The sequence below is a fragment of the Chelmon rostratus genome, chromosome 16 (assembly GCF_017976325.1).
Source record: "Chelmon rostratus isolate fCheRos1 chromosome 16, fCheRos1.pri, whole genome shotgun sequence".
NCBI classification, from domain to species: domain Eukaryota; kingdom Metazoa; phylum Chordata; class Actinopteri; order Chaetodontiformes; family Chaetodontidae; genus Chelmon; species Chelmon rostratus.
The window spans coordinates 16122766-16266944 of record NC_055673.1 but is presented as its reverse complement, the minus strand read 5'-3'; the positions used below and the strand labels follow the sequence as shown (position 1 = coordinate 16266944).

The following is a 144179-nucleotide window of genomic DNA, read 5'->3' as shown; positions in this document are numbered from 1 at the left end:
GGTAAGAGGCCAGAGCTGCATCCATCCAAGTCTGTCTAAGAGCCATTTTTGTCTGTCTTTCTCACACCAAAATATCACTTGTTGAAATTCCTCAAATGAAATGACTTTGTCTAAACACCCTTGTATTCATAGGCCTGCTCATGGCATCACACACAGGATGACACTATGCTTGCTTTGATCTGTGACATCATCAAGGCAATGTTTACCTGTCGTCCTTGGTTACTGTTGCCATGACTACAAAGTGACATTTCAGCACAGAGCATGTGCAGTAGAACAACAATGGTGGATTTTTCAATCATGATTCTTAGATGTTTTTCAAACAATGTTTTGTCAATTTCACACAGAAGTAGACAACAGCAAAAACTTTTTTTTTTTCCAAAAAACAATGTCTTGGTTTGAAAACACCATTCGAGAGAAATTAAAAACTAAATACATTTATTTCTTTTTAATTGTTTTTTTTTAAATCAAGTAGGTTACAAATAAAAATACTGAAGTCATGCAAATTATTTTTGAGAAAAATAAAAACATGTTCTGTAAAATTCTCAGCTCAGCTGTTCATAATACTTCACAAAGTATCTTAAGAGGGAAGTTTTGCCCAAAAGACTTGGCCAATACCTTTGACATCGCCCACAATGCCTGGTGTACAGCCACACGCACCCTCAGCACGTTCTGCTCTCCTGATTTGGAATACCTGGCGGTGAAATGCCGACCGTTCAAGCTGGTTAGAGAACTCTCGTCCGTTGTTATTGTGGCAGCTTACATCCCACTGCGGGCTAATGCTAAGTTAGCATTAGAGGAGCTGTACTGCCTAATCAGCGGGCAGATGAACGACAACCTGGAGGCGACTGTGATCGAAGCGGGGGACTTTAATCACGTTGAACTGAAGGCGGTGTTTCCCAAATTTCACAAATACATAAAGTTTCCTACCAGAGACAGCAACATTTTGGATCAGGTTTACTGCAACATCCCTTCTGCCTACAAGGCTGCAGCAGCTCCACACCTGGGCATGTCAGACCACATCTCCGTGAAACTTATTCCTGCCTACAAGCCTCTGGTCTGCAGAACAAAGTCCTGGTGGACAGTACAGATATGGACTGAGGAGGCCTCCTCTGCACTTCAGGACTGCTTCCAGCTTACAGACTGGACTGTGTTCAGACCTAGAGGAGTATGCATCATCTGTATTGTCCTATGTTCAGTTCTGCACTGATGCTGTCCTCTTTACAACGTCAATGATATCCCTTTCTTCAATCCCACAAAGAAACATAGAATTTAGATTTAACCATTAAAGAGTTCTTTATTTTGATTGTCCATAATAGTTTTGTTTGCCAAAGTAGGTCCAACACGAACAAAATAATCATTAAAGTTGTTTGCAATTGTCTTTAAGTGCTCAACTTTTGATCCACTGACGCTCCAAAAGTAATTTGGAAATTCAGTTTGTATGGATTTTTTTCTAATAATATGATTTATTACCTTCCAGGTTTTTTGTATATTGTTTTTACTAGCTTCTATCTTTTCAGAGTAGAATTTTTTCTTTTGTAGTCTTATGATTGTGGTCAGATTATTTTTATATAATTTGTATTCATGTTCACTTTCATTAGTTGTTAGTTGCCAAAATTGTTTATAAAGTATTTTTTTCTTTTGGCATGACTTTTGGAGGCCTTTAGTCATCCAGGATAGTTCTTTATTTGAGTCTTCTCCTTTTTCTGGATACTTTTTGATAGGGCAGTGCTTATCGTAAACATTTAGAAAATGTATTAGATTTATTTTAAATTTATTTGGATCTTCCACATAAACAGTCCCCCAATTATAACTTTTAAGTTCTTCCTTTAGTCTTCCTGGTGTTCTTAACCTTCTTAACCTAAACAAAGGTTCACCATTCTGGGGTGCATTTGAGCACTTTGTACTATGCATGAAGGTGCTTTTCACATTCTGACCAACAGATTCAATGAAAACACCATCCTGTTCAAGTGTGTGAATATCACCAACCAGTGCAGCAAGTACAGTTGTATATCCACATTTCTGGAGGTCTGTCACTTTAGCTAGCACAGCCAAATGTATAGTGTGCATTACTGATCTATACTTGGGCGCACATTTGCTAGTGCCCAGTATACAGCACAGAGTTTGTGAACTTTACGTGATGTGCCGAGTGGGTTAGCAATTTCTAGCTCTATATGTCTGTGCAATACATCATTATTTGCGTCCTTTATCAATGGCTGAGATAAAGAGAAAATCTGATTCAAGTCATCAACTATTTCTTGTGTAGCTGAGTTTGACACATGAGGACAGTCTGCATCTTTAGAAATAGAGACGCTGCATTAAGTTTGAGCTGATTTTTTAGTTTTGCAGAATCACACTGCTCATCATCCTCCATTTCTGCACTCTGAACTGGACACTCTTCATCCAAATTAATAGTGACGTTGGAGCTGGACGCTTGGGGATTCTGAGCATGGCCATAGACAAGATAAGATAAGATAAGATATACTTTTATTGTCCCCGTGGGGAAATTTTTCCTCGACTCCTGGACAATGTCGCTACAAAAGTCTGACGAAAGACTCACTTGGTGCATTCTTCTCTAAATGAAGAGTATACATTTGTATTATAGTTACAACCTTTGCATAGGCACACCACTGTCTCATGCTTTTTTATGCGTGTTCTTATGTGACTGGGGAGCATTGACTCAGAAAAAGGTTGCGGAAATGCGCATAAAAAACACTTGAAAGTCACAAGTTCCTGAATCTCAGTTGCACTGCTTTTATGTTCTTCAGAATACAAAACAATTTCATCAGACAAAAGCTTTTTTTTACCTTGATATGAAGGCTAATGGTGACCATATTGTTTCAATAAAAATTATATACAACCAGGACCCTTATTTCACTCCCCTCAGGCTTTTGCCAGATTGTTGTTCTCACTAGCCATGGTTTCTGGTTATTTCATAAAGCTGTAACTCACATTAGAATTGTCTCTATTACCATGTTTTTAAATGTTGACTCAACATGTGTGCATTTAGGGATTTTGAGTTCAAGCAACTACAATTTTTGGAAACACTTTCAAAAAAGAATTTAAGTACCTTGACATTCATGTTTTTATTGATTTTGGAGTTTGTGTGTATTCATGGAGCTTCAAAAAGTTACAAAACCATAAAATTAAGATTTTTTTTCATTTTATTTGAATGGTAATGAAATGTCTGAATGAAGTAGTCCACTTAGGTGCCATAATGGATGTGAACTGCTGTTCCGTCTCCTTCTTGTCCTATCTCAAAAGAAAGAATTTAAAACTGAAATGTAATTTACAATTGATGTATTGTTTTTTATTTTGATTTCATTTTTTGTACTCTTCTCAGCAGATTCTTCTTCAAGGCAGACTTAATCCAGATTTGTGGGAAATTCTGTCATGTCCTTTGGGGGCAGCCGTGGCCTAGAGGTTGGAGAAGGGGCTTGTGATCGGAAGGTTCGAATCCCCCACCGGACTGGCAGAAAAATTTGGGTGTGGTATCCCCTCCCCCTCCATTAGCCGGCTGATGTGCCCTTGAGCAAGGCACTTAAGCCCCTTATATGCTCCCCGGGCGCCTGATGCAGCAGCCCACTGCTGTGTGTTTCACTGCATGTTGCGTGTTTGTTTCAAACAGTGATGCAGAGAAGTAATTTCCCAGTTTGGGATCAATTGTCTGTCCTTGTCCTAGTATTCAATTTGAACTGCTGTTCAAATCGATTTTCCTATTCCCAACCAAGGAAATTGAAAACTGTGTCCCAGAAAGAAGGCTCCTCCTCTGCTTCGACATCCATCTCCTTACTGACTTCAGCCTCTTCCACGACTTCCGGGTCCTGAAACACATCAGGGGACTCGTCCTCCTGCTGGCACACCTGGTCCTTGAGCTCTTCTGTCTCTTGGACCCTTCCTTCGTTGAGGACCTGGTGGGCCTCTTCCTCAGCCTTGAGCTTAGCGGCGAGCTCGATGTTTTTGGAGGTCTGTTCGTGGAGTTGGGCTTTTAGGTCTTCCAACTCGCTGCGGAGAGATTTCTCCCTCTCAGAGGCCTCTTGTGACAAGAGTTTGTTCTCCTCCTCCATTTTCTGACGGAGGGCTTCCTGCTCACTCATCATATTGTCAACAAGCACCTTGTGCTCTGACATCTTGTCAATATGAAGCCATACCTGTGTATCAAGTTCCTGTTGAAGGTTGGTATTCATCTGTTGTTCTGCCCTCATGTCACTGGAATACTTGGACAGGCTCTCTTTGTACGCATCCTCCATATCATTGTATTCAGAGAGGAGCTTATTGTAGGAGATAGCGAGCACTTGGAACTTGAGCTGTTGTGCCCTCTCCTTATGCGCCTGCAGTCCTTCCTGGTGCTTCATTGCAGCCCACATTTTGTGTATTTTGTCTTCTTGTTCAACCATCCTGAGGTTCATTAAGCACACATCACGTTCCCTGGCTTTTGCGTATTCTGTCAATTGATTTACGCGACCCCTCTCTTTGTTGAGCTGATAGGTCAAACACTGAACCTGGACCCAGAGAATCTCGTTTTCGTCGGCCTCTAATTCCAAGTTGTTGGTCTGCTCAGTCATCCTCTGCTTCTGGGAGGAAATGTGTTCCTTTGCTACTTGGAGCTCAGTTGTCAGCTCCCCAACCTGCTTGACAAGAGCATCCATTTTTGTCTTGCCCACAAGGTTGTAAATCAGGCCCCTGGCCCAGTGGTAAGAGGCCAGAGCTGCATCCATCCAAGTCTGTCTAAGAGCCATTTTTGTCTGTCTTTCTCACACCAAAATATCACTTGTTGAAATTCCTCAAATGAAATGACTTTGTCTAAACACCCTTGTATTCATAGGCCTGCTCATGGCATCACACACAGGATGACACTATGCTTGCTTTGATCTGTGACATCATCAAGGCAATGTTTACCTGTCGTCCTTGGTTACTGTTGCCATGACTACAAAGTGACATTTCAGCACAGAGCATGTGCAGTAGAACAACAATGGTGGATTTTTCAATCATGATTCTTAGATGTTTTTCAAACAATGTTTTGTCAATTTCACACAGAAGTAGACAACAGCAAAAACTTTTTTTTTTTCCAAAAAACAATGTCTTGGTTTGAAAACACCATTCGAGAGAAATTAAAAACTAAATACATTTATTTCTTTTTAATTGTTTTTTTTTAAATCAAGTAGGTTACAAATAAAAATACTGAAGTCATGCAAATTATTTTTGAGAAAAATAAAAACATGTTCTGTAAAATTCTCAGCTCAGCTGTTCATAATACTTCACAAAGTATCTTAAGAGGGAAGTTTTGCCCAAAAGACTTGGCCAATACCTTTGACATCGCCCACAATGCCTGGTGTACAGCCACACGCACCCTCAGCACGTTCTGCTCTCCTGATTTGGAATACCTGGCGGTGAAATGCCGACCGTTCAAGCTGGTTAGAGAACTCTCGTCCGTTGTTATTGTGGCAGCTTACATCCCACTGCGGGCTAATGCTAAGTTAGCATTAGAGGAGCTGTACTGCCTAATCAGCGGGCAGATGAACGACAACCTGGAGGCGACTGTGATCGAAGCGGGGGACTTTAATCACGTTGAACTGAAGGCGGTGTTTCCCAAATTTCACAAATACATAAAGTTTCCTACCAGAGACAGCAACATTTTGGATCAGGTTTACTGCAACATCCCTTCTGCCTACAAGGCTGCAGCAGCTCCACACCTGGGCATGTCAGACCACATCTCCGTGAAACTTATTCCTGCCTACAAGCCTCTGGTCTGCAGAACAAAGTCCTGGTGGACAGTACAGATATGGACTGAGGAGGCCTCCTCTGCACTTCAGGACTGCTTCCAGCTTACAGACTGGACTGTGTTCAGACCTAGAGGAGTATGCATCATCTGTATTGTCCTATGTTCAGTTCTGCACTGATGCTGTCCTCTTTACAACGTCAATGATATCCCTTTCTTCAATCCCACAAAGAAACATAGAATTTAGATTTAACCATTAAAGAGTTCTTTATTTTGATTGTCCATAATAGTTTTGTTTGCCAAAGTAGGTCCAACACGAACAAAATAATCATTAAAGTTGTTTGCAATTGTCTTTAAGTGCTCAACTTTTGATCCACTGACGCTCCAAAAGTAATTTGGAAATTCAGTTTGTATGGATTTTTTTCTAATAATATGATTTATTACCTTCCAGGTTTTTTGTATATTGTTTTTACTAGCTTCTATCTTTTCAGAGTAGAATTTTTTCTTTTGTAGTCTTATGATTGTGGTCAGATTATTTTTATATAATTTGTATTCATGTTCACTTTCATTAGTTGTTAGTTGCCAAAATTGTTTATAAAGTATTTTTTTCTTTTGGCATGACTTTTGGAGGCCTTTAGTCATCCAGGATAGTTCTTTATTTGAGTCTTCTCCTTTTTCTGGATACTTTTTGATAGGGCAGTGCTTATCGTAAACATTTAGAAAATGTATTAGATTTATTTTAAATTTATTTGGATCTTCCACATAAACAGTCCCCCAATTATAACTTTTAAGTTCTTCCTTTAGTCTTCCTGGTGTTCTTAACCTTCTTAACCTAAACAAAGGTTCACCATTCTGGGGTGCATTTGAGCACTTTGTACTATGCATGAAGGTGCTTTTCACATTCTGACCAACAGATTCAATGAAAACACCATCCTGTTCAAGTGTGTGAATATCACCAACCAGTGCAGCAAGTACAGTTGTATATCCACATTTCTGGAGGTCTGTCACTTTAGCTAGCACAGCCAAATGTATAGTGTGCATTACTGATCTATACTTGGGCGCACATTTGCTAGTGCCCAGTATACAGCACAGAGTTTGTGAACTTTACGTGATGTGCCGAGTGGGTTAGCAATTTCTAGCTCTATATGTCTGTGCAATACATCATTATTTGCGTCCTTTATCAATGGCTGAGATAAAGAGAAAATCTGATTCAAGTCATCAACTTGTGTAGCTGAGTTTGACACATGAGGACAGTCTGCATCTTTAGAAATAGAGACGCTGCATTAAGTTTGAGCTGATTTTTTAGTTTTGCAGAATCACACTGCTCATCATCCTCCATTTCTGCACTCTGAACTGGACACTCTTCATCCAAATTAATAGTGACGTTGGAGCTGGACGCTTGGGGATTCTGAGCATGGCCATAGACAAGATAAGATAAGATAAGATATACTTTTATTGTCCCCGTGGGGAAATTTTTCCTCGACTCCTGGACAATGTCGCTACAAAAGTCTGACGAAAGACTCACTTGGTGCATTCTTCTCTAAATGAAGAGTATACATTTGTATTATAGTTACAACCTTTGCATAGGCATACCACTGTCTCATGCTTTTTTATGCGTGTTCTTATGTGACTGGGGAGTATTGACTCAGAAAAAGGTTGCGGAAATGCGCATAAAAAACACTTGAAAGTCACAAGTTCCTGAATCTCAGTTGCACTGCTTTTATGTTCTTCAGAATACAAAACAATTTCATCAGACAAAAGCTTTTTTTTACCTTGATATGAAGGCTAATGGTGACCATATTGTTTCAATAAAAATTATATACAACCAGGACCCTTATTTCACTCCCCTCAGGCTTTTGCCAGATTGTTGTTCTCACTAGCCATGGTTTCTGGTTATTTTTATAAAGCTGTGACTCACATTAGAATTGTCTCTATTACCATGTTTTTAAATGTTGACTCAACATGTGTGCATTTAGGGATTTTGAGTTCAAGCAACTACAATTTTTGGAAACACTTTCAAAAAAGAATTTAAGTACCTTGACATTCATGTTTTTATTGATTTTGGAGTTTGTGTGTATTCATGGAGCTTCAAAAAGTTACAAAACCATAAAATTAAGATTTTTTTTCATTTTATTTGAATGGTAATGAAATGTCTGAATGAAGTAGTCCACTTAGGTGCCATAATGGATGTGAACTGCTGTTCCGTCTCCTTCTTGTCCTATCTCAAAAGAAAGAATTTAAAACTGAAATGTAATTTACAATTGATGTATTGTTTTTTATTTTGATTTCATTTTTTGTACTCTTCTCAGCAGATTCTTCTTCAAGGCAGACTTAATCCAGATTTGTGGGAAATTCTGTCATGTCCTTTGGGGGCAGCCGTGGCCTAGAGGTTGGAGAAGGGGCTTGTGATCGGAAGGTTCGAATCCCCCACCGGACTGGCAGAAAAATTTGGGTGTGGTATCCCCTCCCCCTCCATTAGCCGGCTGATGTGCCCTTGAGCAAGGCACTTAAGCCCCTTATATGCTCCCCGGGCGCCTGATGCAGCAGCCCACTGCTGTGTGTTTCACTGCATGTTGCGTGTTTGTTTCAAACAGTGATGCAGAGAAGTAATTTCCCAGTTTGGGATCAATTGTCTGTCCTTGTCCTAGTATTCAATTTGAACTGCTGTTCAAATCGATTTTCCTATTCCCAACCAAGGAAATTGAAAACTGTGTCCCAGAAAGAAGGCTCCTCCTCTGCTTCGACATCCATCTCCTTACTGACTTCAGCCTCTTCCACGACTTCCGGGTCCTGAAACACATCAGGGGACTCGTCCTCCTGCTGGCACACCTGGTCCTTGAGCTCTTCTGTCTCTTGGACCCTTCCTTCGTTGAGGACCTGGTGGGCCTCTTCCTCAGCCTTGAGCTTAGCGGCGAGCTCGATGTTTTTGGAGGTCTGTTCGTGGAGTTGGGCTTTTAGGTCTTCCAACTCGCTGCGGAGAGATTTCTCCCTCTCAGAGGCCTCTTGTGACAAGAGTTTGTTCTCCTCCTCCATTTTCTGACGGAGGGCTTCCTGCTCACTCATCATATTGTCAACAAGCACCTTGTGCTCTGACATCTTGTCAATATGAAGCCATACCTGTGTATCAAGTTCCTGTTGAAGGTTGGTATTCATCTGTTGTTCTGCCCTCATGTCACTGGAATACTTGGACAGGCTCTCTTTGTACGCATCCTCCATATCATTGTATTCAGAGAGGAGCTTATTGTAGGAGATAGCGAGCACTTGGAACTTGAGCTGTTGTGCCCTCTCCTTATGCGCCTGCAGTCCTTCCTGGTGCTTCATTGCAGCCCACATTTTGTGTATTTTGTCTTCTTGTTCAACCATCCTGAGGTTCATTAAGCACACATCACGTTCCCTGGCTTTTGCGTATTCTGTCAATTGATTTACGCGACCCCTCTCTTTGTTGAGCTGATAGGTCAAACACTGAACCTGGACCCAGAGAATCTCGTTTTCGTCGGCCTCTAATTCCAAGTTGTTGGTCTGCTCAGTCATCCTCTGCTTCTGGGAGGAAATGTGTTCCTTTGCTACTTGGAGCTCAGTTGTCAGCTCCCCAACCTGCTTGACAAGAGCATCCATTTTTGTCTTGCCCACAAGGTTGTAAATCAGGCCCCTGGCCCAGTGGTAAGAGGCCAGAGCTGCATCCATCCAAGTCTGTCTAAGAGCCATTTTTGTCTGTCTTTCTCACACCAAAATATCACTTGTTGAAATTCCTCAAATGAAATGACTTTGTCTAAACACCCTTGTATTCATAGGCCTGCTCATGGCATCACACACAGAATGACACTATGCTTGCTTTGATCTGTGACATCATCAAGGCAATGTTTACCTGTCGTCCTTGGTTACTGTTGCCATGACTACAAAGTGACATTTCAGCACAGAGCATGTGCAGTAGAACAACAATGGTGGATTTTTCAATCATGATTCTTAGATGTTTTTCAAACAATGTTTTGTCAATTTCACACAGAAGTAGACAACAGCAAAAACTTTTTTTTTTTTCCAAAAAACAATGTCTTGGTTTGAAAACACCATTCGAGAGAAATTAAAAACTAAATACATTTATTTCTTTTTAATTGTTTTTTTTTAAATCAAGTAGGTTACAAATAAAAATACTGAAGTCATGCAAATTATTTTTGAGAAAAATAAAAACATGTTCTGTAAAATTCTCAGCTCAGCTGTTCATAATACTTCACAAAGTATCTTAAGAGGGAAGTTTTGCCCAAAAGACTTGGCCAATACCTTTGACATCGCCCACAATGCCTGGTGTACAGCCACACGCACCCTCAGCACGTTCTGCTCTCCTGATTTGGAATACCTGGCGGTGAAATGCCGACCGTTCAAGCTGGTTAGAGAACTCTCGTCCGTTGTTATTGTGGCAGCTTACATCCCACTGCGGGCTAATGCTAAGTTAGCATTAGAGGAGCTGTACTGCCTAATCAGCGGGCAGATGAACGACAACCTGGAGGCGACTGTGATCGAAGCGGGGGACTTTAATCACGTTGAACTGAAGGCGGTGTTTCCCAAATTTCACAAATACATAAAGTTTCCTACCAGAGACAGCAACATTTTGGATCAGGTTTACTGCAACATCCCTTCTGCCTACAAGGCTGCAGCAGCTCCACACCTGGGCATGTCAGACCACATCTCCGTGAAACTTATTCCTGCCTACAAGCCTCTGGTCTGCAGAACAAAGTCCTGGTGGACAGTACAGATATGGACTGAGGAGGCCTCCTCTGCACTTCAGGACTGCTTCCAGCTTACAGACTGGACTGTGTTCAGACCTAGAGGAGTATGCATCATCTGTATTGTCCTATGTTCAGTTCTGCACTGATGCTGTCCTCTTTACAACGTCAATGATATCCCTTTCTTCAATCCCACAAAGAAACATAGAATTTAGATTTAACCATTAAAGAGTTCTTTATTTTGATTGTCCATAATAGTTTTGTTTGCCAAAGTAGGTCCAACACGAACAAAATAATCATTAAAGTTGTTTGCAATTGTCTTTAAGTGCTCAACTTTTGATCCACTGACGCTCCAAAAGTAATTTGGAAATTCAGTTTGTATGGATTTTTTTCTAATAATATGATTTATTACCTTCCAGGTTTTTTGTATATTGTTTTTACTAGCTTCTATCTTTTCAGAGTAGAATTTTTTCTTTTGTAGTCTTATGATTGTGGTCAGATTATTTTTATATAATTTGTATTCATGTTCACTTTCATTAGTTGTTAGTTGCCAAAATTGTTTATAAAGTATTTTTTTCTTTTGGCATGACTTTTGGAGGCCTTTAGTCATCCAGGATAGTTCTTTATTTGAGTCTTCTCCTTTTTCTGGATACTTTTTGATAGGGCAGTGCTTATCGTAAACATTTAGAAAATGTATTAGATTTATTTTAAATTTATTTGGATCTTCCACATAAACAGTCCCCCAATTATAACTTTTAAGTTCTTCCTTTAGTCTTCCTGGTGTTCTTAACCTTCTTAACCTAAACAAAGGTTCACCATTCTGGGGTGCATTTGAGCACTTTGTACTATGCATGAAGGTGCTTTTCACATTCTGACCAACAGATTCAATGAAAACACCATCCTGTTCAAGTGTGTGAATATCACCAACCAGTGCAGCAAGTACAGTTGTATATCCACATTTCTGGAGGTCTGTCACTTTAGCTAGCACAGCCAAATGTATAGTGTGCATTACTGATCTATACTTGGGCGCACATTTGCTAGTGCCCAGTATACAGCACAGAGTTTGTGAACTTTACGTGATGTGCCGAGTGGGTTAGCAATTTCTAGCTCTATATGTCTGTGCAATACATCATTATTTGCGTCCTTTATCAATGGCTGAGATAAAGAGAAAATCTGATTCAAGTCATCAACTTGTGTAGCTGAGTTTGACACATGAGGACAGTCTGCATCTTTAGAAATAGAGACGCTGCATTAAGTTTGAGCTGATTTTTTAGTTTTGCAGAATCACACTGCTCATCATCCTCCATTTCTGCACTCTGAACTGGACACTCTTCATCCAAATTAATAGTGACGTTGGAGCTGGACGCTTGGGGATTCTGAGCATGGCCATAGACAAGATAAGATAAGATAAGATATACTTTTATTGTCCCCGTGGGGAAATTTTTCCTCGACTCCTGGACAATGTCGCTACAAAAGTCTGACGAAAGACTCACTTGGTGCATTCTTCTCTAAATGAAGAGTATACATTTGTATTATAGTTACAACCTTTGCATAGGCATACCACTGTCTCATGCTTTTTTATGCGTGTTCTTATGTGACTGGGGAGTATTGACTCAGAAAAAGGTTGCGGAAATGCGCATAAAAAACACTTGAAAGTCACAAGTTCCTGAATCTCAGTTGCACTGCTTTTATGTTCTTCAGAATACAAAACAATTTCATCAGACAAAAGCTTTTTTTTACCTTGATATGAAGGCTAATGGTGACCATATTGTTTCAATAAAAATTATATACAACCAGGACCCTTATTTCACTCCCCTCAGGCTTTTGCCAGATTGTTGTTCTCACTAGCCATGGTTTCTGGTTATTTTTATAAAGCTGTGACTCACATTAGAATTGTCTCTATTACCATGTTTTTAAATGTTGACTCAACATGTGTGCATTTAGGGATTTTGAGTTCAAGCAACTACAATTTTTGGAAACACTTTCAAAAAAGAATTTAAGTACCTTGACATTCATGTTTTTATTGATTTTGGAGTTTGTGTGTATTCATGGAGCTTCAAAAAGTTACAAAACCATAAAATTAAGATTTTTTTTCATTTTATTTGAATGGTAATGAAATGTCTGAATGAAGTAGTCCACTTAGGTGCCATAATGGATGTGAACTGCTGTTCCGTCTCCTTCTTGTCCTATCTCAAAAGAAAGAATTTAAAACTGAAATGTAATTTACAATTGATGTATTGTTTTTTATTTTGATTTCATTTTTTGTACTCTTCTCAGCAGATTCTTCTTCAAGGCAGACTTAATCCAGATTTGTGGGAAATTCTGTCATGTCCTTTGGGGGCAGCCGTGGCCTAGAGGTTGGAGAAGGGGCTTGTGATCGGAAGGTTCGAATCCCCCACCGGACTGGCAGAAAAATTTGGGTGTGGTATCCCCTCCCCCTCCATTAGCCGGCTGATGTGCCCTTGAGCAAGGCACTTAAGCCCCTTATATGCTCCCCGGGCGCCTGATGCAGCAGCCCACTGCTGTGTGTTTCACTGCATGTTGCGTGTTTGTTTCAAACAGTGATGCAGAGAAGTAATTTCCCAGTTTGGGATCAATTGTCTGTCCTTGTCCTAGTATTCAATTTGAACTGCTGTTCAAATCGATTTTCCTATTCCCAACCAAGGAAATTGAAAACTGTGTCCCAGAAAGAAGGCTCCTCCTCTGCTTCGACATCCATCTCCTTACTGACTTCAGCCTCTTCCACGACTTCCGGGTCCTGAAACACATCAGGGGACTCGTCCTCCTGCTGGCACACCTGGTCCTTGAGCTCTTCTGTCTCTTGGACCCTTCCTTCGTTGAGGACCTGGTGGGCCTCTTCCTCAGCCTTGAGCTTAGCGGCGAGCTCGATGTTTTTGGAGGTCTGTTCGTGGAGTTGGGCTTTTAGGTCTTCCAACTCGCTGCGGAGAGATTTCTCCCTCTCAGAGGCCTCTTGTGACAAGAGTTTGTTCTCCTCCTCCATTTTCTGACGGAGGGCTTCCTGCTCACTCATCATATTGTCAACAAGCACCTTGTGCTCTGACATCTTGTCAATATGAAGCCATACCTGTGTATCAAGTTCCTGTTGAAGGTTGGTATTCATCTGTTGTTCTGCCCTCATGTCACTGGAATACTTGGACAGGCTCTCTTTGTACGCATCCTCCATATCATTGTATTCAGAGAGGAGCTTATTGTAGGAGATAGCGAGCACTTGGAACTTGAGCTGTTGTGCCCTCTCCTTATGCGCCTGCAGTCCTTCCTGGTGCTTCATTGCAGCCCACATTTTGTGTATTTTGTCTTCTTGTTCAACCATCCTGAGGTTCATTAAGCACACATCACGTTCCCTGGCTTTTGCGTATTCTGTCAATTGATTTACGCGACCCCTCTCTTTGTTGAGCTGATAGGTCAAACACTGAACCTGGACCCAGAGAATCTCGTTTTCATCGGCCTCTAATTCCAAGTTGTTGGTCTGCTCAGTCATCCTCTGCTTCTGGGAGGAAATGTGTTCCTTTGCTACTTGGAGCTCAGTTGTCAGCTCCCCAACCTGCTTGACAAGAGCATCCATTTTTGTCTTGCCCACAAGGTTGTAAATCAGGCCCCTGGCCCAGTGGTAAGAGGCCAGAGCTGCATCCATCCAAGTCTGTCTAAGAGCCATTTTTGTCTGTCTTTCTCACACCAAAATATCACTTGTTGAAATTCCTCAAATGAAATGACTTTGTCTAAACACCCTTGTATTCATAGGCCTGCTCATGGCATCACACACAGAATGACACTATGCTTGCTTTGATCTGTGACATCATCAAGGCAATGTTTACCTGTCGTCCTTGGTTACTGTTGCCATGACTACAAAGTGACATTTCAGCACAGAGCATGTGCAGTAGAACAACAATGGTGGATTTTTCAATCATGATTCTTAGTTGTTTTTCAAACAATGTTTTCTCAATTTCACACAGAAGTAGACAACAGCAAAAACTTTTTTTCTTAAAAAAACAATGTCTTGGTTTGAAAACACCATTCGAGAGCATTTAATTTGAAATTAAAAACAAAACACATTTATTTCTTTTTAAATGTTTTTTTAAATCAAGTAGGTTACAGATAAAAATACTGAAGTCATGCAAATTATTTTTGAGAAAAATAAAAACATGTTCTGTAAAATTCTCAGCTCAGCTGTTCATAATACTTCACAAAGTATCTTAAGAGTGAAGTTTTGCCCAAAAGACTTGGCCAATACCTTTGACATCACCCACAAAGTCTCAATGGAGCGTGAGGGGGCGCAGCGTGAGCCTCCAGTTAAACCCTGAAAAAAAGAATTCCTTGCTAACATACAGCATGCCGACATTTATGCGCTCATGTTTCTTTCTCCCTTGAACCTTCTGCCCTCCAACAACGTCATGTTAGGACCCGCCTGTTTTACGCTGGGCAACCAACCAATAGGACATGTGTGTACATCATGTAATTCCTAAGAAGATTAACAGAGTGTAAATACTGTGACCAGTTCACTCATCAAACTCAATGCCGAACAGCCCCGACCAATTTGCCTCGACAGTGATATCTGCACATAAATCCAATAATAACCTGCTGAATTCAAAAGCTAATTTAAAGCATAAACTCCCGACATTACACAAAGACTTCAACTGTGAACTGCATATTCACCAGTGCATCATAGGCTTTAACAATGTCAGCCAAGATATCTGCAGTCTTTCCAGTTTTGGAAGCTTTCTGTCTAAATAAGGCCTATTGGTTGTGTTACCGTTGTCACAGAGACCTTGCTGGACGACAACATCCCGGACGCAGCGGTGGAGATAGCGGGGCGCTCTCTGTTCCGGGACAGGAACAGGACTGCAGCTTCAGGTAAGAGCAGAGGCGGAGGCTTGGCGCTGTATGTACACAATGCCTGGTGTACAGCCACACGCACCGTCAGCACGTTCTGCTCTCCTGATTGGGAATACCTGGCCGTGAAATGCCGACCGTTCACGCTGGTTAGAGAACTCTCGTCTGTTGTTATTGTGGCCGCTTACATCCCACCGCCGGCTAATGCTAAGTTAGCATTAGAGGAGCTGTACTGCCTAATCAGCGGGCAGATGAACGACAACCTGGAGGCGGCTGTGATTGTAGCGGGGGACTTTAATCACGTTGAACTGAAGGCGGTGTTTCCCAAATTTCACAAATACATAAAGTTTCCTACCAGAGACAGCAACATTTTGGATCAGGTTCACTGCAACATCCCTGCTGCCTACAAGGCTGCAGCAGCTCCACACCTGGGCATGTCAGACCACATCTCCGTGAAACTTATTCCTGCCTACAAGCCTCTGGTCTGCAGAACAAAGTCCTGGTGGACAGTACAGATATGGACTGAGGAGGCCTCCTCTGCACTTCAGGACTGCTTCGAGCTTACAGACTGGACTGTGTTCAGACCTAGAGGAGTATGCATCATCTGTATTGTCCTATGTTCAGTTCTGCACTGATGCTGTCCTCCCCATTAAGACCATCACAGTGTTTCCCAATTCACTACAAAAACTGAAATCTAAGTAATATGACATATCTTAGATCAAGGGGATATGTGCTTATTTTTTGTCTGATAAGATAGTTCTTCTTATCAAGCAATTTTTATGTTAGACTGTTTCACTTGTTTCAAGTGTTTTGGTCCCTAATGATCTAAATAAGATATTACAGCTTGTTAATGAGATTTTATGACCTGTTCTGAGTAAGTGATGCTCGAAACTAGAATATCAACCGTTACAAAGCTGAGTCATCGACACTTACAAGTATAAAACTTCTTTTTCAAAGAAATCATTTCTTATTTCAAGCACAACTAAGAAATCATAACTTTGGCAGAATTTTATCCCTTCACATACTTAAAATCAGAAATAAGAAGCCAGATGGAATCAATTGTTTTTGGTGAATGAAGCAGTAGAATGTATGTAGCCATATAGTACATTGGCACAGAAATGTAAATTGACACTTCATATTTAAAAATTTAATATGCAACATTTAAAACAATTTCACACATATAAAAACACGTATAATAACAGTTTGTCATTATACATTCAGAAACTTCACTGTATTGTATGTGTTCATCTGCTACAGACCATAATTTGATCACAAGGTCAAATTACAAGGCTACTTTAAAAGCTGGTCATACTGTATCTGGAGGACACATCATGAGTTATTTTTCACTGTTGTACAGTTCTATTATATCCCCAAGATAGTATTTTATCTGCACAAAAGTTTGGCCTTTGCTGCTAGTTGTGTAATAAGGGGTAAAATCCACCAGCTTTTCATCATCGACTAACTCAGGAGCCTACGCAAGGTGTGGGATCTCAACTTGGTAGGCCATGACGCTTCTATCAAAGTGTATCGTTTGAAATGGTTGGTATTCCAAACAATAAAGCTTAGAATCAACAAGATATATGTTTTTGACTAGTCCAAATTCTGCCATATTACAATTTGCTACTTTGGCAAGGATCATTGACTTCTGTGTTATTGCCATTTATCATAAGCCACTTGACTGACACAGCATGGTTTACTTCATCATAACCTAGTGTTATGCCCAGCTCGTTCAGGAGCATAACAAAAGAGGGAGAACTACACAGCAACCAGTTGAATTAACCAAATATTTATTACACAAGTAACACAAAGAAGAAACTAAATCACAAAGAAGCAAAAGAGCCACAAGAACACAACCAAAAACCAAACAACATTACGCTGGGGTGCCTGAAAAGCACACGTCATCCTGATGAGAGTGAGCCATGCATCTTTGGCAGAGCCAAGCCTATATAGAGGAGGCTGCAGGTGAGGTGAATCTCCCAATGAGGTGGGTGGAGCCAGACAAGAAGAACCTGGGGAGGGAGGAGCACAGGCAGGCCAACAAGAACACACAAGATGGCTGAGGGCCATCACACCCTCCCCCATAAACACAAGACCCCACTAACAGGATCTTGTGTAAAATCAGCCCGGTGCCGGAGAAAGCGCATCAGCCAGTACATTATCACTGCCTTTAATGTGACACACATTCAGTGTATAAGGCTGTAGAAATAACAGCCACCTCATGAGCCTACTATTTGCATTGTGCATACTGTTCAAAAAGGTCAACGGGTTATGGTCAGTGTAAACTGTCACAGGCAGCAATGGCCCAACATACACCTCAAAGAATTTCAGGGCCCAAATCAAAGCCAAAGTCTCCTTTTCAATGACTGAGTAATTCAGTTGATGACAATTGAACTTAAGTGAAAAGAAGCAGATAGGATGATCAACTCCCCCATCTCCTTCCTGCAGGAGCACTGCCCCAGCACCAACCTCACTTGCATCCACCTGGATTTTAAAAGGTTTATGGAAGACTGGAGCTGAGAGCACAGGAGCGGAGCACATCAGATTTTTCACACGTTCAAATGCAGCATGACAGTGGGATGACCAATAAAAATGTGTATTTTTCTTTAGCAGGTTTGTCAGTGAAGCCACCACTGTGGAGAAATTGGGGCAAAAACTGTGCTCATACCCCACCAATCCAAGGAACCGCATCAGTTCTCTCTTAGATGCTGGTATTGGATATTTAAGAATGGCCTCCACCTTAGTCTGTACTGGACGAACTTCACCCTGGCCAACCACCTTACCAAGATAGGTTACTGTTGCCTTAGCAAACTCACACTTTGCTAAATTGACAGTTAAATATGCCTGTGCCAACTGGTCAAGCACTGCACACAAACGCTGGACATGAGTGTCCCACGTATTGCTGACCACCACAACCTCATCCAAATAGGCTGAACACCCTGCTAAACCAGCTAACACATTGTTCATGAGGAGCTGAAAGGTTGCTGGAGCATTTCGGAGACCAAACGGCATCACAGAATAAGAAAACAAACCCCAAGGTGTAATAAAAGAGGAGATTTCCTTGGCCCTGTTTGTCAGTGGCACCTGCCAATAACCTTTCAGAAGATCCAATTTGGTCACAAATTTAGCACCACCCACTTGATCAATGCAGTCCTCAATGCGAGGAAGTGGATAACAGTCAGGCTTGGTGACTGCATTAACTTTTCTGAAATCTGTGCAAAATCTGTCTGACCTATCCACCTTATCTGCCAACAGGCATGGAGAGGCCCAGCCTGAGCCTGATGGTTCTGCCAGCCCATGTTGCAGCAAATACTCCACCTCCCTCTCCATACGTTCGCGTTTTTCCACCGGCATCCTGTAAGCACGCTGCCTCACTGGTAGAGCGTCCCCCACGTCTATGTCATGCTCAATCATATTAGTGCGTGATGGCGTATCTGAAAAGAGGGACAAATGAGACAGAAGCACTTTCACCAAATCTTCCTGCTGAGTATTTGACAGATAACTAAACTGACTGGGAAGACAGTTCAAATATTCTGAATTCTTAAGCTTTCCAGTCAGAATGGGCTCAGAAGGGACATCAAAATCATCTGAAGGCCCTGCACCAACTGTGGCCACAGATTTAACACCGCCGCCTATAGGAAATGTGTCACCCTCTTTTATAGCAGAGGGAGCCAGAAAGGGGCTCAACAAGTTTACATGGCACCACTGCACTTTCTTTCTCCTGTCAGGTGTGGCAATCAAGTAATCCCTGTCAGACATCCTGCTTTTCACTTTGTAAGGCCCGCTAAATTTTGCCTGAAATGGCGAGCCAATCACAGGCAACAAAGCCAGAACCTGATCCCCCAGCTCATACAACCGGGTCTCTGCTTTTTGGTCAAAGATTTTCTTCATTTTTCTTTGAGCTCCACCAAGATTCTTATGAGCAGTAGCACAAGCAAAATGCAGTCGACAACGAAAACCATTTACATAATCCAAAATATTCTCAGGGGCTCCCTAGGCTTCAAATCACCCCCCAGAACTGCTAGTGGACCCCGAACAGCGTGCCCGAACACCAGCTTATTTGGACTGAAACCAGTACTAGTCTGTGACACCTCTCGAATTGCCAACAACAACCATGGCAGGCCTTCTTCCCAATCCTGAGAAAGCTCAGTACAGTAGGAACGCAACATAGATTTTAACGTTTGATGAAAATGTTCCAAAACACCCTGGGACTCAGGATGGTAGGCACTGGAGACATGATGTTGAACCCTCAACTGTTTTAACACCTGAGCAAAAGTGCGGGACATAAAATTACTGCCCTGGTCAGTTTGCACTACTTTTGGAACACCAAAAGTTGAAATGAAGGAAGTCAGCGCCTTCAGCACTGGTTTGGCTTTTATGGAGCGCAACGGAAATGCGGCAGGATAGCGTGTACTCTGACACATCACTGTCAACAGGTACTGGTTACCTGCCTTACTCTGTGGAAGCGGGCCCATGCAATCAAGCAACAAATATTCAAAAGGCTTCTCAACAACAGGGATTGGGTGCAGGGGAGCTGGCCTGAGCTTTTGATTGGGCTTTCCGGTCAGTTGACAGGTTTTGCAGGTTTTACAGTATTTAGCAACATCCTTCTTCAGACGAGGCCAGAAGAAGTGGCGAAGCACTTTATCATAAGTTTTCTTCACACCAAGATGGCCTGCCACCCCATCATGTGACGTGCTTAACACTACATCTCTGAACTTTAGAGGTACCACAACCTGAACCACACTGTCAACCTGTACCCCACTCACCACACGAACCCACTTCCTCAACAGTAACCCATCACTGAGAAAATAAACACTCGAGACACCCTTGGCCTCACCCACTGAACCGACCATCTCAAAAAAAGGCTTCAGTGTAGCATCTGCAGCCTGTTCTTTAATGCACTCATCCCTAGAAAATGCAGGCAAAGGGATGGAAAAAAGCTTACATAATTCCTGTCCCTCAGAGAGACCTGTTTGAGACTGACCCTGTTCTGAAAGCTCAGACTGCTCTGACAGGGCTTTACTCCTAGCCCAGGTCACAGCACAGGAAGAGGACACCTTAGGGTGCTCTTTAACACCCCCCTCAGGTTCTTTGGGCACCTGCAAAACTGAATCCACATACACAAGTGGTGGACCATCTTTCCAGATTTTTGACCCCGCCAAATCATTGCTTGGAATGATGTCAACCCCCTCAACTGGCAACTGAGGACGAACGGCCATGTCAATTTCGCCACACACCAGATCGGATTCAAGATGGAAACGATGCACAGGAACCCAGAGTGTAACGATTCCAACACCCAGTACAGGAGCTTTCTCAACTGTAGCTGTATGGGCTGAAAAAGGCAGAACAGTCCTCAAAATAAGGCTCTGATTAGCCCCCCGAGTCCCTCAGAACTTTAACCGGTACCCTCCCCTGTCCATCTAAAGACACAAAACCATCTGAGACAAAAGGTGTATACAACTCATCTACATATTTAGATGACACAGTCCCCGATGGATAAACAGACTCAGACTTGCCACTTTGAAGCGCAGAGGACATGGCCAGCTGACTTCACATACACACTGGAATCTGCTGGTGTCTGAACAGGTTTACTAATTGGACAGTCCCCTTTCCAGTGTCCCTTGTTCCTACAGGCATGACAAATCCTGGCTGGATCAAACTTCCCATCTGTCCCTGGAACATGCCTGACAGCAGCATGATGAACTTCATGAGCTACTGGAGGCTTGTTAGGCCTAAGCCTAAAACTCTCCCTCCGGTGTCCCTCTATTGGCCTGGCCCCCACCAAGCCACTGCCATGTGTAAAAACATACTCATCTGCCAACACTGCTGCTGCGGCTGCGGCTGCTGTTTTAACCTTTTTTTCATTAATATAAGTGGCCAAGTGGGCAGGCAATGTATTCTTAAACTGTTCTAACACAATCAAATCACTCAACGCATCATGTGAATCTACCCCGGATGGTGAACACCAACGGCTGATATGGGTTGAAATATCTTGAACAAATTCAAAATGGCTTTGCTGGTCCCTTCTCTTCCAGGTCCTGAACCTCTGTCTGTATGCCTCTGGCACCAGTTCGTATGCTTTAAGAACTGCAGCTTTAACCTTGCCATAATTGGCACTATCAACAGCACTGAGGGCAGAAAAAGCTCTCTGGGCCTTGCCTGTAAATATACAGTGCAGCATTAAGGTCCGATGGGCATCCATCCACCCCCTAACATCTGCTACCCGTTCAAACAAAGCAAAAAAAGTGCCAGGATCTTTTTCATCAAATTTTGGCAACAAATGTAAATTTTCAGCAACATCAAAGCCATGATGCACCCCTGGAATGTCACTTCTACCCTCCTTCATTAGCTCCAACCTCAGCCGTTCTATTTTAACTCTTTCCTTCTCTTATGCTGCTGCAGCCCTCAGCCTCTCTTGCTCAAACTCAAATTGGAATCTGTCCTTCTCCAGCTTTGCCTTTTCCTTCTCTAACCGCAGACATTGCTCAAACGACTAAGCCCCATTCCCAACACCTGGACCCACAGAAGCTGCTGGAGCCTGAGCCTCCTCCAGAAGTTTGGCAGATACAGCTAGCCCCTCAACAATGCCCCGTAGCTCAGCCTTTTTTGGCACCCCCTCAGCTTTAGACCAACCTAAATGTACTGCCAAGTCAACCAGATCTGATTTGGCAAATTGAGATAAAGTGCTATAAGATGGCCGCTGAAGGAACTCTGAAACCAGTGTATTACTGTGCTCAGTATCTATGTTAACCATTAACCTAAGTTTTAACCAGTATTAACTCTATGGACTTCATCCAAAAGAGAAAAGACTACAAGTCACACAGTATACAGCCACAGGGAGATTGAGTAATAAAGGAGCACCCCCTCCTCACTGCCTAACCCAAACTGACTAACTACACCCTAGTCTTCATGTGCGTACTGGTGGCGGGTATTTATGCACCTAAAAACAGACAACTTGTCCCAGCCAATACTTAGGGGGTGCTCCCGAGACAACTGCTACTAACCATGCGGACAACACACAAAAATAACAAACAGCCCTGTAAAGAAAAAAAAGAAAAGAGCAACCCCTCCTTGTGAGAGGACTGCCACTACAGCCTATCTGGGGGATGCAAATGCTCCAGCCAAACAGCACTATGTGGCCCAGCCATTCAGCCACAACCTCCCCACAGCCATACACAGCACAACTTAAAGCCACTGTTCTCCTTGAATGCACCTTACACGCAGGTCACAAAAGAAAGAGAGAATGATTCCATTTACCCCAACCTAGTTAACATGACACTCATAAAAACAAGCCACTGTGAGCATCCCAACTTTACTGCTGCCCAACACCAAAACACTAACACTCCCAGGTTCAAAATTGGACGAGCCCCCCATATGTTATGCCCAGCTCATTCAGGAGCATAACAAAAGAGGGAGTACTACACAGCAACCAGCTGAATTAACCAAATATTTATTACACAAGCAACACAAAGAAGAAACTAAATCACAAAGAAGCAAAAGAGCCACAAGAACACAAAGCACACGTCATCCTGATGAGAGAGAGCCATGCATCTTTGGCAGAGCCAAGCCTATATAGAGGAGGCTGCAGGTGAGGTGAATCTCCCAACGAGGTGGGTGGAGCCAGACAAGAAGAACCTGGGGAGGGAGGAGCACAGGCAGGCCAACAAGAACACGCAAGATGGCTGAGGGCCATCACACTTGGAAGTCTCTCAGTTTTCCTTGTAAATACTGTAGGTCTTGAATCTCAGATACAGGTCCCATCTCTCTTTCATTTGAAAAGATTGGGTGTAATGCAGGGTCAACATTTTGACAGCTTTCATATAGTTGGTTCTGACTGATCAAAGACTTGCAAATATTTTTAAAATTGAGTTTCGAAGCCCATTGTTTAAAGAGGCAATGTTTAGATTCAAATCGCAAACACATAGATCTAACCATTGGACCCAGTGATTTTATTTGTGATGGCAAATGTATCAGATAATGCTGTTTAGGTGTAATATTGCGCTCTGGGAAAAGCTCTTTGAAGTGCTTCATATGAGTTTCAATCTAGAAACAGTTGCAATGGTAAGAACAGGTGCAAACACGATCTGCACAATCTCTCTTAGCTCATTTATTAGCTGCACATGTGCATTGTCATTCAAGCTCCTCAAAACAAATGGTAATGTCCTTATTAGGACAAGCATTTGCCCAGACAACAGTTTTAATTGACCATTAATTGGCATTAATGTACTCAGTGAAATTGGGGATGGCCTAATAAGGGAAACCTTAAACATTATCTACAACAATAGGGGACCTCTATAAATTAAGATTTTTTTTAAATTAGTATTTATAATGCCCTCTATAGGAGTGACCGGTTGCAGTGATAAATCTTTAACTTTTCTGTATGAATTTCAAATTATGACTCTGTCAGTTATTCATATTCTCCTTTTATATAAATATTTACGACATGTATAACCCCCCCGGATTTTATGACATAGTACCTTCCAAATGCAAACGCGCCACAAGGGGTCAGTTAACGTGTCAGTTCAGTTGCAGCAGCTGTCTAAACTAGCTTTAGCTGTTTAGACGCTGCATTAAGTTTGAGCTGATTTTTTAGTTTTGCAGAATCACACTGCTCATCATCCTCCATTTCTGCACTCTGAACTGGACGCTCTTCATCCAAATCAATAGTGACGATGGAGCTGGACGCTTGGGGATTCTGAGCATGACCATAGACATGATAAGATAAGATAAGATATACTTTTATTGTCCCCATGGGGAAATTTTTCCTGGACTCCTGGACAATGTCACTTCAAAAGTCTCACGAAAGACTCACTGGGTGCATTCTTCTCTAAATGAAGAGTATACATTTGTGTTATAGTTACAACCTTTGCATAGGCATACCACTGTCTCATGCTTTTTTATGCATGTTCTTATGTGAATGGGGAGCATTGACTCAGAAAAAGGTTGCGGAAATGCGCATAAAAAACACTTGAAAGTCACAAGTTCGTGAATCTCGGTTGCACTGCTTTTATGTTCTTCAGAATACATAACAATTTCATCAGACAAAAGCTTTTTTTTTTTACATTGATATAAAGGCAACCATATTGTTTCAATAAAAATTATATACAACCAGGACCCTTATTTCACTCCCCTCCGGCTTTTGCCAGATTGTTGTTCTCACTAGCCATGGTTTCTGGTTATTTAATAAAGCTGTGACTCACATTAGAATTGTTTCTATTACCATGTTTTTAAATGTTGACTCAATCAAAAAAGAATTTAAGTACCTTGACATTCATGTTTTTATTGATTTTGGAGTTTGTGTGTATTCATGGAGCTTCAAAAAGTTACAAAACCATAAAATTAAGATTTTTTTTTCATTTTATTTGAATGGTAATGAAATGTCTGAATGAAGTAGTCCACTTAGGTGCCATAATGGATGTGAACTGCTGTTCCGTCTCCTTCTTGTCCTATCTCAAAAGAAAGAATTTAAAACAGAAATGTAATTTACAATTGATTTATTGTTTTTTATTTTGATTTCATTTTTTGTACTCTTCACAGCAGATTCTTCTTCAAGGCAGACTTAATCCAGATTTGTGGGAAATCTGTCATGTCCTTTCGGGGCAGCCGTGGCCTAGAGGTTGGAGAAGGGGCTTGTGATCGGAAGGTTCGAATCCCCCACTGGACTGGCAGAAAAATTTGGGTGTAGTATCCCCTCCCCCTCCATTAGCCGGCTGATGTGCCCTTGAGCAAGGCACTTAAGCCCCTTATATGCTCCCCGGGCACCTGATGCGGCAGCCCACTGCTGTGTGTTTCACTGCATGTTGCGTGTTTGTTTCAAACAGTGATGCAGAGAAGTAATTTCCCAGTTTGGGATCAATTGTCTGTCCTTGTCCTAGTATTCGATTTGAACTGCTGTTGGGTCTCCTTCTTTTCCTAATTCCAACCAAGGAAATTGAAAACTGTGTCCCAGAAAGAAGGCTCCTCCTCTGCTTCGACATCCATCTCCTTACTGACTTCAGCCTCTTCCACGACTTCCGGGTCCTGAAACACATCAGGGGACTCGTCCTCCTGCTGGCACACCTGGTCCTTGAGCTCTTCTGTCTCTTGGACCCTTCCTTCGTTGAGGACCTGGTGGGCCTCTTCCTCAGCCTTGAGCTTAGCGGCGAGCTCGATGTTTTTGGAGGTCTGTTCGTGGAGTTGGGCTTTTAGGTCTTCCAACTCGCTGCGGAGAGATTTCTCCCTCTCAGAGGCCTCTTGTGACAAGAGTTTGTTCTCCTCCTCCATTTTCTGACAGAGGGCTTCCTGCTCACTCATCATATTGTCAACAAGCACCTTGTGCTCTGACATCTTGTCAATATGAAGCCATACCTGTGTATCGAGTTCCTGTTGAAGGTTGGTATTCATCTGTTGTTCTGCCCTCATGTCACTGGAATACTTGGACAGGCTCTCTTTGTACGTATCCTCCATATCATTGTATTCAGAGAGGAGCTTATTGTAGGAGATAGCGAGCACTTGGAACTTGAGCTGTTGTGCCCTCTCCTTATGCGCCTGCAGTCCTTCCTGGTGCTTCATTGCAGCCCACATTTTGTGTATTTTGTCTTCTTGTTCAACCATCCTGAGGTTCATTAAGCACACATCACGTTCCCTGGCTTTTGCGTATTCTGTCAATTGATTTACGCGACCCCTCTCTTTGTTGAGCTGATAGGTCAAACACTGAACCTGGACCCAGAGAATCTCGTTTTCGTCGGCCTCTAATTCTAAGTTGTTGGTCTGCTCAGTCATCCTCTGCTTCTGGGAGGAAATGTGTTCCTTTGCTACTTGGAGCTCAGTTGTCAGCTCCCCGACCTGCTTGACAAGAGCATCCATTTTTGTCTTGCCCACAAGGTTGTAAATCAGGCCCCTGGCCCAGTGGTAAGAGGCCAGAGCTGCATCCATCCAAGTCTGTCTAAGAGCCATTTTTGTCTGTCTTTCTCACACCAAAATATCACTTGTTGAAATTCCTCAAATGAAATGACTTTGTCTAAACACCCTTGTATTCATAGGCCTGCTCATGGCATCACACACAGAATGACACTATGCTTGCTTTGATCTGTGACATCATCAAGGCAATGTTTACCTGTCGTCCTTGGTTACTGTTGCCATGACTACAAAGTGACATTTCAGCACAGAGCATGTGCAGTAGAACAACAATGGTGGATTTTTCAATCATGATTCTTAGTTGTTTTTCAAACAATGTTTTCTCAATTTCACACAGAAGTAGACAACAGCAAAAACTTTTTTTCTTAAAAAAAACAATGTCTTGGTTTGAAAACACCATTCGAGAGCATTTAATTTGAAATTAAAAACAAAACACATTTCTTTTTAAATGTTTTTTTAAATCAAGTAGGTTACAGATAAAAATACTGAAGTCATGCAAATTATTTTTGAGAAAAATAAAAACATGTTCTGTAAAATTCTCAGCTCAGCTGTTCATAATACTTCACAAAGTATCTTAAGAGTGAAGTTTTGCCCAAAAGACTTGGCCAATACCTTTGACATCACCCACAAAGTCTCAATGGAGCGTGAGGGGGCGCAGCGTGAGCCTCCAGTTAAACCCTGAAAAAAAGAATTCCTTGCTAATATACAGCATGCCGACATTTATGCGCTCATGTTTCTTTCTCCCTTGAACCTTCTGCCCTCCAACAATGTCATGTTAAGACCCGCCTGTTTTACGCTGGGCAACCAACCAATAGGACATGTGTGTACATCATGTAATTCCTAAGAAGATTAACAGAGTGTAAATACTGTGACCAGTTCACTCATCAAACTCAATGCCGAACAGCCCCGACCAATTTGCCTCGACAGTGATATCTGCACATAAATCCAATAATAACCTGCTGAATTCAAAAGCTAATTTAAAGCATAAACTGTTTCTTTCTCCCTTGAACCTTCTGCCCTCCACCAGGTTCATGTTAGGACCCGCCTTCTTTACGCTGGGCAACCAACCAATAGGACAAATGTCAACCGGCGACTGTGACAGCTGTAGTACCAATGAACAACTGAACTCTAACAAGATGCAAGTTTGAGGCAGCAATTTTGCTTTGAAATGTTTTAAGTGTAAAGTAAAGGTGACAGCATTCACCCATTCACACAGATTCATACGTTGGTGGCCGGTTGCCACCTGCTCACCCCGAGCTTGCTGTTCAAAACCTCATTTGAAAAACATGTGAGTTCTTAAAATGGGAGAAACACTATTCTTAAATCTTTTTTTGTCACAGAGTGGTGAACCCCTCCACATCTTCACTCCAGAAAGACTCAGCCTCTCTGGGAGCCTCTTTTTATACCCCATCATGTTACTCACCTGTTGCCAGTTAACCTCATTCATTGTGAGATGTTCCACCAGCTGTTTTCTTTAAGCATTTCACAACTTTTCCAGTCTTTTGTTGCCACTGACCCAGCTTTTTTTGAAATGCATTGTTGGCATCAAATTGTACATGAGGATGTAATTTTCTAATTTTCAACATTTGATATGATGTCTTTGTGCTATTTTCAATTAAATACGGGGTTTCAGTGTTTTGCAAATCATGACACTCTGTTTCTATTTATGTTTTACAGTGTCACTTTTTTAAATGTGTGTGTGTGTGTGTGTGTGTGTAAATAACATCCCAACACAAAGAGTGACAATCTAACTTTCCCTCCATTGTGCAGTTTATTATCTTCTTTGAACATGGAATATTATTGCAGTTTTCCTCATTGACAAACATTATCCATGGTCATATGACAGTCATACCTAATTATAACAAGGCAGCAAAAAAGGCTGAAGTCTTTCTTTTCTAATGACAACCTCTGATCAGCCAGTGATTTCAGGAACCAGTCAAGTCCTCTGACTTCAGTCACAATGCTCACTGGATGGAGCAATACCAGGTTTGACCTTCTGAACTTCCTGATCCTTTCCAGTCCAGTTAAGTCCAAATCATACTGAAATCAAGATTTTCCAAAGTCTCTGAAAAAAGTGTTTTTGCATAACTGCTACAACAGTTGACTGAGTGAGGCACTGCAATGAAAGGCACTGTCGTAAATGCTGAGAATGATGCAACGGGACATAATGATATGAATCTTCAGTCTATACTGACGATGTGTAAATTACAGTTATGATAATGAGAGGAGACAATACACCCTTTAGGAGAAACGTAATAAACTACAGAAACAAAATCATCAGAAGTTCTACAGGCTCTGCTCAGTCCTGAAAGAGGAAGCAGGAAGTCCATTTGGGTGTGGGTTACCGTGACACGGAGCAATTCATGTTAACCAGGTCAGGACAGCTGGAGGCTGGTCTCAGTTCAGTTTCATACTTCCCTTTCTGTGATAAGTAGTAGTGGAGAGTGGTTTGGTTAAAGAGGTCACCACAACACAGGGAAGTCGATTTTACTGAAGCCAGGGTCTCTGCGCAGCTCCCAGTATGTGTTGTTGCTCACCCATGTCTCGTTGCTTGACTTCCTGCAGACACAACACATCACACACATGAAATCTGTTTTTATGATCAGTGCATCTTGAATGATTCATCATTCGTATATAAATTGTGTTACCTATCAAATGTGCATACTGAATTACCACATCAGTTTAAAGAATAATAAATATCAATACTAGCTTGAATCGTACAAAAACTAAATTAGAGCTGCAACTATTTTGATAATTGGTTAATCGTTTCGGTCATTTTCAAGCAAAAATGTCCAACAGTTGCTGGTTCTAGCTTGTTAAATGTAGGTGCTTTTCTTTGTAATTTATGATAGTAAATGAAGATTTTTGGGGTTTTGGATAAAAGAAGCAATTTGTTGCAATTGGAAGTTGCTGCTTTGGGCTCTGGGAAATTGCGATGAGCATTTTTCAAATGTTTTTGGCACTTTATAGACAACACCGTAAATCAATTAACAGTGAAAAAACAAACAAACAGCAGATTATTTGATAATAAAATAATATATAATAAAAATATAATAAAAAGAAATAATCATGAGTTGCATCTCTGCAAACTATATCAGCAAATGAAGTTGTTGTGTTTCTATAATGTGGATAATCTTAGTGGCTAACCTAGATGAGACACCGTATGTCAGAAACTTTTGTATGATTTGTGTAATTTGCTTTGGAATGTAAAGGAGGATTGTATTTTGATATTTATGGGTGTAACTGAAAGATAATGATGACTCAAGCATCCGAGGAGTGATGAGTCTCATAACATTACTCATGAAATGGACAATGACATAACAAACAAAAATGACTTATTTTGCAATGATGAGCCCAACAGTACATTCATCAGAAGTCTGCAGACTGACAGACACTTACACCACATGGAAACACAGAGGCTGCTGTGGAGGTGATCTCTGCTCACATGCAACAGACCAAGTACATGGAAAAACACATGCAAACACTGTGTCTGGCTGCACACAAAGACATAAACATTCGATAAATAAAACAGCAGCATACTTGAAAAAGCGTGGCTGGTGTGTCATGTTGTTGTCCTGCAGCACTTTCCTCCTCTCCCTCTGGAGCTGCTCTATCCTCTGTTTTTGCTCCTCAGCTCCTTCTGTGTTCCCCTCCTCCAACAGCCTAGACAAAAAACAAACAAACAAACAAACACAACAAGAGTGAGTCGGGATAGGAAACAGTAGAAATCTGGTGATGATGATTAAATACTCCACTTCAATTGTATTCGGCTTGAGTCTGTGTTACGTGCCATTACTTGAAATGACGGATTGAATCTGTCCCTGGCGGCACCACGGCTGTTTTAAAATCATCAGCCGAAGGAAGAAAAGAGCTCAGGAGCCACGCCAGTTTTGCTGTTACTTTTATTGTTGACCGGTAAGGTGTTTGTTTGCTCGCTACGTCGACTTTTATGTGCTACGTACTAACATATCCAGATCTTAGTTTGTATCTGCATGACCGAAGGAGGATTGCATTTTGTGTGTTCTCTACACACCGCATTGCAAGCTTCTACCAAACATGTAGGTAAAGTTAGCAGTTTGCTATCATCACATTAGCACTAGCAAAGCAAGTTTGCTGCTTGCTTGTGCTACATGTTAGCACCAGCTGCGACATCAGACTCATTTCTGTGGAAAACTCACACGTGTTTCAATCCTGGCACATCCTAGATGACTTTTTAAACAAAATAAGCCAATAAGGCTGTTGTGTTAGTCGGCAGCATGTGGCCTAGGCACTGTGTTATAAGTCAAACACTAGTAAAACAGTATCCAGGCGTGATACGCACGTTTATTGCTAACAGTAATGCTACATAACGTCCATAAAGCGAAGCCCACTGGCGTCGATCAAGCGGTATTCATTGGTAATGTACAATGCAAATACTTGGTAACAGCACAGCACCTAAGCTGCTCTATTGTCGTATTCATTAGTCCCTGACGTTTGTGCTTTTTGCCTTGTTTTTACTATGGACACAGTCGTGTTATCTCCCAATTAATACAACAGTAGACACAAGACATTTGCCGACAATATATGCATACAATAATGCATGGCTGTACTGTCAAATATGGCAATAAAAAAGTAACTTTCAGGGCACAAGGCAGTAACAGTAATGAGCAGTAACCTTGTTAGCGTGAGCCCATCTTCGTCCTCTAGTTCTGAACAGCAAATACTGCAAGTTACTAATGTCTGTTTTATATTCTCGCGATGATAATGTTATGTTTCATCAGAATGGCCCACCGACCTCGACACCCAGCAGGTGTGAAGAAGCACCACCTGACTGCCATGTTCAGCATCACTGCTTCACTTTCACTAGACCAGTGAGTGTTTTAAAGAACGTTCTAGCTATCTAACTGCATTGATTTACAGAACTCATTATTCTCAAGCAGATACTAAGGCCTTGTCCACTAGATAACAGCAAGGTAATGTAAGTCTGAGGTAACTGAACCACTGTAGGTTGAATCTTTAAATAATACATTTCTTGTAATGTATAATTTGATTAATAGAAGGGAGCTGTGGTCTTTTCAAAAAGAATTCAAAGTTCTGAAGTATCTAAGCCGTCAAAGTCAACAAAGCTTATGACTACATCCCCTCTCTCCAGGCCCACATCCCCTCCAAGAGGCTGGCTGCAGATTCAGAGCTGCCTCTCCAAAGCCTCTGTGACCAGATGACACGAGCAGACCTGTCCTTCTCCCATTGTGTCAGCACCAATGGAGGAGCTTCTACAAATGAAGTCAGGAGTGGTCTAGGTAGGTACAACTAGTACACAGATAGTCAGGTGTGAGTGAAAGACAGGCACATCACACAGTGTTGTAATTCAACTTATTATGTTTCATTCACAAAATTAATTCAAGGAGACGCTGAATCATTTCAACATAATGTATTTTTTCTGTTTGGTATTGATTTATTGGTCAAGAAATGAGATAGTCAAACCACTTGCTGTAGAATAGGACATCCTTGTGCATAAAAAACTGGTCCTGATCCCCCTCTTTGTCTCCCTATTGCTCTACCAGATCCATCCCCAGGTGACTTCAGCCATGCCCAGTTCAGCTGGACGTCATCATACTTCTGCCACCTCCCATACTGTCCTCTCCAGGTCTTCCCTCATCTTTGTCCTGGCTGAAGCTACAGCTTCGTGGCTCATGGTCGTCTCTGTGCTGCTGTGGCCCCAAGGGGTCATATTTTACCCTTCACTACAACACATCCTCCCCCAAGTTGTACTTTATGGAACATGTATTATTGAGTCCAGAATTTTACATCATTGAAAAATTTATAGTTTCAGATAATTTGATCTAAAAATAAACGTCAAGCAAATCGTTGGCTTATGTTGATCTTTGTGGTTAAAAATGAGGTTCACTGAAGTTTTCAATATTGAGCAAAATATTGTCTGCACTGAATAGTTTATGATGATGATTTGTCAAATAAGTTCTGGTTTGACTAGGAATATACCCATATAGCTTGTGAAATCCATACAGAGTAAAAAACTGCCTAGTGAACACAGAAAACTCAGGGTGATCTCCTCACAACTCCTTTTTCTTATCGAGCAATGTGGATGTCCGAAAACAGGAAGATATGTTTTATTGCCCAGAAACAACATTTGAAGCTGTTAGTTTAGTGAGTTATGAAAGAGGTTCATTACTTGAAATGTTGTGTGAGGCTGTTGTATTACTATAGTTACACCTGTGCTTTTCCTTTGCGACATGCCTTGTAAAAATGTCTTCAATTTCAACAAAAATGTTGTTTTTCATTATTTGTTTTCTAAATTGAGTGTTGTACTTCTGTGACTCAATGTGGGCCATGCTGTCATTTAATAACATTTTATATGACTATCCATTCATCCTAATAGATGCAAGAACTTTTTACTAAAATAAAATTCTTGTGACTTCATTCTAAGGTTGTCAAAAGTCAATACCACTTGTTTAAAACAATATGATCTCCATTAATCATACATTTGATAGTACTGAAGCCAGAAAAAAAAGACATCCACAATCAGATTTTCAACCCTAGCTGGCCCTTCAACTGGCCAACCATTACTGGTTCTGCACTGTGTGAAGGTTGTTAACCCAAAAAAAAAAAAAAAAAAAAATTATCCTACTTTGTAGGAGTTTTCTTCACATAGGAAGTTCTTTTTATACTATGCATTGTATCAAAGTTTAAAATTCTGGTATTGTGACAACATTAGTTCATTCACCTGGATCTAAACTACCATAGTCGGTTGCCATGGTTGTGCTCATATTTCTTGCTTCACACACATACACAAACCAATATCGTGTTTTGGGCCAAATGGTTTGATTTGGTTTTGGATCCATTTAAGCTGTATCTCTACAGAATATGTGGTTAAGAAGTGACCAAATTTATTAACTATCAAGTTTCTAAAATGAGTAGCAATGATGTCTGTGGAGAGACTCATAGAAATCAACATCACAGACAGAGAGTGCCCACCTCTGGTCCGGCCTGAAGCGTGTGTCTGTGGGGGGCAGCAGAGGTCTCAGGGTGGAGTCCAGCTCATTTAACTCCACCGCAAACTGGGTGAAGCCATAGTACTGCTCTTGGTCCACTGGCATGGGGTCTACACACACACACGGTAACAGTAACAGCTGTCACGACATGCTCAATTTGGTTGTTTGATTGAAGCAGCCTCTTTATTAGGGATGCGTAATATATATCAGGCCAATACATTATCGGCTGATGATGGGAATGTTGTATTATTGTGTCATACTCTGATAATGAATTTACAGCTGATAAACAGCGCTGATAATACAAAGCCAAATTGTTTTCATTGACTTAAGAAGTGAAGCATCTACACACTCTGAGCTGGTGGCAGTATGCACTCTTAAAGTGGGTTTGCAATCCACCAATAAGCACCTAACCTTTAAAACTAGCATTTTCACGGACCAATCACTCACTTGCTCTCCAGATACATGTGGCAGAAGGTGGGTCTCCTTGGAAAACCGACTCATGCCATTTTCCAAAAATGGAGTGCACAACTTTTCCATTTGAATCTGTAACCACGCCCTCTATCTCGTTCACTGTAGAGCTCCATGATTTTGCCTTTAAAAAAAAAGACAAAGAGGTGAACTGATTGCATGTGTTGGACGAAAGAGACATATTGCACAAAATGAGAGCAGACATCCTAAGTATCACACAAAACACACACACATATGAGAAATGACTGTGATTTTTGTCAAGAGGATTGGATTCATGCTGCCTAATTTTCCTTATTCACGTTTCCAAAGTTCATTTCCCACCTTGGGCCAGAAGATGGTGCTGTTTGCCTTGATAGTAATGATCATGCTGCACGCTGAAGCTAAGCATGTCTGTTTGAGTGGGCGGTGCAGAATTAAAGAAAACTGCACTTATCTTTTTACAAAGGAACAAATTTCAAGTGTCTGTTCAGAGGTTGACGCTTAAATCAGGTGCTAAAAGTCAGGTAACTGAAGATTACAAGAGTCTTGACAGAGGTTCATGTTGCTATCATTGCTTGCAACTCTGCCAAATGTGACAAAACAACACATGCCAACAGGAAAGAAACAACAGTAAAAGTCTTTAGTTAGACTTTATCTCTAAGATCCATTTCTGTCATTCACAGCCAGAGCACAGACATTCACAACAAAGACAGTGATTTAGATATCGATGGTTCCTAACCTTGACAAATGTGATTTTACACTGGCAGGTGTCACTGTTGATGTTTTTGATGACCATCTCTCCATAGTGTTCGATCCAGCGCTGGCCGCTCAGGATGTTGTGGATGCAGGATGTCACTTTGTTCCATTCATAGTGATCCCCAAACCTGGAGACATCACACACACAGATTAACTTAATACGTCAAAAAATGCTCTTAGAATCATTCCAGGCGCTTCTGCTACAGTCTATACTGTGCACAATGACACTGACACCCATATTCAACATACAGGAGTGTAAACACTCATGCACATGCAAACACACACCCGCACACAATACATCAAGGACTTACGCAGGTAGTGTGACATGGGTGGTTCCCATGGGAACGATTTCCATGGATTTGCCCCAGAATTTATTTTTCCATCGGACATCTAAAAGGAAACAGATCGCAAAATAACAGGTGAGTGCTTGTGACAATACAAAATGCCATATTACCTTTATTTAAATCTTCAAAGCTTCACCTGGCCTCTTCAGTAAAGAGTGGTGGATTTTTATAAATCAGCTTTGTCATTAATGTGTTGAGGGACAAGGCAACAATCTGCAGTTACTCTGACTACTAATGGCCAGATTTTAAAGTGTCTGAATTTACAAATTAGGTCAGTACAGTATATAGATATTGAGCATGTAACAATCAGTTAGGTGCAGTGGAAAGATACAGAGCGGCCACATCGGGTTACAATGCCAGTTTTCACCTTAAATACAGCCTACAGCATGTGACGAACACTCTGAAATAAAGGTGTGGTGGCAGTGATGCAATGTACAAATAAGCCCAAACAAACAGAGGGGAAATGGGACTTTTCCTCCAAACATGCTCCCTCCTGCTCACCTTGCCAAAATGTAAAGTTCCTTGAATCAGAGTGACATGCTGACACAGGTGGATGATGACTCACCTGGGAAGTGGAGAGAGGAGACAGAAGATGAGATAAAAGCATTTTATCAAAAGCTTTAACACAGTAGACACTGTAGCCCCCATCTTTATTCAAGCGTGTGGTGTTTTAATTTGAGAGCATGACTGGTTGATTTCACATTCAGATTCATGCTTTCCCTCAAAACCCTGCCCCCGCGCTCAAACAGCCGCTGCTTGTGCTTCGATCTGCTCTGCTTGGATGGCAGGATGGACCCAGTTAAAGAGTAACCGCCGTAAGGGACACTCGAATGATGCATCTGGACTCACCAAACCACTAAACGCTTTAGCTGCTGGGTGATATGCTACAAGTCGGGTGGAGCTTGGATCATCCTATGTGTCTGTACCTTCAGTAATCCAGTGCATTCCGATGCATCCTCGCTGGATTCTGTGTGTCTCTACTGGTCCGTCAAAACACCATGCAGCATGCATGACGCACCTAACAGCGGGATCTCTCCATTGCATTACAAAATCTGGACGTGAAATCAGTGAGTCGTGCGCTCAAATTTGAAGACCACAATCTCGAATACAGAAAAAAATCCAAAAGAAGTTGTATCATAAATACCTTTTTGCCAGCTATAAACCATTGCTACACTTATTTTGAGGGATCAGTGTGATTACTGTAAACAAAGACCACCACAGTGAAGAATGGAAGGTCAGTGCATAGATTCACAGCTCCACATCGCTTGCTGCAAGGATGGATTTTGTCTTGTGAATTGCTTAGAACAGAGGGCGCTGTTCTTCCCGTGCACTAGGCTTTCACTGATACGTCTGACATGAGGCAACCAAACTAACAATTAATTTGACAATTAGATATCGATGCTTAACAACCATGAATGTGGCACATTTAAATCAGTGACACCCAGATGTGGTCTGCAGCACCTTTCCATTGCAAGGAAATCGGTTGGTCTCAACCATGACTTTTTTTGTGTTCAAAGTTTTGGGGCGGTAAATGGAATGAAACTCGTGTGTGTTGCAAACCGTGTACCTGTTCAGCTATAAACCTGAGGCTTTTATCCGGTCTGTCACACTCGTACGTCTCTCCCAGGACAGGGTTAAAGGGTTTACTTCCTGCTCGATGGTAGGTGGATGCATATGCAGATATTGCAAACGTAGCGACATACACCTGTACAAAAAGGAGTCAGAGAGAATGAATTAGACTTGTTACATGTGTGTTCTCGATGTACTGCCATGTTTGTCTACATTAAGTTGTCAACATGACTGTGTGTACGTGTAATGCATGTGGGACGCTATCTGTGTTTCAGATTTTAACTGTGTTTAAATGGGACTACTATAAGAATGTAGAAACTCTGTGTGTGTGTGTGTGTGTGTGGTGTCGGTAAATGTGTGTTTGTGTAAAAGTATAATTATAAATACATATTAGAGTTGTGTTGTATATTCTACAGTATGCAGAGGAGTGAGAGTTACCACATGACACTTTTGTGTCTTTGTAGCTACTGTGTGTGTGTGCTTGACTATAACTGTGCATCAAATATTCTGGGAAAAAAGGCCTTCAAACAGGCCAAGAAAGAAAAAAAAAAAACACAATTGAAAGCTTCTTCCTTCCAAAAATAAAATATTTATTCAAGCCTCTAACAGAAGCGCACACAGAGCAAAAGATGAACATCAGAGTAGCATTTACAAAGCTGCCTGAGGAAGTGCTGGAAACACATTTCCTGTTTTGCTACAGCTACTTTGATGTGCATTGGTTCATCAGTGCACATTTGAAGCATCAATAAATAGTTTCACTTTTTATAAGCACGCAACTTCCAATTGTCTTCTTTTACTATCTAGTCAGTGCACGTGCCAATGTTAATGTGACAGGATTTTGTGCATGTGCGTTGGCTCTTCTCACCATGCGCTGGTAAGGGTCATGGGTCTGGTTGGCAGTGTCCAGCAGCTCACTGTACTCCAGCTCCTCACACAGCCTCTGCAGGGTGTTGAGTGGCTCATTGAGGTGTACCGGCATGGCCACCTTGGACAGGTCCTTGCCGATGTTGTTCCTCAGGATGTTCCACAGGCTCACGCTGCTGTTGGGACTGGTGGAGGGCAGCGTGGAGCGCCGGCGAGCCAGGGTCACCACGCTGCTAACTAGAGGGGAGTAATGTGGAGAGAAGAGCGGTAAGACAAGAGGATATTTTAAAGAATAATGACAAGTGTGAACTGAAATGGGAGTGAGGTGGTTGCTTGTCTAAAATCAGACGTCATAAAGTCATGAGGTGGCGCTTACAGCCAGCACTGAAACTTGTTCCACCTAACGTGAGCAAGCTGTAGCCAGTCTGTTGAAGTGGAGCATTGTGGTGTCCCAATATGGTCTCAACCTGTAAGTTTGTAAAACATGTCTGGAAGTTGGCTGTGGTTCTCTGAGCAAATAATTTCTAGGATTTCAGACATTTATCATTTATTTGATGCTGACACTTTATGACAAATACACAAAAGTACACAGAGGCTTAGTCACAGCCACACTCACACAAGTTGGACAAGCCCTGCCTCTTTTTGACAGAATAAGGTCTCTGCACTGTCCGTCTTTCTCTCTGTCGAGGGAGTTGATATGTCCTCACACACACACACACAGACGCACAACTTGCTACTGTATCATGTACCAGAGTTGTGTCTCTCACTGCCTCCCTCGTTGCTGTAGGTATCCATGGAGACGCTGTCACTGACATCACTGATGTACGAGTCATCGTCAGACACCTGAACAGAACAGAACAGAAAATCAATGGGAAAAGGTCAGCGAGCGACCAGAACATTGAATTGAAGGACAAAAACACAACCCAAAAAGTCGTCAGTGATCAGAATAGAGAAATAAGAAATGCAACCAATATGGAATTAGTTCAGTTAAAACCAGCTGTGTCGGGGCTACACCCGCTTCTAGTAATAAGAAGACATAGATTACTTTTCCTGCACAACTAACCATTGGTTAAACTTGACTTTCATTTGTCTGACTGTTGTAGTGCTAAAACAATAGTCAGTTAATTGATTATCATCAACAATGTTGATCATTGATTTTAAATGTTAAACTCATTTCTACATATACTGGTTCCAGCTTCTCATGTTTTAAGATCTGCTGCTTTGCTCTGTTTGCCATTAGATTAAATGTCTTCTTGAATATCTTAAACATCGGACAAAACGGCTCATTTGCAGATGTGACTTTGGGAAATGAACTGTGATGAAAAGGAAGTGGATAAGGAAGTAGATAGTGTCTCACTTCATTCTCAGAGGAGGAAGAGGAGAGGAGGTACTCCTGAGCATCAAAAAACTCTGATATCGACTCTGGGATAGATGCCCTGCTCTCATTAGACGCCTGGTGGACCAAAGAGTGGGAACTGCCCGTACATTCCTGGTGAGAATAAGAAATGAGCTTAGCAAACCTGACCAGTAGTGATAGGTAAAGAACATTTGTGGTGTAGTCATGCAGAACCACGATTTCTGAGTCGCAGAGACACTCACTGAGGCATAAGCCGTCTTCAACCCCATGACCTGCACTGGCTGCGGGGCCTGCAGGTCGATGGTGTGCCTCAGTCTGTCTCTTTCTGCTACTAGGGAACTAAAAGCAGATTTCAGCGTGGCGTGGACTGAAGAGAGGCAAATGCCAGGGACAAAAGAAAAAAAAGAGAGAGAGACAACAGATACAGAGTTGTCATAGAAACTATTTTACCGTATAGATGCAAAGACTTACAAAAAATAGCATCCTTTTCTATCTAACTAGAAGACACCGAAGCAGGGACTCACTGTTGTTTGCCAGCCTGCAGAAGTCCTCCTGTAGACGGGACACGTCTGTAGGTGAGTCTGGGGATTCAGGACAGACCTCCTGGGTGTTTGACTCAGTGGTGGAGAGGTTGGGGTTGGAGGCGTGGAGACGGGGGGTTTGAGAGGAGATGCAGCTTGGGACCTGGTGGACAAAATCAGAGAAAGGTGAAGACAGGTACGCCGTAACTTCATTCCCACTCCTGAATGACTGTGAACACACTTTTTAACAATTACCGGCAGAAAAAGAAAAGCTGCAAGTGTACCTGTAGTGTGGCTTTGCTTTCTTTGCCATTATTTTTAGATCGCCATCTCCTTGGCCTCTTCTCTTTTTTGGGGATGTCATAAGTAGACGCCTGTGGTAAGACAAGAAACAGAAAAGTGATGAGAGTAGCAAAGAAATTACTTCCAGGTGACCTGAACACCCGAAAAGTAACGTCTTCATCAGTCTTCAATTAATTCCAAGAGTAAGATCATTATTTTACTTCTAACTCTCTGGGAACATCAGACACTTTTCTGTTACACCCACAAAGTCAGCGAATGCATTTTCTTTGGATATTAGAACACCTCTACTGCATCATAGCCAACCTAATCTCTGTGCCCGTGCTCACCTGTAGTGCACTAATGGCCGGGGCTGAGTATGTGCGGTGGAGGACCTCCATGCTCTTCAGCAGCAGGTTGAGTTCAAGCAGGTACGATTCACATTCCTCCAAGTCTGAGTGAAAGAGAGATTATTGTTAGGTGAAGCATGAGAAGTTTAGGCGCATGCAGGCACAGTGATGAAAGGTAAAAACATGAAAGATTCGCTGCAGTCAGACACACTTTAAGACACTGTTGACAAGGCAGCGTGACAAAGAAGGCAGGAGACGATTGGTAAGCAGAGAGAAAACAACAACCGACCTTTGCAGCACTTGTCCATGTCCCCGGTGGAATGGAGCCAAGAGCTGACCTTAGCCTGGTGGGCTGACGCCTGCTTGGTAAGAGTAGCCCTCTGTTTTTAAGGGAGAGACAGATGAGAGAGGAAAACATATATCCCTAATGCATCAAATTGAAGGGAGCAACAAAGTCACATTTGTTTCCTGCTATCGAGCACTGGAACAGCTTACTTTTCTCAGAGAGTCATTGAGAGAGGGGGAGGATGAGGCGTGGGGGTGGAAGAGGTGCCTCTCGTGGGGATACATGGCAATCTCATTCTGCCGAAACACGCGGTGATGACGCAGCTTTGACACCCACTCCTCAAACAGCTCTGGAGACTTCACCTGGGTGACATGAAGTCAAATTAGGATCAGAGATGACGCTGATGTGAGCTTTGCATATGTATCTCCTAGAGATGGCACTGACTCATGCTGCATTCGACAAAACTTTGTTAATGAGTGGTCACCTTTAGGTGATAGATGTTATCCTCTGTGTCCAGGTCAATGCACATGGCTTTCTTCTTGATGGACATGACAGAGAGGCCAACATCGATGCAACCGTGAAGCTTTCCCTTCTTCAGCTGTGAGGTGAAACACTTTGTTAGTGTGTGTCTGTATGCACGTGAGTTCAAGAATGACAGACAGATGGCGCTCTTGGGGCAATACCTACATCAGTTCCACGCTTGGCATACTTCATGATGCCTTTCTCCAACACAAAGTATCTCTAAGTGGGAAGAAATCAAACTCAGTCAATATTTATTCTCACAAGAGTTACACTATTTTTCACCTCTTGCCACCCTTGAATCAGGTCTGTTGCACTCTTGGGTTATACAATAGTTAAACACGCCAGTTAAAAAAAAGATAAGCAGGTATGTACCAATAACACCATTTTCTCTGAACTCTGCCATTTAAATTTTACAACAACGGCACTAAACGATCAGCAGTATGGATAATAACCACGTATACACACAGAAACAGCTTACAAGTGCACCATGCTCACTTAACACTTCCAATAAACAAGAAATACGCTGATAAAGCACTTGGACAGTACTGGAGGCTTTCCAGTTAAAACGTTGTGTTAAAAGTGGCAATTCCATCGTGTTGCAAAGCGGAACTTTCCAGGTATGCATGAGCACACTCCCAGAGAGAAGAGGGGGAGGAAGATGAGTCAGGGTTACAGTATAATCAGACGGGAATAAAACGAATGGAAAGAAGGAAATACAGAGGACTATAATAGTGAAGAGGAGGAAACGTGGAAATAGCTTGAGGTATTAAAAGAAAGCAGGTCAGGACTCGAGTTAGACATTTAGGGAGGACTAAAAGTGTTGCTTGTTCAATCCTGGTATCATCAGGAAAGAAATGACAACCAACAGCCATGTATATTGCTCTTCAAATGCATAACTGTCGTATTCCTTTACAAAAGGATATGAGGCCTTTCATAGCATCATCTGTACTTCTAAGAAACACTGCTATGTGTGATGAGTACAGTGCAGAGTATCAAAAGGTCTGCTTTGCTCAAGAGTTTAAAAACATTACAATCCCAAAAATGGCTTGCTGTCTGACACCCCCTGTATCAAAACCAACTGAACTCAGAGTGAAAACAGGTCTTCGCTTCAATAAAAGGCAGAAGAAAGGCAGCAGCAGTGTTCTAAAATAAGAAGTGTTACAATGCTGTTGCTGTCTGGGGCTTTGAGAGGGCTGTCGAGGTGCTCACCTTATGCCACCCCTTCATGGGCCACTTCCTCCTCTTGAGAAGGAAGCCTTCCTGTCTGTCAGGCTCCTGCATGCTGGCAGGAACCCCCCTGAGCCCCTCCACAATCTCCCAGCTGTCCTGGGGGGAGACACAGGAGCAATGCTGTAAGAGTTAGACAAGTGAATGTCTTTCCCTCGAACATAATAACAATAGGTAACACAGGTATAATGTAATCTAAACATGTAAGCAGTACGCATATCATCATCACCATCTGCATCAACTGCAATACAGGTTATTGTAAAAACACTGTGCTTTTAAGATTTTTCAGTGCTTAAAAGGAGTACAGTTTGCATTCTAAGATCGTCTAAATGTTTGGTCACAGACAACAACCCTTAGAAATTAAACCAATGTCATCTGTTTGATATAGGTAGCACACACACATGCACAGTAATAATATGCTTCAAAGCCTTAGGCATACCAGGGTGCATGGTGCATTTAAATTCAGCAAATATGAGGTCAGCTCATGTTAACTGAGAAGAAAAACAAATGCTGCAATTCTAACAGTGGCTGCAAGCACAACAAAAACTCACATACTGTACATGAAAAGTATCACACGCATACACACATACCTGGTTACTGTCATGCTTCGAGGAGCTGCTGCTGTCACTGTGAGTGGGCGACGGCGATGTCATCTTTTAGCGACCCGACTCCTTTCTGCCTACTGCAGTCCCGTTTCTGTGGAAACCTCAGCAACCGAGATCACAGCAGAGCCGCCAGAAGCATCACTCTGACCTTTGAAGGCCACACCACAACAGTCCGCACTGCGGAGAAAGGTTAACACGAACTGATGTCAGAGCAGCACAAAGGTTGCGCTTATTTTAAAGAGAAGAGTAGCGGCACCCAGAAGCAGACAGAGAGGAATCACTTGGTCACTGTGTGTGTGTGTGTGTGACTAACTGAACAGACGGGATATGAGATCCCAAAAGTAGCTTTGTTTTGAGGAAGCTACACACAAATATCTGAAATGAAAACACATGAGAGGTTAATCATCCTTTATCATGAGCTCACACACACACAGTTCAGAGTTCAACTTGCACCGTGTGAGTTCAGACATGTTGTGACTGATGTCTGGCTTTGTGTGGACTGTTGTGATAAATTTGAGAAAGGTACACACATGAACTCAGATAAACCTTTCAAAGTCTGTATGGTCACGGTGGTATCATACATATGCTCAAAGGCTCACTGCATCATCCATCTGGAACGTACAGAGCATCTTACAAACAATGGCTGAAAAACAATAAATCAAAGTTAGGACTCCAGAAGCTACATCTTCGTATATCCACGTACCTGATGTAACTACCACACAGTTAAAGTGACAATGGTGAAAATATCACACCCTCCACAAAGATTTTGTTTTTAAAACAAGCCTGTGATAAATAACAAGTTCTGGCAGCTACATGTGTTTCATCGTCACATGTTCATCACATGTTCAAAACATGTTTGCTCATAATATATGTCTTACACTGAGCAGCTCATTTACATAAACATTAAGCGCTCACTCCATCTCCACACTGCAAAACTGAGAGCCAGATCCTTGCAGCTTCACCGCTGTGTACTTTCAGCAAATGTAGCTTCCTCCACTCACCCCAGCCTCCTGTATTAGCATTTCAGATTTGAGTGTGAATTTTGAATGTTTAGTATCTGAAGTCAGGAGAAGTCTTGTGAGGTCAGGAACAGTGTGTGTCAATCTTGCTCAGATTGGTTCGACAACACTTGAGCAGAAATATGTTAGCTTTGCAATTATTGACTAAAAGCTCAATGTAAGAGTCCTCAGTGAAGTCGACATTATCATTTGTTGACACTGGTACATAATTGCAGAGATATTCTGTGCATGCTCATGGCTGTATGGGCTGAGCAGGAGCACCACATTCTCGCTGCGATCCACCATTCATTCCTCTCCTGACCACAAATGACATGCCCCAACCTGGCTGTGTGTGTTGTACCTCTATGTGAGTTTTTTAATGCCACTCCCTGATCCCGTCAAAGACCAAACTCGGGTGTGTTTGCGTGGACTTGTACTGTTCATGTGAGCAGAGCACATCCCTGTCTGGTAGATAAACGAAGCGAAGGGCAGCCTGTGTGCTTGGTGTGTGCTTTCATGCAAATTTGTGTTAACTCCTGGATTTGGAAGTACGCTGCTAACTATATCCTTTGCAAACGGTCTGGTGGTTTGAGTGTGTGTTTGTGTATTCGGTAGTTCCCCAGGGCCTCGCTTACAGTCAGTACCATGCCCAGGACATGAGTCATCGACAGGAAAGAATGTGCTCTGCGCTTCGATACCCCTGACACACCATAACACACAGCTAGCTGCAGTCAACACTCGGCTAAAGGCAGACTGAAACACACAGACATCCCACTAACTTCACAGGCCCTGGAGCACAGACTAAAAGCACAGACAACATATTTGAGTAGGCTTCAAATGATAAACTTGTGGAGCTTGAAATTAGCTCATCAAGCTATTGTGTTTGCACTTTTCAGGCTGGGACATGCCTGGCGTCTTCAGCTGCAAATGCAGCTTTAGATATACATTAAGTTCAGGGATTCATGACAGAGAGGTTCTGTTTGTTTACACCTGTATAAACGTTTAACAACAAAAGCTGCATCCAACCATGGAAACATTACGTGCTGGCATGCAGTGCAGAAGCTAAGGGTCCCAATGGTAAATTTCCAGCTCTGGCTGAATTCTTGGAAGATTGCAATCATAGTCACCACAGTAAGTGGTGAGTAAGGATGGCAGCAGCAAACACCACTTTACATAAGACAGTCAGCCCTGCCTTCCATTCCTCAGCCTTTTCCCTTTCGCTCAGCTCAGCAGCAAAGTTTGCAACAAAACATTTGCTTTGAGCAAAACCTCAAAAACTGCCACGGCATCTGTGCTCATTTCAAGTGTCACTACCTCGTGACATTTCCTCAGTTTTGTAGCTTAAAAGTTTGTGCAAACGCTGTGGATTATTGTGCAGTACTATCTGCCACAGCTGAACTGTAAAATCTGTAAAGGAAGCTGGGAGATGTCAGTCCCTGAACATCCCACTGAGTGCCCTACTTACCTCGACTGAGTGATTACTGTAGTATTGTACACCACTGAGCCTCCTGCACTGTAAGACTAGAAGTGCTGGGGTTTTGCCTTCAGCCTTACGTAATGGAAGTCAATCATTAATGGCACAACACCTTGTAAATGATCTGTTAAGATGGAAAGGGCTCATTCTTGCGGCGAGGGCCAATGCCACAGAGTCACAAAGCCCAAATGAGGGAATAAAAGGTTTAAAGGTGAAGGATGTGACTACTTCATGTGTATTTCTTTCTTTAACATGTGTCAGCACTAATGGGAGGCAGGAAGAGAAAATGTAGATGCAAATAAGAAAAGTTTTGGGTTTCTCTCTGGGTGTATGGCAGTGGGTCTGCATGAGAGACCAAAATGTAACGTTTTGCATTAAGTGCTGTGTAGTCTAACTACCAACCTATGCATAGTTAATTAATCTAACTTGGGTAGCTTGTCTATCTTTCCCTCTAGCATGTTTTCTCTTTCACTACCTCACAAGAAAAAGTACCTACAACTACCCTAGTATCTCCCCTAAACTTCCCTCCAGGGTTTCCAGCAATTACTGTTGTTCAAGTCCAATACACTTGAATCCCTCAGGTCATTATGTCTGGTGAAAATAGTTCCCTCGTTGTGAAATTTATTCTGTTTCTACACTCTTTTCACCACTGTTTCTCTGATGTCTGCCCCCCCTCTCGATATTTTCACATCTAACTCAGTGAATTAAGAGTTTATTTCGACAAAGCCTTGGTGATTGTTGTTGGAACAATGGAAAGTTGAACCAACAAGGTTTTGGTGAGTTTAACTGTGTTTAAGTATGTTTTTTGATGATAAAATTATTTTCTGTGAATGGAGTGTGGTGGTTTTGGTGAGAGTGACATAACGGCTATTTCTGGTTAAACAAAAAGGAGCTTGCTCTTTAACAAAATTGTATCTCTTTAGGGACCCTTTCCACGATGTTGTCAGATGCTTCTATAATGGTGTTAGAGGCAAAACCATGCACTGTCACTGGATGTTCTTTGATGGTTCGAAATACACTGCAGTCTATTTCGAAGCTGCTGATTGTAGCACTCTCGCTCAATACTGAACCAGTTTGCAAAATTGGTGTCCCCATTAGTCACCTAGACACAAAAACATGGGAAAATGGGTCCAAAAACCCACATGATATTATTGTCTGTACAGGACAGACTTGTACTTATGAGATGGGGACATCAAGCCAGTTTCTAGGGTGAGCACAGCAAATACACAGCGGGAATTAGACTTTTTATTCCTACTCATCCCATTCTAGATTAGCCTCCTAAAATGGCCACCACACTAACCACTGGTGTTCTAACAAAACTTTCAATTGACAAGCTTTGTGCACAGGCAGAAATGTACTTTGAATTGTTCAGGAATGCCGCTTTTAAAGGCATCATTCAGCAAAAACTCAAACAACAATAATTCAATAAATCATTAAATCCTTTTTGAGCGGAGCATGGCTACAGGCAACACATACTGTGTATTTACAGGAAGCCCTGTGGCTTTCATGAAGCAAAGCGTCATCTGTTGATAACCAGTTTCCATGGCAGGATCTCAAGACAACGAGGCTGAAGCCTGAGGAACTGTCAGGCTGGAGTTTCCAGTCCTGGCAGGACAAACACACAGACACTGACTTAGTTAGCAGCCAGTCCATCTGCTTTCTGCCTATACACATTCTTGCAGCAGCAGGGCTGCCATCAACTCGACAGTCCACATTGCTGTATATCCTCCCATTACTGGCTGACTATGACTGCAAAAGGGTCCTCACAGATGGCCCATCTGCGACTCTACATCCAATAAAGCCTCAGAATCTTCCGGTAAAGCTTCTTCACAGAATTATCAAGTTAAAGCTGCGCATGATCCTCTGATTATCAAACTGAGAGCCAGCATAAGATGCTTTAAAGAGACTCACATCCGGTAAGATTACCTACTTCTTAGCTACTTCATACATCAAGACCCAAATTTCATAACATAAATAGAGAAATGGATGTTTGGCAGCACATGCTTTTGGATTGGTTGGTGGCAGCTGCACTTAGCTTACCTGACCTCTGACCTTGTATCTGAGTGTTTTAATGCAGATACAAGGAGTTTTTAACCGGTTATGAAACAGTCTTAATTTAATACTGATGTCTCTATATGACCTACATAATAAAACGAGACCATCCGTGAGAATATTGGCTATTTCTATACTACACTGTACTGCCACTTTTGTCCACAGGGGACGCCAAAATCAACACAAAATGAAAATTCTTGCTGCTGCTTTCATCTAAAAATAATACAGAACCTGTGTCTCCTGTTTGCAGGCAGAGAAAAACTAATGTGGGCATCAGCGAGTGATCAAAGAAGTAAAAAGCAGCCCCAATATACCATACAGCAGTCAATTTATTTTGATGTGCACTCAAAGAGAGACAGAAAGAGAACAGGCTTGAGAACCAGCATGCCCACAGACTCTTGACCGATGTTTTTTTGAAAAGCTGCATCACAAAAGATGTCTTTCTATCCCTTTCCTGCTGAGACAAGAAACACTTTGTGTTACTGCTCAATCACAGGTTGCTATGGATACCCCCCCCCCCAAAAAAAAAAAAAAAAAAACAAGGCAAGAATATATTCATTTTGTTTGTTCTTTGTGGGAAATCAGAGGGCATAAAAAACATGGGGCTATTTATAGGACCCTGCGCCGTCACCAGCAGAAACATGATTTCACATGAGTCTCGGTGCCGAGCAGCCAGCTTGGCTGGAAGTAGGGCACAACATCCTATAACCTTATAAAACCATAAGAGATCACCGGCAGCCTATTCTCAGAGTGGCCACTTGGTGTATTAGTCAAGGCAGGAGTGCTCTGTATTTACCAGCTTTTAAGTGGGTGTTGTGTAAAGGAGAGAGTGACACAGAGTTAACTCAGTGAGCCACGTCAGTGACGCCGGATGTTTATGCCCCGAAATGTTGCAGCAGGATTACAAATTCTCGCTGAAGTGATCGACTTGATTGATTCCTGTGGCGCAATCCTGTGTTGGCTTGAGATCACGAGAGTGCAGAGGGATCAGTCTGGAACAGTGCCTCCTGAACTCAGTGGGGATTCAGTCTCAGTCTTGCTCAAGGGCGCAACAACAAGGCAGATATAAGCCAACATGCGGGTTTTAACTCAGGTTGTTGGCTTGCAGTGCAGCCTCTTACTACTACTGTGCCTAGGGCTACAGCTAATCATTTATTATAGTCCAGCTATATTATAGGGATTAGCAATTACTCTTGCACTGATTTGTCTGCCAAATTAGACAGAGGACAACTGTAATTCATATAAAGGGTTTTCGATGAGTATTGGAAATCCAGTTGCACTTATTTTGTATCCTCTTCCATTATTCTCTGTAATGTGGAAATCTACTCATGTTCTATGACATCATTCCAGCTTTGTGAAGCAGTTTCATCCTCAGTTTAGATACGTTGACAAAAAACCCCTTCAGGCCTAGAGTTTTGTTTACACCAGCTTGTGCACTGGACTGGCAATGTGTGCCCACAGGCGATATGTGAATGGCACAGTGATAGTGATTCCATCCCCACTCATCCATAAAATGATCCTGTTTGGATTAAGAGGTGCTAAGGCCAAGCATTGATTCACAGTTTAACAAAAGCCTGAAGTGAAAGCGCCGAACAGCTTATAATCAGTTCATGAATTAATGATGTGGAGTGAATGTAAAATAGTATGTGTTGCAAAAAAAATGCCCGTCGCAAGTTCCCAGAATCCAAAGTCACATCTTCAAATGTTTCGTTCAACCAATAATAGACCATTACCCATTCATTTACTATTATTGAAACCTGAGAAAATTATCAAATATTTACATTTAAGAAGCTGGAACCAGTGAATTTCTGCTGAAGAAATGACAAACTACTAATTTCTGTTTCTGTTGATAAACTCATTGATTTATCGCTGGAGCTCTGATGGTGTGTGTCCCTGTACAACACAGGCTAGTGGAGAAGCATACTGTCCTATCTGACATACAAACCACCTACAGACAGCAACTCTGAATGAATGTTTCCCTTCAGATCAGACCAGACCAAGATTCCATCCTTACTATAGTCTCACTATTTGTCAGAATAATAGTTTGATTATGTTGGGGATCGTGTCAGCACAGCAACCAGCACAGATCGATTAAATTAAAGAGTCATGACCGGGGACAAACTCCACGGGGAGAACCACAGGTGTCCCGTTTGACTCCACAGCCCTCACAGCTCAGTTCCTGTTGCCGACACAGCAATCCAAACTTGTCAGCGCCGATAAAATGTCCCATATATCCCATGTGGTCGCAAACCCCACGCTCACACAACCTCGACAAAAACCCAAGCATCACCACCGTGGTGGTTCACGGAAGCTTTCGCACACCAGTTCAGCTCCAAATATCACGCGGAAGTCGATTAATAATTCTATCGAAAGAGATATTTCACTTCGACGGTAAGCCGAAAGAAGCGACAGGAGCGCTGTCAACTCTGCCGCCAAACTCAACCGGAAGCTGCTAAACAACGGCAAGGACACAGACATAGTTTTACATCAGTTACGAGTAGTAATGAAAGGAAATGCTTACGGTTATGTGGCGAAAGCTACAGCATCCTAACGGTAGAAAGACATTCCGCCCGGGCTTCGGGGCCACTGCTCCTCGTTTCAATGCGCGAGCTTCGTGGAGGAGGAGGGGCTCACCCGGTGGGCAGGATTGGCTGGCGCTTTACTGAGCCAATCGCAATCGAGGAGCAAGGAGAGGGGCGGGATAAGGAGGGTTGGGCGGACACGTTTCTGAACCGGCCACAGGGTGACGTAGACAAAAATGTCAAAGAGAGGAGAAAAAATGCAGTCAAGGTGAAAGTTTAGTGGCAGACAATGGAGTGACAGGTTAGCTCCAGCTGTTAAAGTGAGGTAAAGTCTCGTTTATACATGGTTTAATGTTCAGCTATGTGTTAATTATCATCGTCATCTCATATCATCTCATATTTCATCTCAGTAAAGATGTAGACACCAATGACATGCTTGAATTACATTCTCTCATGTTCTCTCTGTGTTTTTTCAAAGCTTTCTATATGCTGCTTGATTTCTACTCTGAAATTACAACCACCAAAGAGAACAGATTTTTCTAAATATCTGACCACCCCACTTAATAGCTTATAAACAACATTTGAAGAACAAATGAGCTGGTATAGCCTATCAGAGGTGAGACAAAGCCATACTGCATTATGTAACAAGCTCCAGGAATAGGCTGATAAAAAAATTAAAGATGCAACTCAGGATTTATTATTGAGTCATGTGCCAACTCAACAGATTAATTGTATAAAAAAAAATAAATGGAAAAATGCACTTTACAATTTCCTACAGCCCAAGCGATTGCTCATTTTGTTTGTACAATACTTCAGGATCTAAATATATACAGTGTATCATCACTAAAGACAGAAAAGCAGCTAACTGTTAGCTTGAACTAGGGAATCTGCAGCATATTTACTTAAACATTTACTGAAATGGCTGATAAGCTATCACAATAGTTGCAGATTGCGACTAATTCGTTGGTAAACTAATTGTTTCACCTCTACAATGAGTTCCTTTAATGTCATTACCTGTCATGGACTGTAGGAAACAATTTATTCATAAATCGAAGCCAGGAGGTGTGGAGATGCAGTATGTCTTAATAATCTGCCTGGTCCGAGGACAGATTGTTTGGTGCTTTTCCTTAGACATTCTGGTTGCAAAAGATGGCTTTATCCACAAGTGCTGAGTGTTTGCTGTAACGATGAGTAAGTGAGAGAGGTTGTGTGATCGCAGCCAGACAGAATGAGCGAGTGGGTGAGCCAGTGAGCATGTGTTTATGTGCTTCTACTTAATGTCTGTCTTGCTCTGATTAACTTATGCTCCTCATGCCTTCTTTGGAGAAAGCTCTGTTCAGTCTCTTCACCTCTATTGTCCTTGTAGCTCTCTGAGCCACCTTCATGCCTTCGATTTGTTTACCCAACAAAACAAATGTCCTTCTTTGCATGGGCTTGAGGCTGTCACTTCCTGCCTGGGCTTATTTCTATGGCAACAGAGAGAAGGGAAAACATAAAATAGGGGAAAAATGTCTTTGAAAGGGAGGGTTGGAGGTGGGTGTGACCAGAAACTTAGCAGCAACAAAACTAATTTCCGTGTTAGGTGTTTAAAGGTTTCAAGGAATGTCGGCTGACTGAGGGAAAATGTATGTCGATGGCTGACATGCAGTGCTGTGATGCTGCAAACAGAACACGCAGGAAGAAAAGACTGTGTCAAACCCAGATGAATTCCCTTGTGCTTACTTGAGCAGTGCACAATTGAAGCCCCAAGGGAACACACCCTAGCATACCTGACATGAGACAGACTCTGAACCACACCTGTTTACACAAACACGCACACACGCATACGCAAACACGCACACACACATACGCAAACACGCACACACACACACACACACACGCACACACACACAGATACAGTGAGGTAGCCAACCTGAAAATGCACCAGATATACATTAATAATGACTTTCAGATGTTTTCTACAGACAGCACAATTTAAACCTAATTAAAAAAAAGGAATGATGAAGACGAGAGAGTGAGAAAGCCATAAATAAGATAATGCAGTGGAATATGATACATGGCAGTCTGTGTATGCCAGTATAGCTATTTATATCCCCTGTCACCTTACTGTCCCTTACAGTACACACACAGACATACACACACAGACATACACACGTATTGCACAAGCGGCTTATGTATGACAGTGTCATCTATAGGTCAGATATGGTTACTGCATACAGAGCAGCTCTGAGACTGAAACGCTGCCTGTTGAGTGCTGCTGCTTGTCAGAGAGCTCACAAGGACTTGTGTTTAACAAGGAGGCAAAGAGCGTGAACTGCAGGGACGGCTGTAATGCTGTTTTAACTTCATTCAAAGGTCTGTCATTGACTTGGCTCTGCACTGTGCAATTAACCTTAAGTGTAAGGTGGAGGGAGGGGAACTACACCCTTTGACTAGAGGATAAATAGCAGTCTTAGAGGTTCAAGCACCCTTGAGCAAGACACTGGCATGGTCCCTGTTTTATATCTGAACATGACCTCTGGTCCTGGGTGGTATTAAACCTCTTGGGGGCCCGGGTTTGGGGCCCTACCAACTCCCCCGTATCTCCCACTCTGTTGTGTATGTGTTAGTGATCGGTAACCCATTTAACTTAATTTAGTACAATTTTATTGAGTGAAATGCATCAGGTGAGCACAATATCGATACCATTCCCACATCTGCATTAAAACATGAAGCTCCAGCCAGCAGTGGGTTAGCTTAGTTGAGCACAAAGACAGGAAATAGCTGTTTCTGATGCAAGGTGCAAACTAGCAGCAGATATGATGTGTTCACTGGTTACCTTTTAGAAGTGCAGGTACGCCAGGCTGGCCGTTTCCCCCATCGTTCACCCCCTGCTCATTTTATGTATTGGTTTTAACAACAAAATGACTACTTTAGCATAGCAATTTCTATGTGCTAAGCTTACCTGCTGCTGACGGTAGCTTTACTATGCAGACATGAGAGTGGGATCAATCTCCTCATGTAACTATTTGTAAGCAAGAGGGCATTTAAACTCGGGCAGCAATAAGGGGTCATAATGTAGCTGTTGTCTCAAGGCCTCATTTCAGTTTATATTGTACACTTTTCGCAGTTGCTAATCCAGCCTTACTCTGACCTCTCTGAGAAGGACGAGGCAAGCAAAACTAAAGTTTCTCAGAAGAGATCAGCACTCTATTGCTATATTCCAGCCCGGTTGGCCCCTCGTGCTATCATGTTCCATGTCTGCAGAGGGCGATGTTGCACAGAAGCAATGCAGTGTGGGAACTCGGTCGACAGCTGCAGATCAGATGTCTCAGCTCTCTAAATTACTGACTGGCGACTTTGTTTTAACGACTCATAAAGCCCACATTTTCTGTACTCTTGTTTGTGACTTGTTTTGCATTGTGCTTGTTTGAGTGATGCAAATCCACAGAGTGCATGTGCATATGTGCATTTTTGTGCTTGCTTTCATGTTTTGGTGTGATGTGCAGCCCGTCACAGGGTGTTTGAGCTGTTGAGTTTGAGGGTTATCTTCTGTGCAGCATCTGAAGGCATTACGTTCCTTCTGTGTCATTATGTGATTGAGGCTGATTATGTGCATGCAGACAGTTTCTATCAAACTCGTTAGATCAAAGCCCCGGCCAATACACACTCACACACACACACTTGCTTTCTTTTACACTGCCCTCCTTATTCCTCCCTCTTATCTCCCCCTCCACTCTCTCCACCCTTTCAACAGGGCAATAGCATGCTCTCTAATTTTTTCCAGATGTCAAGTACCTCCCTTCCTCTGTTTCCCTGCTCTGTTCCCTTCGTTTTTAACTCTCACAGGGTCAACTGAAAAGTGCTGCCACCCCTCCTTTCCTCCCTCGCTCTTTTCTCCTCGCTCGACATATTGGTCTAAACGACAGACCATGACCCCACGAGGTCAAGCAGGAGAGGCTGGAGCTCTCCCAAAGCAGAAAGGAATGCTGAAGTGAATGCATTTCCCACATTGCATGACGTGCCAGTGTTGTTGCAATCAGCCACAGAGTCCACAGTGGATCTTCAGAGTGCCAGCTGTTTGTGACATGCTCTTTTGCTCTGATTTTGATGAGATTGTTTTTGTTTTCTGAGCAGAGCAACGATTTGTACCTCAGTGTTTCAGTCGCTGCATCTGGACTCTTTGTCTCCACCACTCTTTCCCTCCATTTTGCCCTCCTTTTCTACTTCCTGTGATGGGAACTAACTGTTGGAGTTGAGCAGCAGGAATGTGGAGTTTTACATGTTTGGGGCTCAGGTGTTCCTTACACTCTTCTTCTACCATTTGTTGAAGTGCATCGTCTATATAACAAACAGTATACAAAGTGTCTTCGATCTCTGCACGCAGCAACATTTCAGTGGAGCTGCACACACAAGATGGGATAGAGTCTCTGTCACCATGTCCCTCTAAGTGCATTAACACACATACAGGCACACACACACATACAGGCACACACACACAAACACATACTGTTAATGCATGTGAGCATGCTAGATCTATGGTTCCCTGCTCAAGTTAAAGCACTTAATGATCCCAGCAGCTGTTCCTCATGTCAACTCTCTTCACACACACACACACACACACACACACACACACACACACACACACACACACAGCGTCATGTTTCCATCACTTTGGGAAACATTACATAGACATTTCATTAATTTCCATAACCCTAAGCATTACTAATTGCCTAAACCCAACCTTGCCTTCACTTTAACCCAAGTCTTCATCCTAAAATCTAAAGATGTTAGTTATGGGGACTTGCGTTTTGTTTAGATTTATATCCCCACAACATGAGGAATACACATCCACACACACACACACAATCCCACCGCCACATCACCTCTCGTTCCTCACTTTGTTTTGCTCTCCTTTCTTTATCCTTGCATATTCATTATTTAAAGCAACTAAGGATCACTTCAAAAAGTAGACTTCACACAGAGCAATTTACATACACCTAACAAGCAAAAGTGCACACACATACACACATGCTTCCCAGCTCTGCCACACACAGGGGACAATCTGTTATTAGTTTGAACTATTTCCTATTGATTAGAGCCCTGTTGGAGGACTTATCTGAGGAACAAAGCTGCTGTTAATCTTCATTGTGGCCCATCCTTTACTCTGATTACTATGATAAGCCCCAGATATTTGCTAGTTTCATGCCGTGTTGTGTTACCAGGATGTGTCCCATATGGATAGTCTTTCTGATGCATGTTGGGCCCACAGGGAAAAGTGAACCGTGGGGATCCCCGCATTCTGAGATACAATAGCATGCACATGTTTCCACTAACATAACTTCCTGCAAGTTTGTGACTCTGTTTGAGGCTGATTAATGCCTTACACTGTCAGTTCTGCTGTGCATTTTTGTATGTTCGTTTGCATGTGTTATATGAAAAATGTTCACCTCAGGAGTTTCACCTGCTGGTTGTAATGTGATTTTGTAGACCTATATGTGTATGTTTGCTAGTATTTGTTAGTCCTAAATCCCTGCTTGTGTGCATTTTCTCTGATGACATGTAAGATGCAGCATTTGACCTCCTTTTCACATTTTAGCCATGCTGCAGTGTGCAGTACAATTAAATGTATTATTCCATAGAAGAAGAAACAATATTTGACAGACCACTCCCATACCTTGAGGGTAAATATGAAACTATAGCCAGGGGATGGTTAGCTTAGCTTAACATAAATACTGGAAACAAGGGGAAACAGCTGTTCTGGCCTGGATAATGTGTCAACCAGTGAGCTTTAGTGGTGCTGGTAGGCAGATTTTGTTACCTCTGGACGGTGCCAGACTCGCTGTTTCCCATGATTCCTGTCTTTGTGCTAAGCTAAGCTAGTCTGCTGACTTCATATTTCCCATATAGACACAGGAGTTGTTCCATACAGAAGCAATGGATTGCTAAACTCAAAGTCTTTCAAAAACTATCAGCAATAAAATGTACCACAGCAATGCATTTGTATGCAGGCTGATAAGTCTGACAGTTTATTTTTGACACTGGAAGTCAAAGTCAGAGTCAAAGTCAGCTTTATTGTCAATCCTGCAGTATGTACAGGACAAACAGAGAATCGAAATTGCTTTACTCTTCAACCCTTTGTGACAGGACATATATTAAAAAAAGAGATAAATAAAAAAACTGTACAATCTAAATAAAAACTGTACAAACTAAGTAAGTTTGTAAGTAAGTAAGGAAGCAGCAGTTGAGGAAACAGCCTCCACTCAGTGTCCACTTACTCTTAAAGTTAGGACACCTACAGCTCCGTGACAACTGGCAAACCTTATCTGCAAGTAAAAGGACACTTAGCCTATGAAATATAAACCATTTATATTGATTCTTACTGTTGCTTTTGCAACTGCACCTCATAAAAGAAGGACTTTATTCCTCACTTCTTCCCTCCACACACACACACACACACACACACACACACACAGACTCGCTCTCCTTCTCTGTCTCTCTCCCTCATTCGCCCAAAAAGCTGTTTCAACACCTGAAGTTTGGGCAGGAGAAATGTAACCCTCCTAGATGACCTACATATGCTACAGCATCAGCTCATGCACATGCACACACAAACTCACCTGCACCGACCTGGATATTCTTCATTTCATGTAGACATGCTTTTGCGCACACACATACACACACGCAATTTGTCAGTCTCATGAAACAGGCATACTCAGGTGCAGACAGATATACAAGCACTTCTCTCTCTCTCTCTCTCTCTCTCTCTCTCCCTGATGGAATTAAGTTTCTTCCTCTCTCTCTCTGCTGAGAGACTGAAATGTCATATGGCTGGTTGATTGAACAGTGAGAGGCCCACTTAGAGGAGGGAGAGCTGGTGAAAGGATGGGCTGGTGCAGCGTTTATTGTGTGCAGGCGCAGTGGCAGACAGCTCTGTACGGGGTCCTCAGTGCTGCCTATTGTGCCAGCTTCTTTGGGAATCTGGGTCAACTCCAGAACACTTTTCCCCTCACAACAATCTTTGTCTAGCACTGCACTCACTTCCCTCCACCTCTGATCCCCTGCTCTCACTTTCCTCAGATTGTTTTATCTTTTCTTCGCCTGTTATTTCATTCTGTCTGTCCATCTCATTTACACACTGAGCTCTCATGGGAACGAATGCTTCACCCTTGTCCTCCTCCAAACGTTACTCCATTAGAGTTAAGCTGAAGTTATTTCTGATCCTACAGTGAAAGCCAGTCTTCGCTGATGGAGTCTTTCGTGTATTCCTACCAACTCTGACACAGACCAGACGGCTGCCATAAAACAGCTGGACTGGTCCCACTGTGTCTTAGGCCAAATCTCTGAGTGTTTTCTCAATGTGTGTGTTCCTCAGAGGGAGAGAAAGCGACACTAGAACGACAGCGGGGGGAGCAGAGATGCAGAAATACTATGGAGAAAGGGCCAGACAGGAAATAACCTCCCAGAGAGTGGGGGCTTCCCCAAGGCTTGTATTTCTCTCTGTCTCTCATACACAGACACTCAGTCATACACAACTATAATGTCTGACTATGATGTCTTCCAGGAGATATGCATGAGAATGAGGTCAATCAGGGAGTGTGTTTGATGCTTTTACTCTGCGCTGGAAATGAAAGGAGCTACAACAGCTTGGCTCTGGAAACGATTGCATCACGTGCCTCTCAAGGGAAGTCGCATGTGTGCGTGTGACTTTGTGTGCATGATTGAGTTGTGACTGCTCAATCTTCCCATGGTTGCCAAATCTCTATACACAGACATTCTCACCATGTCTTGCACTTGAAAGTGCGTGAAAACTAGTAAGCAGAGAGCAGAGCAGAGAAGTTGAAACAGTTTGCTAAGCAGCTAAATAGCTAAAATCCGATGAATAAACCATTAGCCTATAATGTGTTACCACAGTTCACATAGTTTACAGTCTTAAAGCAATGAATATACTGTACATCTTAGTTAAAATTAATGAATAAATGATTTAAATCATTTGCTAAAAGCAATGGATAAACACAGTGGTGTAAGGTTGCTATGAAGTACCCCACTACACACTATTATGATGGGCCCTAGCTCACACTACTTACAACTAGTTACTGTAAGCTCATATTGTCTCATCACATGATCAAATGAAGACTGGACGTTTGACATTAAGATCAATATCATGCCTAGAGGTTGGAGAAGCGGCTTGTGATCGGAAGGTCGCCGGTTTGATTGCCCCACCGGACTGGCAGAAAAAAATTTGGGTGTGGTGGAGCATCTCCTCCCCCTCCATTATCTGATGTGCCCTTGAGCAAGGCACTTAACCCCCAATATGCTCCCCGGGCGCTTGAATGCAGCCCACTGCTCCTGTGTGTTTCACTGCATGTTGCATGTGTGTGTTTCAATCAGTGATGGGTTAAATGCAGAGAAGTAATTTCCCAGTTTGGAATCAATAAAGTAATTTCTTTTTAATTACCCAGCAATCCTCACTGCATATCTGTATATGATAAAAAAAATACCAAAGAAATAAGCAATTGTTTTATTTTTTAATATTTTTTTTATAGTTTTCTATAGTTTGTGTGGAATAAACATATACATTTGCTTTAGATTGTTACTGACTATTTCACAAAAGAAGAAGAAACCCATAATGGAGATGGGTTTGGGGGGGATTATAACAATATCCAGTACACTAACTACTACATCAAGAGCACTAAATATCATCCAGTTCAAAATTAGAATAAACATGATGGGTGGTGTTGATAAAGGTGTAGGCTACTGACCTCATCGAATAGAGCTGTAGAGGCACACATTTTACAAAGGTTGGGAACCACTGATCTAGACTGTGTGCGTCAGTATAAGCGCTCTACCTCATGTGCCACACATGTGCAGAGGTCTTGGCAGTAACGTTGCATGCTTTTCAAACCGGGCTGAAACACAAACCTTCGTGTACACTGCAGATAATCACACCTCACGCTGCACAATTCTGCGCAAAACCTGCCCGCTTCACTCGCGGTGCATTTATTTCCCCACTTTCAAGTTGGAGATTTTTAACTCAGATTTGGCACCTCTCCTCGTCAGTCTTAACACACTTCGCGACCCGAATTCCTCCTCTGCAAATGTGAACCATCTGTGCTCCTTATGGCCCCGGCAGCGTTAATGAGAGAATGGTAAACTGCAGTTAAGCTGCATGATGATGGTGTTCCTACTGTACAGAGTGCAGACGGAGCTGTTGATTTGTTGACTGTAGCTCATACTTCGGCCTGCTCACTTTTGTGTATGCAGTGTTCAGGTTAAACGGCCTCTGGCTAGCAGAGTGCATCACTGTTCACTGCGTTGCAGCTGTTTTATCAATTGCCATTTTTCATAGCTTATCAAAAACAATGACGATATGAATTTAAGCTTTCTGTTAAACTTGTTTCATGGGCGACTCTGCTCTGCTCTGTCTGCACCCCGCTGCGAGGGAATCGGGGTTCTCTTGGGGTTCCGTGGGAAGGAGATCTTCCTGTCTGCTTTGTCCATACCAGGGATCTCATCCAGATCTCAGACCCCCGGTGGCTGCGGGGGCGCGCAGAAAACTCGGTCAAAGGGTTTCTCAAACTCTCTTTCCCTCCCTCTCACTGTACAGACTCGCGCGCGCGCGTGTGTGTCTGAGAGAGAGAGAGTGTGTTTGATTACCTGCATGCACGCGCAAAGCTCTGGCTCTCGTGCGTCAAGAGTCGTGCACATCTGTTTTTGGCAGGGTCGCAGAGTTGCGTGGGAGGGACTATTTCTGCGCGCGCGCGCGTGTGTGTGTGTGTGTGTGAGAGAGAGAGAGAGAGAGAGAGAGAGAGAGCGCACGCCTGAACTTTTTTTTTTGGCGAAACTCTGTAATTCGCAGCAGATGACCACTTGGGGGATGGAGGCTTTACTGTGGATGTGAGCGTTTCCTCAGACAGCATCAGAGCGCACTGCACAAATTAATTTGCTCTACAGACGATGCTGCCAAGTGATGGAGCCGTGTGCTTGATGTGTGCACCGCTTTTCTCTCCACTTTTCAGAACAACAAGTGGATAATGGACAAGTCGATCTGCAGCGGGAGAGAGGAGAGGGGCGACTGCACCTGAACTACACAAAGCGAATGCCGCATCAGTCTCTGGCTGCGCCAGCCTCGCTGTGGGGATGGATACCGGCAACTTCCCGGCGGGGATATGCGTCTTCCTGCTGGCGCTCAGTGGGTTCATCTCCTCCTCACCGGCGACAAGCTTTTGTCCCGACCCCTGTGACTGTCAGCACCCGCAGCACCTCATGTGCACCAACCGCGGTTTGCGCACTGTGCCCAAACCCGCCGCGCGGGAGTCCGAGGAGGTGCTGATCTTCAGCCTCGGGGGTAACTACATTGGCAACATCTCTGCCTTCGACTTCACACGGTACAGTAACCTCGTGAGATTAAATTTACAGTACAATCAAATACAAACCATTCAGCCTAAAGCATTTGAGAAACTTTCCAAGTTGGAAGAGCTGTACTTGGGACATAATCTTTTATCAAATATTCCCGCTGGAACTTTACAACCCCTGAAGAAATTAACGATTCTCTATGGAAATAATAATGACATTAAGAAAATCACTCCGGAACTGTTTGCCAACTTGGATAATCTTGTTAAACTGCGCCTGGACGGCAACTCAATAGAAGCCCTGCAGGACTCTGTTTTTAAAAGTTTGACCAGTCTACATTATCTCCATCTGGAATCCAACAAACTGCAGCACATTCACAGAAACGCCTTCTCTAAACTCACCAACCTGCGCTTTCTAAACCTGGCCCACAACAAGCAGTCAGCCGTGCGCAATGCGCTCACTTTTTCCCATCTTAGAGCTCTGACAACTTTGCTGCTGTCTGAAAATGAAATTCAGTACGTCGGAAACCACGTCTTCCAAAATCTGAAAAAACTGTCAACACTGTCCCTCAGCAACAACAGGATCTCTCGCCTGGACAGCGGGGCTCTAAAGGGGCTGTCGAGCCTCAGAGAGCTTCTGATTGACGGCAACGAGCTGGAGGAAATCCCCGCAGGTCTCCTCGACTCCCTGGAGCGCGTCGAGGAGCTTGACTTCAGTCGCAACCGGATTTCCAACGTTGACTCTTTGGCTTTCTCGCAACTGAAACATTTGAAGGTGCTGAAGCTGAAGAACAACATGCTCACCAGCCTGTCCGGGAACGTTTTTGGCCTCAACAACGTGCTTTACGACCTGGATCTCCATGGCAACAACTGGACGTGCGACTGCCGGCTGGAGGAGCTAAAAAGATGGATGACTGCTGCGCATTCTGAGGGCAAATTATTGACTGTTTTTGTGCAATGCCATCACCCAGCAACTCTGAGGGGGAAATATCTGGACTATGTGAACAACTCCCAGCTGCAGACTCTGGGGAACTGGACCCACTTGTGCAGCAGCCAAGCTGGACCTGAGGAGAGCCGTGGAGGGGAGGTCTTGGTAAAGGTTGAGAAAAAAGAGACAGGACAGGCAGTTGCAATAATGAAGGAGGAGAGAGGTGAAAATGGTCAGGTGGAGGGCACAAATGGTACAGATTTGAGACAGGGGGACAAGGATGGGGTGAAAATGAGGAAAGAGGGAGAGAAAAGGAAGAGAGAGGGACAGGACGAGCTGGGAATCCAGGGAGACCAAGGGGGTCTAGAGGTGGCATCTCCCTCTTCTTCACCGGAAAGAAAGAAACCAAAGAAAGAGTCGCTCAGCCCAAGGTCACGACCTGCTGCAGAGGCAGATGGGAAACGTGCCAAAGGGAGACGGAAGTCAAATGTCATTTCCAGAACTGATCCACCAGCTGTTTCCACAGAAAGTCAAGCTGGAAACCAGGACAGAAACACCAGCAATCCGAACACAGGGCTCACCACCACCTCTCCGGTCCAGTCAGGGGGAAAGTTTGATCTTCTGAGGTCAGATCAGGAGGAGGCTCTACCTGTCATCACAGATCCTTGTGTCTTCAATCGCCATTTCATCACTAATGTTTCAGTGGATCAAGTGACATCTAGTACTGTCACTGTCTACTGGACCACCAGGGATCATCACCGCTACACACCAAGACCTGGGCCAGGCCTCGATGAGGTCCACTACCGGATTCTGTTTGACCGGTTTGGAACTCCGGATCGTTTCCCCCGCTACGTTTACACCCATGGCACAGCTCGCTCTGTGACCCTCAGAGAACTCAGCTCAGATGTGACCTACGTGGTCTGCGTGGAAGGAGTAGTCGGGGGATCTGTGTGTCAAGTAGCACCCCGTGACCACTGTGCAGGGCTGGTCACTCTCCCTGAGGGGTTCAGCCGCGGCGGCATGCTGACCTCTGACCTCCAGCTGGTGACGGTTGCCACACTGGCAGGGAACGCCGTGCTGCTGCTCGTCATTGGCGGCGTCTGGCTGGGGCGGAGCCTGAAGAGGAGGCTGCAGAGGAGGAAGTCGGCAGTGCACGTGCGGCACATGTACTCCACCAGGCGACCGTTTCGTCCCACAATGGCGACGGCTTCAGTGTCCACCGACTTCACCACCTACCAAAGCAGTCGTCCAGCACGACTTGCACCCCTGGAGGAAGGGGACCTCATTGAGTTCCCTTGTGACCGCTTTCTGGACAACAACAGTGTTCGCAGAGACAGTGACATGCAGAGATTCTCTGACTAGAGCCATAAAAACCTGACCCAGTAGAACAGGACGTTATGTGAATCTTTGGTGTAGCCTTCAGAACACAGAAAATACTAAACCCCCTCTGCTGTCACATTAAACAACATGGTTGTGTTTGAGGCTGTGACCAAACCAAGCCGACAATCCCACCATGTTGTGTTTCGATTTTCATTTGACCACAAAAAACTTGTAAAGGGACAAAAGAACAGCTGAGCTCATCAGTGCCTTTTCAGACACCAGAGGAAGTCCAATCCCTCTGACTTCCTCTTCCTGCTTTGTGCCTTTCCTCTTTCATTTCCTTGCACCTGTGTTGTGTCTAAATGTGGGATTTGTTGTGATAGTAAGTGTGTACGTATGAATGACTGATCACTGATTTCAACTATGGTGCTAATGTTGAGTTCACAGACATCATATTGTCTCATATTTGTACAGTGTGTAATGATGGCTGCTGGTTGGCAGGAAAAAAAACACTTGTTTTGTATAACATCTATCATGTTTTACACTTTTATATATCATTTTGCATTACATTAAGTAAAATCCCCAACAATGTGATTGATTTGTCATTTGAGTGTTTATGAGTGATTTACCTTTATGATTGATGTTGCTGTATTTGTGGCTTTCAAATATCTCTTATGTAAGCCATTGATTATGTAAAGCAAAACCAGACTATATTTCTACAGATCAAGGGAATATTTGCAGAGTACTCTCTATATGTATTGATAAACATATGATATTCATGCTCAAAGGTTTCATTCATCATTAACCTCTTAAACTCCAGGTTATGTTTCAATCTTTGTTTTTACTCTCATGAAATAGTCATTATATACCTCAACTGAGCGGGCTAGACAGATCAGACTGCTCAGAAATGCCACCATTTAGCATGTGAGTGGTACTATACATGTTTAAGGATACTTTTTTAAAATCAAAATAGGTCACTTGCCATTCACTGGTTATATTATTTTAAAATGTAGAGCAGTTAATGACATTCTTTCCTGTGCAACTGGCATTTAGAGCTTTGGAGGGAGACCTAACAGTGTGTGAGGGTGTGGAAGATAAAAGCAACAATATGCTCAAGGCGTAAGTGTGTGTGTGCATCCATGCTTTTGCATGCGTGTCAAGATGAGGTCTGGCAATAGTTAAGCAGTCCCTTTGTTTGAGTAGACAGGGTGGAGTGCCTCCCACACTTTGTCCAAATCATAGGCACACGTGCAAACACACACGTACATACACATAGATGCACGCAAAGTCTTTTCATATCACCAGTCAAGATGGCGTTTTTTTTACATGAAAACATTTTGCACTCAAGAGTCACTTATTTACAGTTGGTACCAAAATTAAGTCCTGAAGTTCGGGACACTTTACCTCACATAAATAGAGTGAGTAAGTGAACATTTAGTTTAAAGACAGAGGTCATTTTAAGGCTATTTCTTTGTGTGTTTTATTTTAAGAAATGTCTTTATATTAGGGAAACCTCTACATACTTTGCTGGCAACTCCAGTTACTATGCTCAGTTACCACTAACAAAACCAGTCACTAGATGGCAGACTAGACCATACTGTATGTACAGAAACAAGCTCATAATTATGATCACACTGGTTATGACCAGTGACTTTGTGTGTCAAACAAATTTGGATTTTATATCATAAAATATTTAAATATTGTAAAAAAAAAAAAAAACCCACAAGGAAGTACCAGAATAAGTGTTTTTTATTTACTGACAGGGAGACATGAGGTGCAGCTTATAGTTCTTTAGTGTCTTGAGGCAGTTAGAAAACAGTGCCTGAATACTGTACAATCATTGAATCCTTTTAAATGGCTTTCCAAGAGAGACGTGGGTTTGATTTGAACTCTTAAAATAAACATTCTTCTTAATCTTACCATTAATTGTAGAAATAATTAATTAATAATTAATTGTAGAAAAATACAGTTGAGAAGCTGCTTCTGCTTTAAAGAGAAGGCATACGGTGTGCACTCACAGATGCTCAGTTAGAAATATAAAACTAATACATAGGGTTTGCTTTTTCAAAATTAGTGCAAGATATAAGAGCAAAAGATACTGACAGGATGTGTTGTAACTGTGTATGTGCATAGCCAGCGGGCAGCAGGCAATTCAAGATTCAAGATTCAAGATGGTTAGAATGCTGTGGACAGAAACAGACATTTTCTGAATAAACACAGGATCCAGTTGCCATGTTACCATCACAGTTTTTAACAAGGCTCTCAGATAAGGTTGTTGTTGCACCTGTTATGGAAATGTATCAGTATGTGGTTCTGGTCTCCTCTCCAACCAGAAAATATGATAATAATGTTGTGTTCACATGAATTTATAATTCACCTATCCAGTTCAGTATTTCGTCTACAATGTAAAGAGACACGGATCCACAGCTGAGTGAGACTTTAGTGTAGTTATGACAGAAAAATAATTCAGTCTGGTCATATTGAGCCATCCTGTCCCCACCCCCTCCTCTGTACGGCGAGGGCTAGCGTCCAGGGTGGGGGTCATGCCCTGTGTCGCCTCCGACTGTCGAGGAGGTGGAGATGCTGTTGTGTTGGATGGCCTGAAGTTGAGACCCAGGACCTACAGGGGTGGGACTTCCTCCTGGGCTCACCCCTGCAGCTGGACACAGAGACAGCTGTCAATCAAAGTCACTGATCCTGTGTGGACTGTCCGTTCTGTGAGTGGAGTTTGTGAGCATACGCATGCAAATGAATGAAAAACCAACTACAGCTCAGATTAAAGGAAAATATCTCTTTTATTTTAACAAATACAGGTAAAAAGACAACAATAGAAGTAAACGAATATAACACATGCCAATATTGCATCCATCATTTGTTCTCTGAAGCTCAACACTTAAAACATAATGGCTGCTTTCATTTAAGCCACAAGGTGCAGTATTTTTTCAGTATCATTCATGTTAGGTCACATACAGGTTTAGCTCTTGTTGAATGTTAACTTTAGCCTGCGTGGAGTGCAAGATGGGCATGGTCTGCATTGTGATGCAAGCTAGGTTCATGCAAGGCAAAATAGGCAATGCCAGAATATCACATTGCACTCCAAGAGTATTTCAAATACCACCAAGGTCTGGTTCATTAAATGAGTATGAAAATGACGATGAAAAACATTCCATTATGTGGAGACTTAAGAGTGCAGTGCTTTCCCCTGATTGGATCTCCGTAGGGATAAAAGTGCATGTACCAATATTTGGAGACAGTGGGGTTAAAAGCAGTTTTTACTCTTCAAGTGCTGTTTGTTTGCACTCAGTTTAAGGTCCCTGTGTGTGCAGAACCGTAGTTTATAACCATCATAATGAGCCAAGATGTAACCACAAGGTGCACATATAATGTGTAAGGTATCTGAATTATACCCTCAGTTGTGGATGGTGATGATTGGTGTCAGGCGTCTGGCAAAGCTGGTGAGATTTCTAGAGAGGGGTGCAGGGTAGGGGGGTTTACTCACTGGGGTACCCCTGTGCCTCTCTCTGCCGGGCTGTGACAGGACAGTCCTTGTGGGTGAGCAAAATCTGCTTCAGCTGCCCCACTTCTGACCGCAACGACGTCACCTCGTTCTAGAAACACCCAGAGAAATATTAAGTATCGTCAAGGCGCAGATTGTGTTTGTGTGTGTGCTTGTCAGAGCGTGTCCCACCTGTAGCTGCAGGTTTGTGTGCGTCAGCTCTTCAGCTTTCTTCTCCAGCGATGACACCCACAGTTTCCTCTTCTGCCGGCAGCGGGTGGCTGCAGCCCGGTTTCGTTCCAGAAACTTCTGCCTGCGTTCATCAGGGTCATGCTCCGCTGTCCTCCTGCGACGGCTACCTCCTCCTCCTCCTCCTCCTCCACCGCTGCAGCTACCACCTGCCTGCACTGCATGCTGGGAGTGGGATGGCTGGGAGGGCTGCATCTGCTGTGCAACTGGAGATAACTGCAAACAAAAAAAGACAAACATTAAAAAAGTACCCACGCTGTGCCTAAATGCTGAAATGTGAGGTCAGGTGTTACTTATAACATCACGGATATAAATATGTATATAAAACGTACAAATGAAAATTTAATGCATTGTACCTGTGCTGGAACAGACAGGGGAGGTGCAGGAGGCGAGCCCTGGTGCAGGTGGGGAGGCGGTGATTGGTGAGCCTGAGCGTGTGGTACATTCGCTGACTGGTGAAGCTGGTGGCTGTGGGCGCTTCCCAGATGCTGCGGAGGTGGAGCATGGCACCGCTGTTGGTAGGTGAGGGGTGGAGCCGAATGATGATGATGCTGAGGATGATGGTGGTGCTGTAGCGGAGGTGCTTGATGGCGCTGCGACATCATCTCCATCATGTGGCCCATGGACGTCACAGGGTTGTTGATGGCAACCATTCCTGGGTGGTGCTGTTGGAAATGATGCCCCAGCGTCTGTTTGGATCTCTGAGTGGAGATTTCAAAAATACACATAGGTATACAAATGGCGCACTGTAAAAACATTTGAAACTTTAGCAAACATAAGATACCAGCTATAGAATGTTATGTAGAATGTCCAGCTGATGTACAGTATGTTAAACTATTTAACAACCACACAAGGGTTTAACCTTTTACAGCTTAAAGCAGCTTTGAATTAATTTCACTTCATGTGTTGCCTCAGGACACACACACACACACACACACACACACACACACAGACATATTTATACATTTTCTTGTTTTTAGCATTATTTAGGCGAGTCAGTTCTAAACTGGCAGAGACAAAGAGTTATACATGTAATTACTTTAAGAAAGATAAACACAGTGGAGCCTCAGTAATTGCCCTTCACATAATAACTTGTATATTTTCACATCCTCTCCTCTGAACTGCACATTCCTCCTGAGTTTATTATGGCCTCTAGGAATGTTACAGACAACCAAATTCAATTCTCAGATATCTGAAGGATCTGCTGTAAGAGGACATAGAAATATGAGTGATTGCATCTGTTTTTCAAATCACCCAAGTACATGCTGGGATATGTAGGGCCAAGAAAGGAATAGAAGCGGGTTATAGCAAATCATTTCTTGAGTATTATTTATGGAAGTGAAATTTAGTTGCTAAACATTAATTAACAACAAATACAGACATATTTGATACTTAATATGTATGGTTTTCTAAGTTACCCCTCCTTATTTATATTGAACAAATTTAAAGAAATAGTAATTGAGAAAATACAAAACCCTGTTTCCATAAGTATAATGATATGAAACTCAAATTACAAAACATTCATATTTCATGTACAGAATGTTTAATTTTAATCCGACCTATTACTGACACTATGTTCCCCACAGGCTTATTAAACCACATGTGAGTTTATATGTGTTAAACTAAACACTACATATGAAGAGCTCATGATTATACATGAACATTTTCCATCTCTCCCTCATAGTGGGTGGGGTGAGTTTGAACACCAGCTAAATTACTAACAGCAGATAAGTTCCATACTCCAGGTCGAACAAGCCTTAATAGCAGGCTCCCACATATTTTGCCTCTATGAAGCAAAATGTCTCAAAATTAAAATGATAACTGCTCTCAGACCCCACTTAGTCCATCATCATTGTTTGTCCTAATCACCTAAAACCGTGGAGACAACTGTAGATAAGTGGGATAATGTGTTCCAATAAATGCTGCTATCTGCAGCTTGATACCTTCACACTTTATCATTGTCGCGTATCATCTGACTAAACAGACTGTAAGAGCTAAATTAAACCTCATCTCACCTTTCTCCTACGCTCAGCAGAGGAGAGGGAGAGGTCATGTTTAGAGCATGACATCACCCCTCCCCCTCCCTGGCAATATTGCTATCTGCTCCCTGTTACACAATATTTCTTTAAGAGAAGAAGCAGATTTTTTTTCCCCCCTTCAACCATTCAGCGCCGAAAAAAGGGAGCACATTTAGTGGGTGCCAAGGATGAAGTCATCGAGCTGTCTGTGCCAGCTTTACCAGCCAGCCAGGCTGCCAGTCAAACATGCACGCACAGCCACACACACTGAACAGGACGGGACACGAGTGTTTCAGCTACATAGAAACACCCTGACACTGGGGCCTGTGATTACATCATGGATCTCCTCGGACTGGATGACACACCACGTTGATATTTCTGTCTGGAGGGATCAGTGAATGAAGACACGAAACTGTACACGAAACACTGATCCACTTGTCAAACGTTTACTTTTCCACTTCAGCTGAGTGTGGTGTTACTGTACAAAGGAGGCATGTTAATATACCTCCTGTGGTTTAGTCCTGTTTCACACCTTGGAAATGCAAAGCACAACACCTGGGGAGACTAAATTACAATAGAATAGAAGAAGATTGGTGTGTGTGTATGTTTTCAAACAAGAGAAGAAGAGAGGTCCAGATTTGAACCTGCGACTCTGAAACCTGAAACCACTTTTCATGTACCACTCTATACACAAACTGTGCACATGAAGTCATAACCTCTAAGTGTGTGCGTGTGGACGCAGGGCGATTTCACAGTTTTTCCGTTCAAGTTGCTTTTGATAGCACACATACTTTTAACAATTCATACTACATGCACCTAGAAAGAGGAAATGCAAAATTTACAAGAGGAGAGAGACTGAGAGCATTTTGACAGAAGGAAAATAAAACAACCAAGGAAGCCTAGGAGAGCATGTAGATCGTGACTTCCTGTGGCACAGACATGTGTGTGTGTGTGTGTAAGTGTAGAGTTACACTCCGTTTCCTGTCCATCCTGATTAGAAAGGAATAGGCCAAAGGCAGCATTTGAGCCAGAGTGTGTTTTGTGGCTTTCATTTCAGAGCAGAGATGAGAATACAGTATTCTCATACAAAGGCAAAGGGATAGTTTGACATACACTTACTTGAAACACACTTATTTTTCATGCTGATGCAGAGTTAGATGAGAAGAATGGTACCACTCTCATAGTTATCTGTTGCATACAACAGAAATGTGAAGCTACAGCCAGCAGCCAGTTAGCTTAGCTTAGCCTAAACACTGGAATCAGATGGGAACAGTTAGCCTGGCTCTGTCCCAAAGCAAAATCAACCTACCAACACCTTTGACGATCACCAGATAACATGTTATATCTCATCAGTGTTATCTGTTCAAAAACAAAAGTTTAAGGACAACAATTCAATATTTTAATGTTTTATGTACCAAAAAGATTCTTGGATGGTCCAAACTTTATGCAAAGCTAAGATAAGCAGCTGCTGGAGGTAGCTTCATACAGTGGCTTACCATACAATATGAGATTGGTATAAATCTTCTCATCTACGTCTCCATCAGAAAGCAAAAAAGTATATTTCTCAAGGTGTCAAGCTATTCCAACTAAAACACAACTAGTGTAAAACATAAATAGTCTTTTTTTCAGGTGATACACTAATGAAAACATACTTATGAATATTATGTTCAATTTCTTGCAATATATCTGCTTAAATCTTTCAGACTAGACCTTTAAAGTTGTCATAAATTGTAATACTGTATGTGTTATGCTTATACAGACCGTTGTTGGCAAAGTATAATGTTGTTACCAGAGGAGAAAGCAATAATCCACAGAAACAGGAATAAAATATCAGTGCTTCAAACTGACTGCTCAGTACCTGAGGTGAGGAACAGGAGGGGTTGTGTACAGGACCTGGTATACCCATTATACAGGACATCTGCTTCTCCATCTGAAGAGAAGAAAAAATGGACAAAAAATAACCTTTCAACCATGACAAGAAAAAGCTTCAGCACATACACAACCTCAAGTATAAAGAGCTCCCTACAAGGTCACATCCATTTAGAGTTTGACACTTTTGATTAATTTATCCACAAGAGTGAAGTGAATTTTTCTGTCAGCCATGAATATTTCTGACTCGGGGATCTTGACCACTTTGGCCACTATACCTGCATATATAAATCATAATGCACGCATGTCTGAATGCAAATGTAAGTGTGTGAGTAACCGCTCTCCCATACTTACGGGCATGTGCTGAGCAGATGCCCCTTGCATGGCGGGGTCTGGCAGGGTGCCAGGTAAGGAGGCTGGCAGCGGTTGTCTGTGTCTGTTCCGCATGTGGAGGAGGGAGGAGAGTGGCCCGGGAACCGGCCTGTGGTCAGCCACAAAGAGAGAGAGGGGCGGGTCATGCCAGAGAGCTATCCACAGCTACAGTTTCACTAATCCAGGTTCAGAGAGAGGTGCAAGTTGAAACATTTATAGCCGGGTCTTAATGGCAGATGGAGGTGAGACTGAGATAGATGGGCATGGTTAAAAAAGGTCAACGTGGAAACTTGGGATGGATGAATAGATGACATAAATCAAAGGTGTGATAGAAGAGGGATTATAGTCAAATCTACTATAACTGACTTTATCTGTCTCTTTAAATGTTCAATTTGCTCAAATTTGGCATCAAAAACAACAAAACAAAACATTTTCTGACTTAACCTAAGAGGTTATAGGTGTCAGAGATTTCTGCCTCCACTCCAATTCAGTTGGGGTGATTGAAAGTTTTGTTTGGCATCTCAAAATGTTAGTGAAATGTGCCTTTTCAGAAACAGTGTCCCAGTTACTCACTGCCACAGACCTCACTGTGAACAGTTTTATATAACAAATATTCCCAATGAAAACTATTGTTCTTTGGATTATCCAGAATAGCATGGACATTTTTTCTGGAAAGAGTTGTTTCTATTCCAACACTCTGTTCTTGTCCGTTGTACTGAGGCGGAGGCCATGTTGTTGCCAGATTAGGCTGCTTGTATAAAAGGTTTTGGGTAGTTTGTGATCATTTGTATTAACACTGTTTGTATTAATTGGTGCGACTGAATTTGCTTAATTTTCTTTCCTATTCAAATTTTTAATCATTCACACTTCTGTGATAAAAGTCTTGTTTTAAAACCTGTTTCATCTGTTCTGTTGTTCTGTTTTAAGTGTAAACTATGAGAACTGAATACTGGGAGCATGTTTTAGTACCGAATGCTTTATTTTTCTTCACGATCTTGTATTCTGCCGCAGAATTTAAGTGTTGCCAAGCAGCATGCGCATGTTGTTTTAACAAAATGCACCACACCGAATGTGGGGAGAAGAAAGGCGGATTTGAGGTTCTTATTTGGTTGTTTGGTGTCAGTCAGATCTGGTAACACCGGGTGGCAGAAGGAATCCCAGAGGTGGAAACCTTAAAAAATGTGGCCACATAAAACCAAAAGTATCCACACAGCTACAAACTACGAGACGTGTAAGTGAGAAATTATGCTGTTTTGTAATTTCGGTCAACCAACACAAAACAAATCTGGACAAATGGACGAATTAAGTAAATAAAAAATTGTTATTGTAAGTGAGCAAAAAGGCGAAAAACAGCGGTTTGAGGTGAAGCAATGGCAATGGAAACTATGATGAGGTGACAAAAGTGAAATAAACAAACAGAACTGGATAAAAGGGACAGCTTGAGAGGCAGGAGAGCAGCTCAGGGATCACAGCAGGGGATGTGGAGACCCGGGGTGCCATGTGCTGACCTAACCGCTCTGGCTCTCGGCCAATCGGACAGCGTGGGCCTCGCTGAGGTCATCGGCAATGATGTCATCACTGAATCTGGGGTATGCGGCCCGTTTAACATACAACAAAGTACAGACAAACCAAAACAGCATTTCCTAACGTAACCACAACAGTTCTACCGGGCCAACGGCCAGACACTCAGAGACCAGGTCACTATGGAAACCGGTGGTAAACATGAGGAGAAACAGTCAGACACCCGATCCATGGTTCATTTAGCAACACTGACTAACATACTGTCTGGATTCAGCTGGCACTGATTTCCTGTACCATAATCGACTGTCAGCTCTCTCTCCACTGTCCCGCCGTGTCCTGTCTGGTCCTGGACAGATGTTTGGAGCTTATTATGTCACTGACTCACTTCTAGTACCTTGATTCATCGAATTTACAGCAGAGATGTGACAGAGGCTTTGTTTGTCCACAATATGTGTTGCATGGCGTAATATGTTGATGGGCGGTAATAAGAAGGCTTTAATTTTTTTGAGAGTGGACGTTAGGATAAGAGAAGGGTTTAAAATTCCTCCTTAGGCTCCATAGTATTAAGAACACCAGGACACTACAAATGTAAAGCGTCCTGGTGACCTCAGGGTTTAAGACACTGACCATGTGCTCACAGAGTCTGACTGAAGACCATTCATTGTCATTCTTTGTCTCTATCTCCCCTTATCTCCAGTAAAGTATAAAATGTCCAAAAATGTCACAAGTGTCACAAATGTAATATTGAAATGAATTCTCATTTATTAGGCCATAACTATGACTAGTAGACAAAGAAAAACTTGAATAAAGGAAAAAATAAGTGTGCTTGCAGCTGAAACTTTGGAAATAGTTGAAATACTGGAAGAAATTGAAGTGGCAGTTGAGTGAAAATTAGAAAAGAGGCAGAAAAGGCAGAAGAAAATAGTATTAATATAAGCTGATGTGTTTGAAAATACGTCTGAGAAAGATATAATGAAGTAAAAACTGTTTAATTCAGCTTTTGCTTTGGTTCTGTTCTGTTTTGTTGCATGTTTTCACGCATGCTCTTACTAAAAATTGTTGCAAATGTTACACTAAATCAGAGCATCTTGTATTGTTGACTACAGTGCTACTCATTTCATTGCCTAAAGTCTTATTTTAATTGAGGAATTTTATTTAGTGAATAACGGACTACATCTAAATTTTAAACATCTAAATCTAAAATATAGCAATACAATATTCTTATCATCAAACAGCGTGCTGCAATTAAAATTGGTGTGAAATCGTCATTGAACTCACAGTACATGTAAATGACATAAATCAAAACCAAGTTGAAATGGCAGGAAGAGAAAGAGCAGCTGCTGGTCAGATGAAAGACAGGAACTCCTCTAATCTGTCTGTTGAACTGGGTGATAACCAGGGAGCTGTGGAAGCTGAACAGGCGCTGAGAGACTCCAGTCTGGTTCTGAGTCTTAACAGACATAACAGAGGCAGTGTTTAGGTGGCAGGGTGGGTAGTGTCAGTGGGTTTGTGTGGGTGTTGCGCAGCCGTTCTCCATCTCTTTTGCTGTGACTTTGTTCTCTCAGTAAATTGATGTTTGATTTTTTTTCCCTCCTTTCTCTCAGTTCATTAGTGCAGTGATAAATTATGCAGGGGGAAATGCCAGTCTGTGCCAGACAGAATGAGTTATAATACGTCCAAAACAGGATGGGCGAGACAGGGTAAAGAAGGGGAAGAAAGAGCGAAAAAAGTCAGCATTAAAAGGAAATATATGTGTGTGGATGTGTGTGATGAAGGGAATAAGTATTCCTCTATGTATGCATTCAGATGCCTTTAGGTGTGAATGTGTGCAGCCATGACCGTACTCACCCTGAGTGTGTGAGCGTGGAAGGAGCCTGGGTGATGACTGATCCAGACTGGGAGGAAGACAGAGCTTGCTGGGCAGCCAGGCTGCAGCTGGGACCCATCATGGTGCCATGAGACTGGGGATGCTGCAGGGGATGGGTCTGGGGATGGTGCAGCGGTGGCTGGGGATGTGGGTGCTGGAGCTGGAGCTGGGGCTTGAGCTGGTTCATACAGGACGGCCCATTGTGAGAAAGCGTCTATGGGGAGAAGTGGGAGCGACAATCAGCTGGGACCACTTTGAACCCGCAGAGCAGTGTCTGCTTTCAGTCAGCATGTGTGTTGTGATCTGAGGTGATTTTGATGTGTGTGTGCATGCATGCATGCATCTGTTGAGGTGTGTGTGTCTGATTGTGCTTGTGTATTTGATGTCTAGCTGTTTAATTTACAGGGGAGAATGTGATCGCCTGGTGTGTCTTTCCTTGCAGCAGGTCAGATATCTTCAGTCGTCTAATTGGGTCTGACTGCTTTTATCTCCCTCACATTTAAGTGTCACTCAAAACGCTAACGTGACAGACCTCACAAGAGAGAAAAACACCTTGTGACTTGATTCTTGCTTTCTACTCTTTCTAGGCTAACGTCACCCAAAAGATATAGAAATTCTGCATAGTTTTGGTTTGTATTTTTCTGTTGACCTGTTTGCTCTTTTCCTCTTCTTGGGCTTGAAGAAACTCTTCCTCTATCTCCTTGAATAGACCAACCTCTTCACAGTTCTGCAGGAATCGGGTTGGCGTCGGAGTGTCGTCTAGAAGCATTACAAAGAAATGCACACACAAAAAAGGAGAGAAAGGTTTCGAAAAATGAGTGGACATTCATGCATTGCTGCCTTTTTGCCTCAACAGTCTGTCCTGTTTTAGCTTGTTTGCTTTCTAAGTCAACTGTCCTCCAAGTTGTAATGCCAAGTCTCCTCTCAGCCGTGCTCTCTGTCTCTCTCTGTGATAGCATCAGTCTGTCTCTCTGAGCCGTCTAAACATGCAGGGGTCAAAGGTCAGCTGGGCTCTTTGTTTTGACATGAGATTTCCTGCAGGAGGCGTGACAGGCTGCAGGACAGAGACACAGAGAGAGAAAGAGAGAGAGGCGCAGTCTGGAGAGGTCAGATGTCATGCTGATGTTTACGTCCAGACAGACAGCTGTTCCTATGGTTACAGACAGTGTCATGTGACAGTGCGCGTCTGGATCATGGCAGTGCAATAGAAAAAAAATGCTTCGCTGGTAAAGCCACTTGTCATGCACCTACCCTGCATCCTTCATTACCATTATAGGGCCTTTCAAATTTCTAACATTAAAGCTGTGATGCACAAATGGATTGTGAACTGAAGCAACAAACATGTATCAAATAACTGGCTGTTTAATTTAATGTCTCAGTGGAATTAAGAACTGCAACATTAATACCTTGTTGTTTCATCCAGTGTACATTAGGGTTTAATTATGTTTTTTTTTAAGTTTTCCCTTATTCTTATTTTTGGAATTACAAAAGGCATCTGAAGCAGCATTTAGACTACAGTGCGTCACTAAATCTCCTTCTGAATCCCATGATAACTCAATTCTGTTTGGGTGAGCAGCTCTTTAAGCAGGATGACCCCATTTCTATTCACTTGTGGGAAAAATTAAGCCTTGTGGAAGGAGATAAATAATTTCAAAGTTTTATCTTATCTTAAAGAATGAGATCAAATGTAAATGTGTCATATAATTGAAATAATTCATCAAATAATTGTCAAGTCAATAAACACAAAAATAACATCCATACACAACATAACATGAAATAAATAATTTTATAGTTAATTGTTTGGCTCATTTTTCAAGCAAAATTGCAAAACATTCACTGGATCCAGCATGTCAATTTATATTTCCTGCTTTTCTCTGTATTTTATAATTTGGAATGTTAGTTGGACAAAGATCATCAGGCCATTTTGGGCTCAGGAGATTTGTCACATTTTATATTCAAAACAATTATTCGAGTAATCAAGAAAGTAATCAGCAGATTAATTGGCACAGTATATTTACTTGCAGTCAGCCACTGTTGGCACTTACAGTCCATCTGATTTGGTAAATATTTGCACACTTAATCAGCACTAATTTACTGCTGTGGTCAAAACCTGGTGTAGACAGTAAGAAATTGGGCTAGCTCAGACCCTCTGTCCACAAACATATGGCTACATGTCCAAACAAAGAGTAAAATATTTAAGAAAGTGTGCCCTGACCCCTGTCCACATCCTCCCTGTGTTTTTAAATCAAAGTGGGTCTTATCAGTATCTTTGGTCTAATCTGATGGAGTATACTGTACATGTTGCAACATGAGCGACTCCGTTACACAGCACATACTAGCTGAGGGAAGGAAGCCTGTATCAAGCTTATCTGATTTCATACTGTATAACGTAGCGTCATCATTTTTTCATCAAGCACTGATCCTGAAAAGAGGCCACCACACACTCGCGCAGCCAGGCAACAGCTGAACTGTGGGACATATAGCATATCTAAGTAGTGAAAAAAAGAGGAAGATTATTTACGGTTACGGCGAGAAAGGGGAAAAACTACTAATTAAAATCAAAATATCCCCAAGGAATAAAAGTGTGGAACGAGGAAGAATCGTCAATACATATTTCCTTCCTTTCGTGGTTGCTAGCTTCTGTTGTGCTCCCTCACCTGTAAAAGCTGTATCCGTCTTGATGGAGGGGAACTTGAGGGTCATCTCATGCTTGTGTCTGTGGATGATCAGATGCTCCTCTAACTGGAAGCGCTGCAGCACACCGACAGAGTGAGAAAGACATGAAGAGATGCGTGCAGCTGCATGACGTGACACATGGGATGAGATGTTCATGTTAAATCAACTGATGCCTCTTGTAGCTGACTAATCACTCATGACAGTCTTAGCGCAAAATAAACAAAATAATTACATGTATTTATATATGTATATATATATGTGTGTGTGTGTATATATGTGTATATATATGTGTGTATATATATATAATATATGTATATATGTATGTGTGTATATATATATATATATATATATATATATATATATATATATATATATATACACATATATGGATTTCTTCTGTAATCATAATTCTTTATTGCAGATTAGTCTTTTAGCACAGCCTTGAGTGAACCTTGCATTCCATGTGACAAATACAATCTTAAATCTTGACTATCCTATCATTACCCGTCTGGAAATGCATTTTGTCCATTTTCTTTTTGCCAGCATACAAAGACCATTGCACATACATTTCACAATCAATAATCATGTTATAAAACATTAAACAGTTTATTTAACTTACAATAAACTCTTTTATTCTGTCATTATTAATAATCTAGTTTGATAAAGATAATCACATAAATGATTTAAAAATAATTTTCACAATCCCTGTTACAGTGCAGGTGCAACACACACAGACACACTGGATCCAACTGACCTGAGAGCAGCCTGGGGCGCCGCACACATAAGGCCTGTCCTGTTTGTCATTCATGTCATACAGAAGCCTAGAAAACAGAAGAAACAAGAACACCACATTACCCGGCAACTTCATCATACTGCATGTCGGGAAGTTACTCCGGTCCCAGTTACTGTACGATGATTTCATTCAGAGGAAGACTGCAGTTCTCTATTCTCTATTTTTATTTACACAAAGACAATGCCCTGAGATAAATCACACCCTAAGCTTCTATGATACAGTTATCCTCCTATTATCACGTCTTTATTGTGGAAGCAGTGTGTAATGAGGTAGATGCCACAGATGATGGATGTTTCACCCTGAGACACAACATTATCCAGAGGAAAATGATCCCTTTGGTGCCAGCGGGAGTGTAACAGTCTTGGCTTCTGACAGCATCACTGTATGCTGCAGGTAGTCATTTTATTAGGACAAGTACTATAATACAAACAATCTGTTTTTGTCTTTCCTAACTACTCATTACACATTACTAATAACATGTAAGCACTAGAAGGGCATTAAGGTCTTACAGAGCTTCACTTTTCATGGTTATTATATAGCGACGTCCCAAGTGTAGTGCAATTGTTTTGACCTACAATTAGGCTTTCATCGTAGCATCAGCTAATAATACGCGGGTGGTGAAAGGACACATGCTTTCCATGCATAACATGAAAATAAAGTCATCGCAGGGTAAAAATATCAACACAAACACGGAATAGAGCACAATGATAAACCCACAAGCAGCGCTAACCCAGGCTTGACCTACTCAGCTCTTCAGTGAAGACATTAAGCAAGTGATGGGCAGTAATTACAACTCATTTGAAGTGCTGCTGCCGCTGCTGGCCCTTCGTTTTCCACTGAGAGCAGAAGAGAGGAAGAAGCCCTGACCGCAGACATTCCTCTGAGCTGACTATCACCAAACAAGATTCACACACTTGTAGAGCAGACCCAGAGGTCAACAGGGTGACCCTTCCTTGACTTTTCATCCTCCTACAGTACTGATAACAGCAGGTTGGAGGAAGAAGTGATTGGGAAATGATGAAGATGACAGCGATGAAAAGTGCGTTGGACACTTGTTCACAGGTACACACATGTTCTAAAACTCTGGGTTTGCATGAGTGGAAAGCGCTGAAAAGACGGTAAAGTGGGTCCTGATGTTATGGGAAAGAGTGAGAGTGAGGAGACAGAGGGCAAAAGTACATGCTTCCATATGAAATGGAAAGTGTGTGTGGTGGGGGGGTTGGAGAGTGACATTAAGGTGATGGAGAGGGGAATGGAAAGGGCAAGTGGCAGTGAGAGAAAGAAGGAGGAGGACACAATGAATGGAAGACAGAAAGAATGAGGGTGGGAGGCGGCAGAGGGAGGGCTGCACTGTAGGCCTGACTCCTGACAGGTTTGAACCTGCCTCAGCCCCCATTTTCCAACCCCAGGCAAGTAGAGGTGACTTCATAGGTGTGTGTGTGTGTGTGTGAGTGTGTATCTTTGTTTGTGTGTCACAAAACCAAATGAGCTAGCAAGTGTCCACAACACAGCTAGAGATAGAGATATATTGTACAAAAGTCGCTGACACAGACTGAAAGTGTCATAGTTTTAGTTTTTTTCATGTCAAACACTACAGTTTACAGTTGTCATTCAGAAGTGATACGTGATTGGCTGCGATATTTCAGAGGTAAATGCAGAGCTGGACTGTGTGAAGACGCGCCATCATTATCCTCAACCGTTTTTACCTCTCTGTCCTCCTTTCAGCAGCACTTGCACACGGATGAGCAGACTCAGCACTTTTTCAGCAAAACCTTCTGTCAGAGTGGTTACATCAATGCAGAGTGACGTCAGCCCTAATACATAAATCCAACAACAGACAGGACAACATGTTGCCAATTCAAGGCGGATTAATGGCCATGTTGGGGGAAAAAAAAAAAGATACCGTCGAGGCGACTCCATGACAAGACTTTTTCCCCCGCGTCCTCCTCTGTCATTGCTCGACACTCACGATCCTCACAGCGGTGATGGTGAATGACATAACACACGCAGAACTTTTACAACCACCTGTGCTTGCGAATCACCTACGACGTCCTCGCGTTCAGCTTTAAGAACGAGCCGGCTCGAGGTACTTACTACTTCTCGAAGTTGCCATGTTTGATGAATGAATGTCAACAAAACATCGAAGCGCTCGCGCCGGCTCGGAGCTCACTCGGCTCGCGTTCGGCAGCGGTTCTGGGCAGCAAATCCCCCGTCAAGGCGGCCGGTCAGCGCCTGTGTGCGTCCCAGGACCATGCCGGTGTGTATCCCGTCCCTCACCGCTCCGTATAGCAACCTGTTCAACTCATAAACAAGCCCGGCACAGCTGTATGTAGAGTGCTGTCACACCCCCAAATAGACTCTCGCGCTCAACCCGTCCGCCTGGTGATGAGACTTCACCGGGACGACTAGCCAAAAAACTTCCCTCGTTAACTTTCCAGCAGCGTAAAATAACATCCCGTAAGAACATTAAAGATAAATTCAGCGGGCTGCGGTTCGTGTTGGGTAAGCGCTTGCTTGTGGGGTTTTAAGTTTTGTGAATGAAAGTAAATTGCGGAGGCTTACCTACAAGTGGAGAGGGACAAGCGGCGCTCCACAGAGGAACCACGTTGGACTGGAGCGGGATTACAATACGTTCTATTTACAGAAGCATTACATCACCCTCCCGGTGACGTCACGTGGGATTCCTGAACTTCTAAATCATTGCGGTCCCGTACGGAGAGAGGGATTGAGGGGGGGCGGGGTTACGACACCGGCCGGTAGGGGGATGGACCGGACAGCGACACAGTGGTGGACCTGGACCGGCGGACGAGCCCAGTCAGACACACCAGCAGCAACGTGACGGGACACGGGGCAGACCGGGTGGGCGGATGAAACCCAGTTTTTTCTTCTCTCCCCACACTTTCGGTGTCTGAAACGGGACGTCCCAGCGTCTGCATCGAGTCTATGCGTCAAAATGCGCAACGCAGCCCCCGAGGTTGTTCTTTTCAAAACTCTTCTGAGGTTTATGATGTAGTTCTATTGATTTGGAACAAAAATGTAATCATGAAACATAAACAGGTTTGTCGTGTGGAGAAATGAGTCCATGTTCTGTCCTGGACTGATACAAATCAATGAAACTCAGAACATGACGAGAACATGATTATTAGTGCTGGTAGCCTAATTAGGCAGCTGATACCAGCAACAATTGAACTAATTCTGTAATAATAATAATAATAATAATAATAATACAATTGTTGCTGTTACACACAGGAAGATATGGATAATGATAATAGGCTGAACTGGTCAATTGGTCTTCTGTTTTAATCTCTGATAACACAAAAAAATACATTGCCACTCCCCCCCCAAAATCTTAATTTAATCAGGTAGTGTCATTGAGATAAAGACCTCATACTAAAACATCCACTTACCTACAAATTCTAAACTAGATATTTACAGTCAACACTCATACTTATTCCAATATATTTAGCAATGTCATCCACCATTGTCAAATATGAATGCTGCACTTGAACATACTATATATAGACATGTAGATACTGTATATACTGTACATAATCATCCACTTCACGTTAATAAGTAATCTTCTTTTCCCATTTAATATTTATTCCTTTGCACTATTTATATTTGTTGACAAAAACACTGAACCTGTATACAGACATTGTATGTTGCTGGTCATTGTTGCTTTTTTGAGATAATTATATATGCACCTATTTTCCCACCTTCTACATTTATTTTGACCTATCTTGGTTCAGCGTTGGTGTCCTTGTGTTTAGCTGTATGTCTATCTTAATGTAAATTACTCTCAGAACTGTGTGTAAATACAGTGAGAGCAACGTAAAAACCAGAGCCAGGTTACTTGAATGTGTACACACATGGCCAATAAAGATGATTCTGAAATTCTGTTATATCTTTTTGAGAATAAAAAACATATTATCAGACAACCACGCAGCCAGCATACACGAAAAACATATTTTAAGACAAACAACCTACGACAATCATGTGACCAACAAAGCTAATAGGCATAGCTAATACACGTATAGTACTATACATATTTTATTACAGGAATCATAAAACACAGTAGGGATTACAAAGCTTTAAAATCTCCATGGGGAATAAGACAATTCATCTTGAAAGCTGTTTCCAGTCAATTCCATTTAAAAGACGCATATACTAAAGTGTAGTTTTGCTAAGGTTAGAGCAACTATGTGCGATATCTATAATGACATCAAGTTATTCTTGGATCATACAGTATACTGTGGCTCCAAGTTTTAAAGGAAAGAGGAGATGTGTGGTAGTTCAAAAATTTTAGCAGGGGAGCGCTATTGATAAAGTATAACACATTGTAACTGGGTTTATTGTTACCATCAGTACATCCACAAGCACTACACACTGAAGCCATTGTGTGTTTGATATGATGTCATAAGTCATGATCAGGGCAATGAGTCGCACCCCATCCTGACACAAGTTTGTGTCATATTTTTCACAGAGGGAGCTTCATGGTTTAACAAGTTGTTATTCATTGTTTTGTATTAATATAAGACCTCTTAAACGAGGGTCTATGGTTAGGTGGTTTTGATAGAGTTTAGAAAGATGAGATTTACACACTAAATTCAATTATTGTTTCCAAAAAGTACACAAATGGCCACTGTTTTGTAATTTGATAAACCTGTTTACATGATGCCATGAAATTCCATTGGCCATGCAGACTACCAGGAGGCACTTTGGCCATTCACATCTCCATGGAGTAATATCTCTGCCATGTTTGGTCAGGTTTTCCGGCGAACAGAGGGATATGGTTTTGTTGTGGATGAAGTGCAAAATGGGACCCAACCCTACTGACTCATCATCCACCAATCGGCTAAAGTATGCAAATTATGGTGGCCACGGCAACAAGAAGAAACAGGAAGTTGTGATGAAGTCACTCTGTGTTTTGAGCTCTTCCCCCGTGTGGATGTGAATCACTGAGTTTTGTTTTCAGTAAAGATAAAGGATGTTTTACAGCACGTGTGTGTGTGTGTGTGTGTGTGTGTGTGTGTGTGTGTGTGTGTGTGTGTGTGTGTGCCAGTGAAGAGTGCACAGTCACACTAAAAAGTGCATTACGGCAGACGGCAGGAAGTCTCTGGCTGGTGCCCTGGAGCAGACAATGCTACTGAGATTACAAATACCTCCATAACTCAGTGGCTATACCAGCCATTACCATCTGGCATCTTCACCTCAGCATGGCTTTTAACAGCCAGACTGGGAGCTTTAGCGAGCTGCCTGCTCAGAGCCTGATGTCACCTTGTTTGTAAAAATATGGCGCTTCAGGTCAAAGGTCAAACAAACTTACTGACCTCAGTCCCCATGTAGCATTATGCTCACTGCAGCTACATCACACATCTGGCTCTGCTGCCAAACCGCTTCAATTTGATACATGGTGGTTTCTGACTGTTTTTATCAGTGAGGTGCAGAGTAATGTGAGACTAATGAGCGACTTAAAAAGTAACTGGAAACAGATACCTTAAGCAGCATCCAAGTATTCAAGTATACAGTCATCTGATTATGTAATGAGATGGCTGGGGTTAAATTTACATCCAACCCTGCCCTCACATGCAGATCCACTCAAGAGCGGGCCGCTGATGTGTGTATTTGTGTAGGTGTGTTATGATTTATTGTGGTTCACACTGCACAAATGTGTCACACTAGTTGGACTGCTTGTCTTCAGCAGAAAGGAGCTGATAATCAGAAAATCTGAGCTAGTTTGAAATCTATCCCAAGCTGTTACATTGTGCGCCACCCACAGATCTCAGATCAGATGATGTCATGCACCATAAACTCTCTCCCTGTCTCTCCCTTTCTCTCCTGCACTCCACAACACATGCTACCACTTCTCATTTACGCAATGGTGTTGGGAGCTGCGTCACTGCCACAGTTCTGATACACCATGTGTGCGTAATGAGTGTGTTTGTATTGAGTGTGTGTCTACATGTTTGTGTGTAAGAGAGAACATCTGTGTTAGGCCGATGAAGTCACTGAATTTCTGTACTGTACATGTGTGAGACTGTGGTGACTGTGATGTCATGTTGTTTGTGTGAGTGTATGTGTTTGTAACAGTTACTTACTTGAGGAGGTGAATTTGAGTTTTTATTTTATATTTGTGTTTTTGTATGTGTTGCATATGGTTGGGTAGTTAGAGGGCAGTCAGAAAAAGGACGAGTGTGTTCTCAGGTCTTCAGGCTGTTTGCTGAAGCCACTGGCCAGTGGTTTATGACAGGCCATTTTAACGCTCGATTAACAGGCCCAACACAGGCCAGCCGGCCCTGGTTAGCCAACCCCAGTGATTTAAGGACATTCTCCCCTCTCTGGGAGCCACGCAGACACACACACACACACACACACACACACACACACACACACACACACACACACACACACTACAGAGTCCTCTCCTCACCACTGAGCCATTAAAGGGTAACATTAATCCGTTAACTTTATGGATGTAATAGATGCTGTTGTCAATGGGTTATGTAACTGCTATAACTTAAAAATTGATACATAGGTAAGCCTACATGTGCAGTTGTACTATAACACCCCTTTATTTCTAATTATCTGGGTGACTTTGCCAGTGAATCAATTCAATTAGACAAAAACAATAAACAAATAAAGCCAAGGCAAAGTATTTATATTGCACATTTCAAAGTGATTGTGTAAGGTACGAAAGACATCTACAATAGCACTACAAAATAAATGTTTGGAAAAACTGTAATCCATAAAGTATTTACCATGATGATTACAAAGACAGGAATGTAGATCATCAACATATCCAGCTCATAACCAGCCTTTATTCGGGACGGTGATGCTGCCACTCTCCATACGTCTATCCACACAGTACCTGGATGACTATTCAGGCCTGTTCACTGGCAAGCTCTAAAATCCTAATGGCACAAAGATTTAAGTCTTTATATATTTGCAGGCCTAATTGGAAAGCTCTGATGCTATTAAAGGCTGTTGCAGTGTACACTGTAATCCAAATATACAGTGTATTACCTGTTATAGGTAATCAGTATTTATACTATTTCCATCAAATAAAACATTACACATGTCTGAATTCACTGATAGCTATTTCTTCCATAAGGGGGTCATTTACAATCAATCTAGAGAGATACAACCAAAACATTTTGCTTGATCAATATAAACAAGATGATTCTACTTAAAAAAAGATAAATCAGATTATGTTCACAGTGTGGGTTTACACACTTTTTTCACTCTGTTTTACACAGGCCGAAGTGGTAGTTCCTGTGATTTGTAAATAAAGCATGCAAATGAGCTGAGATCTAACTCTGATTTACCAAAGTGTGTCTGATGTCATCAATAATGTCACAGACAGAGTGACACATCCCAACATCCCAACAGGTAGGCAGGTCGTGACGTAGCTGCCACCAGCCAGCCAGCCCTACCCCCTTCCCCACCCCCACCGTCCCGCCTGCCTCCCAGCTGCGTCCGCCGCTGTCCTGTCTGGCCGCCCGGTGTCTGCTCCGCCGCTCCGCGCTCTGCGGCGCTCCCACCCCGACCCCGAAGACTCTCCTCGTTCACCGCCCCGGCTCCCGGACCCCCCTTTCCACCCGGTGAATGCACCAGCGCCGAAAACATGACGGGCATCGCCGCCGCTTCTTTCTTTTCTAATTCCTGCAGGTTCGGGGGCTGCGGTCTCCAGTTCGAGTCTCTCGCCGAGCTCATCGTCCACATCGAGGACAATCACATCGGTGAGTCGGGCCAGAGGGGGAGACGGAGCTAGGCAGCTAGCTGGTGTTAGCTAGCGTCCTAGCTAGTTAGCTGAACGCATATAGGCTCGGCTTCGCATTCCGCTATTCCCGCTGCTCGTTCTCCGTCGAGGCTCGTCGGAGTGCGACTTATTCGGCAGCACGACTTTGAATTCTTAAAAAATAAAGCACTGCTTCTCTGTGAAATAAGCGGCCGGCTTGTTTTGTTTTGCATTTGCTGCTACAGTTACCTTTTTGCAGCGGTAACTCGACTGAGAGGGCCGCGTAGGTCTCATAGGTGTAACTAGCTTTCCGACCAGGCAGCGGTTTCACGGCTAACATCGCAGAGGAGCCTGTGTTTACGTTTCCAGGCCTGATGCGGAGCAGCCGGGGCTCCTGTCACACCGTTTGTGTGAAAAGCCTGTCGCTTTTGCCACCTCGGCGCATCTAGACATCACCTTTCCTAACGCTTTCAGATAATGTCGGCGTCACTTAATTACCAATTGACGCCGTATCAGTTGAATCGAGTGGGGGCAGACGTTCAGTGGGATGATTTTAGTTTTTTCTACGTGCACACGTTTCAACTTGTTGCACCGCTTATTGGATTTCCATCGGACAGTAAACACTCTGATTATCGTCAGCTGTCATATGGAGACTCGCCATCACCTCACCCACCATCTGACATTAGACAGACAAATAGCATAGTAGGAAAATAAGTTTTTTAACTTGTTCAAGTAACTAAGACATAATAGTGCTTTACCAAAAATATGTTGTCTGTAATTCATGCATTTATCAACTTGCCTATCAATGCATGTGTCAAATGTGTGCCCTGGAGAACAACAGAATAGGTATTGTGCTTTAATTGCACTGTCAACTAATGACTGCCTGCAGAAATGCTTACACACAGGGGCAGTAAAATAAAAAAGTAAAAGTAAATTAGTGTTGCCTAGTTTTTGATGCAAGAGTGCTGCTTTGCTGTTGCCCTGATTTAACAGGGGAAAAAACATCCAGATGTAGTCTAATTAGTACCCTGCAATGTAATGCTTGTTAAATATTTAACACTTTTTGCTTCTGCTTAAACACTAAATAACACACTGGTAGATGAACCTGTAACCCACCGCAGCAAATTAAACGATCCAGGAATCTCAACACTCTGTAATCTGTAACAAAGTTGATGTGGGCTAATCGTTATTTGTGGCGTGTATCCATCCTCGGGAGGCTGTTTGAAGCGGGTGAGGCGGTGGGGTGAGGGAGCAGAATGGATGCTTCATTGAGCCAGTCTCCATGGCAACCGGTTGTCTCTAAAGGGGTTGGGGGCAGTATATTGGCTGAGTTATTGCACACCTGCTGTCTCAATAACAAAGGGTGCTCCCGAGCAGCCAGCTGTGGTGAGGACGCCCCACACGTCACGTCACAGCACATGTGGAGCAGGACTGATGCGCTGAGGTGTCAGGCACGGGGTGAAGTTGTGCGCGAGTGTGTTTGCGGGTGAGGGCAAAAGTGGAGTGGTGTGTGAGGTGGTGTTGGGGACCACTCTTCTTCCTATCATGTGCCCCATTTGAAAATTAACCAAAAGGGGAGGGGGGACATAGACCACCATGTGTCCCCAAACCAACCTGTAAACAAATTAAAAGATATAAACCAACAGGAATGCTTGAATGGATTTAGTCTTTTTGGCTGCACAGCCAAAACCCCACAGATACTAATATATGCCCCATCTGGCTCTTTGACCTTTGACCCCAACCGTCAGCCGAGCAGAATGGTGCTTTACTGGGCAGATCACTTCGATTAATGAGTTGCCCCTCTGCTCGCTTCCGCTGGTCATCTGCAGCGTCAAGATCACACATAGTCTAATCAATACTGCTCTCAGATCGGTTACCACGGGGATAAGTGTGACAGATGGAGGGAATTGAGGTGAGAGTGCGGGAGAGAAGGAGAGGATGGGCACTGGCGTTTAGCTTTGACTCCCCCTTGTAGCTTTGAAATGGAGCAGGAGTGTGTGATCAACTATCAATGGAGAGATAAGTTAACCTCCTCCTTGATCCTCCGAGCTCCTTCAAGCGACACATCAGATAAGCTGTTTGTGGCTCTGTAGATAACAGATTGTCGTGATTGCACTCTGTCCTGTGGTGTGCAAACAGATTATGAAAAAGCAGGCGCTCACAATAAATCAGATAATGCAGAGGTGACAACAGGCTTGTGCTGTCAGACATAAATAGCAGTGAAAAGTGAGTCAGTGGGTCTCAGGTCAGGGTGCAGAAATCAGTTCAGGCCTGTGTTCCAGACATATGGTCATTACTGTAGATTGTGCTGCCCTCTTGTGGTCGGACACCCTATGTGCTGCATAGCCAAAAAAAATGTCCATGTTGTGTTCTGACCCCGGTTGGCCCCCTGTGCATCTTGTATCTAATTTGAAGCACACAATAGCTGGCAGCAAACGGACCAGATGAGCCTGTTGGGATCTTTGCTGTGAGAAAATCAGATAATATGTGGGTGTTCAGTGCTGACTTCATCCCAGAAGAAAGGATAGCAGCCTTCCAATAACATACCTGTACTGTTTAGATTACAGCTGAACGCAAGAAGAATGTGTCCGGTGGACTGTGTTTAGTGTGATGTTTGGTTGTTGACGAAGGCTTTGTGCGGCGACTCTTGGTAAGGTCTGAGGAATGTAATGATGTCAGGCTTGCCTGCCTGTGTGCACGGAGCGCTGTGCAGTCTTCTCACCTGCACAAGCACATACTTGCCTCTTACCTCACCGTAGAGGAGCTGGGAGCGAGGGGGGAGGCTGGTAGAGATTAAAACCAGGGAAAAGATTTGAAAGAGAAGGTTAAGGAAGGAATAATGTAGGTGTGAACGCCGGGGAATCCCAAACATCTCAGCTTTGTTTGGGCAGAATTATGTATAATATATAATGCTCGGTTTGACTTGACACGAGGAGTCAGGTGTTGTAATAATGTGGGCTCTGCTGAAGCGTGCTGATAATTAACTGAAAGTAACTTTTAGAGATGTTATCATTCAGCCCACAGGCCTAGTTTGGCTCCTTTATCTGCTGTGGCTCAAACAAACGGGAATGCAAACACAGTATGGTGAAGCAGTTTTTACCTGTCTGTCATTAACAGGACGGAAAGCCCCGTCACTGCTGTTCTTAGCTTTTTGAATGAAGATATAATTGCATGGCTTTGGAGGTGTTGGGTGAATTACCAGAATTTATACTCGTATTTGCACTTGCTTGTTTGATTGTGCCAGCAGGGCTGAGCAATTACTGAATATTTTTGTTTATTGACTTTCAGGCGCAATCATTTTGTGGAGATAATGATCCTCAAAGCTGAAATGATTGGTCAGTTAAGGATGAGGTTCATAGACACAAACTGAATCAGCGCCAGTTTGATAGATTTACTGCTTTTCTTCATCTTACGTTAAAATCTTAAAGTCTTTGATATTTGGACGGCTGGTCAGAGAAATCAAGGTGCTCAAAGTTGTCCCCTTTAACTCTGACATTTCATAGACAAAAAGATTAATCAGTTAGCCAGAAATCGGTAATGCAAATACTTGTGAGATATCATTTGAACCTTTTGCTCTTTTGTCAAAATTAATGAGACCAAGCCAACTCCAAGTTTTTGCCTTTCACATAAGGAGAGTTTGGTCTCATGCAGTACATAACAGTGGAGCATAGGTCATTGCATTGAACATTTGATTCTTTTATATGTAGGTCTGCAATTAACCATTATTTGTTTGGTCTACATAATCAGAAAATACTGTCAGCGGCCATCACAATTTCTTAAAGTTCACATATCTTGTTTTGTCTGACCAACAGTCCCAGTGATTTATAACAGAGAGATGCAACAAATCGTTATAAGTGAGGAGCTGAAGCTATTGAATCTTCAGCATCTTTGCTCGTAAAATTACTTAAATTATGAAGAGGTGATCAAAATATTATTTATTTACCTTTATGTACTATTGATGTACTACGTCCACTGACTAATTGTTTCAGCTCTGCTTTGTATATGAATTTTCATGCGTTTGCCATGTTGTCAATATCATAAACCCCCTTTATTAAGACCATGAGCGGAAAGTAAACCTTGTAGTCCAGCCCTAGTTGCCCGAGTGCTTCCCATCCCACTTTGAGAGGTGTGACAGGGGAAGGGTTGTTGTGTTGTGCATGTGAGAGAGTGCGTTCACCATACTTCCCAAATGACCTGTCAGGGTGTAGCGGAGCAATTAGTGGACTGGCGTCCTGAACTGGAAACTGCAAACCCTCTCTTTTCACGCTACACACACACCCACAAACACACAGTCACACAGTTTGCCTTTCGGAAGTCGCAGGGCCCGAGCGCCCCACCAAGCACTGGGAAGTGTAATTACAGAGAAGTTTGCCTTTTCCCCCACCCATATCCCTCCTGCTCCTTCTCCTCCTCCTCCTCCCCCCCTCCTCTCTTCTCCCTCCATCCGGTTGCCTGCTGCTCTAGAAACACGTTAAAATGCTCTCTGTGGCTTAATTAGCAGTCAGCAACACAAGCCATGCATTCTTGGCCTGGTTTCAACACATAAGGCACAGACCTATACACACACGCACATACGTGTGGACACACGCACGCAGCGTGCATTCAGCAGGGGGCAGCAGTGTACCACTGGCAAGAGATGGATGTCTGTGTTGAAGTGAGTGGAGCGGCTGTTGATTGGTTGCCGATTTTAATGACAGCAATGCTAATTAGGGAGATATTTATAGACTCTGGAGACCCTGAAACGTCTCAGACGTGCACCACACATGCACGGGAACATGCACGCATGCGGATGGAACACACGCACGTGCACTGTTAAATGTGCAGGTTAAATGTAAAACTCACTAATTGAATCAGTGAAAATTGATGTTCATGTAGCTTACTGTGTGTGTGTGTGTGTGTGTGTGTGTGTGTGTGTGTGTGTGTGTGTGTGTGTGTGTGTGTGTGTGTGTGGAGGATCAGCAGCGTGTTAGCTTCCTGTCCTGCTAGGTGAGCGGAAGTCATAAAGCCGGTGAATATTTACTGCAGCTCTCTCTCTCTCTCTGCACCTGGCTTACTCCATTGCCACCAACCCCCCTTTGCCCCCCCCCCCCCCCCCCCCCCCCCCCCGCACACACACATGCACACACACATGCACACACTTACCTCATCTGAGCTCCTTGTACATCCCTGGTTATTAACTCTGGCATTTTTTCTTCTGGTGCTTGTTCTTTAATACCCGGCTGTGAGACATTTGCCTAAATGGCATTTCGCTGACTTCAGCTGGCTGCCACTGTTACTTCTGTGTTCCACGTGCAATTTGAAGACGCCACTGTGGGCTCTCCATTTTTTCCCTCTTTGCTGACCTTTTGTAGACGTGGCACGAATAGCTGAAACAATTAGTTGATAAGTTGATCGACAAAGTTAATCTGCAGCTGTTTTGATAATTGATTAGTCATTTCCAAATGCCTGCTGGCTCCAACTTTCAGGTTTTTATTCCTTTCTTTGTCATAGTTAATTTACACACAAGATACTTGTGCTCAAAAAGAGGATTCATTCTCAGTGAAGAACCTTGGACCCCTAATCTGCCTCTATACATGCCAAAGAGCATATATCTTATATCATATATTATATCTTTGGCTTTTGAACTCTTGGTTGGATAAAAGAAGAAATTTTACATTTTGTCAAAAAACAGACAATTCAGACAATATTTGGCAGAAGTGATAATAATAATCATCATTAGTGTTTGTTATCTGACAAGATGCGGAAATAGAGTTAGTTTGTTGTGATAGTATCATGATATGTGTTGTTTTTCTGGTCTTCAGGGCTACATTACAGTCAGGTGATTCATTTCTTCTTTTACTGTTTCAGCAGAGTTCAAGGAGCATTGAATGCCCTTATCTATAGGGCGGCGTTACATTCACATTTACTATTTTTCTTGTCTTGTCAGCCTCGTCAGTGATGTGTGTGTGTGTGTGTGTGTGTGTGTGTGTGTGTGTGTGTGTGTGCGCGCGCGCACGCACGTGCAGAGACCTCTGGCCTCTACATCTGAGCAGCAGGTAGGATTATTAAGGCTCAGCTATAAAAGACTGTCAAAGACCTCCTCTGTGGACCACCTCAGATGCCTCTGTGTGTGTGTGTGTGTTTATGGATGTATGCTCCAGCTATCTTTTTTCCTCAGCTAGCCTTTTCAGTGTCTTTACATATAATCACATGTAAAGGAGGACTGTGGTCTACACAGCAGCAGCAGCAGCAGTGTGCATTTTTTCGAGGTTGTTTTCGTGTTTGCTGGTCTCCTTGGTGTTCTCCTGCACGGTGGGAAGTCTGCATTCTTTTTTAATTATGAGGTGTGAAAGCCTGAAAAACCAAAGGGCTAAGAAGGCCAACACACAAACACACACACACACTGGGGATTAGTTGGAAGGGAGCGTCCAGCAGTGTGTTGTTAATTGTTGCACAGAGACGATCCAGTTCTTGGATCTGAATTGCAATACATCTGCTAGCCATTACATATAAAGCTGCAATTATGCCCACATACACACACAGACATAGCCATGCACGCCATGGCCTGAGCCTAGTTTTTAAGTGTGGCTCCCTCCGAATGTTCCCCTGTTGAACACTTGATGGCACTGCTACTGCACAGATGCACCCACCCGCAGCGTTTTTCATGCACACTTGCCCCTGTTTTTCAGGGGGTGGGAGGTGGGGCTTTGAAGTTAACACTGCTTCCCTTAGGCAGTGGAAGTTGCCTACTGTAGTGTGACTGACTTAGCAAGTCAACTGGAAAAAGCATGTGTGTGTGCGCGTTTGTGTGTGTTTTGAGTAATACACTGTGTACATTCATCACGCCTCCAAGTCTCTCTTTCACTCACGGACAAATTTCGTCTTCACCACATTCAGCCTCCGGCAATGATTAAGCAGCCGTGGGTCACTTTTGGAAAGGCATTGATATTAAATTACTGAGGGCTTGGCGCTGGCGTGATAATGCGCCACTTATGAAAGAATCCGAAATGTATCTGCAGGCTCTCGCATATTATGGAGTAATACAGAGAACGCAGTGTGAGAAACATCCAGTAATCCATCAGCTAGTCTGGCAGGAAGAATAGATGTATGAGTCAGCTACTTGCTACGAATATTCCCACAACATTTTCCCTCCACAGAGAGCTGTGATTAATCTGCATGTCTCTCTCTCTCTCTCTCTCTCTCTCTCTCTCTCTCTCTCTCTCTCTCTCTCTCTCTCTCTCTCTCTCTCTCTCCCTCTCTCTCTCCCTCTGTCAGACACAGATCCACGGGTCCTGGAGAAGCAGGAGCAACAGCAGCCCACTTATCTGGCCCTAAGTTACATCAACAGGTACACAAACACACACACAAAACCAAAGGTGTCCATCCAATAGAGGGCAGCATTGCTCCACCAGTGAAAGTCCATGTTTGTATGTGTGTGTGTGAGAGTGTGCACATGTGGCTTGCGGAGAACAGCTCGAATGACTGATGCCTTCCCATAGACGCAGCAGTGACTCATCCACAGACCAGCACCGAAAACCACACGAGACAATCACTCCTGACTCCGCGCGCTTCGAACGGCACAGCCAAAGGCACCGTTTCAGGATTGCGGCGTGTGTGTGTTTTTGTGCGGTGAACCGATGTGTCACGTCCCACTTAATGCTCCATTAAATCACACCAAGTCCCAATGTTGAGGACGATAACGGTGAAACACAGAGAGCAAGAGAGGATGAGGTTTGTTTTCTGTGGTAGCTGTTCAAGTGGCGAGGTTGTAAATGTCATCCGTGTTCACTGTACAGTGTTGTGATGACTGTATATTTAAAGGGGCAGTTCCTTCAGCAGCTCAGTTATATCTTGTCAAACCTCAGACTTCCCTCTCATAGTGGACGGAAAAGCTATAATTAGACAGGATGAAACCTTAAATGCTCCCGTCATAGTAACAAATAAGACTAGAAAGAGAGGAAACACAAATCGAAGTAGAATATAAAGACCATTACAGCAGATAAGCTTTATTGAAGTATAATTCCAGTTATTCACAACTGAACTGGGGCCTCATTTTGTGGTTTTGACCCTCATTCCTGTCAGTAATAATACCATTGTACTCACCAAGGATCTGGGGACTCAGCAACATCTCTAAAAATAAGTTAGATGGGGCATAAAACGTCTGCAGTCAGCCCATCAGACAAGTTTTTAAACAAACCAGAACTCATTTGGGAGGGAAAACAGAGGCGATTTGTAACATTAGTATCCAAACAGTCTGTTGTGAGCATCCATCACAGCTTAAAGACTGACTTACTGGTTCAGTTTTCTCCTATCACACTGGGTTTGCGCAGTTTTCCTGAGCGGCAAGGGATTGTTACTGACATCGTTTTTGGCATTACGTCCAAATAATGTGGCTTTCTGGCGTGTTTGCAACCCGTCTCACTGCTTGTTTATTGCTCCATTAGACGGTGTGTGTGTTCCTCAGCACTTCCTTTGATCAGTATAGTGCTCTTAGGGTAGTCATCGTGACACAAACAATGGCCAATTAAATAAAGACCCAACAATTATCAGTTAAGGTTTAAATGATGATAAATGGGAAACTTTTGGATGTATTAAAATATTTCTATTTTTTTTTAATGAAGTTTGGCATTTCAGCATTGCCTCCTTTTATGAATTGCTCAAGCTGGCATCAACGTGGTTGTCAGCTGGAGGGTTTATTGGTAGATTATATTAGATTCAGGGACTTGCCTTGTGTGCCATCAGGTTCATGACAGATGCAGCACGCCGGGAGCAGGAGACCATGAAGAAGAAGGTCACGCCCAAACTGTCCCTGTCCATCACTGGCGGTGTGTCCAGGAACAGCACGGCCACGCCTCCTCGCCACACCAGCGGTAACCTGACGCCTCCCGTCACTCCCCCAATCACCCCCTCCTCCTCCTTCCGCAGCAGCACGCCTACAGGTACGACAGGTGTGTGTGTTGAAATGTGTGCTTGAGACGAAGAAAGGCAGATTACTTATACTTGTCGAGTGAATGGAGGTGTTGAAACTGGCTAATGCAAATTAACCCTACTGGCGGCACCAGACAAAGCTTGCAATTAGCGTTGCGCCATCACGAGCCCATTCATCAAATTCACAGAGTGTGCTGAGGAGCAAATGAAGATATTCGTAACATAAAAGGACCGCAGCTCAATTTATCACAAAATCAAAACATAACTAAAATTTCTGCCAAGAGAGCACAGGCCAGCTCACCATTTATTTCGTAATGCCAACGCACATCATTCACTTTTAACCATAGAAGTTATTCTGTAATAGGTTGGATATTTGGACGTTTACATGCAAATATTTCCTCAAATATTTCAATCCCAAAGAAGGTCGACTTCCAGAGTGAAACATGGAAGAGCCCTAATCACTGTCTACTGCTGTTTGTGTGTGTGTGTGCGCGTGCGTGCGTGTGCGTGCGTGTGCGTGTGTACCTGTACCTGTGTGTGTCTGTGTCTGTTGATTGTGAGTTGGGTTTGGTGGCCCCTGTAGTGAGCAGACCAGTCAACACTCTGCTAATTACATAGCAGCTGTCATGCTGTGTGTCTGCATGGGGCCGTGTGTTGCACAGCCCAGAAGCAGATGTCCAATTCCAGCCCAAATGGTTCCAAACGTAGTGTTAGGTCTGGGCTTATACACCAGCACAGCTACACACACACACACACACACACACACACACACACACACACACACACACACACACACACACACACTCACTCACACTCACATGCACACGCCCTCTTTCGACATGTGCCAGGGTGCCATCCATTTCCTCATGCTGAGGTGCAGCATTTCCTGTGAGATGGTGGGGGGTCAGTGGGCCTTTATGTATGTGTTTGTGTTGTGTGTGCGTGCGTGCGCGCCTGAACATTTCAATAATGTGGTATGTGGATGTCTGTGTCTGTGTGTGTGTGTGTGTGGGTGTGTGTGTGTGTGTGTGTGTGTGTGTGTGTGTGTGTGTGTGTGTGTGTGTGTGTGTGTGCATGCATGTGAGTGGAAAATGTTCTGCACTGAGCAAAGCACTTTTTCCAGGCTGAGCAATGGGGATCACTCCCACTTAATGATCTCTTTCTCAGTGCCAACCCCTGCATTTTGACTCACAGGCGCACATATAGACACACATGCACACCACTGCTGTCTTGTCTGTGCAGTGATTTCATTGACATATGGGCTGCTAAAGAATACATTAAGAGCAGAATATAGAGAAAATTATTATTATTAATAATAATAATAATATTAGTAGTAATGATAGTAATCTTATTTGTGGAGCACTTTCCTAAACCCACATTACAAAATGCTTCACACACAGTTACAACTTCATAACAAACTGAGCATGAGAACAGTTTCAAGTAGAGTAATAAACAGATGGAACAAATAAAACCAGCAAAAGGACAGTCAATAAAAAACAAGTAAACTGAAGAAAAGCTCTCTGGTAAAAGTACGTTTTAAGAAGAGTTTTAAAGAGGCCACTGATTCTGCCGACCTGATTTCCTCAGGCAGCTCGTTCCATAGCTTCGGGGCTCCCACTGTTAACGCTCCGTCACCTGCAGTTTTCAGCCGCGCCTCAGGAACAGATTAAAGACCTGTATCCGAGGATCTCACGCTACGTTCTGGCTCATATGCGACTAAGACGTCAGATATGTAGCGTGGAGAGAGGGAGAGTCCGCAGAAAGATCTTAAGAGCATTTCTGAAACACGCTGGGAGCCAGTGAGCCTGGCAGCTCAGTTCTGTACAATCAGCAGATGATTGCAACAGAGACCGTTGCAATACTTGAGGTGTGAGGAGATGACAGCGTGTAAAATAGTCTGTGGCTCCAAAAGTTAAAATAGATTATGTTTTGAAAATATTTCTAAGAAAAAGTCACATCATTTCTGTTTCTGTTAAATTCCCAAGTCATGATGTGCTTTTGGTTTTGTTCCCATTCATATTTCATCGGGGACGACTAACAGCTTTTTTGTTCTGCGTGTCTCCATTGTGCCTCCAGGCAGTGAGTATGATGAGGAGGAGGTAGACTATGAGGAGTCGGACAGCGATGAGTCGTGGACCACAGAAAGCGCCATCAGCTCTGAGTCCATCCTAAGCTCCATGTGCATGAACGGGGGAGAGGAGAAGCCGTTCGCCTGCCCCGTCCCCGGCTGCAAGAAGAGATACAAGGTAAGGCTGTGCCAGAGTCAGTCCCAGGCACACAGCCTTTCCACACTGGAGCTTTTGTCTGAGTATCACATGTCTGGGCATAGTGTTTGAGAAAGCACATTATAAATCCAGAATGTCGTGATTGGAAGCAGTGATAAATATATCATGGTATATTTGCTTTGGTTGAATTTTATTACAGCTTGTGACAAAAACCTCATTCAGGTTTTAGAACCCGCTCTTTGACTAATGGACACTGTGAGAACATTACTCTCTTCTACCCCTTTTAGAGCAAAACAGGGACGTGGGATAAAGCCATATTTATTGTTGATCTGTCCACATGTGTTACCCATCCTGACTTTTCCACCCAGTGTCTGACCAGGGCTCGATACAGTTCTGACATTGTCCAGCTATGATATAAAACTTATTAATAATAACTGAACTTTAAAAGTCTCTGTAGAATGATTATGCATGATTAGTAGTATCAGCAATCAGTAGTAGTTTAATGGGTGGACTCCAGGAAGATTGCCATGGTACAAGCTAATGAAGATTCAATAAATAAACATGGCTATGCTAGACCAGTCCAATGGTAACAAAATCTGCCCAATGGCACCTCTAAAGTTCACTAATTAACATGTTCGATCTCGTTTTTTTATTTGTACAAAGATCATATTGTAAAAAATGACACTGAACTGTTTCTTGGCAGGGTGTAATGATGCTGGAGTCTCCACTGGTTGCCTTGCTTCCTGGAGTCTTACTGTGATATAAGAAAGATATAATATGTTAATTACAGATATAACTTGTAAAGGGTGCTGGAAGGTGGATTTTCTTGCCTTTGGACAGATCCAGGCTAGCTGTTTCCCCCTGTTTTCAGTCTTTATGCTAAGCTAAAATCAGCAGTTTATGTGAGAGTGGTGTCATTGGTATCATCAAATTGGTGAAAAAAATTGATTGGGACATCTTATATTATAATGCTGTTGTTTAGCAGTGCTGTGTAAGGGACTGTATTTGCAGACCTGGGCTACAGTCTGGTATGAACACAGGTTGTAATGCATGGTCAGTATTGCATGTCAACGATGGGGCTTGTGCGTAAAAAGTGTCCTTGCAACCCTTCTCCCCTTCCATAATGTGTCCCCTCTTCCTGTCTCTTCAGAACGTGAATGGTATCAAGTACCATGCCAAGAATGGCCACCGCACGCAGATCCGTGTGAGGAAACCCTTCAAGTGTCGCTGTGGCAAGAGCTACAAGACCTCGCAGGGCCTGAGGCACCACACCATCAACTTCCACCCGCCCGTCTCCACGGAGATCCTGCGCAAGATTCAAGGCTAGAGCCCGTGGTCACACCAGCGAACTACCCCAAACATAGCCCTATCCCAACGCTCCTTACCCGACCCTTTTATACACATCCCACACACTAAAGGATCAAGTGCATGCTTTAAGTTTTTTCATTTACTTTTTTTTTCATCTTTTTGTTTGTCATGTTTTTTTATCCATGTTATATCACTTGTATTTTTGAAAACAAATGTATCTTTGTAGTATTTTTTAATGTTGTACATTTGCACATTCGTATATGCTATCACGTTACTCTTTTTCTATTGTTTGACTCACACAAGGTGCTAACTGTAAAAAACAACAGAAAGAAAAGACAAAAAAACAAAACGACATGAAAGAAGAGAGGGGAAACGGAAAAGATGTGAAACAGGAAGCGCAAACGAGCCCTGCCCCTTTTCCCACTCTGTCTTCGAGTGGGACGAAGGTGACACGTGTGCTGATCTGAGTTCAGTGGCCGTTACACTCCCTCTCCATTGGATGCGGAGAGTTCGCTGAGCTTAGATCTGTGCCTTCGCAGTAACTTCTGGGGGTTTAGGTGCGAGAGTTAAGTTATACTTTAAATAGATATATTGATATATAAACAATAGATATGTATGTGTACATAAAAATATATAAAAGTATTCATGAGCATATACATAAATAGTTACACTTTATTTTCAAGCTTTATTTTATATATTTCTGTCAGTGTTTTAGGTAGTGTTTTTTTTTTTCTTTGTATCATTAAGTGTTCCTTTCATTCCTTATTTGCTGAGATGGCCAGTTTCGTCAGCTGAGAGGTCAAAGTCTAACAGCTGGCTGACTTCAGGTTCGGAGAGCCAGGTTTTCTCTCGCCACATCCTAGAGGTTAGGAGCCAACACGCCTTCCGTTTGACACGCTCCAAATCTCGTGCGATGTTTCGCCATTGATCAGGAGGGGGCGCTCAGCGCTGAACGTATTAGAACACGGCCGAGGCCGGTAACCCATACCTTAAAGTTTTCATCCCCACAGAAAGCCATCCATGTCTTTCATATCTCCAGTGTTTCCTCATTCAGAGTGCCAGAGCTGTGCTCCAGAGACTTAGCCGTGGAAGCAGGTTAAGCATCATACAGTTGCCAAGATCTTTGTTGTTTAGTTTTTCCATGATTGTTGCCAACAGCTCTCCACTGCCAAACATTGACCATACCATGTGCCTGATTGGGGGTGGGGGGTGGCTAAGGAGTTGTAATGATCTCACCCTGGAGGTCGCCAAACGCGTGGCAGTAGTTTTCTTCTTCACGCGCCTCCGAAATGTGCGAATGAGTGGATGTACATCGACGGAATGTTTTCATGCATGCTTTCTGTGTCGTAACACGAGAAACAAAGTGCGAAGGAAGACGGCGGATTTGTATTTGAAAGAGATTACCATCTACAACCTGTCATTTGTCTGTGTTGTAGACAAGAGCATTCCAGTTCACTGTATGTATGTGTGTGACGTGTGTGAATGCCGTGTGTGTGTGTGTGTGTGTGTGTGTTTTTCAGCAGTGTCCAAGTCATCAGCCTATAGAGTGTTACTGTATTCTGTGTTTCAGTGATCTGTTGTGTTTTCTGCGCCAGGCCGCCGGTTCGACTCCTGTGGAGCAGGATGGCTGGCCGGCTGGCCGGTGGCGTTGCGTCATGTAGTGTAGCCGCGGCCAACTGGTCCCTCTGACTGGGATTTCATCATTCATTGCCTCTAGAAAAACAAGAGCGGTGCGGTGCAGCCCCGCGAGCCAAGACACACTGATTCGCGACATCATTTCCCTCATCGCGCACGACATTTTTTATTCCGTGGAAGGCTCGAAGCATGGGCTGTTTCTCTTTTGTTCATGTGATGGGTACAGTGACTTCTGACATGCACACACCCTCCTGTCCTCCAAGCTGCTGTTGCCATGGAAACCACTGGGTTAGCATGGCAAAGACACCTTTTTGTTTTGTAAATCCACGTTGTGATAATGCTTCAGTTTTTACTTTGTCTTTACAAGGCAGGTACCAGATTTTCTTCTGGTATTTGTTTATTTAACCCCCTAATTTACGTAGGAGGTTAAATGAACATATTATTTAAACCCCCTTATATATCCTTTTCATACTTTAGTAATTACCATGCGCCTGTACTGTACTTTCAATGCCTTTAAGTAGTGTGCTACCTGATAAATAAGCACAAATGTGGCCTGAGAGACATCCACATCTATTCTGAAGCACCAAGAAGTGGTCCTAAAATCCTGATATCAATTACAAAGAACATCTTTGGACGTACTAACCTGACAGTAACCCTGAGATAATGGTCTGTGTGATAGAAAAGCTTCATTCCTGCATTTAAGCGTAGGGGAAGAGTTTTCGAGGCTGGGATCAGAGCAGACCTGAAGACAGACGGAGACTGAGAGTCTCCCGTTAGCTCTGTCAAACACTCGTAAAACCATCCCCGCTTCACGGACACCGCCGTCACCATGGCAATAGTTTCAGCGTAACACTGGGGCCAATTGCAGTATTAGACATATGGGAGAGGAGGAGTGGAGGCTGTGTGCAGGAGCAGGAGATGAGGGAGGGGTTTCAGTATACCATGTACAGTGAATGTATTGTAACGTGTGTCTGTTTGTCAAGTGCTTTTAAATTATATTTTCGTATGTAACGTGGAGACCGATGTTTCCTTTTTGTATGGGGGACAACAGGTTCTGAGCAGAGTAACTTGTAAATGATGTCAAACTGTCTTTCTATATAAAAGAGAAGCTGCTTAAATGTAAACAGGAAATGACTGAAAAAAAAAGAAAAATAAAGTAAAAAGCTCTGCAGCTCGTGTTTCTTCCCTTTTCAACCCAAACGAGAGACTTTACCATTGAGTGCATTTAGACAAGCTTAGTTTATTCATAAAGATCTTTGCAGTACACACTTCAACCACCGTTGTGACATTCTCACATGAAAAGGGCTGCATCAGACACATGACACACACACGTTTGCCTTGTGATTACTGGGCATGTGCAATTTTTAAAGCCTGAACACAACACTGTCAGGGGTCACTTTGTAATGAAAGAAAATAGACAAGCAGTGATATGGAGCCCTGTGGAAACATACACACACACACACACACACACACGCATAAATGACACTCTCATGATGTGGACCTGCACACAAAGCTATGATTTTCGTCACAATTCTAATTTTAAAACGTGGAAGTACATGTCAATAAAAGTGTCTGTAACTTAGAGTCCTGCAGCCTATTTTCCCAGCGTCTTACTGCAGTAAAACATCATTGGTCCATCATTGTGTCATCACCAAAACATGAGGGAAGTTACAAGTGGAAGATGGGGGTGGGGGCTGGGGGTGTTAGGGTCACGACAGTAACTTACAAGTCTTGCCACAACTTATACTCATTTTCATATGTACAGTACATTCAGAATAAAGCCTTATTTAGTGCAGATACATGAAAACATAGTGCTGCTTTTGTTTAAACCATCTGACGTCTTTGCAAAACACTATCATATGTACGGTAGTACTGTAGTTTGGGAGAAGTCACTTCCCATTCAAGTCACAAAAATCTCCACCACACCATTCTTCAGTGATATACACACACACTCGGATGACTCTTTAAGACATCACATATTCAGATCTCGCTCTGCATTTACACTTGAAAAAAAAATCTTTTATCTCTCTCCAGCCTTTCCAAACTCTTTGAATCATGTAGACAATTAAAGGATGAGGACTTCCTGGCCGCTTTACCACAACAGAATCCTACTCGTGAAGACATGTTCAGGGCAGTTAAAGAACGGGGACATCAGCATACTAAAATGTTTTTTTCTGATTCCAGCTCCTGCTACAATTCACCCCTCTAGCTTGAAGTGCTGTAGTTTTGAACTGTTGTGAACACAGAATAAATGCATGCGCTACCAGCAGTGTTTTAGCAACCTCGAAGCGGCAGGATGAGCATAAAAAACGATGAATGAAAAAGTTCAGGACCATGGCACTATTCCCGAGTGTTGCGGATCCTTTTACCTATTGTGTATTAAGGTGAAAGCTACCCTACTTAATAAACACCTTGGTGGAGTAGGACAAACTCTGCTTCCTTTCAAAAGTGGACTACATTCTTTCAAACCTTTGTTAAGATTGCAAAAAAAGTGCTAATGATTGTATATTAACAAGAATACTTAACCGAATCCTAATCAAAATGAACTAATAGCTGACAACACACGTTTACCCATACAGTATGTCAGACCTCTCCGGTTGCCCTCAGCGCCCTTCATTCAATCTGCTCGAAGTTGAGCACGTGGCCGTCAAAGTGCGTGAGGACGTGCCTCTCGAAGAGCTGCTGCTGGCAGTTGAGGGGGAACTGCTCGGAGCAGACGGGACAGACCTTCCAGTGGCTCTCCACGTGCTGCTCGAAGCTGCGCTGCTCGAAGTGGGGCGGGAAGATCACCTCGCATAACGGGCAGCGCTTGTGGACGTCGCTCCTGGAGGAGGAGAAGGAGACAGAAGTGTCTGTGTCCGTTCTACATATGGCATGTACATATTGTGCATGTGCACACATAGGCATATATGCAATTGTATGTACGTGTTAATATGTTGTATGTACAATTCCCCTTCCTCTGCTGCTGTAACTGTTTTGCTTGTTGCATGTTTTTGACGGTCAATCCAGAATTTCTTCCCTTTTTGTTTGTACGTTATTGTGTAAAACAACAACAAAGAAAGGTATTATTTGTTTGGACAGCTACGACAGCTTGTCAACAAAATGGAAACAATTTTCCCAAAATGTCAAACGGTTCCTTTATACGATGATGCATTCTTGTAATCCTCTGGAGCTGGAAGTCATAAATGCCTGAATCTGCGCATTTATAGTAAGGTGATAAATTTAGATCTGTGGGGATGAAAATTCAACTCTTGGCTTACACATGATCATGGAAACAACCAGCGAGTCACTACAGGCCCAACAGTGAAGAATTCTTCTTTTTATTTTTCATTAGCCTTGTTTGGCTCACCACTGACACAGGGTTTGACTAACTTAAAGGGTACTTCTGGTAATTTTATATATTTTGGGGTCTCAATGACCAACAGGTACAAAAAGCTTTAGAATCAAGCAGATCACCTCATCTGAGAGCTGTAATACAGGTGACAATGGCTGCAACATAATCCTTAGGGGCAAATGTGCCTGTTAAAGTACAGTACGTCCATGTTTTTGCCACTGAAAGGCTCAGATTGTTATTCTAAGTGTCTGACGAAATGGAAAGGACCCCTAAAGAGATAGACCTTATAAGCCACCAGACTCCTTTAACAAAAACAGTAACTTTACCTCACAGAACATGGGAGTTGCTGGTCTACCACTGCTTCAATCAGTTAGTCTGATGTGTTGCTGCGTGACTTTGAACATGTTAGTTAGGATTCAAACCCTCTGAAACACCAAAGTTACCTTTTGTACCGATTAGTCATTTAGACCCCAAAATATGTAAAAATAGTGCCCAGGTTTAAAAGTACCATAATTACCCTTGAATGGGACTTTTCTTTGCTATCCATTTTTATTGATGTCCTTGTCTTTGCTTGTGTAATCTTGTTTCTTCACGTGCCTTTAAGTGAAACACAAAAAGTCCATTTATTCTTAAGTCGTGTTTTATGCGTGTGGGTAGGCACACTACCTGGAGTCAAAGCAGAAGCTGCTCCTGCTTTCACTCCGTCTACTGGACTGATGATCACAGGATGACTGAGCCCCATCGGCAGCCTGATGAAACACAAACACAAAAGGATGGAAAATGAAGCCCATCTATTCGCTCATACACACTGCACACAACCTTAAAAGATGTTTATTAAAAGAGGAGAAAATGGGTTCATATGAGCGTGAAGGTGTGTGTTGTTGTTTCTATTTATGGAGCAACACACAGTAAGCCTTCCTCGTTAGTCTCTATTTACAGTTTTCTCCCAAACAACCAAAGATATAATCTGACAAACTGATCTAAGGTCTGTCCCTTTGCAAAATCTCCCCTAATTACTCTCCAAGCCCGTTATCTCCGTTTCTCTTGAGCTCTGAGGGAGTGACGTTAATTAGAGCTTTATGCAAATTAGTTCTAAGCTTCATCTTTTAAGGGCAAACTACTAATTCATTTCATGCAGTGTGGAGGAGCACTCCAGAGATGGAGAGAGAGGGATTACTGTGGCAGCAGGTTGGATGCTGAAAACACAAAGCGAGGGTGGGAGGGCAAACACTGGGATCCCAGTTAGTTTGTCTTTTATGTTGCTTTAAAAGCTCTACAAGAGGATATCTGGACATACAGCTGCACTGAGATCAACCTGATGCTGTGATCAATTATGGTGCCTGAGCAGAAAACATGTCCAATTAAGACTGATTCTATTCATACGTGCATTATCTGTGCATAATCAGCTGCATGAGTGATTTAATAATTCCAATCATCCATGCCTGGCTTTTTAATAAAGCTCACACCAGCCTGGGTTTTAGTTCAGTGGCAGCGAGTCTGCATGCACTTACATTTCGTGGCTCCTCCAGTGGATGCTCCAGGCTCTCCGGGGGACTTGTGGTGCGGGAGGGCTGAATGCAGACCACCTCTCGTTCCCAGCCTGGTGCCCCGGGGCCCGGACTCGGCGGCGCGATCGGGGGTGCGCAGGGAGGGGCGCAGGGTGGGGCCTCAGGTGGAGGACGGGACATGTGTTCTGGAGACAGCGCAACGTCTGCCCGGTCTAGAGAGAGAAGACAGTGAAATATAACTTAAGGAGAGCAGACAGGTGCAGAGTGAAGAGAACACGGAGCAATGACGTTTAAATTCCTCCCACCTCTCGAGGTGTCAGTGGAGTAGGGATTGCCGTACTGCAACTCAGCTGGCCTCTGTGGCACCAGTGGGGGAGGAGAGGGGTCCTGAGGGTATGGCAGGGGGTAGCGCAGCACCATCGGCTGCCTCATCTCAGCACCCTGAACACCGACTTCCTGTTCCCTCTGCCTGGACATGTAGCGCTGCAGCTCCTGGAAGGGGGGCAAGATCGAGCCCTGAGTGTCACAGTACCTCAGAGGGATAACTACATCCTGTCAACGTGTCTTTTAAGTTGATGTTTCCTGTTACTCAGTATGCTGCCCAAACAGCAAGACAAACATAGTTTTCATTATTCATTTCATTATTTTTACCCTCTATATATTAAATAGTTTTAAAAGAGAGAAGAACTGATGAGAATAGCTGTGTGAAGGAAAGTCAAAGCTTCCAAAGCACATTTTCACCACTGGAACCACACGGCGATTAAGCATTTCCAGCTCAGAGATAAGTTTCCCTCTACATTGTTACTGCCCTTTGTGATTATATCTGAAGCAAGCGCATTAGTACCCTACTCATTACTGTAATGGGTGTCAGACTCTGGCTCCCTATGCTCTGGCTTTGCTGATGGAGGCGCTCGCCCTCTCCCTCTTTTACCTCCCTCCTTCCTCTCGCTCTTCCCCCCTCTGACCTCCTCTCTTGATGACTTCATTAGCGCGCTGCTATCAGGTTTAACATTTAAACCAGGGTTGGGAAGGTGAAACAGACACGTCGGGTGGCATTTGCACTGTCTAATGGCACTGTACCGACGGGCGAAAGAAGCAAGTATAGATGTATTAGTTAGTGGGTGGTGGGGAGTATGGAGAAGGGTAGGAATGGCTACAGAAGGAGTTCATACACTGTACTGATGTGCTCATCACAGAATGTGATGATATTGCTGAGGACTTCAGTTGAGAGCCTGCATTAAATCTCTGTCAGAAGCTTTATTAAAATAAAATTATTACCATTAACTGACATTCATGATGTAAACCTGCACTGCTTCATCTGTGAAGATAAACAGTGTGCACTGGGTGCTGCTGCTTTACCTCCTGTAGTTGCTCCTTGTCTCTGAGGGCCTGAGCGAGGCTGCGTTTCAGCTCCGTCACCTCCCCGGCTCGCTCTGCCATCTGCACCTACAGACACACAAGGAAAGCAAATACAAACCCATTAACATCAGGGCACAGTTCATAATAATGCACCTTGGAATTACTGTACCTGTACAACAAATGACATTCATTTCAATGACCAATCAGATTCTGAATCTGAAAGGGGGTCATGACAGCGTCATCAACACTGTGGGGTGAAACCAAGTCAGCAATTTTTTTAGAATCAATTAATCAGTTACTATGGTGCCAAATTAATTCATTTATAATCTCAAAAATAGTTAAAAATGTCCATCACAGTCCACTAAAACAGAAAAAGTGTTATTTGTCTGCTCAACAGTCCAAAACCCAAAAATACTCACTTGACAACGATACCAAAGACAGAAAATTAGCAAATCCTCAGATTGAAGAAACTGGAAACATAATCTCATTGCCAATTGTTTTTTTTTTTTCCAGAGGACTAATTAATTGATAAACTATTTGTTTCAGCTCAAAAGGTAACTAAAATAACTCACTTATAGATTCACTCATCCCTTCCTTTCCCTGCTCTCAGCCTGGATTTCCACTCTATTTGTGTCGACGAAGAAGAATATCAGTCAGCATGCACACAGGCAGGCAAATGATCATAATATTTGGTCGGTTGAGTTTTATTTAACCTGGATCGGGGTCAAATGTGTGGTGCTTACTGTAAAACACACAGCTAAAGCCACAGAAACATGGCGCGTGTCGAGGGCAGGCTGGAGGGGCACTGCAGGCTGGAGCCGGCCGGGGGATCGTAGTAAATCTCTTACTTTCTAACAGGACTGACCCTGTGGGATAGTTTACATGACTAGTTGCCTGCTCTTCTCTCATTTCATCCCATTACAAAGGTTCCAAATCCCCTCCTCTCTCAGTTTCTCTTTCTGCTTCATGACTGTCTGTCTATCCTACTTTTTTTCACTCTTAAATTCTGTTCCCCTCATTCTCTTTCATCTCCTTTTGTCCTCTCTCGCTCTCCTCCTCTTTCACAAATTTACGGCGCAGCATTAGAGGGTTAAGTTCAGGTGAAGGGATTCTGCAACAATGTATTTCTGTGCCCCCGACTCCCACTCCTCTCTCCCCGTCTATTCCTCTCCCTCGCTCCGTCCTCTGGGTGGCTGATGTAAACAGCCGTAAAGCATGGCGTTCTGCGGCTGCCTCTCTTGTCAGTCTCCGGGGCCATTAAGAGCGGCTCGGGGCCCGGGGCATTTGCCTCAGACAGGAGACTCTATCAAAGACAGGGAGAGCCTTATTTACAGCGCAGATAAACACACACTCACTCATGGAGATTAAATGCTGGCAGGACATTCGCACGCAAAATGCAACAGGCCCACATAGATGCAACAAGCTCAGGAGCTTGCATCGAATCACACACACATACCACACAGAATGGCTCATGTGTGGCATGGACGCAGGGGCTATGTGTGCATGCATGAAGTAACCCGGTTACTCTGATTAATGCATGCTCAAATAAACATGATGAACATTCGCTACTCTGTGGCCACTTGCTATACGCTCTCTCCTTGAGTCAGCATCCATAAGGCTCTTTTTAAAAGACTTGGTTTATTGTGTGTCGTCTGGATTTTGTACAGTGCGGTAACAATTACCCTACTGAAATAGAAAACTGTTCATCATCGATTCTGATGATTTACTGCTTACTACTGATGTAATTTACCAAACAAAATTTAGCAAAAAATGCATTTGCTGGTTCCTGCCTGTCAAATGTGAGAATTTGCTGCATTTCCCCGTTTAATATTACTGTAAATGTAATTAATTTAAAGTTGGAACTTTGGGCAATGGGAATTTAGGATTAGCATTTTTACTAGTTTGTGCCATTTTATGGACTAAACAAATAAATACTTCAGTTAATCAATAGTAAAAGCCCAAACGCAGCATAAAAGACACTCAGAACACTGGGCTCATCTGAGATTGCTAACGTGTTTTTTGTTAAATACATCAAAATGTAGTTATAAAATGAGTCAGAAATATGTTGCAAACAAAATAACCTGTGTTAGGTAAGATAAAACAAACTTTGTACCGTAGTTAATTCAAACAACTTCTTTGTTTGTGTACTTACATCCAGTGATAGACAAGACCCAAACTAAATGGACTGGAAAATTGACTCTTGAAAGGGGAGAATAGGGATTACAGATCTGATGCACGAAAAAAAGTAGTTACTGTTTCTGCAGTGAGGATAATGACAAATAGAATCAGTTTGCGTGAGAGGCTTCCTTTCGCAAATGCCAACCTACACTGTAGTGTATGTGCTGTTCTAATCTATACTTAGCAAATGTTTTGCTGCACTCGGGCTACAGTAGCTGCTTTGCTTAAAGGCTTACACAGAGCTGCTGAGCACTGGGAGCGTACTGATCCCTCATATTTCCAGCCACTCTGTGTAAGCGTGTATCTTACTCTGAATCGCTCCTCCTCGTTGGCCAGCCGCTGTTTGAGCGTCTCGTTGATCGCACACTGCTCCCTCCACTTCTCCTCCATCATCGCCAGCTCCTCTTCCACAGAGCGGGTCTGTTCCTTCTCTGCCTCCCCCATGCTCCTCCCCTCCACAACATCCCTCGCATCCTCGACTTCCTCCTTTCCTGCCATTTCCACCTCGCTGTCCTCCTGGGCACTCGGCCTCTCGTTCTCCACTTCCACCCAGCTCGTCATCCTCAGGCTCTCCTCCGGCAGGCTGTCCTTCTTCTCCTCTTTCTCTTTGTCTTCTTTCGGTCTGTCCTCTCCTCGGTTTGCGTCTCCCTCAGCCTCCACCTCAGCCCTCTCCTCTGGCATTTTCTCTCTTTGTCTCTCTTCCTTCTCTGTGCTGATATTTGCATCTGTATGTGCAGATTCCCTGTGATTAAGTTCTGGAGTGATTGTCATCCCGACAGCTTCTTGTAGGACTGCAGCAGCTATATTCCCTGTTCAAACAGAAAGTAAGAGCAGAACACAGAAGATTATATAGTTAGCAGGACAGTCTCTCAAGTATGAACACTCAAAATGAAGTGCTAATTATGGATATTTCAACACCATCACTTTTTCCCATGATAAAACTCTTTCAACATTTTTGTTGTTTATGGTGTAATCACTATCCGTCACCCGGGCTTAATTCCTGTATTTCAAAGATAGCTGTCTGATTTTTCATTGCCTTGTTGTTTTGAGGTATGCATGTTGGCGTGTCTCGGCAAAGAGAGCTACAGTAACAGCATAGAAAGAGTTTTTGTCCAGTCAAGTAAAAATGAGTCAGAACACTTTCTGTTCATTATGTCATGCGATTGAAATGCATTACTGTCGACTGAGGACACTGTTAGTGGAAAATCTTGTATTTCTAGCTTTCCGTTTGCATGACGCAACGTTCATCATTACACGTTACATGACTGTTTCTTTAACTAGTTTGAGTATTTCATTATTTATTTGGGATCCAAGGGAAACAAGTGCTCGTGTGTGTGTGTGTGTGTGTGTGTGTGTGTGTGTGTGCGTACATACCTGCTGTTGGTGACTCTGGACTAGGGGTCAGTGTCTCCTGTGTTGTCTCGGTGGATGCATTTCTCTTTGGCTCCTGCGAAAATACACAGAACAACAAGAACAATGCATAATCAGAATGTAATTTCTCCTGGTTTAAGCATAAACTGCTCTGCCTGTAGCATTTATTTTTAGCCCTGTCTTTTCATATGAGTTTTCTCACACAGCACTCACCCCCTGTGACTCGGTTGAGTTCAGTTTAGCCACCTGCCTGCGGAGACGCTGACACTCCCGGTACTTCTCCTTGTAGTGCTCAGCAGCCATGTGAAGACGCAGCTTCAGCTCCTCCACCTCCCTCTGCAGCTCGGCCTCCGCCTCTGACACAACCAAGATGCTGGGTGTCATCTCCCCACTGGTCCCAACACCCTTGGACAGAAGGAAATTCAGAGCAAATTTTGAAAAATAATGTGAAAATTCCCTCAGGAAAAAAAAAGAAGAAATTCCATGGTTTGCTTCCGAATCCCCACATGCCCCGCCTATTACAGCTTAGAAAATGAAAGAGAAGGATACAGAACGAGGAAGTCGGACACTGACCACTTCCTTCTGTGCAGTGCTCCTCATGCGGTCTAGTTGGCTCTCCATGCGTTGGCACTCGGCCTGAGCATCGGCTAGACTGGCACGGAGCTTGTCAGCTTCCAAGCGGGCGCGGTACAGCTCGGTCATTGTGTGGTCACGGGCGCTGGCTGAGTCGCGGAGCTCCGATGCCAGCAGGGAGGCCTGCTGCCGGGACGCCTGGAGCTGCTCCTCTGTCTGACGGAGGAGCTCACGCACATGGGCCAGCTCTGTCTGAAGACATGAAGAGGAAAATGATATGAACTTGAGCTGATTCCACTATACAGAAACACACATGTAAGTGCAGATGCATGCACTGCTGTGCTCATGTAGATGATCCCACATGAGATAATAGATGACAAATTTACTACTTGCGTTTACATTTTGGCTGTGTAGTCCGTTTAGATGATCTTAGCAGTGACATTTCAAACTACCTTGTCAGCCTTGTGTGCCAGCAGCTCTTTCTCCAGGCTGTCCCGCTGGGCAACGCAGGCCCTGAGCCTCTCCAGCTCCTCCTGGAACTGGGCAATGGTCACCTCCCGGTTCAGCTCCACCGCCTTCAGCATCTGCAGCTCTGCACTCAGCTTTGTGTTCTCCAGCTCGGTGCTGCGCAGGTGAGCCTATACACAGCGAGAAAACAACGCAAAAGTCAGCGTAAAGACACACAGGCTTTGTTGGTCAAAATTCACTTTCCATTCATCAGGCCTTTTAGCCCTGAGGAGCTCTCTCCCACCTTGTAGAGGTCTCTCTCGTCCTTCTCGTTCTTCAGCTGGCTCTCCAGGCTGTCTCTCTCTGCTGTCAGCTTCTTCAGACGATCACGCAGGCTGTGACATAAAATGATGAAAATAACTTTTGTACTGCTTTCTTTTTCAGACATTCCACAATGTCATCATATTACACAAATTCTCACGCCAATCATGCTACTGTTTAGGAACTAAATTGGCAACTTCAGAAGACCTTTCTAATTATACTATGTGTGTGTAGAAGTTCCCAAATTAGAACCATGACCCACTGAGTGTCGGCAAAATCATTTTTTGCCAGAAGGCTAAGCTGCATGGTCACGCCTCATCTAAGTTGATGAAAGAAAAGGAAGAGATAAGCATTTAATGCAATACACTACAAAATCTGTGGGAAAAAACCCAAAATTGAATTTCACAGCATCTGGGATGTGTTGACTGAATCTAATTGCTATCTGTAAGTGTATGATTTGTGCTTTGCATTATTTTGTCCAGTGTAGATGAATGGAATGATGACGTTGTCGAGGGAGCAGAAGGCAGGCAAGAGCTCCTCCTCAAACAGTCATTTTGACAGTCATGTCCTCACAGAAATGAATGACTTTGGATGACTGATGGTCACTTGTTTGCAGTCTGTACTCACCAATCGAGCTCCGTCTCCTTTTGCAGGCCTCTCTGGGTGACTCCCAGCAGGTCCTCCTCCAGCTGGCGGACCCGGTCCGTGGCCTCTGTCAGTCTTCTCCTCACCTCCTCCCTCTCCTCTGACAGGCCCTGCGACGAGCGCAGCAGCTCCTACGGGACAGAGAAGCAGCTGTGGATCACAGTGACAGGCGCGACAGCCAATTGCAGCCGCCAAATCAGTGGGCTGAACTTGGCAGATGAGAAAGAGCGCTGGACTAAGTCAGGAGGTTATGAAATACTCATTTTTAATCACAGATGGTAAGATTTCATGTGACGGTCATGTTGCACACTGTATGTAGTGCATAGTATATGTCACACTGCTATATAGATTTGTTTTTATATGCTTTCATGCACATTGTATTTAACATTTGTACCAACACTCAGTAGCCACAATTAAAGCAGTGCACTACTTCAACAGCCTTCATGAAGGTTACAATGTGCCGTTTTTGTACAGTTAAGATTTGCACTACTGGACTAATTAGGGTTTTCAGCTTGCAAAAATTCATAAATTCATGTACATGGTAAAGATATTGCACTGTATATATTACATGTATTTTTAAAGCTTTTAAATCTTGCTTCAGTCAGTTTTACTATTTCATTTGAATTTTTTTTTTCCGGTTTCCAACCTCTGTAGTGTGTTTCTAGTGCAGCTGTAACATGTGAAATTCCCCTCTGGGGATCAGTAAAGTCTTATCTCATCAATCACAAACACCAGTTACAAATTATGACTCATGTGAGATTTTTGAGTGACGCGACACACACATTCAGCATCTGAAGTTGCTGCGATGTGCCAGATTGAACAAACGGTAAAGCATGCAGTGAATGCAGGCAGGCATAACCCTTTTAGTATCAGTGAACTCCTTAGAGCAAATTCTTGCTAGCGTACAACAGATCATACAAGGTCTGTTTTCTGCATGTGAGGCCTGCTGAGGAATTGCTTTGTTTCAACTTGCTGCTAATCAGTAGTGAAGGACATTAAATCATCCATAGTTAATATTGGTCGTGACAGAACAACATACCTCTGCACACACCCTGCTTTCTGTTTGCAGTGTGCACACACATACTCACTCACTCACTCACGCGAACACACCTGAGAGCTACAGAAAGACGGACACACAGCTACACTTTCAAGGGCATAGAACAAGACAGATTGCAGAGTACGGCCATGAATCTGAAACAGACAGAGTGCACATGCACACGCCAATGCATACTCCGGCCTGTCTGCCTCTGGGCTTGGCTCTGCGTGGATTACTGTATGATTTTTACGGCTGGCGTTTGGGAAGCACTTTAGCAGTGCATAAAGACCTTATAAAAAGTGTAGTCGTAAAATTAGCAGCCACAAAATATGTACTTATGTTTTCATGTTAAACTCAGGATATTTTCATCAGCGTGGCATGAGCTAACACACCTACTGTAAATGCTCTACAAAAAGAGACACACACCCCTACTCACACAAGTCGTATATCTACAGATGGACATGCCTGTTGAATGAAAAGCAGCACGGTAATAACAGAGTGTGTGTGTGTGTGTATTACCACGTAATTTATGGCGACTTTGTCCTTCATAAAAAAAAAAAAAAAAAAAAAGAGCAGCGGACTAACTAAAAGCAGCCTGCTCCTGCCCTGAGCCTAGACCGGAGAGCTGCACTAGGGGGCGATAAGAGACTGGATTCAAACTCAGAAACCTCTTGGCAAGTTGCAGTGTTTTCACCCCCCACCCCACCCCCAGTTCTGCCACACCGCTCTCTGCTTTCATTGAGTTTGCTGCTCGTGCTGACTGTTTTTAGGCGTGTGTGCCAAGTTACTGCTTATCAAATGAGAAACTCATAGAACACTAAAATCCAAAATCTGACTCATCCTACTGAGTGAGCGAATGGGGAGGAGAAAAAAGTAGATGAAATTGAGGTAGTTTGGAAGTTTACTTTTGTGAAATTATTGTTCTGATCAGTGTTCGCCAATGCATTTTTGTTTACCTTGGTTTAGCAAAAGGAAAAAAAAAAGAAAAAAACCCTCTTTAAAAATTGAGAGAAAGAGAGGGCCAGACGGGGGAGAAAATAGACAGTGAGAAAGCAGTGGCCACTGCATCGCGTGACTGAGTGGTGTTTGTCCCTGAGGCTGGGCAGGGCTCTTTTTTCAGGCAAGCGGTTTTGCGGACTACCCTCCTCTCATTCCACACACAGACTAAAAGGGTTTGCGAGCGGGTGGCATAATGAGCGTGTTTGTGTTTGTGTGCGCGCTTGTGCATGTGTGAATGCACATTAGAGGGGGCCCTGTGGTGTGGAACCTGAATGTGTGTGAGAGTGAAGGGGGGCAGTTTGTGTGCACGTATGAGCGTGTGTGTGCGTGTGTGTGTGTTTGACGTCATGTTTGTTCACTCTGTGGTTGCGATGGCATCGTCCCTGACGCCAGATGCCCGAGAAAACTGTGTCCCGATTCCGTTCTGGCCCACTGAGTCAGGTCGTTAAAGAGGGAGAGAGAGACTGGTACGTGTGCACACACGTGCACGCACGTGCACGCACACGCACACACACACACACACTCTCTCTGTGTGTCTCTCAAACATGGACGCAGATTATTCATAAATTCGGGTCTTTGAAGTTTTCAGACCTGTGATCACTGGTGAGGAACCGGCTCCGCACACACATGTGCAAATAGAGACTGTCTGTTTATGTACACACTCAGCCCTACACATGTACACGCCCCCACACACTTGCATATAAACACACACATGCACAAACACACTGAAACTCACCTTTAGTCCCCATGTTGTTGTTAGAGACTTTTTTGTGTTAGAGTATATTTTGCCCAAATTTGCTGAATAATTTAGAGAATGTATTTTTTATTTTGACTCCTTCTGAATAATAAACTAATAATTTTACATTTTCAGCATTTTTTTTTCCAAATCTATAATGGTTAATTTTTAAAAAATGATGATGGTCACCTGTGTAAGGAGGTGTTAATCTCAATGTTGCGCAAATACCTTTTGATTAGTAATTAGTAATTAGTTTAATTAAACAAATGCATACACTAACTCACGCAACTTCTCTCTTGCACCATCACTTCCTACCATCGCCATCTCTAACCTGGTTGTGTGTCCGCAGTAGGCAGCATGTCTCCCTCTCCTGCTCCCTCTCCCTGGCCAGTCGTTTCTGCTCCTCCTGCAGCTGCTGCTTCTCCTCCTGTAGGAGACGCATGGCCTTCAGCAGCTCCCTGCGCTCCTGCTGCGCCTCCTCCACATGCTGCCAGGCAGGAGGTGAGTTTTGGGGAGAGAAAAGGAAGGTGTATAGTACCCATGCACTGAAGATTTTGATGTTGAAGCAACTTGGTTTTGTCATTTTTAATCACAGTTAAGAGTCATTTGGAAAACACCTGGAAAATGTTTATATATAAGTTTATATAAAATTCAATTTGTGTTGATATATTGTGTGTTGTATCTCAAGTCATGTAGAGAACAGAAGCCCTGGATCTGTTAGGGATCTAGTACCCTGCTATAGGACCCTTTAATGGGCAACCAAAAAGGTGGAAAATTAAAAAAGAATGATCTTCATCTCATGAGGTGTACCTCTAGCAGGCCAGTCTTGGTGGTGACGACCAGTATGTCTGAGTTGCTGTCGTCCTCGGTAACAGTCAGCAGCTCTTCAGTGGGTGTGGCTGATCTGAACTGGAAGGGTGTGCTGGCTCCTCTAATGTCACCAGCATGTGTCACATAACAAAACTGGTAGAATTCTCCATCAGATTTAGGAACATAATAACCTATAAAGAGATGAGAGTGTGCATTTGTGATAAATTCTCTTTTCCATTTTATTTAATGCTCATTTCATCAAGAAGTATCCATTTCATCCAACCAGGTTCTGATCAAGCTGCTCTACTCCAAAATAAAGAAAAGATATGACACTTTAATTTGTCTAAAAACATTCAATATTACCATAGGTAGCACTTCATTTATACGTGCCAGTATTTCAAACAGCCCAGAGCGACACTGTGAGATCCTCACTGGAGCAAATCATCCACATGTTAGGCCTGGTTCTCTGGGACAGAGGACTAAGTACAGAACATCCAGCAGCCAACCGGTTTTACTGACTACTGACACACCACAGCATGCTCTCATATTTTCACTGTGTAATATCTGACCGTTCCAGGCCCAGTAAAACCAGTTTGCAGGCCTTCAACCTGTGTGTGTGTGTGTGTGGTTTGAGAGGTGCTCAGGTCCCAGGCCGCCGTTTGCGGTTGTGTTCCCTTATTAAATAAAAGTGCTGGTTTTTATATGCGCCGTAAAATGAAGGAGTTACTTTGGAATACCCTGGGTCTGTATAGTGGTTTTAGTCTGTGTGTGTATATGTGTGTGTGTGTGTACCTTGAAACACCACAGTCCTGTGCACAGTACTTCCTGGTTCATAGTTTTCAGGCATAGGAGACCAAAGGAAAGTATAGTAATCTCTGGCTGTGCTCCAACCCACCTGAGGAAATAAACCACAACGAAAATGTTGATCCACAGTAAAAAATAGTGCCTGACTGGACAGCGTAATAGAAGATATCATGAAGGAAAAAAAGTCATACATTTCACCATTTGTTCTACATTAATTTAAATTGTCAATATCCAGATGACATTTTGTCATTTTTCAACATCACATTTTCAAAAGCACACTGGACAAAGACAGCTGGATTACATACAACGTTCAAGGCAAGAATGGAAACATTTAAAACCATGCCCCCTCATTCTTCCACACACCTCCTCTTCCTCCTCTCTCCTTCCCCTCAGTTCCTGCCCCTTTTGGGCTCACACAAAAGAGGGGCAGCGAAGGTGTGAGAATGGGGTGGGAGGGCTGGGGTGTATGCAGCTTTGCGTGCGTGTACACACATGCGCAGACTCGTGAGACGGCAGAGAACAACCCACGTGGAAATGAGAAGAGTGGGGGAAAAAAAAAATAAGAACGAGGGAAGAAAAGGTGAAAATTTTACACAAAATGGCAAGGGAGATGTAATTCCATGGATTTCATGTGTTGTTGGGTGACAGATGATGAAAGAGAGTTGTGAACATCATAACTCAGGTCCTGCGTCGTAAATCTGTCGCACACAACCGCACACGCTCACGCACACACCTCATTTCAATTCACATGTGCGATACATGTTTGTGACATTGCATAACTGCAGTTGAGCTGTGGAGAACTCAACCACCTGTGGCACTATGGGACTTTTTACATTTTAAAAATGGAGAAAAAGTGGCGCAAGAGAAAGTATCTCGTTTGGACAGCTGCCCCATAGTAATAGTATAATATTACATGTTTAGACAGTTGGCTGACTATGTTATATTGGAAATTATAGGATGCAACAGACACTGGGGGGCTCTCTTACTTTTGTTGAATTTAACATGACCCATAACTTTCAAAGATTAAAAAATAACATGCCAGTAAATTTTTACCTTGTGCACATTAAAACCATTTATGCAGTTTGATGTTTAAATAAACAACAATCAAATTTCCTACTACATAAATTTGAGCTAAAAATTAATAAAGGGAAAAATAAGAATAGGCCAATACCTGACAAAGCATGGGGAAGCAACAGTAAATCAACCGAGCTACTCAAAACATTTGTCAAAATGTCTGTTTTGATAATGCTGTTGCATGATATCTAATTGTAGTGTTTGCCTTATCAACCCATTACGTTGAGTATAATGCCACTCCAAACAAATGGTAATTGTCAATGTGAAAACCTGGGCCAAGAACATTCTTTCCACATCCAACTGCATCTCAGTGAGAGCCCAGGCTGCGATGGACCCCTGCCAGGTTTGCTTGTGTGCTCACGTGTGTTTGCTTAAGAGAGAACAGACATAAATAATTTTGCTAATTGCAGAGTGAAGTTGACTGACATTTGGTTTGGTATGGTGTGGCATTCCAACATGGGAGTGATGTTATAAAATAATCATAGGCAAAGCATCTATCAATCATTCAGCCAAGGTGTGAGGGAACAGCACGATGACACGTTAATTATACACTTACACAACAGGTTTCTCCCTGCCGCCCCAACAAACATGCCACAACCAAAAACCTCCAAGGGGCTTTTTTAGGGAGTTGTATGTGTGTGCGTGCGTGTGTCAACCATCAAACTAAACTAAACCAGGCTTTCACTGGACAAACAAAGGAAAACTACAGAGCAATTTATCATAAATGTAAGGACAATGCTGTCAGCATGCTGGAAAACAAAAGAAAACTTGTCTAGCTTGATTAGATTACACTCTGTTAATGTTTACTGTGTATACACTGCATGCGAGTACTATTTGAGGGCAACACCATCGAGGAGCACGTTTCTTATACCAGGGTCCTTATTATGGTACTATGAACATTTTCAGCCACTAGGGGGTGTCTGTGCACAACTCAAATGAGCAATGCCTGCCTGTGCAGTCTGAGTCATCCTCATAGCTAGTCAGCTTTATTGCTCAGTGTCTCTCTCTGAAACAGGTAACGCCTATAGATGTGAAAGGTAAGGGGGGGAAATGCTCTCTCCCTGAGTCATCTCTGCACAAAGGTTTTGCCTCTGGGAGGCAAAAAGACTTCAATGACAGAAGACTAAAATTTTCATTAACATGTTGATCATCCTTGCTCAGTAAAATCAAATCAATCATTTTTAATGATTCGCCAACCTGTTCATTTTGACAATAGAGTTCTCAACCACCCTGACAAACTTCACGCCAAAAAACAAGATTTATTAGCATCTGTACAGTGACATGACTTAATATCCTGTTATAGTCAAAGGGGACGATTATCATTTGGAACAGCACACAGAAATACTGACCCCTTGATATATGCCCCACTGACAAGAAGAAATATTCAAGTGTTGAATGGTTTAATCTAACAACATATATACACACAGTGCCAAGATTTTGCCAGAATTAAATAGACAATTATCCTTATTTATCACAAACAGACAGACATGTACATCAAAAGGATTAATGGAGCGCAGTCTGCTTGTTCTCTGACATGAAGCACCGACCATCAAACGGGCTTCATTAGCGTGGATTACAACAATTAAATTTTCCAATTGACTTTTTTCCATATAAACCCAGCGTCTTTATTCCTTTTTAATTGAGCTGGTGGATTTGATGTCAGTTCTTAAACAACAATAAAATGTTTGTCTTTTGACTTTACGAGACATTAAGTTTCCTAGTTCACATTTCCTGTTAATTACGTGTGAGATTTGATGGCCTTGATAAAAGAGCGGAGCGGAGGCTGGTTAGCAGGAAGCAGAGGGGAGACTGATGGAAAGACAGAGGGGAACGAACAAGTGAAGTGGAGGGAAAAGAGGTCCTAATAAGAATCAGAGTGGTTCATAAAGAGCACCAAATGTTTGCCCCCCAGCGAGACCTACTGCAACCAGCCCACCATGTACACTCTTCCTCCATCTGCATGCAGAGCAACCACACCAAAGCTTGTGGTGAGGTATTAGGTATGTAGTGAAGAGCTCAACTGTTACTGTCAAGGCAGATGTATGTGTTAATGCACCAACTGCAAACCTATAGCCAATTAATAAAGCCCTAACACATAATCCATGTCACAAACACTTATGTAATGGGCTGAGAGTAGTCCAGGCCTCCCAATTTCTTTTTGTAACATAAATGATTCAGATGAATTAAAGTCTGGCCCTTAATTGATCACGCTGGACGATGTCTTTGAAGCAGCTGTGGTGTGCGTGATGTACCTTGAAGATGCCCACCCAGTCTTTTGGGTGGGGAGCGATGTAAGGTGTCAGGGTGTAGCGACACTCCAGGGGTGCCTGGGGCAGGAAACTCTTCCCCACATTCTGGAAGATGACGTGGGCAAAGTTGGACGTTTCCATGACGCTGACGCTGCTGCCTGGTGATGAGTCCACCACCTGGAACGATGACATTGTATCCTGGCGGTCACTTCATTTGTCTATAAGACAAAAGAGCAGATGACAGAGAACACGAGTTTCACAAACAGAAGAGTAAAGGAAAGGTGTAGGTATTTCTTTCAGTGGCACACACAGAACTAAAAGACAAAATTAAGTAAAGATGTAGTCAAAAACCAGCCTTCGAATGTTTTTTTGAGGTTCCACGCCATCGCAGACAATATACTGTATGTGGTAGAAAAAGACACAGCAGAGAAGTGGAGCATATACAGTATGCATGTACACAGCATGTATCCACCTCTAGGCAGGCGTACCCCTACTTAAAAGCAAGGGTCTAAGGACAGAGGGTGTTGTAAAGACCTCTGAGGCAATTTTGTGATTTTGGGCTGTATAGATAAAACTGACCTGATTTAATAGATCCATCTTGCAGAGCAAAGCCTGCAGCTAACATGGTACAAAGTTTCTTGTAATCTGTGACGTTTGCTGCACAAAGAAAGCTTTTGTTTTATATATTTGAGCTTAAGATAGGGCTGTCCCCCTAGCAACTGGTGCACGGTCCTAAAATGACATCAAGCTTGGAAAGAAGTGTTATTTTAGGAATGACCTATGACCTTTGTGAAGAGGTATATAACGGAAGAGTGAAATCAAGACTTCTGCTTCGAATAGAGTATTGTACTTTTACCTAACATGGAACACCATGATTTACTTGCCAAAGTCAACTGACTAGTCATGATTAGAAAGAACTACTCAGCCTGTGAAAACAGGGGTATCATGAGTCTTCTGTGGCTTTGGAGGAGCTTTGTCGGGTCAGAGATGGTGATGGTATGGTGAGTCAAAGCCTTGCCTTTTACCAGGCAGTGACCAGACATCAATTCAGACCTTTTATTTTTATTATATATTTGTCTCTTGCAAGTCCCCCAACTTCCTAAAAATGTAATACTAAATTGCTGGAGTGCCTTTTTAAGTAAAGGACACATATTACATGTGACTCTCTAAACTACATCACCTAGATGGCGTACACCATCACACCACTGTTATTAACATTGTTACTAAGTACCACACAGCAAGGCAGCCGATTTTTAACAGCTCAAACTGAGCCTTTGGTGGTGGTCAGGAGTAGAGGAAGAGCAGATGCTGCTGATGCAGCTGCTTTGCGCCACTGCCATCCACTCATCTTTTTCTGGATGCGAATAAAGACAAACAAACCTCCTCCTGCCCAACATTTCTATTCAAACCGACGCTGGACTCCTCAGTAAGATAAATGAAAGTGAAAGAGACTAAGTCATAACTGATACTCAGTTCAGCTAACCAGCTAACATAACATCGTTTGCACACTGAGCCACAGCGACCAACGCCGAGTAAATGCTTCACGGCGCAGCCAACGCACAGTTATGAAATATAAAACTACTTCAATTAGCCACAGGATAATCTTATTTGCGGTGGCTAGGCAGCTAACATTAGCTTGTGAACAGGCCATGTCGTGTCAAGTCACTGGCTAGCTAAACATCATCCTATCCGGCCAGCTAGCTGGCTGACTCAAGACACGAAAATTACAGGCTTTAACTCAGCTTTAAATTGAAACGGTACCCTTTTCATATGAATTCCACTTGCGAAAAAGAGGAAAATTCTGCCGGACAGGCCGATGTTTTTGCCACTGTCCCCGTTGTTGTCAAAGCTGTGACGATGATGCGTCTCTTCCTGAAAGAGCAAATGATGCTGAACTTCCGGGATGCTGAGCAGTACCAATGATGCTGATGGTGTTAGGAGGAGGAAGCAGGTGTCTCTACGACTGAAGACAAGTCTATTAATTACTAAATCAGTTTACCAATTCTCAGTTCCCTTCATATATTTGTACCCCTACTGACTTAATAAAACAACATCACAGGAGAACTGTGGAGATGCTAGGCAGCCTCTAACTAATTGCCATTCATTGTAAAGCAAAAATATATAGTGTACAGTTAATGTACTGTTGTTAAACAAATTGATTTTACGTTTTTGACAATTTAGAGCGGATACTCACTCACAGAAGCGGCTAAAGGGAATTAAGTAAAAGCACAGGATATCCCGCCTTTGCCTTGTTTCTATTGGTTGCGAAAGCTCACCGAGAGCTGCGATTGGCGGAAATCACAGTCAATCATAACAGTCCAGTTTGGCTTTCCTAGCTTGACAGCTGTCACCATACGCCGAGGTCAAGGGGAAAGAAGCATGGCTGCGTTGTTTAGAGGGTCGCGAAATTTATTGTTAAGGTGGAATAAGCATGTCGACCTTGCCTTCGGTAATGTATTCGCTTATGTTGTCAGTTTTCTTGTGCCGTTTTTTCCGTTTATGAACGCGCGTTCAGAGGAAAATGTAAGCGGAACATTCTCTGCTCCAGTCTGTTAGCTAGCTTGTTAGCCCTCTGAACAAAGTATGAATACTTGGTGCCCTTGCTAGTTACGTGTTCAAGTCTGGACACAGTGTCCCTGAGTTGGCCACCTGCTGTGTGCTGTTCAGTCATGTAGTATGTTCGGACAATGTGCAGAATGGACATGAGCGTAGTGAAATGTAAAGCTGTGGCCAGTAAGAGCTCATTGTAAATGAATGATTTCTTGTTGGCTATGTATGAGATCCGTGTTAAGTCCTGATTGTATCAGTCCTCTTCAAGTGCTTGGTATTCCCAAAACAGCAGTTTGTTCTACATTAGACACTTTCATCGATTAGCCTTGGATTGCATCACTGCCACAACACCTACTCTACCCACTCCTCCCTGCCCACCCTAAAACTGCAGACACAATAATGTTTTCTGAATCAGTAACAGTTAGTGTTAGTTTGAGTGATCCTAGTTAAGATGCTATTTGAAATTCAAGAACCTCTGACATGATAGTATAGTTACATCGGCCCTTGCCTCACTGCATGTAACTCTCTGTTGGAGGGGTCAGTTGTGTGAACCATTATTATATTTTTCTTAAGTATATCCTGGCATTCCTGTCATCAGATCAGTTTGTCTGCAGGAAAAAAAACATATAAAGGTATTTTCTCTAAAATACCAAATACAGAGCTTACCCTTCTCCCCTGGAAACACCTTTACAAAGCAGTCATGGTACAAAGTCCACTGTGCCCACTTGTGGGAACGTATTAAGCAAGGTTATTATTGCATCATTGCATTATTGATTAATTGATTAGTTGTTTGGCCTATAAAATGTCAGAAAATGGTTAAAAACATTGATCAGTGTTTCCAAAGCCCAAGGTTGTCCACAACCCAAAGATACTGAGTTCACTGTCACACAGGATTGAATAAACCACAAAGTATCCACATTTAAGAAGCTAGAGTCAGAGAATTTTGACTTTTTCTGAAAAAAAAAATGCTCAAACCAATTAATCAGTTATCAAAATAGTCAGAGATTAATTTCATAGTTGACAACTAATTGATGAATCGTTGCAGCTCTAAAACTGTTAGTTGCCAAGTATTAAATCTTTTGACCAGTATTTAAAGTTACCTTAATACTTAATACCGTCAGTGGCCTTCAAAACTCAGAATTAAAGTAAATTAATCTGTGGCAGTGAATAGTTATGCTAATATGACATGCTAAAATTAAAATTAGTTCAGAAATGATAAATGAATCTATTAATCAGGAGAAAATTCAGGCAGTTCAATGGGGTACATATATATGCATATGCATTTGGTCCATGTAGAGAGCAGGTGAGAAAATAAGGATTGGAGAAAAAATATCTTAGAAATGTGAAATGTGTCAAGTCCGGGAACAATATTCCCAAGCTAACCAAAAGATCTCTGAGAAGATTCTCAGTCATCCAGGTCATAGTTATCCGAAGAGAAAGTTACTGGACTTGGTTGTAGAAATTTGAAAATGTTTTGCCTCTCATCCAAGGGGCTGCTTCTGTTATAATTGACTGGTGGGGAGTCTAAACTACACAAACAAAGTATATTTGTATTTGTAATTTTCCACCAATGTTAGAGAATACAGAATCCTCTTGAAGGTATTGTTGTAAGTGTCCTCACTGAAGTAAAGGCAATGTAGCATCTGCAGTGTAAACTGAGAGGTTGAGTTTAAGGTAAGGCTTAATGTTTGGGCTTCACTATCAAGGCCTAATCCTGTTGTGGCAGTCTGGTTGCCTTGCTCTGTTTAGTATCTGTTAACCTGGCTGGACCTTGGCTGGACCTTGGCTGAGGCAGCAGTGTTTAATAGCTTGGCCAGACTGCCAAAAGCTGGCTGTACGTTTTTTATTATAATTATACGTGCCTTGACTTTATTGGGTAAGCAGAATCAAACTAATCAGCTGCAAGTAAGAATTATATTATTGCAGATAATGCAGTGCTACTACTGTATGTGATTTCACAAGTTTGCCTATAGCCTCTCTGAACTGTTTGTCATGTGCTTGTGTTGCTAAACAAATGCCTCATGTTTTTTTCCTCACACCTCTAATGGCATCTTTGTTATCTTCCTTCAGTGTCATCACGATCAATGGCATCAAAAACACCAGTGGGGTTCATTGGTCTGGGTAACATGGGCAGTCCCATGGCCAAAAACCTGTTAAAGAACGGTTATCCTGTTATTGCCACTGATGTCTTCCCTGAGTCCTGCAAGGAGCTGCAGGACATTGGTGCCCAGGTAACAGTCAGTCAATAACACCTAGGGACATCTGAATACTTAATGCAATATTTAACATATTAAATCTGACATTTAAAAGTTGGCTAAAAATACACTCCATATTGATAAGTATTAAATTTTTCCATTTCTTTATTTAAATTTGAAATATGTGCCTGTATTTGTTCATGAAGGTGTTTATTTTGTTCTGCTGCCATGATGATATTGTGTAACGATGACTCCAATATTCAGGTAGTAGACTCTCCAGCAGAGGTGGCAGAGAAAGCAGACCGCATCATCACAATGCTTCCCTCCAGTCCAAACGTCATAGAAGTCTACACAGGTCCAAATGGCATCCTCAAGTAAGCAAACTTTTCTATCGCAGGCTCTGTTTGTGACATTTGTGGCATTCATACACCCCCACCTTACCTCTATAAAAAGAATCAGCACAGGTGCAAGGTGTTTAATGTCTAAACAGAAAGGCTTAGCCAGATAAAATGTTTTAATGCTGTTTGTCTTGGACTCTTCAGGAAGGTGAAGAAGGGAACGCTGTTGATCGACTCCTCCACCATCGACCCTTCCGTCTCAAAAGAGATGGCGGTCGCTGCAGAGAAGATGGGGGCCGTGTTCATGGATGCTCCAGTTTCAGGAGGTAATGAGTCACCCAAAGAAAACAAGTGCATCTCTGCATGTTTGATTTTGTGATCTGTGTTGCTGGACTGTTGTAATTTGCTCTTCCTGCTTTGTTATAATGACAGATATTCAAAGTATTCCAGTCGGTGGTTGCTTTAACTGTAGGGAAGGAAACATACATGTATTACCTGTTTGTAAATGGTATTGCAGGCTTTGTTTCTCTCTCTCACACCATTGCCACGAGTCAGACATTCTATAAAGGGATAGAGAGCAGGTGGAGGTGTCAGTATCAAAAGCAGAAAGAGGTTGCTAGTTTGTCCAATTGAGAATACCAATCGTAGTGTTAGGCCTATGACCCCTCAGCCTTATTTCTGAACTGTCTAACACTCTTTTGTGTATCTAAACTATTGGACCTTTTGGGTTAGTGCTAGGACATGGGTTGTAATTACTGAGCGGGCTAGCCAGTAGGTGCCCTCTTGAGGTTTTATTGGTGCTTTTGACCAGGGGTCTTAAAGGCAAGGTTAAGGTTTTAAGTCCTCATTATGTCGGTGCTGTCTGCTTGTGACGGCTTCTTGACAGAGCACAGGATCGCCAGTCGTCCTTAATGGGCTGAGCCGCAGTGGAGAATCCCGTGTCAGGGCTTTTCATGTTGATGGAGCCGTAATGGCGGGTATCCCATGTTAGTGCCTTTCATGTCAGATAAAGAGTCATAAAGAGGAGAGAAACTGCGCCTCACATGGAGTGCAAGAGAGAAGAGGAGGGAGATAAGACATGAAGGAGACACATCGCAGTAAAACTGTCCATCTCTCTGTGTCTCTCTCTCTCTCTTTCTCTGTCTCTCTTTTTACTCTCTCACACACACAGTCCTTTTCACTCAGGTATGCAGGTAAGGTATGCTACATCCTGCACATCTGAGTACTAGTACTAGCACTGATTGTACTCTATTTGCTTTTTATTACACAATTCACACACAATACACACTCCCACCCTCTCCCATACAAACACAGACTTGGCCCACACTGGCATGTTTACCAGCTGGCGTCTGGAGAACAGACTGACTGCAGTCAGCGAGATCAGAGCCTTAAGCCTGTTACTCTCTCTTAACACACACTGTTTACATACTATAGACAGTGGACAGTTTGTGTGTGCAGTCCTCTGTGAAGGTTCTTCCTCTCCTGTCTCTTAACTAAGCCTCTTTTACTAGCCTGAGATGACCAATGATTTACCTGCTACCTCTAGCCTCTGCAACTAGCTCTGCAGACACTCTTCTTTCACACACGCATGCACACTGCCGCATGCACCCGCCCACCCAGTGTCAACTCGAGACAGCCACGAGTCATATCCATAAGTGCATACAGCCAGTTTGATAATTAAAAAGTAACTGAAAAGCAATTTTGAGAGTCAGTTATAATTCTGATTATCAATTAAAGTAATTTATGATGCAAAGATATCAAAGATTCACTAGCTCTAGTTTCTGAAATATATTTTTCTCTGTTTAATATTATTCCAAATGGAAAATCTTTGGGGTTTGGGCTGTTGGTCGGACAAAACAAGTAATTTAAAGATGTCAACTGGGACTCTGGGAACTTGGGAACTGTTTCAATACTCCCTGCAGTTTTATAGACCAAACAATGAAACAGTTCATTTAAAAAAAGAATCAACTAATTGATGGATAGCAACAGAAATAGTTGCAGCCCTAATAAGACTGAGAGACGCAGCCTCACTCTGAGCTAGGGAATAGAAATGGGTGGTGATGGTACGAACTTGATAAGGTAGGATAAACCTGTGAGATATGAATGTCATGAAAGAGGGTTTCATCATGTGGCAACTTCACGGGAAGTCACAGAGACCTGTGTCCCCCATTCCCCCCATCCCCAGGCCCCCACCCCCACCTTCCACGTCCCTGGTTGAGATGTGAAGTTATATGCTCTCTTCCAACCAGGAGATGGCACCCTACCCAAATGGGCATTGTCATACTCATGGGGTTTGTGTGTACGTGTGGGCAAGAGAGACAAGTATCGATGAAATCAGCTCTTAGTAATTCTTGTAATTAATACTTTATGTTTACAAATGAAATAAAGGTAAAATAGAAAATTCTTTAGAACAGCAGCTGTTGTCTCAGACAGACTCTAGAGACAAGCGATTATATAACATAATATTTCTATTAAATTGATATCATTATTAAATTATATTATTATATCTTGTATATAAACTTGATTATATTGATTTAAAGAAAGGCATTGTCCAATCAAAATGTATTTTGTTCACTGAGGATAACAATACACTCGGCACAGGCTTGCTGTGATCTCTCGAACTCTTAAACTTTTGCAGACACAGCCTGTTCTTTGTGTGGTTTCTGTATTTGTTTTTATTTTTAATTTAGATTTTTCTTTTGATATGTGTGGTGTGTGAGGTGGTGTATTTTACACAGAAATGTGTGTGTGTGTGTATGTTGTGTGCGTCACCAGAGGTTTGGCAGCCAACCGTGGGATCTGAATGGCGGAGTCATAACCCTTTTCGAAAAGAGCGATCGAAAAAAACTTTCACTTTCTTCTCATGGGCACCCTTCTGGCATTCGTTCTTACACATTGACCAGTGTCTTGGCTTTAGCCCTGCTTGACCCAGCTGTGTCCTGGCACTCACTCACTCACACACACACACACACACACACACACACACACACACACACACACACACACACACACACACACACACACATATCCATACAGAGTTGTAATCTCTCTGTGCAAGTACTTTCCTAGGCACAGTTATATTAACTTAGACACTGGTTCTTCAGGCATGCTAACATTTGCTTGCACACACACACACTTCTACCACTGTCTGGTGTCATTAAAAGTGTCCGCATGCAAAGTTGACCCACAACAAAACAAGCTCTGATGTCACGGACCCAGGGTGTTGGCACAGCGATGGCAAAAATAGGAGGTCTGGCTAACAAGCGGCGGGGTCGTTAGCAGTAATTACCCAGAATGCCTGTGTTTGTGTCTGTGTGCCCATGGTGGGCTGCCACATTGCTAACGGACGATGGCTTTAAAAAGGCCCTAAAAAACCTTTCATTGTGTTTTTCCCAGCGCTGGGAAAGTCAGCTATTGCTGCAAATGAAAGCAAGAAGGAGCCTAGCTGTTGTGGGACCATGGGTACTCAGGCTAATGTTGCTTGTTTGCGAGGTCTTATAATCCTCAGCTAACTACCTATTTAGGCTGAGTCTCAACACCACTCTAATCATATCCATACCACATAAAGTGAAGCCTGAGTGTTGCAGTGTGTCATTTGCAGACAGTTTGAACGTCATCCTCCAGCCTGTAGGAGCTTGTTCAAGCCAATGCTGGCACCAGTTTGTTCGTCAGTCAACGCTGCCAATCCACTCCTTTGCTGACTGATAGAAGTTCTATTTCTCCCTCCAGGCACACAGGACCTGAGGCTTCTTTCGCTTCTTCCTTCACTTAACAAATAGTCAGACTTGAGGTACATTCAGAAAGTCATTATTACTTTTTAGTTTGCTTGTTGCCTAAAGCTGTTTAGTTTAACTTTAAAGCATTAAAGTTCATTCCCTGACCTTGGAGGTGATAGTTTGACAAAACAATCATTTTTCTGGAGCTTTTAACCATATCACACAGTCTTCAAACTGCTGTTTCTTAGGTAACTCATGATCACTGATGCTTAAAGTCCACCTCCATTCAAAAATGTATTTTTCTTATTGTTACTTGACTTTGATTGAGGTTCACTGCACAGAATGTTGTATGGGCATAGTTTGATATGATACAGCTGTTCCCGCATTCATCTGCTGAAGGGGGAAACTTTCCTTTGTGCTCACCTTAAATTTGAGTTTAAGATGTAGAACACTTCAAACACACTAAGACTTTTCAGTGAAGTAGGATTAAATTCTGGATTTTTCAGTGAGAGGAAGTAGATGTTAGGGGTGGGCAGCATTTTCAGGGACAGCATTACAGACACAGTATTACAAAAATAGAAGGGATACTCCTCTGAAAACTGGATTCCACCTGTTTTCACTCTATTAACAATGTAAAGCAAATATTTTTTTTTTTTAATTTGATGTGTTTTTTGGCTGCAAATAGGAATGAAAATGAGGTGTAAGCCTACGTTTGTTTTGGAAGGAGTAACCTGCCTCATAATGTAGGTTGATGAGCAAATGTAATGTGACTCATTCTGAGAGTTAGACAAGGGGGATGAATAGGTGTCTCATAGGTGTCTCATCAACATATATTTGAACCCAAAGTATGTAATATAAGTACAACAGTCAGCGCACCACAGGTCATGTCTATCAAGTACATTTACATACGTAGCAACAAACACTCATACCGATGCGGCACATAGCAGAGGGGGACTTCCTGTAAAAACAAAAGCAGCTGAGCTTGTGTTGCAGTGTGAAGTGTGGTGATAACATTAGCTCTGGCTATGTGAGACGACACGAAAAGCAACATGAAAAAACAGTTTCCCACATCCAACTGCTCTTGTCTCTTGACCCTAATTATTAAATACTCCCACATTGCCCCAGCCTTCGGCTCTACAAAAGATGCTAGTAGCTATATTAGCTGCAGAATGTACCAAATGCTCAATAAGTTAAATTTAAGTTTGCGGTCCATATCAATTAGTTCACTTCAGTTTCAAAGTGAATCCTGCTTTGTATTGGCCCTCAAAGTCTGAATTACAATGATTAGCACACACATACGTTCATGATGGTATTGCAAATCCATGTTGTAGCAGAACATGATACCCCTAATAGATGTTATTGTAAGAGTTTATTAATGAGGTAAATTTACTGTTTTTGGAAAAGCCATATCAGATATTAACTATCTTTTCAAGCAGAGTATTTTGATATATCTTAAAACATGTCTGGAAGAAATCTTTTCTCCAAGGGATTATGGTCCCTGCCTCTACACAAAGTTATCACAAACTATTTACGACCGATGTTACCAAGAATTATTTTCATTATCAATTTATATGCCGATTATTTTCTTCAGTTTATGATTTGGTCCAACAAATTGGTCCACATTTCTAAAAATTGTAAAAATTGTCCAGCACAATTTCTTCAAGACCAATGTGATTGTTTGTTTCATCTAACCAGCTGTCCAGAACCCAAAGATATTTAGTTCATTATCACAGAAGATGATGTAAAGCAGCAAATTCTGACATTTGAGAAGATGAAATAACATGTTTGGCCTTTTTGCTTGAACAAATAAATAAACAAGTTATCGATTTTCAAAATAGTTAACAATTAATATTCTGTCGATCAGCTAATCTGTTTATTGATTTATCGTTGCAGCTCTAGTATTAACTGTGCTCTTGTGTCAACTGGACTGAAATCTGCCCCTTTTTCTCTCATTCAGTATTCCCAACATAATATCTATTAAAGTTGAAGCATTTCATATTTTGATCTTTAGGAGAAAGTAGTGGACATATGAATGGATATGGATACTTTTTCATTTCATTGTGGCAACATTGTGCATAAATTTGACACGGAGAACTTGAACTCTATAAAATGGTACAAAGTAAATATAGTGGAATTAACAAATAGGGAGTGATTCCAGAAGCCTTAAACCAGCCTAACTCAGCTGTGTAAAAACTGCCACTAGTAGATCTGGTAAAAGAAAGGAGCAAGAGAGCACTCAGGCCAACCTAATCCAGTCTGAGAATGGGATTAATTGAGAAGATAAGTCTGGGAGCCTGATGGCCATTTAGTGAAGGTTACTGATGATTCTCTGACACTGAGTTAAGGAATCAGGTTGGATGGGCAGGGGGGTGGTGCCGTTGCAGCCTGTCATGTTGATGGCTTACCACTGCTAGAGAGCGTCAGTGGTCCAAAGACTCGATTAGCATAACAAGCCTCTCACTGACGGGTTCTGGTGACATAGAGGGGGAATGAGGGGACGAGTAGGAGGGAGGGTGCAGGGCAGTAAAGTGACCAGGGATGGTGATGATGGAGGGCTGGTGATGGGGGGCTCTAGCCCATGTTCCAGATGGAGGTAGACCCACAGCAGCTGGGGACTGGCTCTCACATCCCTGCTCCTATGTCATCTGCTGTGTGTGTGTGTGTGTGTGTGTGTGTGTGTGTGTGTGTGTGTGTGTGTGTGTGTGTGTGCAGACAAATAGTCAGCTGGTGTATGAGTCATACAAAAAGTCTATGTCCGTCAAACATAGCCTAAACGTGACACCGCACGTCACTCAACCTTTAAGCGAATTAGCGCTCTATCTGTATGACGGACAGTTCCTGAAACCATGTGAGTGTGTAAGTGTGTTTATGTGTGTGTGTTTGTGTATATTTGGTTCCTGCCTGCTAACAGCCTAATTGGGGATCATTATTAGCTTGCTCTATCCTAGATGAGTCTCTTTGGGCCAAGGAAAGGATTGATTGTGGATCTCTCCTGCTCCCTCCAGCCTCTGTCACCTACCATTGACCAGCCTCTCCCCTACAGAATAGAACAGTTACTGATGATGATGGTGATGATGATAGTGATGATAATGATGATGAGGATTGGCCTGGCGGTCAATGGACAGGCATTGCAAACTGAACCCTTAAGACTATAGCAACTATAGCAACGTTTATATACAAGTATCTGTTGACATTTCTAAACTGAATTAACTCTTCCCTTGTTTTTTTCCGAAACCCAAACTTTCTCCAGTCGCCTTCACAGTCGAGGTTCTCATGGAGTATTTGTGTGCGAGAGTCAGTTCTCATGGCTCTGCGCTCGTTAACTGGAGCCGATAAAGAGTCTGTTTTTAACATAACAGAGGAGCATTAGCAAAGTTGGCAGATAAACTATTGAAAGTGCGGATTTTTTTTTTAATGTGTGTGTGAGCGATTTTGGTTAACTCGCACCCTCGTACCGTTTCTCGTATTTACTTGATATCCGTTATGCTTTTTACGGGGCCTGTTTGGGTTTTTAATTTGTTTTAGAAAAAGATCTGCCCTTGGGTGTAATTATAATGGTGGACCACATGAGGCTGCGTTGTTGGCCTGTAAACATCCTACCCCCACTGGCTTACACTGCATGCAGTCATCTCCCATTGACTCAAGGCTGTTTCACTGCTAAGTGTGAAGGCTCTTTTCAGCCCGAATTATAGATGACTGCAGCCGAGCCAAAACTTTAACCTTACATGTGCACATAGTTAGAAACTTAGTAGCAAACAGTGTAGTATATTGCCAAAGCTGGAGTTTGTTTACACCAGCTGCATTTGGACTTGTAGGTGTGACATGAAATCTGGCGTATCCATAAATCTCTGCTGGCGTTCCTGAAGTGAGAGCAGCTACATTATCATTTTAGGAAATGAGGTGTTTGGAGGAGCTCTAATGATATTATAGGTGTTGTTTTGCTTGAAGTGTTTTTCCCTATGCTCTCTTGGGGGGGGGGGTTGGGTTGTGGCACGTTGTCAAATGCGTCATTCATTACCAAACTCTGGGAACATCCCTTTTTTGTGTGTGCGTGTGTTTCTGCAAGTATGTGTGTTGTTTGCGTAGCCTCATATTCACAAATGTAGTTTAATTTAAACCCACCGCCAATAAAAAGTGCCTACTGGTTTACATGCGGCTCGTAACTCCGAGACACGGCCTCAGAAGCTCTAACTGACGTCTTATTGGCGGCTGGCTCTGGGATCTGCACCTGCCCCTGGTACACACACACACACACAGACAGGAACACACACACAGATACTGCATGCACATGTACACAGACATTCTCACTTACTTTGTACATACATACACCACTTCAAAAAGAGCCCTAGTTTAAAAGGTTATAAGGCTGTCATGAATTGCTTTGGTTGATCCTTTTGTGTGTAATGAAAGAAGTGCTAATGAATTCAGTGTTCACTACAAACACGACAAACCAAAGTTTTTTCTCTGATCTTCCTTTGCCTTCACACCACCAGCTTCACCCTCTTATGTTCATCGTTAATGCCTGTTGTCGAATCCTGCTGTTAAGCATCTGCCTAATAGGGCTTGATTGCCTGCTTATTAGCTTGAACCTTGTTAATCGAGGAGATCAGATGAAGGAGATGTATATATGTGTCTGAAACGGGATTGAAGCTAACTTGCACACGGGCCACACACTCACAGGGAGACACAGATATACACACTGTGCAGAGCCTCCTCATACGTCATACAACACACTGTAGGAGCCACTTTGATTCTCCTCCCCTCCTCCTCACCCTTGCACTCTACAAAGTAAAAGCCACAGAGTAGCTCATTAATAGTCCAGCCAGATTCAGCATGCTCTGAGAATATTTGCATTGTGTGATTTGGGGGTGAGAACGTGGGCACCCACTCCTCAGTCAGCCAAAACTTGTCCTGACCCTGGAGCTGCATGAGAGAAAGTGACATAGAAGTGAGGTGGTTCTTTCCCAAGGGATTTATTTCACATGAAAGCATCGTCTGCTACGCATATGAGTGGCACTTTTGTTGTTTATTCTGAATTTGCTGTCATTTTCCATAAATAATCCTCAGTTTATTAAGTAGTATTTGGTGTGACATTATATTATGCATAACTTTTTCTCTTGTGGATGTCTTTTTTTGTGTTTTTATCCTTCCTCTACTCTTTCCTCTCCATCTCTCAACCCGGTATCTTCTATCATAGGTGCCCCCCACCCCTCACACACACTCACACGCACACACACACACACACACACACACACACACACACACACACTCACACGCACACACATATACACACACACCTTGGCTCCCCCCCTAGGGGGCGTTGTGTAGTTGTGCAGTGCTAACGATCCAGGACTGTCACTCCCGTAGGGATGGATGAGCCGGGCGGACCCGGCGCTGAGGAAGCCTCATTAGGATTCCTCTTTAATCCGTCTCTGACAGGACCAGTCCGAGAACGGGATGTCCCCTCACACACGCACAAATACACTCACTCACACACACACACGGTAAAAGCACACACACTACATAGACACTGTCCATGTCACGCACGCAAACACAAATGCACTTTTGCCCGTGCACAATGAGCAGACTCATTGATACCCCCAACGTGCATACACACACATATTGTTATGCTAATGATGTGTTATTCTTCCACCAACAAGGATCTTCCATCATCCCAGTGTCACTGCCTATAGAAATCCACTACAGATCATAAGAGCTTATTATGGGTGATTAGTTAATTTGAGGGAGGGAGAGTTGGGAGGGATGCTGGGAGGTAGGAAGAGAAAGATCGTTTTCCTTCTCTGCTGTCGTCTCAACATCTCTCTCTACTTCTCTCTCTCTTGCTCTCTTTTGTCTCGCTCTCCTTCTTTCTCTCCTTAGTGACATATATTGATCAGCACGTTGACTGTGATATCAATAATCTCCTCTTTAGTCGTCCGTGAACAGTGATCTCCACTAATGAACCAGCGCAGTTGTCACAATGCTCTTTCTATGCGTGTGTTTGTATTTGTCTCTGAGAGGAAGAACTCGGCCCGAAGCTTAAAAGCAAGTAAATGAAATGTTGAAAAAAAGTGGAACTACAAGTTGAACTTCCATGCTGTAATTAAAAAACTCTACTTGAGTTATTATTTATTTGTTAATCTCAAAATTACTGTATAATGATGAAAAGTTGTATGACTATGATGCTTAACTAAAGCTGGTCAAGTGAACAATACTATGTCAACCATCTCTGAACTACTAAAAAAACCCTCATTTTATTAAAGTAAAACTAACTCAGATTGGTTAAGTGAGGCCTATAAACGAGATTTAAAAAAGTCAAAATAAAGTAACAAGAAGGGAACTGAATCTATCATGTCTGTGGTCTGTGGACCATATGTGTGTATGATTGGTGTGTGTGGTGGCCTTATGTTGAGCGTGTGTCCATAGGCAGCTGCCGCAGCGTGGGCTTTGGGCTTCATTATATGGCCCTAATGACCCTCTGACAGCTCAGCGCTGACACACACACATACAGTGTAGTGGCATCATCATACAGTTGACAGCATAGCCAATTAAAGAGGGGGGAGGGGGAAAGAGGTGTATATTTATGTTTATGAGGTATATAAATATACAGTAAGTCTCCTCTCCTCCTCCTCTGCAGTGAAGTCTGATAATGTGATTTCAGCTGTTTGGTTCCCAGCTATTCCCTTTTAATTATTAACACTGACATTATTAGGCTTTCACTATTAAGAGGCCTTTCATTAGAGCTAGACGACACCCTAAAGAGAAATCTTCTCCCTCCCTCCCCTCCCATCTCTGTCTTTCTTTCCTTCTTTTGGAGAACTGAACAGTCTGTCATTTTGCGTGCATGATCACAGCCTTTATTACTTCCACTGTGTTAAGTACTGAGTGTGCGAGGTCAGCATCATATTTTGTTTTCTCCTGTGTGAGTGTGTGTATGCAGTTTTTTGTCTACTAGATTTCATTGTGTTTGTTTGGGGCCAGTCAATGAAGCATTTAAGGCACACTGAAGAGGAGATTCAGGCCGGCTGGGTCCAACCCACTCTGAAAAGGGGGTTATTTCTGCATTAAGGACCCTGTGGAGTGGCTGAAGTGGGGGGGGTGAGGTTGCCTCCTACAACATGGCACGCTCCTTAAGCCATCAGGCATGGGGAGGGACGCCTAATTGAACATGATAAAGTGTAAAGTTAATTACCCCTCACGCCTGTCACTGATACCCCCATGAGGGGGGCTGGCCTCAGGCACAGCTGTTGGTGTGTGTGTGTGAGAGAGAGAGAGAGAGAGAGAGAGACAGAGACAGAGACAGAGAGAGTAAGGGTGACAGGACAAAAGGCAAGGGCTCCCACGAGGGTTGTGCAGTGGATGATGGCAACAATCGGCTTTTAAAGATACCTCAGTCCCTCTGGTGCACCACTACTTAACACGCCTGTCCCACTATGAGTCTAACACACACACACACAGGACAGTACACAGCTGACCTTTTAGACACAGTTGGTAGTTTGGAAACAGTCAAGTGGTTGATATATTATGTTCTTTTGTGTGGTAAATCCATATGTTTTAATTGGATACACCTGTTTACTTGTCCTCAATTATTATTTGTCTTATTAGCAGTTTTGTAAAATTTAACTCGCACTTCAGCCTTGTATAATGTGAGCAGTGTGTCCACAGGTAGGGGTTTGACCAAGGATTGATATGTTGTATGTGTATCATATCAAGTACAGGAGGTGTACACCTCAGCAAACCTCATCACTATGTTTACACATGTGTTGTGTGTTAAGGTGTCGGTGCTGCCAGCATGGCCAAACTCACCTTCATGGTCGGTGGAGTGGAGGAGGAATACAATGCTGCTCAGGAACTGCTCACCTGCATGGGAGCCAATGTTGTCTACTGTGGACAGGTTGGCACTGGACAGGTAAAGACATGCCAACACGCACACACACAATTGGAAACTTAAAAGCCAATTCTTGACATTATGATTCTTATCCAAATGGATGGTGAAACATAAATATGTTGTTAAATTTGTGTTTATGTTCTAAGATAGGGTGCTCCTTTAGTTTTGGTGAAGATGGCCAAGTGTGAGCACCTGGAAATGGATACTGGCTGAATAACCTTGTGTATGTAGGCATTTTAGCTTCTTTAAAGTTGAAGGGAAAAGGGACCTGGACAGGGTTAGGGTTAGAGCCTCACTCTGTGCTAGTTGTGTTTAACTAAACTAAGATATTTTGGGAACACAACAAACATGAGAAACCATATTTCACTCTTCCACCTGGATTTGGAGGACAAACAGCCAGTTGTAGTTCCTGCCAACCAGAGAGCAATTGAACAAGTGATATTAAAGTTTCAACCCAACTTGGAAAGGCTGAAGCAAATCTCAAACTCGATCGCATCTTGTATTGCTCAGTATTCACACCCCTACACAGTCATTGCCAACACAGCAACAGCCACACTCTACAACAAAATCAAAACTAAAGTCATGCAGTCATTAAGAAAAGGGGGTAAGTCCACGTTAGTTTAATACAAGGATGCTGCTACAGGCACACTCCTGTTTCATTTGTTGTTGGTCCTTTCCAGTGCTGGAAATATATTGGCAAATGTTACTTTCCTGTTGACCTATCTCTTCCATTTGTTAGTGCCATTGTATTAATAAGAGAAAAAGACAGTAAATTCGTCTGTTTATTTTAATTGTGCATCACAACAAAGAGACTGTTTTAAAAGTACCTTGTCGTCACACATTGAGAACAAATAAATCATGTATAGAAATCAAACATTTGATGCATCTTGATGTATGAATATGCATCAATAATCGATATATAATTGCATCGTAGCCCAAATTGATTTGTGAGGTGCCTAGAGATTCCCACCCCTAATGCACATCCATGATTAGTTTCTTTCACTGAAAGAAAAGCAGAGCTCATCATAGATGGACATTTAACTAAAATGAAAAGATTTTGTCTTCAATCTCATCTAAATCACATAAAAAACAATGTTTCCTCTATTCAGTGAGACAATTAATTCTACAATAGTAAATTATGAACAATATGTTCATAATTTGCATTCGCACTCCAAATCAATAAACCATCTTTTTTTAAACATGAGGTACAGTTCGTCCTGAGCATCCTGCATATTAAAATAACTTGTTTTGAGAAATAAATAAATCATACAAAATAAAGATTTCACCTCATGAATCCAGGAATGATCATGCAAAATATCCCAGTAGAAGATATATCTAGGCACTTTGTTTTAAAGCTGGATCATCTTTTGATTATGGTTTTGTTATGATGCACCTTTTGAATGTGTTTATTTTCTGTATGACATACTGTCCTGCAAACCTCCTCATTTATACGCACACAGTAAAAGTGTTTTTTCTGCTTTTTGGTCAATGCTTTTTAGGCAGCTAAGATCTGCAACAACATGCTCTTGGCCATCGGGATGATTGGGACCGCAGAGACCATGAACCTTGGCATCAGGTACTGTCAGCCAATGCTGCACTGAGCTCCTTCCTGCCTGTTATCCTAAAGAAAAAAACAAGGATGAAACACTAGATTGACATGGGCAAGGCTAATGTGGCTATAACAGTTAGTGGTAGAGCACAGATGTGGGGTGTGGAACAACAGACTTTTTCTCCTAACTGAACAAAATGTTGCCGTTTCCAGGTGTTTGCTATAAGTATGAGCACCATGAACTTAAAGGGGGCACGTTTAAGGCTTCAGCATTTCAGCCACGCATGAATTTGGCTTCAACCTAGCCTTTAGATATAGCCGTCACTATAAACACAATTACTGTGCCAGTGATATGGCTGTAACTGTGGCCGTAATTTACTACTTCAATACAGGTTCGAAAATGTGTGTGTGTGAGTGTAGTTTATGGAAGTGTGAAGGGGTCAGCCCAGCCCCGAAGTCAAAGAGATGGATGAGGGGGTGGAGCCACAGACTCTGATTTACATCTGCTGATTGAGCTCTCACCAGCATCCTGTCACAGCCCTGTCACTGAGCACCGCCTAGAAATCCCATCATTCATCATGCCTCGTCCTGGCACAGGAGGCTGAGAATGATGGGATATGAAGTCTTCTGAGTTAAACCAAAGCAGTTCGATATGACCTGAAGTATCTGGCTCACCGAAGGATGCTGGACAGTTGTGAAACAAGTGTCTTAGCATCCAAGTGTCTTAGTCATCACGGTACAGATTCCCTTCAGAATCTCCCTTTTTTTTTGGATGTTGGGATTAGGATAGAAGTTTTTCTAGAGTAGATTATCCCTCTCATGAATTACCTCGCCTAAACCATCAGGTCCATTTTTCACATTATTATCTACTATAGTTATACATATCACCTGTCAATAATACACTGTTTCCTCTGTTCACTGTGATACTATTGTGTGTTTTTTTTATGGGTTCCGCAACTTAAAAGGTGTGGTCGCCCAGTTGTGTGTATGTATGTGTGTGTGTGTGTGTGCGTATGTATGTGCGTGAATTGTTCTCCTCACAGTGCAGCTGTGTTAGTGCAGCTGATTTATCTGTGCTGAGACAGAGGAGGAAAATTGGCATGAGCAGTCGCACATAAATCCCCCCACTAGGCCTCTGAAATATGGAGGCATTAAGGGAGCAACGCAGATTTACACATTGCCACACTGTCTCTGAGGCGCGCACACACACAGACAGACACACAGATTTACATCCACAGACACTGAAGACAGCAGTTTTCTACCAAACTACAACAACTTCTACTCACTGTGCACATCATTATAATGTATATGAAGAAAGGACAGGAATAGTAACTACAGCATCCCTTCACTTTGAGTGTGAATAATTTTCTTACGTCTTTGCAAAATGACCTGTATTCAGTCTTGATCGTGTGTGCGTACATGAATCTGTGTGTGTGTGTGTGTGTGTGTGTGTGTGTGATACCATGTTTCCCTCCTTCTTACTAGTCAATCTCTAGGGCTTTATTATAGGGTTTGACAAAGACTGTCATCGTTTAGAGAGAGCCCACACCCGTAAATCTCCCATGCTGCATTGCGGCCCGGTCTCTTATGCAGAGAGGACGCTCTCTTAGGCGTATGTGTACAGACGCACATGCGCGCGCACACAGGCGGCACAGTCCGACACAAAGGAGACCGAGCAGTCACAGCCAATTTACAGGAAAACGGCAATAACATTTTATCATGCTGGAGTTGGGCCTGATAGAGCTGCCCTTTCTTCAGATGAGTGTGTTTCTTCTTACCTGTGCATGCAGGCTGACACACACACACACACACACACACACACACACACACACACACACACACACACACACACACACACACACACACACACACACTCTCACACACAGTTCTGTTCGTGGAGCTAATTTGTTGATCTCAGATGGAAGCTGGGGCCGTCTCCAACAGAGCGTGACGTTCTCTTAGTGCAAGGAATGGCCACGCATGACAATTATGAGCACGCGCACACACACCCTCCCAAACCCACATACACAAACACCCTGCCTTTCTGCGGTCCTTTCTTTCTGCTTTTTCCCCATCCCTATTTGCTTTACCTCCTCATTTTATTCTTACCTCCTCATTTTATTCTTGTCTTTTAATCCCTTCGTCTCTCCTCTCTGCCTCTTTTCCGCCGGCCATAATTTTTGCATGCAGCCAACCAGTCAGTGAAAGAGGGGGATGAGAAGCTGCAGAGAGTAGCTGTTTTAATGATGCACATGAAGATGAAAGGAGAGGAAAAAGACGAGAGAGGCTATTGGCCCAAGGAGGCATATGAGGCTTTTACAGCTTACGGTTCACCTTGCACGCCTGTGTACCTGCACTCATTCATGCATACGAGGCATGCAGTCACTGTCATTGAAGCACAAGCAGACGCTCACATATTTGCCCCTTTTATTCAGTTTATGGGAAGAATGACGAGTGAATCAAAGGGTATAACAAGACACAACCCTTTGTGTTGAGAGACGGAAATAGGTTTGCCACCACACACATGAACACAGACACACATCTCTCCCGCTTTTAAATGAATTGTGAACATATGTTCCGGTGAAGATTAAAGTTGGATGATAAACGTGCTTGTTGCCTCTATAAATGGGACAGTAAATGCTGGTGTGTGTGTATATGTGCTCGTTAGCTCTTTAATGTAATAATAAATGGGGAACGGGTTGGGCTTCCTCTCCTGTGGCATCGGACGAGGATGAGAAGCTAATCGCAATGAAACAGACAGTTAATATCGGCGCTGCAAATGAACTGCACCTGCTAGAGCTCCCTCAGCACATAAACACATAAACACCCTCCCCTCTTATTTTCATCTCCATCCCTCTCGAATTTCTTTAATCTGCAGCGGCATCACACAGCAACACGTTCTTCTCACCGTCCGTGTCTTTGTGTGTTTATCCATGTCAATCTTGTTAAAGCGTGACATGTCCTCTTCTCCACGCAAATTACCGCAGGCGAGGAACAACACCACTGCGGCAGCTAATAACCACTGCCGTGCGTGTGTGAGTGGTTGTGTGTGTGTGTGTGTGTGATGGGAGCAGGAGGGGAACTTCATTGATTTATCGTTAACAGAGGACAACAGCTCCCCGTCAGCGTCTCTGGTCGCTATAACAAACGATCTGCGCGCTCGGACGCGCTTTATTGTAGCTCAGCCAGTAACCTTTTCAGCTGCTGACCCAGAACGCAGGGAGGGGCTGCCTGCTTGTGTGTGCGTGTGTGTATGGAAAGATGGGGGGAGCTGGGGTTTGTGCGAGATGTCAAACATATGTCCCCCAGAGTCCTCAGACAGGGAGGTGTCAGTGGGGAAGATGAGGGGGAGGAAGAGGAGAGGGAGAGCGAGTGGAGGCGGAGGAGAAGGGAGGCAGGATGGTTAAGGGATGCTTACAGACATAAGCTAAAAAAGCCGTCATCAGAGAGACTGCCATTAAAAAAGAAATTTGCAAGCTAAAACACGTTTACACACACACGCATGCAGTGCCACTTATGCCACATTTTCAAAACAGTTTGTTAAAAAACACAAGAGGGCTGAGCGGACACAATAGAGACGAAGGGTAAGGGAGGAGGGAGAGACACGGAGAGAGTGTAAATGCAATTCCCATTCTTAATTAGTTAGTAGACAGCTAATAAAAACTGTGGTAGTAATGGCAGAATGAGAGCCAGGTGGAGGGAGGGGGGGAGGCTGCTGGCCTTAAGGACCTATGATGGTTTAATTGTCATATTGAGAGCAGAATAGAGTTACAGGCCCATAAGTAACAGTGAACTGAGGCAGCCAGGGCTTGATGTGGTCAGCTTTACACTGGCCTTTAAACTGTTAATATACAAAAGCTGCACTACACAGGCAGATTGAACGACCGACACAGACGCTACAGTTACACCCTCCCTACTGTAATGGCTGGCACTTTGTTTCACTCCCTGCTTCTGTCTGCCTGCCTGCACCCTCTCGGTCTCATTTGTTTCTTCCCATAGCCTGGAGATTTGTCCTTTTGCATATGAAAGTGGGTTGCTGCAAAATGGGGCAGCAAGGAAGTAAGAGTGCACTTCTGTATGTTGACAGTGAGGTTTATGGCTCCCCTGTGCTGCTTAACCACTTCTCCTCCTCCTCCACCTCCTCCTCTTTCTTTTTTCATGAAAGAGGGATGATGAAGGATAGATGTGCTGGTAAACATCAATACTGCATTAGCCAGCATTACAAAGCCTTCAGCCATTAACACTGAGGAATGGTCACAGCCTAGCATAAGGTTCAGTAGGGGTCACTACAATCACCAGCCGCCCCACACCCATCTTTTTCCATGTTCCTCTTTTGCTCCGTTTTGAAAATTGATTCCATAATCAGCGCTCCTATCACTTCCATCCCATCTGTCCCATGTCCGCACTACTTCTAGCAGAATTCCTCTTCCCTTTTCTGTCGCTACAAGCAGCTTTCCACCTCAAACGGAGTCGCTCTGAATTAGAACATTAACCAAAGGACTAAAACGTATTCATCTTCAACACAAGAATCTGTAATAATAGATATATGCTCCTGTTTCGGAGACATTTATGTTGCACTTCATACAAGAGAAAGTTCTGTGGGCTTTCAGCGGCTAATGTTGTAAAAAGTTTGCCTTCTATGTCAGTGTGCCAGTAAACATAACCCTTCAGACATGGACACACACTAAACCTTTACACCTGCAGAGCTAGAGGGAAAGAAAGACTTTGGTTTCAGCCCTGGTCTCAACCAGAGAATGCTGCTAGGTTTATCTACCTAATTTGGCTGCTTCACACTAATGATGGACCCATGATTTTCCCTGTTGCCAGGTGTGAAGGAGATCCTGACCTCTGTCTTCTTCTCCTTTTCCCAGACTGGGTTTGGACCCCAAGCTGCTGACAAAGATCCTCAACATGTCCTCAGGTCGTTGCTGGTCCAGCGACACGTATAACCCAGTCCCTGGTGTCATGGAGGGAGTCCCCTCAGCCAACAACTACCAGGGCGGCTTTGGAACCACGCTAATGGCCAAGGTACAACCTGCTCCCGGTCATTTTCTTTATCTTCACCATCACCTGTGACTCTCTCCTATGTAATAGTTATTTTCATTTTTGATTAATTTCTTGTTTTGTTTTGTTTTTTTTGGTTTCCTTGTCAGCCAAAGCTGACTTCAAATTTCTTGTTCACTCAATGCAACAATTCAAAATCTAAAGATATTCATAATTTAGAATGAAATAAAACAGAGAAAAGCAGCAAATCTTCACATTTGAGGCACTAAAGGCAGCAAATGTTTGTTTTTTTTTTCTCCCAGGATACGTGACCTAAATGATTCATCTAGATTGTTGCCGTTTAATTTTCGGTTGATCAACTAATTGAATAATTGTTTCAGCTAATACTACTGCTCTTTCTTTTTCTTTTTGGTCTCCTTTTCTCAGTCTCTCAACCCTATAATTTGCTTTGTCTCACTTTTAACTGTTCTTTTGTCTGTGTGATAGTCCTGCTCTCCTCTACACCATCCCATCTGTGACTTATTGTGTGCCACTTTATTTTACTGTCACTGCATTAGCTGGGTCAGTCTGTGTCTGTGTATTATTTAGTGCATCTGTGTGTCTATTAATACACTGCAGTGCGTGCTCTGCATACATCAGCCTGGCGATTCTGTCACACACACACCAAATCTAATGGAATTGTCCGCTGTTAGATAAACAAAAATAGATTATTGTATTAGTCCACCTATCTGACACTCAGCCTCTCTTTCTCTCTGCGTGTCTTTATCTAGGATCTTGGTTTGGCTCAAAACACTGCCACCAACACCAAGACACCCATCCCTCTGGGTTCCCTCGCCCACCAGATCTTTCGAGTCATGTGCTCCCGCGGCTACGCTAACAAGGACTTCTCATCCGTCTTCCAATTCCTACGCGAGGAGGAAGGCCAGTGAATGGAGGGGGATGTTACCATGCAGGCACACACACACACACCCACGTACACACTCACACACACACACACACACACACCAGTGCCCCTTATCCCACTATGCTCAGGAGAGACTAAGGGCTTGCCCTCAGGCACAGATCTGCGATCTAATTCACATACTGTACGTTGACACATGTCCTCTCATTGCATTAGCTGAATAATATTTTCAATTCACGGTTCTCCCTCTGCATGGGGGAAAAGCTAAAACTGACATTAGATCAGTATCCAGAGACAAAGCAACTTTCTTGCTTGTCCAAGAGGCCAGAGTGGAAAATGAGAAGTAGGACAAGGTGCTCCAGGTTTACACATAACAATGCAAGTAATATGTTTTTTTACAGGGTGATTGATAAGAAATAACTGCATGATTGTTGAAAGTTTTGCTTTTTGCCTGTTGTGACTGACTCGGACCTGTCCCCGTTAAATGAAAGAGGGTAGAAAAAAAACGCAAGCAACAGTATGGTTTCACATAGTGATCGAAAAATTTAGGTTTAGGTCAAGGTTACCCTTTTTCCACTAGAAAAACAATTTCCATATTCACAGCATTACATGTAAAGTAACCAAAACTGCCAACTCTGTGAGCTCAAAGTTTACTTGTATTGTCATGTTTGTCTGTGTTTGGCAGGAAGGTGGTGTCATTCAGTGATCCTGCCAGCATACAGGCTTTCATTTGTTTTCATTTTTCAGTCATTTGGTTTATTTTTTACCGTATGAACACGTGAGTTAACAGTAGTTTCATCTGATTTGTTTGGTACATTTAAGAACATTAAGACACCACTCACTGGATCGCCCAGTTCTGCTCTTCCGTTTGAATACTGTGATATATATCTAGTTATTTTTGCACTGTGTGCATCGCAGTGCGATGTGCCAGGCCATTTTGATACAGTTACAGAATACCTTACCTCTCTTCTCTACTGTCTGCATCTGCTTATCGAGCCACTGGAGTATTATATTGTGACCAACACTGTTCAAATTTTCTGCTGTTCACTACAAAATGTTCTTCTCACTGTCGGCACTTTTTCTTGGCCATTTTTACTTGAAAGTCTGTCCTCAGATTTCTCCCCGCTCTGTCTTTCAGCTTGTACGACATCTGTGTAAAGTGTAAGTGAGGAGCGCTTCCCCCCTGCTCTGAGCAAATGTACATAATGTATATTTCATATTGTTGTGTAGTATTGAAGAGGAATCTAAATGGACTGTCATTTTTTTTTAGTAAAATTCATTAATAGTGTCTACAGTTTGTCTTTGCTCTGTGAAACGGATTCTCAAGTCACACTGTAGCCTAAAATAAAAGATGTTCTGTGTATTTGGGGTTTGTCTGGTTTTGTAAGATAAGCACAGTGTGCGGCTGAAGATGTAGTACTTGTCATTAAAAGTAAAATTCAGTGCAGCTCATATAATTATCTCTTAGTGTTGAAGTTATCGATGTAGGTGCACATTGTGGAAACCAATCCATCCGGTAGTCGCTCTACTAAAAATCACGTGATACAGACATTTGACTGCAAATGTTTCACATACGAAGTTTTGTACCAATCCAACCACCAGATGTTTGGATATTTCTGGATAAGTGAAAACTGGTGGCGTACTGGCAAACATCATACAGGAATTTAGTGGAATCAGCTCATCTTCTGTAATCAAATTAACATCAATATGTGTGCTTAAGTATTATTAGCAAATTCAACATAAAATTTCTAGTTTTAATAAAACTTAAACTTGACTTGAAATGATGACTGAATTCATATTGGTGAGTTACTCAACTGATCAGGTTTCAATTAATCAATTTCTAAAGAAACATGATCATGTTTCCAGACTTCGAGCATGCCTTGGTTTGACAGTTAAAACTCTCCAGACCCTTCTTGAAGAAAACAGACACGGTGGAAACTTCCTGTGTGTAAATGGAACTTTCCAAGTTCATTGAACATTACTTGGTTGATTTTAGATTTT

The 144179-nt window shown here is 42.9% G+C and overlaps 6 protein-coding genes and 1 long non-coding RNA gene across 9 annotated transcripts; 4 read left to right on the top strand and 3 right to left on the bottom strand.

Annotated features, from left to right (window-relative positions):
• Nucleotides 1-27925: 27925 nt before the first annotated feature.
• On the bottom strand, nucleotides 27926-49426 carry LOC121619271 (oxysterol-binding protein-related protein 3-like). Of its 2 annotated transcripts, none has more exons than XM_041954852.1 (22): nucleotides 49340-49426; nucleotides 42280-42471; nucleotides 41672-41812; nucleotides 40628-40681; nucleotides 40425-40538; nucleotides 40150-40302; nucleotides 39944-40034; nucleotides 39655-39758; nucleotides 39310-39399; nucleotides 39029-39188; nucleotides 38747-38871; nucleotides 38505-38636; nucleotides 37897-37990; nucleotides 37149-37384; nucleotides 36282-36419; nucleotides 35216-35279; nucleotides 34682-34760; nucleotides 34354-34498; nucleotides 33615-33759; nucleotides 33151-33277; nucleotides 29719-29841; nucleotides 27926-28737 (listed from the first exon to the last, which is right to left on the bottom strand). In XM_041954852.1, exons 2-22 carry the CDS (start codon nucleotides 42340-42342, stop codon nucleotides 28641-28643), a joined length of 2475 nt encoding a protein of 824 aa, XP_041810786.1. In that variant the 5' UTR covers nucleotides 42343-42471; nucleotides 49340-49426; the 3' UTR covers nucleotides 27926-28640. The 2 variants fall into 2 exon arrangements, with proteins under 2 accessions (XP_041810786.1, XP_041810787.1); XM_041954853.1 differs by having other exon boundaries at nucleotides 41672-41788.
• Nucleotides 29969-31920, top strand: LOC121619272. Its single transcript, XR_006007522.1, has 4 exons — nucleotides 29969-30093; nucleotides 30939-31028; nucleotides 31310-31457; nucleotides 31722-31920. It is a non-coding gene; the product is annotated as an uncharacterized LOC121619272 (long non-coding RNA).
• A 10006-nt stretch (nucleotides 49427-59432) lies between the features above and the next one.
• Nucleotides 59433-62594, top strand: tril (TLR4 interactor with leucine-rich repeats). The gene has a single exon (XM_041955705.1). It carries the CDS (start codon nucleotides 59460-59462, stop codon nucleotides 61959-61961), a length of 2502 nt encoding a protein of 833 aa, XP_041811639.1. The 5' UTR covers nucleotides 59433-59459; the 3' UTR covers nucleotides 61962-62594.
• A 1093-nt stretch (nucleotides 62595-63687) lies between these two features.
• LOC121619723 (cyclic AMP-responsive element-binding protein 5-like) lies at nucleotides 63688-79383 on the bottom strand. Of its 2 annotated transcripts, none has more exons than XM_041955592.1 (11): nucleotides 79343-79383; nucleotides 76742-76808; nucleotides 75969-76062; nucleotides 73961-74070; nucleotides 73293-73525; nucleotides 69906-70032; nucleotides 69541-69612; nucleotides 66021-66365; nucleotides 65608-65880; nucleotides 65419-65527; nucleotides 63688-64578 (listed from the first exon to the last, which is right to left on the bottom strand). In XM_041955592.1, exons 2-11 carry the CDS (start codon nucleotides 76793-76795, stop codon nucleotides 64442-64444), a joined length of 1554 nt encoding a protein of 517 aa, XP_041811526.1. In that variant the 5' UTR covers nucleotides 76796-76808; nucleotides 79343-79383; the 3' UTR covers nucleotides 63688-64441. The 2 variants fall into 2 exon arrangements, with proteins under 2 accessions (XP_041811526.1, XP_041811527.1); XM_041955593.1 differs by lacking the exon at nucleotides 79343-79383 and adding an exon at nucleotides 78875-79245.
• Nucleotides 79384-84262: 4879 nt separating this feature from the next.
• On the top strand, nucleotides 84263-99757 carry LOC121619634 (juxtaposed with another zinc finger protein 1-like). The gene is made up of 5 exons (XM_041955468.1): nucleotides 84263-84519; nucleotides 91773-91845; nucleotides 93240-93436; nucleotides 95502-95671; nucleotides 96801-99757. The coding sequence occupies exons 1-5, from the start codon at nucleotides 84405-84407 to the stop codon at nucleotides 96975-96977; spliced, it is 732 nt and encodes a 243-aa protein (XP_041811402.1). The 5' UTR covers nucleotides 84263-84404; the 3' UTR covers nucleotides 96978-99757.
• Nucleotides 99758-99819: 62 nt separating this feature from the next.
• tax1bp1a (Tax1 (human T-cell leukemia virus type I) binding protein 1a) lies at nucleotides 99820-119920 on the bottom strand. Its single transcript, XM_041956026.1, has 17 exons — nucleotides 119799-119920; nucleotides 118041-118255; nucleotides 114703-114805; nucleotides 113911-114101; nucleotides 113432-113587; nucleotides 110312-110460; nucleotides 109668-109758; nucleotides 109369-109554; nucleotides 108917-109168; nucleotides 108557-108748; nucleotides 108347-108419; nucleotides 107282-107781; nucleotides 104795-104881; nucleotides 103741-103927; nucleotides 103439-103647; nucleotides 102594-102676; nucleotides 99820-101417 (listed from the first exon to the last, which is right to left on the bottom strand). Exons 2-17 carry the CDS (start codon nucleotides 118227-118229, stop codon nucleotides 101207-101209), a joined length of 2859 nt encoding a protein of 952 aa, XP_041811960.1. The 5' UTR covers nucleotides 118230-118255; nucleotides 119799-119920; the 3' UTR covers nucleotides 99820-101206.
• A 444-nt stretch (nucleotides 119921-120364) lies between these two features.
• Nucleotides 120365-143541, top strand: hibadha (3-hydroxyisobutyrate dehydrogenase a). The gene is made up of 8 exons (XM_041955505.1): nucleotides 120365-120486; nucleotides 122658-122818; nucleotides 123047-123156; nucleotides 123325-123446; nucleotides 134612-134745; nucleotides 136224-136300; nucleotides 141145-141301; nucleotides 142048-143541. Exons 1-8 carry the CDS (start codon nucleotides 120417-120419, stop codon nucleotides 142204-142206), a joined length of 990 nt encoding a protein of 329 aa, XP_041811439.1. The 5' UTR covers nucleotides 120365-120416; the 3' UTR covers nucleotides 142207-143541.
• Nucleotides 143542-144179: the final 638 nt, after the last annotated feature.

Coding starts and splice junctions, on each gene's coding strand:
- LOC121619271 (XM_041954852.1), bottom strand. CDS start 42,342: ATGACATCGCCGTCGCCCACTCACAGTGACAGCAGCAGCTCCTCGAAG. Junction 38,637..38,746: donor TGAAGACGGCTTATGCCTCA/GTGAGTGTCTCT, acceptor TATTCTCACCAG/GAATGTACGGGCAGTTCCCA. Junction 33,278..33,614: donor CACATGTATCTGGAGAGCAA/GTGAGTGATTGG, acceptor GTGTGTGTGTAG/ACCCCATGCCAGTGGACCAA.
- tril (XM_041955705.1), top strand. CDS start 59,460: ATGGATACCGGCAACTTCCCGGCGGGGATATGCGTCTTCCTGCTGGCG.
- LOC121619723 (XM_041955592.1), bottom strand. CDS start 76,795: ATGAATGACAAACAGGACAGGCCTTATGTGTGCGGCGCCCCAGGCTGC. Junction 76,063..76,741: donor GCGCCCCAGGCTGCTCTCAG/GTCAGTTGGATC, acceptor GGTGTGCTGCAG/CGCTTCCAGTTAGAGGAGCA. Junction 65,881..66,020: donor CCCTGTCTGTTCCAGCACAG/GTACAATGCATT, acceptor TTTTGTTTGCAG/TTATCTCCAGTTGCACAGCA.
- LOC121619634 (XM_041955468.1), top strand. CDS start 84,405: ATGACGGGCATCGCCGCCGCTTCTTTCTTTTCTAATTCCTGCAGGTTC. Junction 84,520..91,772: donor CATCGAGGACAATCACATCG/GTGAGTCGGGCC, acceptor TCCCTCTGTCAG/ACACAGATCCACGGGTCCTG. Junction 95,672..96,800: donor GCTGCAAGAAGAGATACAAG/GTAAGGCTGTGC, acceptor CTGTCTCTTCAG/AACGTGAATGGTATCAAGTA.
- tax1bp1a (XM_041956026.1), bottom strand. CDS start 118,229: ATGTCATCGTTCCAGGTGGTGGACTCATCACCAGGCAGCAGCGTCAGC. Junction 113,588..113,910: donor CCAAGACTGGCCTGCTAGAG/GTACACCTCATG, acceptor CCTGCCTGGCAG/CATGTGGAGGAGGCGCAGCA. Junction 104,882..107,281: donor ACGAGGAGGAGCGATTCAGA/GTAAGATACACG, acceptor GTGTGTCTGTAG/GTGCAGATGGCAGAGCGAGC.
- hibadha (XM_041955505.1), top strand. CDS start 120,417: ATGGCTGCGTTGTTTAGAGGGTCGCGAAATTTATTGTTAAGGTGGAAT. Junction 134,746..136,223: donor GACAGGTTGGCACTGGACAG/GTAAAGACATGC, acceptor AATGCTTTTTAG/GCAGCTAAGATCTGCAACAA. Junction 136,301..141,144: donor ACCATGAACCTTGGCATCAG/GTACTGTCAGCC, acceptor TCCTTTTCCCAG/ACTGGGTTTGGACCCCAAGC.